At 47.3% G+C, this 143032-nt stretch overlaps 3 protein-coding genes across 3 annotated transcripts; 1 reads left to right on the top strand and 2 right to left on the bottom strand.

The window, feature by feature from the left end:
• Window positions 1-8904: 8904 nt before the first annotated feature.
• On the bottom strand, window positions 8905-12000 carry ZNF697 (zinc finger protein 697). Its single transcript, XM_028101898.2, has 2 exons — window positions 11742-12000; window positions 8905-10331 (listed from the first exon to the last, which is right to left on the bottom strand). Exons 1-2 carry the CDS (start codon window positions 11983-11985, stop codon window positions 8905-8907), a joined length of 1671 nt encoding a protein of 556 aa, XP_027957699.1. The 5' UTR covers window positions 11986-12000.
• Window positions 12001-82879: 70879 nt separating this feature from the next.
• Window positions 82880-115568, top strand: PHGDH (phosphoglycerate dehydrogenase). The gene is made up of 12 exons (XM_028102149.2): window positions 82880-83125; window positions 91653-91804; window positions 93546-93611; window positions 98253-98307; window positions 98403-98501; window positions 106582-106714; window positions 107185-107333; window positions 108749-108901; window positions 112036-112168; window positions 113133-113263; window positions 114119-114356; window positions 115260-115568. Exons 1-12 carry the CDS (start codon window positions 82988-82990, stop codon window positions 115412-115414), a joined length of 1602 nt encoding a protein of 533 aa, XP_027957950.1. The 5' UTR covers window positions 82880-82987; the 3' UTR covers window positions 115415-115568.
• Window positions 115569-119128: 3560 nt separating this feature from the next.
• On the bottom strand, window positions 119129-135281 carry HMGCS2 (3-hydroxy-3-methylglutaryl-CoA synthase 2). Its single transcript, XM_028102002.2, has 10 exons — window positions 135134-135281; window positions 130594-131048; window positions 128949-129074; window positions 128216-128380; window positions 126655-126820; window positions 124901-125071; window positions 123794-123900; window positions 122857-122982; window positions 121339-121450; window positions 119129-119473 (listed from the first exon to the last, which is right to left on the bottom strand). Exons 1-9 carry the CDS (start codon window positions 135235-135237, stop codon window positions 121344-121346), a joined length of 1527 nt encoding a protein of 508 aa, XP_027957803.1. The 5' UTR covers window positions 135238-135281; the 3' UTR covers window positions 119129-119473; window positions 121339-121343.
• Window positions 135282-143032: the final 7751 nt, after the last annotated feature.

Here is a 143032-nt window from a genome sequence, read left to right as displayed (position 1 = left end):
TTGTGGAATTCAAATTTTAGGGCTAATATAAGCCTTAGAGATTCCAGCTTTTAGCTATGGGCTCCTTCCCTTCCTCATTTCACAAATGAGGAAACTGAAGCCTGAGAAGTAAAGTGACTTTCCCAAGGTCACCCATAAATCAGTAGCAGAGCTGGGCTAGGGTGCAGGTCTCTCAAGAACACACTAGAATCCCCATGGTAACAAAAAGAGGAAAGTTTATAGCAGGGGTGTCTGGGGCCAGGCAACATAGAGTTTGAGCAGTGCAGCATATCGAGGGTGGGGGGATTTTTATAGCTTCTGACACCTCTCAAACCCGCACCTGAACACACTCCAGTCACACCCACCACACTCGCACCATGGCCACTCCTGCCGGAAACACAGGCCTGTTTCCTGGCACCCTTCCCTCAGCCAACTTGTCCCTCAGCCAACGCCTCCCCTAGAGAGTCTCCAGTCTTCCAGGGAGGGGTGAAGCGTGTCTCTCCACTAGGCACTTGTCACAGTCCAGGTGGTTGCTTATTAACTTGTCTGTCTCCCTAACTAGACGGTGGACTCTAGAAGACACCGTGAGGACCCCGTGCTGACGACCTGCACACAGCTGTATTCCCACCTGTGTCTGACCCAGAGCGAGCGCTCAGTCAATGCATAAGGAATGAAGGAAGGAAGATGAGGTTCCTAAAGAAAGAGATTCTGGAAGCATCTGGGTGGCTCAGTTGGTTCAGCGACCGGTTCTTGATTTTGGCTCAGGTCATGAGCTCAGGGTCCTGGGATCGAGCCCTGCATCCGGCTCCATGCTCAGTGTGGAGTCTGCTTGGGATTCTGTCTCCCTCTCCTTCTGCCCCTTCTGCTGCTCTCCGTCTCTCTGAAATAAATAATCTTTAAAAAGGAAAAAAGGAAAGGAAAGAAAAGACATGAAAAGAAAAGAAAAGAACAGAAAAGAAAAGAAAAAAGACAAGACAAGACAAGTTCTCTGGACCAGAATAAACAGGGTTGTAGGGAGTGGAGTGAAGGGTGTCCCAAGTATGAGTTCCCCGAAACAAGACAAGTCTAGACTCTATACCCACCTGGACTGGTGACCTTGTAATTGCTGCCCTGAGTTTGGCCTGAGGGCACAGGGCTCAGAACAGGTAGGAGAGGCACAGCCTCCTGGAGGCCCAAAGGGCACAGAGCCAGGAGTCTGCCCTCCCAATATATTTGCTAAAGAAAAAGAAATAGGGATAAGAGAGAATATTTGGAAAGAGGGCAGAGGGCAGGCTTAACCGGCACACCAGATCCTTCTGTGGAGCCCATGCAGCCCAGCCCAGCTCATGGGTTGCCAGTCTTGCAGGAACAGAGACATGCAGGTGCTCCCCAGGACAGGAACAAAAGTAGCCAGGGCAAGGGAGGACTGCAGAAGGGGGAAGACGGAGGCAAAAGAGAAGAGACTATTCTCTCTCTTTGGAAGCTTCCATTTCTGCAAACGAGAGTGAACATCTTGTTTGCTTTCTTTCACATTGTTTCTCATTCACCTGTTCTCTTTCGATTTGGGTCTTTTTCTCTAAGTTACTCAACTCTCTTTACTCTCCTGGGTCTGTTTCCTTACTGCAAAATGACGGCTGGGGCCCATTTCCATGGTCCATCCCAGTGATACCGGAACAGTAAGTGGTCGCACTTGGCGTCTGGCTCCTCATCTGTACAGGGCACCGTACCCCCCCCCGATCGTGGACGACCGAGGCCAGACAGAGCAGGAGTCCACCGGAGAGCTCCCTCCCTCCTCTGTAGTCAGGTAACAGCTGAGCCCCAGAGCCTAATGCAGACTTAGACAAGCTTTCGTGGCATTGTGTTGAGCTATGGATGGTTCCCAAGTTTTAAGCTCTCTGACCACCACTAGACACTAGAGTGGGGAGAGTCCATAGAGATGGTGTCGCTGGAAGAGGAAAACAGGCCCAGAGAAATCAGAGCCTTGCTCGAGAGCACAGCCAGCAAAGGCCGGAACTCTGTCCCGCGCTCCTCCCTCAAGGGATGGCAGGACGGGTTCCTCTGTTCTTCCTCTGTCCCCAGGAAAGGAAGGCCACGGTCACCCATACCCTCATCCTTCCCCCCACCACCAGCACTTCCTCAGGAGCTGGAAATCTGAGAGGATGCAGTTCTGCATACAAGCAACTGCTTTTCTCCTCCTTCTAGGCCCCCAGGAGCTAGGATACGAGACAACCGCGCTGAGACTTTTGTTTCCTAACATTTGCACAGCCCCTAGACCTTCTGGAAGCTTCACGTTTGTGATTTTGTTTGCTCTTCTCCCCACACCTCACACCTGCATCTTTCCTCTGGACAGACAAGGACAAGATCAAGTCCCCCTGTGGTGCCCAGCCTAGGCTGTGGCAACGTTAGGCAGTGGTTGCCTCAGTCTGGCGGCCTTCTGGCTGTGAAGTCACGTCCATGATTCCTACTGTGTCCATTAACATTAACCCAGAGAGCAGTAGATCCACTTCAGTGGAAGCCCGGGGGTGGTCCTTGTGTATCAAAGTCCCGGCTTTACTCAGGCATCTTCGAACGCTAGACCTGACAGAAGGAAGGGTCTAGCCAGGTCCCTTAGCAGCCCCTTGCTTCGTTAACCCCTCCAAGGTCACACTGCCTCTTTCCCCCACCCGCCAAAGCCAGATAAAATGGACACTGCCCAATTTGCCGCAGCAGTGACCCCGGCATATGTCCTCAGCAGAGAGTCTGTTTCAGCCTGAGCCTTTGCTGGAGGCCCCATCTTGCCCCGGCATTAACACCTGATGCCTTGGTATTCGGGAGTTCTTCCTTCCCCCACCAGGGGCCAAATCCCAAAAGTCACACTTCCGGTTTGCAAAATAATTCACCACCGGGAAGCTGGATTTGATGTTAGGCAGGGAACAAAACCAGCCTTCCCCTTCCCTGTTCTGGAGCATTAGAACATGTGAGAGTCTCTCTGTGTCTCATACCTATACCCCCAGCATCAAGCACGCCAGCACAGGGGCACTTGGTGTGCTTATGGAATGAGCCTCTCTGGGTCTCTGCTCTTAACTAGCCACAGCCTCGGGGGACCGGGGAGGCCGCCCATACGCAGGAAATGTGTCCAGGACATTCTGGGAACATCTCTGCAGAAGAACCACTCCAGCCCTCGTGGGTCAGGGAAGACATCTCAGGGGAGCCTCTTCTGTGATTAAATGACATCAAACCACTTCCAGGGAGTCCCTAGTTTCCAGCAACTGGTGAGGCCTGGGACCATTCAGTCCTTTCACTTAGCATGAAACCCCTCCAAATAGAGATGTGCGGAGGCCAGCTTGGTACATCAAACTTGCCACCCAACTCTTTGGTTTCTGGAGCTAAGCATCTATGGCGATGAGGCAGGTCACCAGGGGGATGGGGGACGCAGACAAGTCTGGGAACAGTCGCCTGGATCCCCCTGGGGCAGTTGGAAACTGAAAACAATGGGAATGGGCTTTGGGTGAGCAGAGGTGACCTTGAAACATAGGCGGGCAGCAGGGAACTGTAACCTGCAGACACTTGAGGCTCTGGCCAGGAAAGAGAGGAGCCCAACGCTAGTGTGTTCAAGCTGGAGACCTGTTGGGTGAGCTCCTCCCCTTTCCCTCCAGAAGCAAAATTCAGAAAACAACTCTATTGCCAAGGGCAGCTCAGAAAAGGAGTAATGCATGGAATTTTGCTTTGTTAAGTGAGCTGAGAGGGAATGAAGATCAGAAAGAAGGGAAGGCAGGCAGTCTGTGATTGGCAAAGACCAAGAAAGGCCAGCAGCAGCCTTTGATGCCACCCCCCCCAACCCCCCGCATTATCTGATGAACAGCAAAAACAGGCCCTTCTCTTGGCCCTTACTTATGATCTACGTGGGGAAGGTGTACATGAAAAGGAGGCCTAGCCGGAGTGGACAGACAGCAAAGCCTGCTGATCTGACAATGCCCTTTGTCTCTATACCCCTAGGCAGAGGAGAGGATGTGAGGCTTATTCCTTTTACTTACTGCAATCCCCAAGAAAGAAAGAAGGTACCTGATTGGTCCTATAGACTTCTCAATCCCAGTTGCACATAAAAGTTGCCTAAGAGGCCTACATAAAATTACACGTACTTGGACTTCAATTGTTCAATGTCTGGAACAATTACTTGGTTGTTGTTGGGTTTTTTGTTGTTGTTTAGGGGCAGAAAGGGGCAGAGGGAGAGGGAGAGAGAATCTTATGCGGTCTCCACTCCCAGCATGGTGCCGACCGTGGGGCTCGATCTCACCACCCTAAGATCATGACCTAAGCTGAAATCAAGATTTAGACGCTTAGCCGACTGAGCCACCCAGGAGCCCCGGGGAGGGTTGGGGGGGGGGGCTTGGAGCGGGGAGGGGTTGTTGGTTTTTAAAGCTCTCCAGCTAATTCTACTATGTAGTTAAGGTTAAAGTAATGAAATCTTGATCTCAAACCAATTCAGCCCAAAGAATTCCAAGTTGACCAGATACATCCTCTCCACCTGGAACACAGAGTTCTGCTCTAACAGCAAGTTCAGGCTCGGCGTCCCTTCGTGGCATAGCCCCTAAGTCCAGGTTCATGGCTCTGTCCCCACAGAGCCCTGAACAAATACTTCAAATACTTGGTTTAGTAGTTTTCCTAGGGACCAGGAGCTAGACTTGTGGCTGCTTCAAATCCGAATACTCAGGTTTAGGGAGAAATGTTGCAATCCCAGAATGGAGTGGCTCCTTCCACAACCAGGACCCAGCATTCACTGGTCCTGCCAGGCAGAAAAGGGCTGGCAGACATTCACACAAGGAGGTGGTTGTGATCATTACAAGAAAATAAAGTGCTTTTCACGCTTCATCTTTTCTATTTCTTGGACTTATAAACTGCTTATAAACTGCTGTTTCATTGTTTCCCCGAGGTTGGGCACAAACCAGTTAAAAAATATTTGAAGTAAAAGGCCAGTCTAGCTGATAAGTTCCATTCAACATTATCAGTAGCCATTAAGTTACATTTCTGAGAGCTGAGGGAAAGAAAATACTTTGTGATGTGATTCGGGAATACATTTTTTTTTTTAATAGATTAGAGGTGAGACCTAAGACTGCCTCCCTTCCCCATATCGACTCCCCCGCCCCACTCCCCACTACCTGCTGTCAAAATGTCCCACAGATTGGTTCCTACAAGGAATGAAGAAATCAATACCCATGGCATAGCATTAACACATTTCCCAAACTCCTAACGCCACAAGAGTACAGAAGTGCCCCTGCTGAATTATTGGTTAAAATGGGCAGAGTATATAGACATCAGCCAGTTCCAGGATGATGTAGGATCCACCTGAACATTCCAACATAGGAGTCAGCAACCTTTGTCCGTAAAGATCCAGAGAGTAAACATTTTAGGATTGTGGGCCATGAACCCTCTGTCACAAAGACTCAGCCTTGCTGTTATCGGGCAAAAGCAGACACAGACAATATGTAAGCAAGGTTGTATGCACAGGACTATAATCCAAAACATTTTACTTGCAAAGAGAGGCAGGCTAGATTCAGTAGTTTGCTGACCCCTGTTCTACCAGACAATAAGCTTCCATTTACTGATCTCAGTGATATTTAATAGATGACAAAGAAGAAAGAATGACATGGAAAAAGACTGATATGGATTTAATGACAAATATTCCATATTGGTTGCTGAACACCAGAACGCTGTCCAAGGAATCATCATTAAATAAAACAACCTGAAAATAAGGCAATTCTCACATATACAAGCACACACTCACACAAAACCTGTTACTTTAAGGATCATTAAATTATTCACTATTTTAACAAACAGCTGTAAAATAACATTACAGTGAAGGAAAATGTGCACAAACTTCAGAAACACAGTTCAGATTGTCTATGAACACAGGTTCTTCATCTGTACTTTTCCACATATGTACAGCCTCTTGATCCTGAAGAAACCACATGGCTCAAGGGGTTAACTTCTCATCTTCTCTTTCCAACTCAGAGCTCAAGATTGAACCAAGCCATTTAACCTGACGAAACTGCTCCAGCTTTTGCTAAGGAAGAGTAGCCTGAACTTGACCAAACTCCCCAGGAAACAAATGATACACTTGCCTCCACCGTCATGAATGAGCTGATGGAAGGAATTTTCAAATCAACATTTTTAAGGGTGAACCATAGTTAATGGGGTTTGCTGAAGAAAAAATATTATTCTCCAACTAGAATACAAGAAACAACCTCCTGACTGCATTTAAATTCACTTAATGCAGCTATGTTCCCTGAAGAATTGTAAGAAAAACGGAATCACATTTTAAATGCACCATGAGAATAGGGGTGTTGGTGGTTGGGCTGTTTTCTTCTGCTGAGGGATTTGCTCATCAAAGGGATACTGAAGTGGTAGCTGCCTCTCTTATCCATGGTACTTGAAAGAGAGGTCCATGAAATCCAAACATTTCCACTGCCACCAAATTATTTTATATTAGCTTCAATCTCATTTCCATGTTGAATTCTTTCTTGAAAGCTGCCCATACGTAACATAGCTGATGCAGACGAGACGGTACAACAGAGTACAATGGCAGCAAAAGGCCAAATAACCCATAAAGTGGATAATCAATCCATGAATAATCAAAAGTTGCATGAGATTTCATAGGCACAGACTTGAGAGAACTTAAAACGGCTGGAAGAGGTAGATGTGCATAAAAAAAACACGCAAAGGAATAAGATTACCTACAAACTGGCTATATTATTTTCAAAGGAGTCCTATACACTTAGTATTCAGAGTAAAGAGTCAGAATAAATAATGGACATTTACTTTGTTCATATTACTCAACTAAAAGAAAATAAAGAATTAGCGTGTTGCAAAATTACCTTTTGAAAATCTATTTGCATTTGTAAATAACAATAAACTGATTAAGAGGGCAAGATCAACAGGCATTATACAAGCCCAGAATTCTCAGGATTTTTTTTTTTAGAAGGTGTTTTTATAAGGACAAAAACATGCTTCCCTACAGTCCCCGAAGAGGTTCTTTGCTAAAATACAACTGATCAAGTATAAATTACCAGCATTCACAGAAAGTCTGCTGAAACTGTAAAAACAATCTTGCAGTTTTTCTTCTTTTCCTTCAAGTGTGTCCAACAGTTTGTGAAGATGCTTCCATGAAAAGTACAGGAAAACTAACAATCACTGGTGAAGAAAACAGGATTGCTTTCCACAGCTCTAACTTCTAAAGGCTAACCTAGGGGAGGGATTTTCAGCATAGGTAACCGAAATCTGTACAAGAGTCATCTAACTACAGCCCCCTACTAGAAACAGAACAAACCTAAGACACCCAAATTACGTGACAAAGACCAGCTTTGTCAACAAGGACATCTTTGGCCCTTCTAGACTAGCCTTAAGTTTTCCACAAAGCATAAGAATTTTCAGTGTCTTTATTTTATGATATAAATCATGACAGGAAGTCTTTCTAGCAGCTGAGCTGGAGAACACAAAAGGTCAGACCATGCCTATCCCCACGGTCATCAGTCCCTCTTCCGAACAGCCTGCTGTACTCCTATCCTCAGGTCTTCCCTACGACAGGGGTCATAATACTGATCTACCTCACAGAGATGTGAGAAACAACTATCATTAAAAAGCGTAAAGCACTTTACAAATATAAAAGTGCTATTTTGGCATTTATATAACCAGAAAACATTCATTGCTTGTGCTATTTGGCAATTTTGCACTTAGACCTCTCCCTGCTTGTGCCTTCCTTGTGTAAAGCCTTGAGCTTTCTGCTGTGCCTCCCTGTGTAGATAAAAGATATTTCTACTCAGACCAAAAGCCCTTATCAATATGGATGGAGGTGGCTGTTCAATTATCTCCCCCATTACTACCAAGGGGAAGGGGGGCACTGGATACAGAGTGAAGGCAAATGAGACAAAGAAGCCTTGTACCCCAACATGTGAACATTTGCTCTCCTGGATTTCCCACATAAGGCTAGCAAAACTCTGAGCTAGATGACTTTTGTAGTAGGTCACTGGGGCAACTGTTGCTGATCTGAGATTCACTTCAAACAAGCATCATGCTGACCTGGCAAAGGGAAAGTCACACACAGCTGGGATTGTTTCATTTCCCTGCACTTAGAAGATCACAAGCGAGACCTGAAATACCGGGCTCGGCACACACCTAACACCTGACATCCACAAAGACCACCCTGACCCAGCATGAACCTAGACTACCTTAAAGGAAGTGGCAAAGAACCAGGGGCAGGACCAAGATTTCCCAGGTGATCTTAAAGCCAGTTATAAACGAATTCCCAAACCTCGATTTCGTCCTTGAAATCAGAGTGTGTAAGCTTTCCTGCCCATTTTCCCCTGGATGCCTCAAAATAGCAGCTAACCGTGGCTCAGAGAAAGGAAGGGAAGAATATGCAAAATATCCTCTCCTAGAAGATCGACAAGGTTCCTCTTACTTTTCATGAGACTATAGCTGATGTGGGAGGGCAGGACAAAACAGTGGCTTAACACCTGGTGAGACCAGGATAGAATTATTCATACCCGCCTTTTATTTTACCCCATGATCCTCTAACCCCCACACCCTCTCCCGATTCCCACAGGCCCTCACAGCCCGAACTACTCTGTTGCCGGCCATCCCGTTCACTCCCCTACTCCCCTTCTTCAAGGTCCTCAAAGTGCCTGCTCTTCACCCCCTACTTTGTGTATTTGAAGAAGGCATCGCTCAAGCACATCTCCCAAACATGTCCTCGCTGGGGGGGCGGCAGGCAAAACATGACACCCCAAAAGAACAACGCTGACTCAACCCTCCCCTCCAAGACCCCCTAACACCAAACTTGACTCCCCGATCACTCTCGGATTGTCCCTCCCGCCCCTTCCCATTTCTTCCTACGCGGTCTATCCCCAGAACGGCTACTCCCCACATGCTCCCCGAGGGCAGTGTGTCCCCCAACCCCAACGCGACCCAGCCCTAGCACAAGTGCAACTTCTGGTGCTGCGCCAGGTGCGTTTTGTAGCGGAAGCCCTTGCCACAGCCCGCGCACTTGTGCGGCTTGTTGCCGGTGTGGATGCGGCGGTGGCGGATCAGGTGCGAGCTCTGGATGAAGCTCTTGCCGCACTCGATGCACGTGTAGGGCTTCTCGCCCGTGTGCGTGCGCTGGTGCTGCGTGAGCGTCGAGAAGTCGCTGAAGCGCTTCTCGCACTGGCCGCAGCGGAAGGGCTTCTCGCCCGTGTGCACGCGCAGGTGGTTCACCAGGTGCGAGTTGCGCCCGAAGCCCTTGCCGCACTCGCGGCACACGTAGGGCCGCTCGCCCGAGTGCGTACGCTTGTGCGTGAAGAGGTGCGAGCTGACGCTGAAGGTCTCGCCGCACTCGGAGCACATGTAGGGCTTCTCGCCCGTGTGCACGCGCTGGTGCTTCACCAGGTCCGAGCGCCAGCTGAAGCGCTTGCCGCACTCGCCGCAGCCGTGCGGCTTCTCGCCCGTGTGGATGCGCTGGTGGTTGGCCAGGTGCGAGCGGCGCACGAAGCCCTTGCCGCACTCGCCGCAGGCGAAGGGCCGCAGCGCCGCCGCCCCCGCGCCGCTGGCCGCCGCGTGCGCGCGCCGGTGGCTCAGCAGGTGCGAGCTGAGGCTGAAGGCCTCACCGCACTCGGGGCACGGGTAGGGCTTCTCGCCCGTGTGCAGGCGCCGGTGCTTCAGCAGGTCGGCGCGCCAGCTGAAGCTCTTGCCGCAGTCGGCGCACAGGTTGGGCCGCTCGCCCGTATGCAGGCGCAGGTGGTTGGTCAGGTAGGTGTTGCGGCTGAAGCCCTTGCCGCACTCCCCGCACCGGAAGGGCTTCTCGCGCGGGGGCCGGGCCAGCGCGGGCCCCGCCCCGAAGCCCCCCGCCACGCCCACGCCCACGCCCACCATCCCCACCACAGCGCCGCACTCGCCCGCAAAGCCGAAGGGCTCCAGGCTGGCGGCGGCGGCGGCCTCCGCCAGGCGGTGGATCCGCTGGTGCTGCAGGAAGGCGGCGCCCGGGCTGAAGCTCTCCCCGCAGTCGGGGCAGATGGTGGGCGCGTCCATGATGCTGGCCATCAGGCTGTCGAGCTCCCCGAGGTCCATGGCCATGGGGTGATGGAGCCGGCGGAAGCGGCGGTGGGCCGCCTTGTCGCTCCGGTGCCGACTGCCCAGGGAGAGGTGCCGTCTCCAGGGAAGCATGGGAGGGGGCGGCTGCTCCTCTTCGTCGAGCCGGTTCTCTCCAGCGCTCTCCTCTTCCTCCTCCTCCTCCTCTTCCCGGGGGCTCCGGGAAATGCTGTCGGACTCAGACAGTCCTGGGAACATCGCCATCTCTGCTACACCAGATTGGTAATCATCATCTTCGCGGAGAGCAGCCCCTTCTTCCTCACTCAGCAGCCCCTCTGCAACAGAGAAGGTGGCATGGGGGTGACTATACTTGGCGCTCAAAAGGTAAACCCAGAGAAAGCCAGTCTCAATAAGGGTGCGGGCCGCGGAGTAATTCCCTCCCCCAGATACTCTCAACCTCTCTCTCCAAGGCCCCCATGATTCCAGCCTCCTTCCCACCTGGTGCCTCTTGGAGAAGGCCTACAGGAGAGTGTGCTCTGAAACCCAGGCAAACAAAGCTCACTCACCCGCCCCCTTGGCTGTCCAGTTCTTCTGGCAACTGTCTCTGGGGCCCAGGCCCCACCCATTGTACCTGAGGCTCTGCTCAGCAGAGCCATCTGAAGGCCTGACAGTCTGCTTGAAATGGGCCAGCTGGGACTCTGTGGGGTCTCGGAAGAGATTAGCTCACTCACAGCTCCCAATGCCTTTCAAGGACCTGGCCTCAAAAGACAAGGCCACTCCAGCCAACCACAGGAAAAGATCACCTGTCCTAACCAGGTAATGGGCTGATTTTTAAAATATAACTTGTTGCGGGTGGGACAACAAACCAAACACACCCCAGCTTAAGGGCTTTCCTATGTAAGCCAGGCAGGAGGAGTGAGCATAGGACCTAGAGCTGGTGATCCCAGCTTAGAGACTTCCAGAACACACACCTGTCTGTCTCTGGCTGCTTACCTCCGAGCATAGGGTACTCCAGAAAGTTACTGAGCTAGGAAAGACTAGGTGTTGTGCACACTGCAGGGGAGAGCAGCAGAAGTCTGGGATGCGTCACAGGGGAGGGGATGTAACCTCATTAGTCTTGACCATAAGGGATTGCCATTCATTTCTGTCCCCAAGCCATGCAGAGCGGTATAAGGCAACGATCGCCCAGAGATGGGACCGGGGAGGTGGATGGAGGGGGAGGGCCAGCACTCCCTCTTTCCAGGTCAGGAACAGCAAGGGATTTAGCAGAGGCCTCGAGCACTTTGGGCATCAGCCACATAAACCTGGGCAGGTCACTTACCACTGAGTTTCCTTATCTACAAACAAAGATGATGGTGACTGGAACTGCAAACATCTGCATACTTTGTTAGCTCAGGGCTGCGCTAAGCAGCTCATCTGTACTCCCCCCAACAGCCTGATGAGGTAGGTTCTGATGTTAGCTGTGTTCCCTTCTGGTGTTAATTTCTAGCAGTGTTCTGTACACCATAAAGTGATGCGCCAGCGAAGTTACCCTCTTCATCCACATCTACCAGAACAGCTCACCTCAGACTGGACTGAAGAAAAGGATGTTCCTCAGGCTTAAGGTTGTAATTCTGTAATCCATGTTAATGGTCTCCGCTAGAGGGCTCTCCCACAAATAATGCTGTGGCTGGTTCTAACTCTAGAGGCGCTAGAAATAACTGTGAGGGGGGGCAACTTCCATGGAAATGCCAGCTTTTCCTCACCTGGGCAGATGTCAGACACCAGACCCCTCTCCTCTGGGTCCCCGCCCAGGGCGTCATCATGTGGGTTGGAGCCCAGATCCTGCTCTGGGGGGCCTTCTCTCTTGTCTGCATCCTGTGGCTTAGAGCCCATTCCTCTTTCTTCTGGGTCCCGTTCCCTGTCTTCAGAGTTCTCAAAATCAGAGCCCATCCCTTGGTCTGCTGAGTCCTGGGCTTCACACACACCCTGTTTATTTTCTTGTTCCATCCAGGAAGAACAGCACAAGGGAGGTGACCGGGGACCCCTGTTCCAGACAAAACACAGATAAAGGTCAGGTCAGTCTGGCCTCACCCCCTCACCATATCTGGCTTTGGATTCCATGAAAATCGGTGGCTCGGTCCAAGAAAATGTGTAGAGTTCCAAGCCCCAGATGACAAATCTCTGTTCCACCTCACATTTTAAGATGCACAGAACCAAGCACAAAGGAGGCTGGTCTGGGTGGCATGGGAACAGTGGCAACTCCTTCTGAGACCCCGTGCCAACTCTCACTGGATTGGATACAGTTTCATCTCCTTCCATCTCTGAAGTGGATTAACATGGCTTTTTAGCCTTATTAAGTGGCTGTTTCCATTTTTCGGCTGAGAAAACATAAAGCTCGAAAAGAAGGACCCCATCAGCCTTAGACCAAATTGTAAGCAGTAAGGTGGGGATTAAACCAGTGAGGACCTGCTGCTTTCCTGCACGCAGTGAGTCAAGAGAATTCAAGCTCTAGCCGGGCTGCTGGGGGGTGGAAGAGGGTGTAGGGACCCTCTGTGTTAGAAGCCATCTCTATAGCCTCATTATGTATTTTGCCTTATTAGATCCTTTCATTGTAGGGAGCCCCGAACAGGAAAGTGACAACTGGTAACCCCATCTACAGCACAGGCCAACATGTGAATTGTAGGAAGAAAATGACATCAGGTTCCTAAACCCTTTGTGGATGTCAGGTTTACATTTAAAGGCCCCTTGCCAAGATGGAGCAGTTGAGCCAAAAATAATCGACTTCTGCCATCCATCACTCTTACGGCTTAGCTCAAGGCAGCAAAGCAGATTATCAGTCAAGGATCTTGAACTGAGACTTTGAAGTGTCCAGCGCTGTCTGGCTCAGCAGCCCCAAACAGGACTCACACGAATGCGTCTGAGCAAGATGCTCTTTCCTTGGCTGGGAGCTCTTCCTGCCTGTTGAGAGGACTTTCCCCAAGGCAGCCCTGGCTCTGCACTCTTGCCAGTCTTACTCCAGGGCCCAAGGCAAGTCAGTTCGCCTCTGCTTGTCTCAGTATCCTCATCAGTAGTGCAAGCAGGACAATGCTACTTAACCTTTCTCCCAGGGAGGATGTCAAAGGAGACATTAAAATGGGCTTTGGAAAACACCGTAGAGAGGAACTGATACTTGGGAGTTTTACACATGTGGAATACACATTCTTTCTCTTTCTCGGTCCTGATGCCATCCCAGCACACCTCAGACATACTGGCACCACCATAATTTTGGCAGACTCATTGCCCTACCTAGCATAGTCTACAATTTCTCAGAGATGAGGATGTACTCCCTGGATTAGAGTGAAAAATCAAGCCTGTCCCTTAAACATCATCAGAAAATGGCCGTGTCTGAGACTGTTCAGTCAACAGTGTCCTGGAATGTAGCTGAGTTTCTTTAGAATAGATACAGTCTAAAATGACAGGTTCCAAACACTCAGGATTAGGCTCTACGAGAAAGTCTCATTAAAGCTATAAACTTTTTAAGAGGAATATTATACAAGAGACTGTTGACCCTAAATCACTTCCACCCATAACTCTCTTTGCCTCCTGGAGCTCAGACTCTGTAACAAGTACATCGCTTGAGTCTGCATATATAACACACCCCTAGGGCTAGAGGTGGGGAGGTAAGAGTAGGGTTTTCAAACATGTGACCTATTGGTTTGCTAGTGGCTAAAAGCAGAGAAGGGGCGGGGGACCTAATCTCAGACCAGCAAGTAGAATTCTACATCAATAAAATCATCAAATAAGCATGTCACCAGAAACTCCTAAAACTAAAATGGCAGGGCCTGGTGCCTGGGATGGCACAGAAGTTGACCACAGCTCTCCACCCAGAAGGGTGGGCGTTAGGGTTCCACCCCGGAAAGCAGAGCAGCTTAGGGTTTCTCCTCTAACCCCTTTTTTAAAAAGGACACCACACCTTCTTAGTACCTCAGGCACAGCAAAAAACAGAAGGAGAGTACTTTCTGATTTGTGATTTCTCAGAAACCAAGAGATAATTCATACCAGAGATATTAAACGAAGAAACATAGCTTTTATAGATTTAAGGGGGAAGAAGGAAAAGAGGCAGAGGCTGAGATCCCCAGTTGGGGCGAGAATATAGAAGTTCACAGCTACCACACTCAGAAGATTCTGAGCTCCCAAAGGGAACATGCCCAGATCCTCATTCACACCAGGAGAGGTAAGATTAGGTATGCTCTATAAAGAGTAGGAAGCTCCTGTCACCTAGAGGGACACCATTCATGGAGCAACATCTACTCAGATTTCTGTAAGAGTGAACTATATTAGAGGAGACCTGGAAATCTGCATGGCCCACAATATGGATTCAGTTCCATTCACGCTATCCCATCATGAGGTTCCAGGCAGCTACCAAGTAATAGAGAAGACTATTTAGAAGTAAGGAAAGGCAGTCATGATATATCGTTAGATGAAAACTAGTTTTTTTAAATCTCATTTTATTAATTAGTATGCATACTATATAATATACATACACACACATATATATATTTACACATGTATATACAGATTCAGAGAGGAAAATCAGAACATTATTGAGGTGTTAATCAAACATCTCTTGGTCACTTCTAAGGGTTTTGCACCATTTAATCTAAACAACTCAATGATGCAGGGTATAATGTTCAACTTCAGAGACACATGAAGAAACAGGCAAATAAGTTGTGACTAGCTCAAGGTCATACAAATCACCAGGGACACAGCAGGGATTCAAACCCCTGCAGGATAGTTCCAGTGCCCATATTCTTAGCCCAAAGCTGGTGTGTTGCTTGGGATCACTTTTCCTTTTTGTGAACATCTGTATTTTCTGTAATAAAGATGTAAATTTTTTTATCAGCAAAAAAGCCAACTTTGTTTTTAACGTGATAAAATACACTGAAGGAAAAGCTATATTATTTTAGAAACAACAAGGAGACAAGGACAGAAACTGTGCTTATCTCAATCTATGAAAGACAATTTTCAGAAGTGTTATCTAAACACTGTGGTATAACTGAAGTGTCAGCCAGTAGATCTGTAAGCACATTTTGTTCCAACGCCTTTCCCATTCATTCTCAAAATAAAAACTAGCAACATGTTTTCTTGGGCAAGGCCAGGGGTGGATAATGAATGGGTGGCAGGGCACTGTGAGAGATTTGCGGCTACACTGACCTAGGTTCAAATTCTCTGCTCTGTCAGCTACTTTACCTTGTGCAAGTTCCTTAACCTTGCTCATCTTCAGATTCTGCATCGATAAAAACTGTACTGCCACCTATGAGACTTGCTTATGTCCTATAGGGTTTGTAAAAGCAGCAGGCGTAGAGAGAGACACAATAAATGGTAGCTGTAATGTTACGAAACTTAAGCGAACTTCTTGATTTAAAAAATTATGTATACACACACATACCCCTCCTCAGTTGAAGGTTACAGCTGTATTCACCAAGAATGGCCTTTGGCAAGTACATCACAGAGCTTCCTGTGGCCTCGATGCTAAAAGCTCTGTAACCAACAGCCCACCCTGCGGACACAAGAGCCAGCAAGAGGGCCTGGGGTGAGGGAGGAAGGTGCAGTTCCACAGTGGTTTGGAGATGTTGATATACATCCTGCATTCAGAAAGTACAAGCTGAATAAACCCGGACGCTGCTGGAGGGGCTGGCCACCACCACAGAAGAAAGAGAAGTCTGGGGGGAGGCGGGGGGGGGGGGGCGCAGAAAACCAAACAGGTACTGGTGAGGGCAGTGAGGAATGAATTCTGCAACTAGCTCTAATCATTGAACAAGCAGCCATGGGGAGGAGCCCCCGTTTTTGGCCACAGCACAGCCACTGTGCTGTGTGACTGAGTATTTGCCCTCCTGGGCTTCTGTTCCATGAGGAGGTTGGGTCTGAATGTACCCGAGTCCTCTTCTAGCTTGTCCTAGGACATGCAGGAGAGAGTTCATCCAAGGACGCATCACTGTCAGGGCCATGAGACATTTTCATGTTTACTCAACTAGCACAGCAAAGCTATTAACGCGCCAAACGCCCCCCACCAACACCACAGCTTTCTCTGGGGTGTAGGGCACTCCAGGGTGGGATCAGTCAGCTCTGCCAAGACTGCTCAAAGCCTGGTTTCTAGAATTTGCAATATTTTCATGTCCCCTCCAAACTCCATGCCCCCCAACTCCAAAAAGAGTCTTGCTCATTGCCCTGGAACGTCACTAGGGAGATGCTCAAGTACCTTCTAGACAAATCCAACTCCACTGGAAAGATGAATCAGATCAATGTGAAGCTAAAGCCACAGAGTGGAAGTAAATGGGGTAAAGTATGCTGGAAGGAGGTGTGGAGGGAAGGAAGAGAGGGAATTGCGGTGGGGGAAGAGGAAGTGAGCGCATTTTCCCAGGGGCCCCCTCTGGGGCTATGTGCAAAACCTAGCCCTTTTCCAGAAGCGGGAGCCCCACCACTTTATGGAGTCAACTGTACTTCCTGGGAGCAGGCTGGGGCGGACAAGCGCCCCTCTCCCTCACCTTCCTGAAAGACAAGGCACTGGCCGTCATTCTCCAGGGCATCTGGCACAGGACCCCACACGCGCATCCACCTCTGGCCAGGGTGGGCGGAGTAGCATGAGGTGCCCCCCAGGCCCCTGCTGTGAGACGGTCTCCCCCGTGGGCCATGCAGCTCATTTGACTCTAATAATCCAGTAATTCTGGGAGGCAAACACGGAGGGCCACCCACCCAGTTCTACATATACAGAACACCGAGGCTCGGCAGATGAGCTCCCGGTATTGTGAGGAGTCCAGCCAGCATGTCCTGGCCCCTTGCCTTGGCATTGCTGCCCGGAAAGGGCACGCTGAGCCTGGGAAGCCGCGGGGAGGGGGGGGGGGGGAGCAGAGCATGGCCCACCCAGGGCCCTGGGCAGGTGGAGGGGTCGGCCGGCGTGCAGACCTCCCCCTATAGGCTCCTGGCCGGGCCGGGTGGGGGAGTCATGTGCCATGGCCACTACCAGGTGGCCGGGAGCCCAGGCCAGCAGGGCTGTCATGTCAGGGGAAGGAAGTGGCTGGGCAGAGGGCCAGGAGCGGCTCCCACTCCGCCTCCTCCAGGCTGCAGCGCCTTTCCAGTCTCCCTGTCCTCTCGAGGGTGCCTTCCTTACCTCAGCGTCCGCAGGCCGGCCTCCCCGCCTCCCCCACAGCCGCCCAAAGCCTCCAGCCTTCACTTCCCACGCCCCCTGCGCACCAGCCGCTCCCTGGGGAGAGTTTCCATAGCAGAGGCCCGGGCAGGGACGCCCGACTGGGGAGAATGCTGGAAAAACAATTTAAGTCTGCGGTTCAAAAGGCTGAACTCATGACCATAACTGGGGTCTAACCAGGGATTCCAGGGGGTTAATCATTTGTCAGTCCTCAGCACCAACTGAGTAAACGGTCAACCAGCACTAGCCTCTCTGGGGAGATGGACATCAGGGTCCTGCGTCCTCATGGTGAGCCTGTGGTTAGAAAGAACCCCAAGGGCAAAGAAATCCCCCTGACCCTATTAGCCTGGATGCCTCCAGTGATCAAGAAGAGTGTGTCCACATCCACAGGGGGCAGCTGACTTCCCCAGTCACACACCCAGACGGTCCAACCCAAAATGCCAACCCTCCCGAGTGGCAGGCTGCCACATGAGGTGAACGTTAATTTCCCACAGAAAGCCAAAAGATTACTGCAGCTAACTACTGAGTACTCACCAGACAGGAGAAGCTAAAATAATACGGTTTCCTCCTTGTGGTTACTGCTTTTTTACCTGGAGGGAAAAGCCCAAGTTGAAAAAAGAGAAAGGCTCAAACCAAGGCAACAGAGAAATCAATTTACAATCCCATTGGCCAGAGCTAGTCTGAGATGCCTTCCAATCTCTTTGGTCAAGAATAGCTCAAATGTCCTTGGGGTCAGGCATTTCCTGTCTGTTGGTTGTGCTGGAGCCCCTCAGTTTGGCCAGAGGGCCTCAGCTTGTCACAGCTGTCAAGTCTTCACCATCACCCTCCTCCCTCTGCAAAAAATAAGAATTCCTGAAATTCAGAGGCAGATTCTGAGGGCCCTCAAAGTGAGACCATCTGCCCTTCGAGGAGAAGAAATGAAAGCTGCAGGTTCTAATGCAATTTACTCATCGATGCTTTACACTGAAATGATTAGAATGTCCTACCTGATGCACAGAGTATCCCCTCTATTCATGATTTTTTTCTTCACTGTGCTTGGCATTGTACCACCACCCCTACTGTATACATCCTCGGCTTCTTTTCTGATCTAGCACTCGGGCAGTCCTCAGAAGAACGGTTTCAGATACCTCCTCGGTAGCTGGGTCAAATGTTCGACATTTGTTATTTCACGGAAACATCAAGTTGGAAATCCCTTAGCTCTAACTCCTTCTACAGACAGGAAAGTGAGGCTTGGAAAGGGAAAATGACCAGGTCAGGAACCAAAAGACAGCTTGCTAGAAGAGTTATGGCCAGAATCTCAATTTTCTGATGGCCTCTCCAGTGATCTTTCCATCCTTTTAATAGAAAACACCACTTCAAAAACAGCCAGCTAGATAAATCCAGGGCATATACCGACTTGCTTTTTCCCCCCCCCCACACCATTTGTCAGCATTCTCCAGAGAAACAAAACCAACGGGATGTGCATACAGGGAGTTACTATAAGGGATTGGCCCATGTGATTATAGAGACTGACAAGTCCAAAATCTACAGGGTGGGCCAGCAGGCTGGAGATCCAGAAAAGCTGATACTACAGTTCTAGTCCAAAGGACTGTCTGCTGGAGAATTCCTCCTTACTTAGGGAAATCAGTCTTCTTGTTCTAGTCAGGCCTTCAACTGACTGGATGAGGCCCACCCATATTATGGAGAGCAATCTGCTTTACTCAAAACCTACCAATTTAAATGTTAATCTCACCCCAAAACTCTGTCGCAGAAACACCCAGAATGTTAGATCAAGTATCTGTGTACCTATTGGCTCAGCCAAGTTGATGCATAAAATTAATCATTACACACAATAAAAAAAAGTCTACAATAATCCCATAAGTCAAAACTTACTCATTAAAAACATCTTCCTTTTTATAAAAACCATTCCTATATATGGATAGTTGAACGGGGTGTGTGTGTACTCTACAGGACAACAGGGAAGAATCAAAATTAATCTTAACTGAAGAGCTACACAGATACATATATGGATACAGGCACACACTCCCACTGCAGAGACAGACAAAGTTTAACAATCTGTTTCACTAAAGGACAAAAGAGAAAGCCGACTTAGAATGCACAGCAGGTGTATGTGGGATATGGAAGTTGTTAACAAACAGCTTTCTTCTGGAGAGTTGATGCTGGAATCCTTGTTAAGGTTACCAGATGGGGCCAGGGGACCACAGAAGTCTTTTCCACCCCAGATGATCCCGTGATCATATTTCCACTGGAATGAACAGTCCTCAAGAGGATGCTCACCACAACAGGGAGAGAGGAGCGTTGGGACCAAAGGGTTTGATGCATATGTTCAATCACCCCAGTTTCCCTCTACAGATTCAACAGGCAAAACCGCTCTTCCATTTCTCTGCCCAAAATAACTGTTTGGTGGTGTTGATGAAGAATGGCTGGTGTTCCAGCCCAGTTCATTTCAGCAGTGGGTGACGCCTCTGCATGCAATCTGCCAAGGTGTCTTCAAACAAAGAGAGAGCAGGAATAAAAATGTAGCGACGTCTCCTGATGCTTCCATTTCCCTGCCTAATTAAATTGTAAACTCTAGAGCTAGGCTGTTTTCAGCAAAAAGTGAAACATTTATATACACTGACAACCCCCTTTTTAACAAGTACGTACTTGCGCATTACTCTTATTTCCTTAAAAATAACATTATCAGCAAAACCCAGATCATAGGAACTATAAGAGACACATCAACAACGATGAGAAAATTAGCAAGAACGATAAAGAGAAAGGAAGGAAACCTGTATGTCGAAAAACTGGAGATGAATCCACCAACATCAGTGCATAGACCTTATTTGAATCCCAGTTCAACGAAAGTACAAAAACAAATTATAAGACAGTCGGGAAATTGCCAATGCTGATTAGATATTTGATAGTAAGAAACTCGTTCATTTTTTAAGGTGTTGGTGTTGGGAGTAAATTTACAAAGGTAAAGGTATACACCATGAAATATTTACAGGGGGAAATGGTATGTCTGGAATTTGCTTCATTTGAAATGAAATGTCTGGAATTCCAGGACAAAGGGGAGTGAGCAGGGATGCAGATGAAACAAGATGGCCATCCACTGATCACTGGTGAAGCTGAAACCTACTTTCGTGTTTGCTAGAAAAGTTATTAACAAAAAGTTTTAAAATAGAAAATGTACATTTTTGTTTCTGAAATTGAAGGTTGATTAGATTCATTTAAATTCTGAACAGACTGTAATCAATGGTCAGTGACTTCCACAAAAGAACGAGCTTGCTTTTACGAAGTATGCCAAATCAGGACAGATTACAATGAGACCTGGGGGCAGAGGCAGTGGGGTAAAGAGATTAAAGGACCTTAACTTCGATGCTTTTGAGATTTTTTTTTTCTTTTTATGAGACAGAAGAAGAGCTGTTAGATGCAAACAGAATCAGGAAACGGTGTCCACTTTCATCTACTTTTGTATTTCCAAAGAACTCAGAAAAGGATCTTGCCACAGCCGGTGCTTATTTATTTCCACCATTAGCTCAGCAACTTTATACCGAAGACCAAGGGGGAAATAAACCTGGCTAGGAGTCCGCGAGAGGAATGCTTTATCCCCAGGAAAGTCAAAGCGATGAAATGATGTGAGTGAGTATCCAACAGACTGAGTACACCGATAATTGGTCATCCCCAGAATGATCTTCTAAGGGCATGAAAAATGTTAAGGTGTGTGTCGGTAAAAAGGGAGCTAATACACGAACTAGTGATGTATGAAAATGTGATCTCCATGAGATGAACTCGGGCAGGGACAGAATTACTTTACTGGCCCAAACAGAACTTTTAAATTTAGATAGTGTACTTCTCAGAGAAATGCCATCCCAAATTTACTCACACCAAGTTACAAAGAGAGCAGCAAGAAGGTATCATGTTCCCACTTTAAGTTGGAAACCAGAAGCTCACAGATCTCATCCGTTTTAGCGAAGGGTACACGGAACTTGTCACGGGTCACAGCTTTCCCCCAGGAAGTGGCATGCTTGTCAAGGACACTGTTGTCCAGGGCTCATTCACAGCTCCAATACCATAGTTCCCAAGCCATTTGTGAGGCTCAGACCCTTCGAGTTCCTTAGGTCCCCTTTACCTCCAGCTCCTAGCATTTCCTGGAGAGAGCAGCAGTCCTGTACAAGCTTGGAAATAGAATAATGGTATTTTTCTTGCGCGTGGGTTCTTAGCCTGAGGGCCTTCAGAGTCCATGAACTCTCTGAAACCTTTTGTTGAAGGTGTCGGCAGCAACTTTCTTCTGATGAGAAGACCCATAGCTTTTTTTCCCTTGGACTCTGAAAGGATTCACAGCGTACAAACAAAACAAAAACCCAGCAATAAACCATTGCAACACAGGACTCACGATACTTTCCCTAGCATACTATTTCAGAAATCCACAATGGTTTTGGGGAAGAGGGACAAAAGCCCACAGCACCACCTTATGCCACGAAATCTTTTGGTGGGTTGGTGGAGAAGAGAAGATACTGACAGCAGATCCAAAATCAGGTGGTAGCAGAGACAAAAATGCCAGTTAATTTCAAATAAGGGCTAGAGCAGAATGAGGGGTGCAGCAAGAGGGCAACCTGCCTGATCGGTTTGCTGGTCTCGTCCAGCACCCTATTTTACAGATGCATCAGGCAACAGAGTCTCAGAAAGGTTAAGTGAATTAGCCATGAATGTACCAGTTAAGGGCAGACTCAAGCTTAAATCACTGACATCGCAACTTTTGTTCCAAATCCCCTTTCTATTCAACCCCACAGCCTATGGTGCTTGGCTGAAACTCTCACGATGATGCTTTGCCGCCACACCCCCATCATTACCTCACCTGCTTTTCACTTCCTCATCACTTGTGTTACAGGGCAGGTGCACTAAGAGGGCCTTAAGTAGCTCTTCAAGCCTCTAACACACTGCTTCTCTGGGATGTAGCTAATTTATACAAGTTTGACCCTGGGTTTATGGCTCCCAATCAGCTGCTTACTTGGCCAGTGAGTCAAAGCACATTAATCAAGCCATTACCTACCCAGGACACAAAATGCTTTGTTAGCTAATCCTCCTTTTCTCAAATGAAAAAGAACTAAAATCTGGCCAAAGTTGCCAACTCATTCCTAACAAATCTTCAAAGTGTTCGCAAAGTCATCCAGCCTGCAAATAATAACTTGGAAATACCCAGGTGAAAAAAGGGGGATTCTGGGAGTATCAAAAAACTCCACAATATCAGGAGCCCTGGTTCACACCTAAGGGCAAGTAAAAAAGTCTACCCCCCATACTCATCCAACATGACCCATTACTACAAAGACAGTTTCTCAGATTCACCCTCTTTTCTGTTACATCTTTTCACTCCTGCTGTAATAGCTCTGCATTCCCTGTGTGGGAGGCGATGCAGAAGCAGGCCAGGTGGTGGGAGCAGGCCAACCCCCAAGCTAAATTTTGCTGAAGAGACAATATCCACAGACAATGGACAATCTCACGATTTTTTGTTGTTGTTGCTGAATAGGTCTTTAAAGTATCCCTCAAATGAGGACTAGGGGAAAATCGGTGGCTTGTTTGAATTCACAAAGGTAGTGAGTTGGTGGCAGAATTGTGACTACCATCCAGGTTCTATGATTCCTTGGAAGTTCAATCTCCCCTGCACGGAACTCTCCCAGCCAGCTCTAACACATTTATGGGTTTAGTGCTCTGGATTTACTGATACAGCACTTCCTTGTTCTCTTCCAGACTCCTGCTATTTTTTTTTTTTTCTATTTTAATTATCTTGCCTCTAAAAAAACCATAGAAAATGTTCTTCAAACTTATCTTCGTGTGATGCTTTGAAATTGTCTCTGATTTAACTTTTTCTTAGACAAAACAGACATCTTACTGGCTAGAATAAAGCAGTCATTTGAATGAGCTTTGACTTAATGGAGTGTTATGGTAAACAGTTAATGATTCCAAGTCCTTGGTACAGCATTTGAAAGAAAAGTCATCATGAGAGAGGGAGAGAGGGTTAGAGAGAAAAGAAAGCCCAGGAAGCATCAACCTGAAGAATTAGTATTGGTTATGCCATTTTAAAACAATTTTAAAAGACATTCTTCTATCAAACTATGAAACTCTAAGAAGGGGCACTTTTCCCTCACATTATCATCTTTTAAATGCCCCAAACCAATGATCAAGCTATACTACATTCCCTTCTGCAGTGCCATTTTTTGGCCAACAAGTTTCACAGGCTCCCGGGACATGGAGGGATCGCTGCCAGTGAGCCCTGATACACCGCTTCATCATCACCACACACATCGGTTTCCCAGTTAACTGTGGGCTTCCCAGGTGTGAGCCGCCTCAGCAGACAGGATTAACTGCTAACATTTCGAGAGTCAGGCTCACATCAGTACCGGCTCTAATTTTCAAACTTCCAAATCCAAAGGTCTCTTCTCCTCCGATCTTGCCATTGTTTAAATTAATAAAGGGAAACCTCGCTAAAGTAGAGTCTGGAGGTAGAAGGAGAGGCTCAAAGAGACAGCCCTGCTACTCAAGTCAATTAAAGGGAGCATTGTCAATTACAGACCCCAACAGGGAAAGATGTACATTGAATTTCCTGCAAGAAATCAACTACCCTGCAACTCAGCCAATGAGAAAGGGTCACCAGCCTAGACTTGGGACTTTTCTGCAGCTGACCTGAATTCAAAACAACCTCTGTCCACTTCCTTCTTCTTCTCCATCAAATAATGTTCCTCTCCTTTGTTTCTTAGACTTGCCTATGGTTTTGCCATAGCTTTCATGTCTCAAATTACAGTTCTCTACTTTTCCCAAAGAAACCCATTTTGCTAGTAAAATAACTGACTTTCATTTTTAAGGTTAACACCATCAACACTGTAAAGTGCTTGGCACACATAACAGGGATTCGATAAATGGCTGCAGAAATCCTGTTGAGACACTTTCCTTGGAAATTCTCTCCTTCCTGAGCATCCATGTTATTTACACTGTCCCAGTCCTTCTCATGATCACTTACCACTTTGTCTCCTCTTCTTAACTCCTAAAACAAGTCAACCCCCAAGGTTCTTGTTTACATTTTCTTCTCTCACCTCTCAATCGCCCAGCCCTTTTCCCTAGTTTTAAATAAACACCTCTGTCCAGAGACCTCAGTAATTTGAACCTCTTGCCCCCAGCCCTGATATGCACTCCAGGTCCATGTTTCTAATGATGCACTAAGCATCACAACGGAGGAGCTTTAATACCCCTCCTTGTCCTGACGTGCTGCCCTGCATGTCACATGGGACACAGGACAGGAGGCATCAACAGACCTGGGTTCAAGTAGAAGTTTGCCACTTATATGTCATTTGCCCCTAGGACAGTTACTTACCTAAGGTATAGTTTGCTCATCTATGCAATGAGAAAAACAAGTGACCTTCAACGGCCATTGTGAAGACTAAATGAGTTTCCATTTGTAAGGTAACCATTTGTAATTTCCAATGTAATCTGACCTTCATCACACCAAAAAACAGTAGTCCTTTTCCCCAATCTTTATTACAAATCAGCTCCTCACAGTGCCCATTTCTGTTAATGCTTCTCTGTCCTTACTCGAGGAGAGGCTCAAAACCCTTGAGTCTGACCCTTCGTCACCCCTTTCAATCAAATCAATTGCCTGGTCCTTCCTTTTACTTCTTTCCTTTTTCTGTGGCCACTATCATCGCCATAGACACTCTCACCGCCATAGACACTCTCACCAGTTACATCCACCTGCTGGATGTAACCACTGCTGGATCCATCTTAAAACATAGTTGCCACTCCATTCATATCCCCTGCTCCCAAACCTCTAATTGACTCTGCCAGAGTCCTCAAAGAAGCACAAACTCCAAGTCCTCAAGAATGTAGCCTAAGTTACCTCTCCCTGACCTCTCATCAGCTAACCCCAGGCAAAAGGGATTGCTTTATGCCCTCAGCAGAAGGTTCCTCCTCAGAGAACAGCAGGATGCAGTCTCTCCTTTCCTGGAGGGAAGCAATACCTAGAGTGGTTAAAAGCTCAGATTCTGGAGCCACAACACTTGTACGAATCCAGCCTCTAGCTCTATAACCTTAAGCAAGTTGCTCTTCGAGCCTTGGTTTTTCTCATCTATAAAATGGGTCACAACTGTATGTACTCTGTAGGATTATCGTTAAGTGCTCAGAGAGGATTATTATTGTTTCACGTCATATGACTCTTTAAGGTACTTTTCCTTATCTTATTCTATCTGATATTAGTTTTTAAAATATAACCAGAGTTACAATAATTTCTATCTCCCTCCCACCTCCCAAAGGCCAGAGCTCCTGTTGGGCACATAATGATTTACTCACTTTGGTTATCCCACACATAATGAGCCCTCAAATATTTCTTGAAATGGATAGAATTAGGTGTACTTATTTCTCTCCCTCAGTCTCAAAGGGAAGAACAAGACCAGGAAACGTAGTGATCTGGCCAAGATCACATCAGGTAAGGCAGAGCCCTAGAAACACCCTAGCTCTCCTAACAGGATCCAGTAACCTGTCAGCATCAAGAGCCAAGCATGCTTAATTATCCTGCTGAATAAGTAGACATGATAGAAAGTGGTGATTAGCTTCAGAAGTCAGACAGAATGTTCTCGAAAAAGGAGCCTGCATCCCTTGGCCCAATGCCAGCACCCCTTGTTTGCATCCAATTGCCCCGCAGGAGTTCTTCCCTCCACTCCAAGATTTTAACACTCAGTTCAGCTCTGCAAAGAACAGAGGTGGTACAGAGCTGTGTTCGTGTTTATGGTGGGAAATGCCACTAGACTCTGCCAGTCGGCCAGGCCTCTCTCTCACCCCTGGAGGAAAGACAGGACTAGAATTAACAAAAATTAAATGATGACTGAAAAAAGACTAACAACTTCAGAAGTTGCTTCGTTGGGGAGGGGGTCTGTGGGGAGCACAACAGGAAGCACAATCAAATACAAGAAAAATTGATATTTAACACTGAAAGTGTCTACTCAGACCAAAGCGTATTCTCTGGCAGTTTTCAAGAGTTTTGTGTGTTTTGGTTTGGTTTTTACTACTATAGGAAAGGCATGCATGTCTTGATTTCTCTTCTCACCTACATGCAGTCATCAGCCTAGAAACCCCTTTTCCTAAGGGTCCAGAATTAAGCTACGAGACACACATAGGCTCTCGAAGGAGTTTGTAAAAAGGGTACATGCTCTACAGAAAGTAGGAGACCAGAAATATTCACCAAACTACCAATTCAATGAATACACACAGTACCTAGTAGAGAGTAGGGAAACAGGAATTAAAGAGTTCCTATAGCAACTGCCCCCAAGCTAGTCCAGGCTGAGGCCACAGTCTGGTAGAATTCAATTGACATTTACCTTATTTAAAAAAAAAAAAAAAAGTAGGGGAGCATTTCTTCAGGTTTATTTCACATGTGATTTCTCATTTCTGGGGTAAGCTGGTTTTACATTAAAATGGATCTGGCACATGTACACTCACCAAAAAGAAAAAAAAACCAGAAAAGTTCATATATATATAAAAAAAAATATCAAGAGAATAAGAAGACAAACCAGACTGCGAGAGGATATTTGCAAAAGACACACCTGATACAGGACTGTTATCTAAAATATACTAAGAACCCTTAACACTTAACAGTAAGAAAATGAACTACTTGATTTAAAAAGGGGCAGCAGATCTAAACAGTTCACCAAAGATCTATAGATGGCAAATAAGCCCTGTAAAGAGATGTTCAACGAGATATGTCATCAGGGATCTACACATTAAAACAACAACATACCACCACGCAGTTATCAGAATAGCAAAAAATTTAGAACACTGAGAACACCAAATGCTGGTGAGGATGCAGAGGAACAAGAACTCTGCTGCTAAGAATGCAAAATGGGACAGCCGCTTCGGAAGACAGATTGGCAGTTTCTTACAAAACTAAGCATTTCATCCCATATAATCCAATATTCTCACTCCTTGGTATTTATACAATATACAAATTATATTTATATGACTCATATGTAAATGAGTTAAAAACTTATATCCACACATAAAAACCTGCACACGGAGGTTTACAGCAGCTTGATGCATAATCACCAAAACTTGGAAGCAACCAAAATGTCCTTCAACAGATCAACAGACAAACTGCAGTACCTCCAGAAAACAGAATATTGTTCAAAGCTAATAAGAAATGAGCTTTCAAGTCAGGACAAGCCATAGGGGGACGTCTATTACTAAGTGAAAAGAAGCCAATCTGAAAAGGCTACATACTCTATGATTCCAACTATATGACCTTCTGGAAAAGGCAAACTACGGAGATGGTAAAAAGAACAGTGTTTGCCAGGAGTTAGAGGGGAGAGAAGGATGTTTTAGGGCAGTGTAACTATTCTGTTTGATACTAGGATGTCATTATACATTTATCAATACTCCTGGAATGTACAACCCCAAGAGTGAACGCTAAAATACACCGTGGACGTTGGGTGATAATGATGTGTCGATACAGAGTCATGGATTTTAACATACCACTCTGGTATGGGAGGTTGATAAAGGGGGAGGCTGTGCATTTGTAGGGGCAGGGGACACACTGGAACTCTCTCTACTTTGTGCCCCACCTTGCTGTGAACCTAAAACTGATCTCAAAATAAGGCTACCTTTTACAAAATTGTATCTATTTCTCTGCTTACAGAACATATAAGCATGCACCCTTTGCCTAATATGAAAATTGGCAATGCCAATTTTCATATTAGGAAAAAATCAAAATGAAATGTTTTAAAATATAACACATTCATTCACCTAACAAAGTTAACGAACATTTACCATGTGCTACCCATTATTCTGGGTTCTGCTCTTTGGAGGTTACATTCTAACGCAATAATCTTAAAAATGCACTGCTTTTTTTTTTTAAGATTTTTTAAAATTTATTTGAGAGAGAGAGAGAGAGAGCACAAGCAGGGGGAGGGATAGAGAGAGAGAAGCAGGCTTCCTGCTGAGCAGGGAGCCCAACACGGGGCTCGATCCCAGACCTGAGCTGAAGGCAGATGCTTAACCCACTGAGCCACCCAGGTGTCCCAAAAATCTACTGCTCTTAAAATCACCTACTGCTACCAGAAATCACTGTCAACACCTGGCTGAGAGATTATCAAAAAAAGAGAGAAAAGACCAGGAAAAAAAAGAGTGATCCTTTGAAATACACAAAGGTTCCTAGGTACGGTGGGCGGGAAAAGTCAACAAATGACAATGTGTTCTTCCACTAGTGCCCCGCCTAAGTGTTATCAAGCAACAAAGGTGTGCTAACCACTTGAATATGCACAGCACTGAGATAAAAGTGACACCTTTCTTATTAATAAAACCCAGGAAGAACGGCTCCTGTTTTCTAACTTAACAGTAAGATCCTAATGAAGCTCTCCGAAGACAATACATATCTAAAATGCCTCTCTGAATACAACTAGGCCCTTTCCCCCTAACTACATATATTTTAGCAAATTAAAGCTGCAGGTATAGGGCTATATAAGATGCACACTTTGCCCTTTGCAGGAAGGGACACGAAGACTTGCATGTGGCCCTTCCACACACCTAGTTGGAACACTGTTGCTAGCCCTATGGAGACACAGTCAATGACTTGCCGAACAAATGTAGGAATCCCAAGAACTATCCTATTTGCCTTTAAAATGACTCATGTGCTTAATAACAACCCCACGGCACACTGTGTTTATACCCAGGCTTCCAAAGTGCTGTGTAGTCTTAAGGTCAGGGGAAAAGGTGGCAGTCAGCCTGGGAAGATGGATGCAATCTTGTGGTGGGTAAAAGCCTTTTCCACCCGAAGAGGAAAGGCCGCTAACCATTTTACCATCCCCATTAATACATGATGCGATAAAGCCCAAATCCATACCCCACCCAAGTGATGCTACTCTCCCAGAGGTAAAAATGGGATGAACTCTCTTCCTTCCTCACCCTAGCCTTACTTCCTGCTTCCCCCAACCGTATCTGCAGAAGCAGGGAAACTTCTGATCTCAGATGTGCAACAGAAGGCCCTTCCTACAAGATTATGGTAGAGGTGGGCATGACATCAAGGGGGGAGGCCCTGGAGCCAAGGCCCCACCCATACTACCCAATATCAATAAAACACCATCATCACTTAGCAGTGATGCTGTTAGTCAAGCTGAAGCTCGTGAAACTCAGCAACACACAGGTCCGCTCTGGTGTATTTCCAGAAGGTGTTTTTAATTTTTAAATTGGGCATGGAGTCCAACATGCGGCTTGAACTCACGACCCTGAGATCAAGACCTGAGGTGAGATACCTGAGCTGACATCAAGAGTTGGATGCTTAATTGACTGAGCCACCCAGGTGCCCAGAAGGTGCTTATTTCTTGTGGCAGTCACGTGAAAAGGATGAAAATTCACTAAGAAAATGATCCCTCTGACCTCTCTCCCAAACTGTCAGCATGCAAATGATGTTTCGTGTCTATATTTCGGCATTTTCCGTCATTACCAATTTATTGTCAAGTCAACTCAGTTCCTGAAGGTCCACCGTCCGCCAGGCTGTGTTCTGGACATACAGTCCCTGCCATGCACAGGGAATATGCAAATATTCCCACACAGTGTGGGGGCTTATTCCGGCTTGCTTTCATCAGGAAGACCTTGAGCTCCAGGTATTTCAGACAATGCAAAAAATTAGAGAGGCTGCATGTGACCTGGAGTGTCAGGAAAGGCGGCTTGGAAAAGGGTAAGTCTTGGCCAGGAGGGAGGAACAGAAAGAATTCAGACAGTCTGGGAGAGACCGGAAAAGGATTCCAGGCAAACAGTTGTGTGCTCCACGGTCTTATTAGGGGTTCTGAACCTGAGCTTTCTAACTGACGCCCATGGGCGTTCAAGGGCGTAAGAACAATGAATTTATGAAAAACCAGTGCCTCTCAGAATGAGATCCGCTAGGATGAATTTAAAAACCCAACGGTGTTCCCGGTAGGAAATCTGGAAAGTGAGGGATCTCAGAGGAAGAAGGAAAAGAGACCTGGCAATTTTCTCTCAGGGTAAGCAAAGATCCACCCATTCTGAACAGGATTGGGAGTCAACAGACCCAAATTCCAGCCTATCTCTAGATCAGAAACTGGGACTTGAAGCAAGTTTCTTAACTTCCCTCTGGGCCCCCATTTCCTCAGTTTTTGAATGGAGATAATAATATGTAAGTTATCAGATCAGGGCAATGTATGGAAATTACCCAGTTCAACAGTCGATACACAGATGTTCAATAAACCATTAACTGTTGCTGTCATCACCTAAAAAAGGAAGCATGAAAAGCTGTCCAGTTAGGGTTAAGTGAGGGACTACAAGATGGCAGCAACTTTGCGGAAAATCTGAGAGTCTGCTCTGCCTTGCACTTTTATACACAACTAGTTTTAATCCTGGTAGGCGGCTCGGGCTATAAAAAAAACCAAAGCAACATGACATGTCAGTGGTTTCACTGCAAAATACTAGGATGGCCTCTGTGATGCTGCTTTCTAGAAAGCACATCTCAACTTAGGGAACAGTCACCTTCCTCAGTCCAGGAGCCAGGTGAGAAGTCACTAATTACCCACCTGGGATTAATCCATTCTAAACCCTGTCTATAAGAGTTTGAAAACATAGGCTGGCAAAGAACCTATTCAACAAACTTTAAATGAATGTCTTTGTACTAGACACTATGATAGATCCTTTTAGGGCCTCTTAATCCAGGAGCACAAGGAAAAGCACCAGACAATCACAAACCAGATGCTTTAGATTCACAATTGCAAGGAATCCTCACCAGTCTATGAGAAAGGCTTCATCCCTTTTTTTATAGAAAAGGAAAGAGAAAAATTAAGACATATGCATTGTTTCACTCAATCCTCATTTACTCATGCATTTCAAACAAATATCTGTTCTGCACTGCTAGGTATAAAGCACCGGGTAGAGAGAGCCATTGCCTTCAAGTGGTTTACAGTCTGAAGGGCATAAAATTAACATCTAGCTATCACAAGACCAACCAGAGATGTGAGTAATCCAAAGGATACAAAGTACCATGGGGATGAGATGAATTCTGACTGGGAGGTCTGGGGAAGACTTCCAGAAGCATACTACATCAGCTGGGCTAGGATTTGCAGAAACTAATCAGAGGCAGTGCAGGGATGCCTAACAAGCATGGAATTCAACCTGGTGGAGACACACTGGTGGAAGACTGTCTGTGGCGTGTGGAAATGGGGAGCTGTTTGCTGCAAGAATGGGTAGGTATGCTGCGGTGCCCTGGATCCAACGGAGGGCTGAGGTAGGCGGGCACAGAACTGTGAAGGGTTTTGCATGCCAAACAAAGGAGGTACTTATACTGAGTACATTAACATTACACAGTGCCAAGAAACCTGTTGGGGCGGGGGCAAAAAAAGAAGGAAAAGAAGTCGGATCTTAGATACAAAGAAAAGCCCACATACCATTGGCATAGCTTCAGGCTCCAGACCTCTTAAAACGGCACTGCAGTTTTGGGGAGGGAGGGTTCCACTCTCCCTGAGCAGGCAGTATCTTTCTTGTCTTAATTTATCATCTTTATCATCAACATTTGCCCTATCTCCTTCCCTTAACTGGATGTTAGAAATTAGGCAAACATGTAGATTCTGAGGAAACCCAAAGAGCTTTTCTTAGGGGGTGGGGGGAGGAAATGTGGTACAACTCCCATCAGCCTTAGTCATACACCTTCAGTGAGATCAGCCCCACCGCCTCACTCCAGCGGCATCAGCTGGTTTGCCTCAGTCTGATTTGTTTCCATTTACCTCCTTAATCCCAGTGGTTTTTGAAGGCCATCAGTGTTCTCCTGTGTGTAACGTAAAGGGTGGCCTGACTTCCCATTTCTCACTTTGCTTCACTCTGGTGCCATCTTATTCTCTTTGGGGCCCAGCTGGAATTCTGACATCAAATTCTCCCCCAACAACCACCTCCATACACACACACACACACACACACACACACACACACACACACACACACACAGCCAAAATGTTCCAACTAGAAATCATCTTCCAAACTGACAGAACTCTTCTCCTTTATTTTGCCATCCTAAGGCCCTCAGCCTGGACAACTGGGTTTCCCCCTCCCCCCACCCCATTCTTACCTTACCTTCCGATGCTTCATCTCTCCTACAGAAATCAGTGTCGATAGTGTGGTTCTCCCTACAAACCATTTATACAAGGTGCAGGGCTCTGTGCCCTACCACATCCTCCTTACCATGAGCCTTGGATGCTCCCACCTCACCACCCAAGTGGCATTTTTAAAGGTCCATTTGGCTCTTAAAATATATTCCACATTAACTAATATCCATATGTTGGCTTGTTAAGAGAAGGCAGTGACCATCTGGGTACAGCATTTAAAAAAAAAAAAAAGAGGGGAAGGGGGAAAAGAAACAGAGGTCCAAGCGAGTTCAGATACAGCAGTAACACTTGGGCCGCGTTCAAAGTTGCCCACTCATCCATCACAGCTCCTCCAAAACTATTAACTTGCTAGCCATTATCTGACCGCCTTCACCACACCCTCAGTCCCCCAGGGAAGAGGATAAGGCCAGAGTGGATGCAGCGTATTCATGTCACCCCACAGGTAAAGGACGAATAGGTCCGCTATAAAGGCGGGATACAACATGACCAAATTGAATCCAGCCTGGCGCTCATGTAGCAAGGGGTGGGTGATTCACTACTGGGGGGAGGCGGACAGTTGGGAAAAAGGAAAATCGTGGAAAGTCCCAGAGGAAGTGGTAACCCGATTCTCGAAGCCTGGCCAGAATGTACACTGGCTCTTAGGTACACTCAGCGCCCCTGTTGCCGCTGCCCACCCCCAACCTCTCTACTCGCCCTCTCCTCCCAACACGCGCCTCCCCATGCCTCCACTCACAGCATTATCCTTGCGTGAACGGATCACCTTTGCCCCGTTCGCTACCCATCCATCGGCATACAAGGACATCTGGGGTTGGGAAGTCTACCAGAGCTAAACGGCCACCCTCCGGGGCGACGAGCTGCTGCCCATCTCCCCACCCACTCATCCTTATTGTGCCATTTGCCCAGTCTGATGGCAGCGCAAGCCGCGGATGTGAGTCGGCTAGAATGCAGCGGAGAGGGCAAAGGAAGAGCACATTTCACAGGGACCCAAGATGACCCGCTGCCCCCCCCTTGGAGTGCCCTACCCCCACCCCTCCAGCTTGGAGTCGGGGCTGGGGGAGCAGACAGACAAGGGGAGGGAAGCACACTCGGTCCCTGTCCGCAGCTGCACACAAAGCCTTTCACCTTCTCCTTGCCTTCCAAGCTCCTCCCTGGGCTTCGCTTTTCCGAGGGTCTCGGATGCCCCCTTCGGTGGTCGGCGGGACGGTCCCACCGGCTCTCGCCGCTCTGCCTCCTCCTCCCTCGCGTCTCAGCCGCCTCCTCCCCGCCCCTCCGCCACAGACCCCGGAGGGAGCTCAGCCCCGGGCTCCGGGGCCGCAAGAGCACCCCACGCGCGCGGGGCCCCTGCGCCCCCGGGCAGCGGACAGCGGTCCAGCGTGCGCTGCACAACTTCGCCCAACCGCTCCGCCACCCGCTCCCAGGCGCACAGCCCATCCCCGCAGCGGTCGGGTCGGGTCGCGAGTAACCCCAGCCCCAGGCGGTCGTGAGCCCAGCCGCAGCCGCGCTCCTACCTGCGCGGCGGCGAGGAGCGAGGGCAGCGCGCGCCCCGGCCGGAGCCCCGCGCCGCGGCGCGTCTGCCCGTGTGCGGCGGCTGCAGCAGCTGCAACGGCCGCGGGCTGGCTGGCAGACTGGCTGGCTGCCCGACTGACTCCTCACTGGGGCTTCCTGTAGGGCTGGACAAAGGACATTTCCTGGGAGGAGCAGGGGAATGCTCCCAGCATGCCTCGATTTGTAGTTCCTGAGGACTTCCTGCCACCACGGCAGCGGGCGCCCGGCAGGCCGCCCCGGCCGGACCCGGACCCGGCACGCGAGGACACGCGCTCGCTCCTTCCCTCGGCGCTCCAGGGCGGGGAGCGGCGGGGGCGTCGCGCCCTGGGTCCCGCCCCGCGGCCCCAGCGGAGCGCGGCTCCGCGCGCCCGGGTCCGCGCTCCCCGTGAACGCGTCCGCCCCCGATAGCTGGTGGCCTGCCGCGGAGCCTTCGCGGGGTGCGGGAGGACTCTGGGGTGGGAGCGGCCTTTTCTTCAGAGAGGGGGAAGTTTGGGGTGGGTTCGCTTTGAGTTGTCTTGTTTTTTCAGTAGATTTTCTTTTTCTTTTTCCTTGTCTTTTTTAAACCGCCGGAATCCTGCTGGGGGCGGATTAAAGAACTTGACTGCTCACCAGGAATTCAGGTTCCCTAAGATCTTGGCCCTTCATCCTTAACACCATAAGAGCTGATTGTTTCCAGATCCTGACCCGGTGACATTGCTCTCTCAGATATTGGCCTTGTCCCAGGCATCTTTTCAAGAAAAGTAATTAAATTAAGCGATTGAAAACAAATTACATGAATTAACTCCAAGACACGTTAAAAAAAAAACAAAAACAAAAATCCCACAAACCCTGTGCTGCTGATTTAGGAGCATGCCGGAATTTCTGCTTCTCTTTCTCTCATTCACCTTTGGGATTCGGTTTCGTCGGCCCTACGAACAGACGCGATGGCCACTGTATGGCCTTCTGTATTGGGGGTTTAGGGAAGGAGGGCACTGACTGTTAAGAGAGAACTCCACTTCCAGCCCAGCCTATCAAGAGTCTTCAACATCCTCCACAAATTCCTGTCTAATTCTGGAACTGCATATCCGGGACCCTCGTGGGAAAAATCAAGGAAGGGCCACATGGAGACTTAATGACGAAAAGCAGTGCTCTCTCCTAAGGAGGGTAATCAGAATGTAATGGATGGAGCTAGGAAAGGAAGAATTCCAGCATGCTCCAAAATGTGTTTGAAAGTAATCAGAGAGAAGATCATAATGACCCTGCCTAGCCACTTGGCCTCTCTCATTTCAAATGCACGTGAATTAGAACAAATGCATGAGGGATTCAGTGTGCATTTAAGAAAAGTGCATCCACTTTGCTGCTGTAGTTCTTTCTCTGGAGATACTTAACCACAGGGATAAGATGGGCTGGATCCATTTAAGGTGTAGCAATGGTGAAAAGTGTGCAGATATGATTACCTACCTCCCCAAAGTTCCTGCTGCATGTCACCCTGTTGACTGTCCACCTAAATTAGTTGTGCTGTGATCCTTGCATTTGCCAGACCCTACAAATTACTGCTTCCTAAGGGTTTGCAGTCTGGTAACATTCCAGTGAAACTGCCCCCTCCACCACCACCGAGAAAAAAAAGATAATTGATAATCATTTGGCAAATCCAGCGACCTCTTGTAGTGTTCAGTTTGAAAAGATGAAACACTTGCTGTAGCATTTAACATTGCCTGCTACGCCCTCAGCAAAGCTATTTTCTGCCTTCCTTCTAATATAGCACACTCTCCTCATTCTCCTCCTACATTTCTAAGTTAGCTCAAGATACCTAAAATTTCACTCGTCTCCATCCCATACCAAACCTGTCTCTTTGTTGCCAACCCAGGTTAACTGGTGACTTCAGTAAAGATCTATTTAACACTTACTACATGTTAGTCACCATGCCCGGAGTAGACATATGTTAACATTCCACTGTAAGACATTTACTGAGTAAGTTCTGTCTTAACCCTCAAGAAGTTCATATTCCTGGGCTCCATGCCGGGTGTGGAGCCTACTTAAAAAAAAAAAAAAAAAAAAAAAGTTTATACTCCAGCTGACATCACACAGACAGTTACCACATAATATTTAAGTGCTATAACAGAGCCATACACAGAGGTTTGTGTTCTCAGACGGCAGTGCTCTTTCTGTAAACTCTTTTGTTCCAGCAAGATGAGGAGTGGGTCAGCAATGGCCAGAGGAGGGATCAAGAGGCCGAGAAATGCAAATAGAGTACATAGGGACACTCACTTAGTGTGTGAAATTTGGTTGTGAAGGGGTGGGAAGGAAATAGGGTCTAAGGGGAAGACAGTTTCTGTTTGTGGGCTTTTTATTTGTTTAGTTTTTAAGATGAGAGCTCCTTGGGGATGTTTAAAAGCTGATGGGAAAGTTCTAGGAGAGAGGCAGAGGGTGAAGACAGAGGAGGGAGGAAGGAGAGAGATCAGGCATTCAACAAATACTTGTTGAATTAACTAATTCCTGTGACATATCATTGCTGAAGATGTTGAGATGGACATTAATAAATTGCACATTCCCAGCTAATATCGGCAAAGTCTGAGACCAGACAGAAATGACATTCCTTTCTCTCTCTGTCATGTATCCTCCCCCGCCCTTCAGGGCCTCAGGGGAGGTAGGAGGGCGTGAGGGGAGGGAAACAAGGGCTCCCTGATGTCACAGGATGGAGGTCAAGTTTTCCAATTCTACAACAGGTTCCAAAGGCACATGGCAACTTCAGAAAAGTATACACTTTTCAGCCTGTGGGTTTAATTTTTTAATTAAGCAAATATTTGGGACGCCTGGGTGGCTCAGTCAGTTAAGTTGCTGCCTTCGGCTCAGGTCATGATCCCAGGGTCATGGGATCCAGCCCCACTTCAGGCTTCTTGCTCAGAGGGGAGCCTGCTTCTCCCTCTCCCTCTGCTGCTCCCCCTGCTTGTGCTTGCTCTCTCTCTCTCTGTCTCTGTCAAATAAATAAATAAAATATTTTTTAAAAATTAAGCGAATTTTACCCTCGCCTTTTTCCCCCCTTCACTTTGAGATAGAATAGGTAACTATACTCATCCTCACTTTTTAAAATGAGAATTGAACCTGAAGAGATTTGCCTACGTGTTTTAAGCTTTCAAGCATAAGGTGGACATCTGTTGTTTCCTTACCCTCACAAGCATCCAATCCTCCCCGCCACACACACTTTTTTTGGTAACAGCATCTTTGGGGAAACAATCCCCTTTCCACCTTAGTCCTTACCATTTTGAGAAGGGCTCTGCTTCAGTGGTGGGTACATAATCAGCCCCTACCAACTACTTCGTTCCATTGCTGTACAAAGAATAAGCTACTAGAGGAAGCAGAGCTGAGAACGGTGGGTGTGTGCCTGCAGGTGCACACACGCACAAGGGCAACATAGAGATAGAGAGACCGAGATCAAGAATGCATGCACAAGCAAATCCTTAAGATACTGTCTGATCACTCCTGAAGCCAAGGTAACCCTAGATTTTTTTGTTAGATGAGCCAGAACATTCCCTTTTGGGCTTAAGCTATTTTGAGTTAAGTTCCATCTCTTGCAGCCAAGAGAGTTCTCTACAGCTGAGTATGGGGTGCTGTCGTGCAGATCCCTCGATGTGCAACTGGCTAAGTTGAGGAAGGATGAGAGGCAAAAGGACCCCTCTGTACCAGGCTAGGGAACTGGAAATCCTTGTGATGTGGTAGTCAGAACACTGAATGAAAGGTCTCCAGGTCCCAGCATTTCAAGGGTGGAGTTTTAGAGGTCTTGATTGACAAATGTCAGCATTTTAGAAGGCTTGGACTGCTTGCAGAGTCTATAAATATTCAAAAGAAAGAGACATGGTAATGTTGAAAGTGGCCTCTGCAGAAGCAGGGAGGAAGAAATTACAGCTTGGCTAAAAGACGCTCTTTCTGACTGTAGCCAGTAAACCCAAAGGGTCAAGAGTCAGATATATTGAGCCATGCCACGATGAAGAAAGGAAATTCTCTGCCCTTTCCAGAGTAACAGCAAAGGCAGGAAACCTAACAACAACAACAACAACAACAACCACAACTCATCATGGAAAGACTGTGTCCAGGGTCTACATCAAATTCCTCCTGCTGTGCCATCCCTGCCTGAGAAAGGGAAGAATTAACCACATTTTAAGTAGGGTGACCATAGAATTTATCATCCAAAATGGGACAGTTTGGAGTGTGGGGAGGGTGCTATTAATAATTACACCTGAATGACAGCTCTAAAGCAGATCACCCTAATGAAAAGAGCTCACCACTAGGATCCAGCCTTGCATCAAGAGGCCAATCTGTCAGTCCTCCTCAATCCCAGTTAATTGTTTCCAATTGCCCCTAGGCAGAGGTCAAGATGGTGGCCATTAAACTGAAGACTGGAGAGTGAATCAACCCGAAGGTTCTTCATTAAAAGACAGAAAGCTCCAGGCCAGGGTCTGGAGTGTAGATGAACTCCAACATTGCTGAGCTACAATGGCAAGTGGGCGGCTAAAGCAGTTCAGTCCTGAGAACGGAAACCCTCCCCAATTCCCACTGCAGTTATGGTCACTGATGAAAATAATCAATCAGAATCTTTCTCAAGAGTTAAGGTGGAGACAGGTCCGTTGGCCCAACAACTCAATCCCTTTCGCGAGCAGGTAATTCTTGCTATTTCTAATTAGCAGAGTTGAATGCATCCTATAGGACAGTCTCACTGCTTATTATTTTCCCTTTCCTTTGCTTTCAAGTAGGAGTTGCCCTATTTTCCCTTCTAGCACTTTACACGGACTGTGTGGGGAATCATCAGATTTGTAGTGTCGCCAGGAGGTATCAGAAAGAACAGAAATCACTTAAAGGTCAGGGACTAGGAACTAGACCCAAAGTAAAGTTCTCTCCCTTTGGAGTGTGGGTGAGTACCTTTTCATGCATGCATAGAATCTTTACATGCTATTAAGTGGGAACATTTTTTAAATCATGTGTATGGAAGAAAGGAAGCCAAGAGATGGACTGTAGGGCACAGCTCTTATTTTTGGCTGGCTCAGCTTGCATTTCTCTTCTTAGAATAAATGCCTTAATTTTCCTTCGGGGGAACTCTCCGTCTCTCAACTTCAGTTTTGTCTAGAATAGCCTTTCACCTTCCCCACCTCTACCTCTTGGTCCCGCAGCTCCAGGGCTAGGTCTGTAACCCAGCGGGCCAGTCGGCACTCCCACAGACCAGTGATGGGTTCAGAATGGGCAACTGACCCAGAAGCTAAGGTTAAAGAAGCCCTCTTTCTCTATTGGAGCTGCTAATTGAAAAGACCACATAAATCTGAAGAGGCTAGAGGCTGGAGGCTGAATGTGGCATCAAAACAGAAAAGAGTGGAGAAGAGGGAAAGACAGAGAAAGAGAGAGAAGTTTGAGATCTTGAATTCAACCTGTCCCTGTACTTGTCAGATGTATGAATGATTAAATGTCCCTAACCCTAACTGCGTTCATTTATCTAATTGAATTGGATGTCTACCCACTTCAACAGAAGTAGCTCTAACTAAACTCCTCCGAGAATGTTTTTTGGTGTCTCTTGTGGTAAAAATACTCAGGAAAGAGGGAGGGAAGCAGGAGGCAAGAATGGGCTCACCTGGACCGCGCATCGGTGAACTGTTCTTTTTCTCAGTAGACACCTGTACCCGCTCTCTAATTCCATCATCCAGGCTGCTTAGGACCGTGTGTGGGAAATGGACCACTTTCTAGGGTCAAAATGACACAGAACACGAGGATCAGTCAGTGCCTGACTTGGAAGAGATAAGACATGTTCTCATCCTTCTATCGGCACATTTGCTGAAAAATCAACAGCAACAACAAAAGATTGTCAACCCTTACGGTTATTGTGTAACTTGGCTTGTTTATTACTAGGTAACATACAGCTTTGCTTTTTTTGTTCTTATGTTTTGTTTTCTGGTGGCATCTAGCTTCTTCTTCCTAAGCCCTAAAACTTGGATTCCCACATCTGGGCCTTTCTTCCTCCTCTGCCTAGAGCTGGCTCTCCACCATCAGTCCCAACCTTTTTGTGGATAGCTACTTCCCACCCTGAACCTAACTGTCCCCTCCTTATAGAGAGCTTCTCAGACCACTCTATCTACAGTAGACTCCCCTTCTTTCTCTCAGTCCTTTGTTTTCCTCATGTTTGAAACACTTTAATAAACTTTGTTTTCCTGTGTTTTGTCTCTCCGGTGCAGCTAGCTAGGAAACTCCGAGAATGTGGTCTGTGTCTCTCTGATTCATAGTTTTGTCCCAAGAGTCTAGCACAGTGCTCAGCTCCTACAGCAGGAATTCAAAAGGTACTTGGTGAATGCATTTAATGAAGAAATATTTTTTTAAGCGCCTGTGAGGAGCATTCATGTTCATGGTGGGCAACTTATCTTAGATACACTGTTTTATTTTTTTTATTATTTTTTTAAAGATTTTATCCATTTACTTGTCAGAGAGAAGGAGAGGGAGAGCACAAGCAGGGGGAGCGGCAGGCAGAGGGAGATGCAGGCTCCCCGCTGAGCAGGGAGCCGGATGTGGGACTCAAACCCAGGACCCCCGGGATCATGACCTGAGCTGAAGGCAGACACTTAACCCACTGAGCCACCCAGGTGCCCCAGATCCACTCTTTTAAAGTAAACTTCTTATTAAAGTATAATGTGTAAAAAATGAAGATTTCATTAAAGTAAAATATGCAGATATCAAAGACTATCTTATTTCCTAGACCAGAATCTGGGGATGGGATAAGTGAGAGCATTTTCCATCCAATCAAAGGAAATAGAGGGAGGAGAAAGGAATGCTTTTGCCGTGATTAACTTGGCTGAGGGCTAGCTCTAGAACAGTCTGCCTCCTACAAATGTTTCCCCTAGCATGATCACAAGACTTTGTTTCCTAGCTGGGCTCCAAATAGCTTAGAACCTCTTATCCCTCAAGGATGGGTAGAAGAGGAAAATAAATTGTGAGTACTGGGAAAAATTAGGTTAATATAGGCCAAGGTATATCTTTCAGGCACCTCTGTACTTCAATAACTAGAAAGATATTTAGTTCACTAAGTTTTTAAAACAAATCTGTATCTGATTTAATGTAGAAACTTTAGATGCCCCCTCCCTAAGATTAGAAGCAGGATAAGAATACCCAATACCACTGCTACTCTTCAAGATGGTACTGGAAATCTATGCAACCCAACATGACAAGAATATCAAAGGTATAAACATTAAAGAAGAAGTAGCAAAGCTGTTATTTGCAGATGATATGATCATCTACATGGAATTCATCATAAACCAGGAACCATCTATTTAACGTCCACAAATAGGCTCTATTTCACAAATAAGGAGGCTCTGAGAGGCTACATTAGCCCAAGGTTATTCAGAAGTAAGCCTCAGAAGCTGAATTTTAGCCCACGAGGCAGGAATGAGAACATTTGGTGTGGGAGTGTGAAGGGCAGAGCCGGGAAGCTCCACCCAGCAGCCCTCCACCCATGCCTGCACCCTTTGTGCACAGTGCTCAGCACTGGGGACACCAAAATGACAGCCACAGGTCCTGATGGCAATCTGGTGAAAGACACATGGGGAGCACACGGGGAGAGAACTCTGTGAGTGGGCTTACGTGGCAAGTGATCGGGGCACAAAAGAAACTGGGCTTGTCAGAGTTTGCTTTCCCAGGGGTGATACCAGAGCCGAGTCTTGGAGAAGAACAGAAGGGCACTCCCAGCGAGGACAAAGACCGAGGGGCCATAGCAGAGGGGGTGGGGCAGGATGGTCCTGCAAGATGACAGAGGCTAGAGAATCAGCATGAGCTCAGGTCCTAAAAGACACTGTGAGCCACGTGGAAGAGTGTGGACAGTGGATGCAGCACTGGGGTAATGAGACAGACTGGAAAAGAAAGCATCTATAAGGGTGGACAGACTGGAAAGAACATGGCTCAGCCCTCACAGCTGAATGAGGAAGTGGGATTAAACTGTTTTATTTTCTTTGTGTCTGCACTCGACAGCAATGATTACTTCCGTTGTCATGCTCATTTTCCTATCCTTTACCACAGTTTTTTAAAGGGTATTACCAAAACTTTATCCTATGCTGAATAAGATTACATTAAGCCTCCAACCGACTTGGCTAGTACCCCCCACCCACTCATCATCTTTTCTCCTTGATCCTTATGGTTTCATCACTGGGTTTATTATCTCCGGTCAAGCAAGAGGGTCACCCAATATGGCTTCAATGAAATAGAAAAGAAAAATCCATTTATTCAACAAATATTTACAGAGCATTTATGGTGCCGGGATACCACAGTAAATAAAATATGGTTTCTACTCTGAAGGAGCTTACAGGCTTGAGTTGACCAAACAGATAATAATATTTAACACCAGAATCAGCAAACATTATATGATACTGTGTGCCAAGCTGTGTTCTTCCATACAGGAATCTGTCAATCAATCATTTAATTCTCCGGACAACCCTATGAGGCAGGTTGTATGAGACATCCCCACCATCTTACCCGACCTAGTGGCCTGGAAGCCCAACAGCATAGCTCCAGTGTCTGGGACTTCTCCCCTTCACTTTAATGGCCTAATGACAGTCTAGTGTGATAAATGATATGATGCAGACATGTTGCATTAGGGAAACATTCAGGGTAATTCTGGCACCTAACCCAGTCTTAGGGGTTAGGAGCCATTTTCTGGAAAACTTTCAAGCCAAGCCTGAAAGGGGCAGTAGGAGTTAGCCAGGTGACAGAGGAAAGGAAGGAGGTGATTCTGGGTCAAAGGAATACTAAGTGCAAAGTCTCAGAGGCCAGAAACAGCTTGGCACCCATTGTACAGCATCCTGGAAGGCCAAATGAGGTCCGGATAAGGGAGTGACAGCGGGGGTGGGGAGGAATAGAAGTTAAGTTGGCTGATTTAGATCTTAACATTTAGTGCTAGAAGAAAACACGTAGACAAGACACCGGAACTAAGTTCCAGAAAATCCTGAGTTCAAATATTATATCCCTTTCAAGACATGATGACTTTTTTTTTTCAAGCCAAAATTTGAATGACTTTTTTTGGATTTGTGGATTCATTTAATGTCTTAGAAAAGTATTTCTTATTAACCCCATGGAGTTATGTGTTTAACCATTCATCTTTGTTGAAAGGAATAGAATTGCATTAAAATCAGGGTGCCTGGGTGGTTCAGTTGGTTAAGCGACTGCCTTTGGCTCGGATCATGATTCTGGAGTCCCAGGATCGAGTCCTGCATGAGGCTCCCTGCTCGGCAGGGAGTCTGCTTCTCCCTCTGACCCTCCCCCCTCTCATGCTCTCTCTCATTCTCTAATAAGTAAAATCTTTTTTAAAAAAAAGAATTGCATTAAAATCAATATAAAATCACTCCTACAAGTCAGTTACTACCACGATTGAACCATCATTCTTAAATTCAACATGTATTTACTGAGGACCTACCATATGTCAGGCCTGGTGTGTGACACCAGAGGACACCTCAGTGAAGACAGGTCCATGAGCTTGCGCAATGCATACTTCAGCAGATCCTGAGTATCTTAGAAGTCTAAAACCATGATTTTCATATTTGTAGAATATATAAAAAAATTTTTAAGATTTTATTTATTTATTTAATTGACACAGAGAGAGAGACAGCGAGAGAGGGAACACAAGCAGGGGGAGGGTCAGAGGGAGAAGCAGGCTTCCCGTGGAGCAGGGAGCCCGATGCGGGGCTCGATCCCAGGACCCCGAGATCATGACCTGAGCTGAAGGCAGTCGCTTAACCAACTGAGCCACCCAGGCGCCCCTTCATATTTGTAGAATATATAAAATTTTTTGTCCAAAGATCTCATCTTACAAAATAAAGAAACTAAAGAGGCTAAGTGATTTACCCACATTCACACGACTCAGTATAGTGCAGTGCTGGGGACTTGACCCAGAATCACATACTTCCAGGTGATTGCTCTTTCCAGGAGCACTCTACTCACTTGTATCTCCTGAGCCACGGGTTCAAGAGGAGTGTTTGACGAGAAGCCAAGTAGTGCTGTAAGTCAGTATTCTCACTGGACTATTTCTTGAGCAAGCTAATATTCTCTCCCTCTCATGAGATAACAGCCTAGAAAAAGCCAACATTGTCCAATTTACAAAAATGTTTTCACATTCATTATCTCGTCCGAGCTTCAAGTGATCCTATGAGGTAGACTCCATAGATGTTAATCTCCATGCAGACGAGGAAACGGAGCTTTAGAGTTTCCCTGACAAAGAGCCAGGAGGGCAGGGTCAGCTGCCCCAGGCCACAATCCATAGAGGCACTGAAACTACCCTGGAATTAATCAGAGATTCCGTGTCATTTAACTCAGATTTCCACCAACGCTCTCAACAAAAGTGATGAAATGTAAATTGTTTCTATTCTCACTCAAGAAGTTAAGTGTCCTTGGATAAAAATATAAAAACACTCCCTGGTCTGTGGATGTACCTTAGTGGAGATTTTCTGTGATACATACATGCATGTTTCTTGGTGTAACTAAAGTCTTGTCCCAACCCCAAGAAGACGTGAAGCTGGCAGCTGACTTCTGAAACTCATGTATGACAAGGCACAGAGAATGAGAGATTTTTTTAAGTATAAATTTTAATCCCTTCGTTATATCTCCCACGGAGTCACGTAATTGGAAATGAAAACTAAAGAAAAAACAAAGATTGCAGTAATGCGGTTAAGTGTTTTGTGGATGTCAAAGCCAATAAATAAATAATAGAAAGGAAAGGTAAAAAAATATACTCGGGTTATAGATGATACAAGAGAAGTGTGAGTACATCCTTGCTATTAAGGAATTAGAACAATAAGGTATTCAGATGAAAAATGGAGTCACTCTTCACATACCACGGGCGGTCTTGCTACTCCCACAGTGATTTAAGAAAAATATTTCCTTTAGGAAACATATCTTGAACAAGACTGCAATTATATCCAAGTAAGTTTTCACTGCCTTTGGTGAGTGTGAGTGACTAATGCTTTCCAGTTATGGGCGCTGGGAAAACTGCGCCACAAAAGATAATTCCAAACAAGTAAAATATTCTGCTGTAGTTTGTACATATAATAAACTCCTTTATTTGAGCATAGAGAGAGATTTGATTTTTCTTAATGGAACTAACCATCAGTGTTCACCAGCCCTCCCTATTAAAGACTATGAATTTGAAGGGACCCCAAATGATCCAGGGTCTGGATCCGCCCTCTGGGCCTCAGTTCGTTTGCTGAGGCTCCGTTCTTTTACCCCTACAGTTTTTCGCTTGAAATTCTTTGCTTCTTCCACTACCATATTTCCCATCCCAAATGCCCAGAGTCCTGATAGACTGCGCCACAGAACACTCGCACTCTATTTTATTCTGATTTTTTTAAGTTGAAATACAATCAATATACAATATTATATTAGTTTCAGGTGTACAACATGTTGGTTTCACAATTCTGTACATTACTCGATGTCCGCTACGACAAGTGTTGTCACCATCTGCCACTATACAACACTATTACAAACTATGGACTGTGTTCCCGGTGCTGTACTCTTCATCCCTGCTACGTATTTATTTATAACTGGAAGTTCATACCTCTTAATCCTCCTCACCTATTTTGCCTATCACCCCACCCACTTCCCCACTGGTAAGAAACAGTTTGTTCTGTGTTTTAAACTCCAGATTGGCCTCGAAGCTTCTTGGGGCAGGAATCCGGCCTCACGTTTATCCTCACCTGCCTCCCCCACTGAGCCGCAGAGCTGTGCTGTGCACAGAGTGGGTTCAGAAGCACCTGGAGGAGTGTAGCCCTCCCCTTTCTCTTCTACAGAACTCAGAGTAACTGCTCAGCAGCCGCACGGGCACGGCCCAGAGCAGATGCAGAGTTCATATTTTCCCAGCATGGAGGTAAGGGGCCCTCAGCTCTGTGGGCTCTCCTCCACAAACTCATTCAGCTTTCCTGGTCCTGCTTCCCAAAGTAGACTTTCCTTGGTCCTATAGTTAGTACTCTAGCTGCACCTAGCTCCTGGCTTAACTTCCTGGTCACTTTCAGCCAGAAATCCTTTCTGGTCCAGGATTTTATGGACACCCTTCTCTCTGATTTTTGCTAACTTTGCTTCCTCCTCCTACTCCAGGATTCACTGTACGACCTTCTGTTTCTTCTGGCTGCTCCCAGAGGCACTTAATCCATTACCAGTGGACTCTTTAATAGTTGCTTTAATCATTAACACTTCTAATTATTTATGGCGATTACCCACACCAGCCCACGAAATGGGAAATTCTTTCCTGGCATGGTTGTGTCTTATGTGTTTTGATCATACCTGCATGTTCTCCTGCCTGGAACAGAATCTGTAACTCTAGAGATAAAATAGTGTGGGGTTTTTGTTTTTTTTTTTTTTTCCTGTGAGATTCTACTCATGGTCATTTGCTTTGGCTATTGAATATAAACAAACCAGTTTAACAGCTTTAAAAGGTCAGCTGAAAAAGGAACCAGTCAATCTGTGTACACATTAAAAATAAATGGAAGAGTTATGGAGAGTTATTATATCTTATGTCAAGACTTTTTTTTTTTTTGGAGGCTGAGGGGAATGCAGTGCCAGGTGGGAGGTGGACAGTTCATTGGGATTGTGCCTTGAGACACATCTGTTGGGATATTTGGGTTGACTCCATTTAAAGACGCCAGAAAATCAGAACAAGGGTGTGTGCCAGGCTGGGGTCTCGAAGTTAAAGATTATGTGAAAGGTTTTGAAGGCACAGAAACCAGGAGAATAACTATTCTAAGAATTCAGACAGTTATATATAGAATGCAGTCTTAACTAGAAGCCAGGGATAAAACCTCACAGTCACCAGAAAACACCTGATGGTTCCAAGGACCATATTGAAAAATTGTCTGACCAAGTACAGAGGGAAAGAGACAGAAGCTATGAAGCCAGAGTTCCATGAATCAGGCTGGATTAAATGCCCATGGTTAATACCAGTAGCTTCTCCATCTGTATATTGCTTACATCAACCCAGTTCCTCATCCTACCGTAGAGTCAGTTTTTAAATCTGAAATCTCAAGTGTGTTCTGGACCAATAAACAGCTGAGGAGGTGTAGGGAAGAAAGGCATAGGTGGGGGGACTAACCTCCAGCCCCAAGGTAACAATAGAGCAAAAAGGAGTTGCTGGATTCTCTTGGAGGTGGCAGATGAAGGAACCTATTGTTACCAGAGAGAGTTTCCTACCCAAGAGACCCTGAGGCATTACACCAGCAGACTAGGGTGCATGACTGTTTCTCAACTCTGTCTCCAGTTTGAAACCACATGTCTGCTGTAAATGGTGTTTGGAGAGAAGGGGACAAGATGAAATATCTGTTTTTCTGCTTCCTGTGTCTCTATAAAAATACAAGTGCTGTGGGCAGGGTATTCATCATCTACTTTCTTGGTAACCCCTCAGACCACCATGGGCCACTTTGTGGTGCTGATGACATGGTCAGGGAGGATGGTTCACGCATAGCAGTGGGTGGACAAGGGCCCAGTCGGTCCTAAATGTTTAGATCTGGTGCCCACCTAGGGACAGAGCTTTGGAAAATAATGGCTGGTGATTATTAAGAGCTTCATATGTGCGAGAGACTGCGCTAAGATGTATCTTTAAATGTATCTCCTCATTTACTCCTCACAACAAACCAGTTAGGCATGACTGTTTTTTCTATTGTAAATGTGAGGACATGGAAGCTCAGAGAGGCTCAGTAGCTTACCCAAGGTCACAGAGCCGGTAACTAATAGAGTTAGATTTCAAATCCAGGTCTGACTCCAGATCTCAGCAGCTAATCACTGTGTTGTCCTAGGAAAGGCACCTGAAGGGAAATCTAATAATGCAGTCCTAGATTTAAAAAATAAGGGAAAGATGCTTATTTCTCTGCAACTTTCCCCCTCCCCAGTTTTCTTCATTTGATCCCATTTTACACCCCATATCCAGATGGGCCAAGATTGTGCTTTCATTTGCATGCTGAGTTGTATAGAAGGGTGAACAGAGTTTGTTTCCATGCAAGAATGCTCATCAGGCAAATGGACCTGCCATTCCATAGTACCAACGTGGATGACACAGTCTACCCGGGTGTGGAACGTGGTGCGGACAGTCCTCACACTCAGGAAGTTTACAACCTCCTGTAGAAGATAAGACGTGCATATCTAAAAGATCATCCAAGGCAGCATACGATAAACGCTAAATCAACAGGAAGGAGAACTGCTCTCCAGGATGGAGGAGGGAGACATCGCTTCTGAATGTGCAGTCCAGGCAGAATTCCTGGAGACAGGAGCTGAAGAGCGAGGGAGGATATTTACCTGGAGGCAGTGATATCAAAAAATGGAGGCATGGAGTGAGGAAGCAACAGGTGTGTTTGGGAGCAGTGGGAGCACCTGCTCTACTCTCACTACACTCACCAGGTAGGAGCAGGAGGAAGACAGGAAAGGCAAGCTGAAATTAGATTGTGCAGAGTCCCCGAAACAGTGCAAAGTAGTTTGGGTTTATTATAAGAAATGAGATCCACAAGATAAAACACCAAGCCCATGTGGGCACTTGATAAACTGGGAGGTTGTTGTACACTTAGGGCAGAAAGGGCAAGGCATTTGGAAAGAAAGTTGCCTCTGAGTCAAGGTCTAGGTGTGCCACTTACTAGCAGTATGACTTAGGCTAGTTACTTAATATTTCTGAGTTTTCATTTATTCATCAGTGAAATGCAAATAGTCCCCATATCCTATGGCTATAGATCAGGAGTCAGCAAGCCCTTTCTGTTATAGGTCAGATTGTAAATCCTTGGGACAATATATGCCATATGGTCAACTGCTATTGTCCGGTGAAGGCACATAGCAATACGTAGACAGATGAGTGTGGCCATGTTCCAGTAAAATTTTACTTACAAAAACAGTCAGACAGTCAAATCTGACATGTGGGTCATAGTTTGCTAACCCCTGTTATTGAGGATTAAGTGAAATAATATCTGTAAAACATCTAGAATAAGATAGACTTTAAATAACCGTTCCCGAATCTGCTAATTACTTTTGCCCCCCAGAGTGTCTTGTCCCCGCATTACCATCCTCTGATGTAGTTGATACATATGTGTATATTCTTGATCACTTCTTTTTCTGTAGTGCGGACCATAACATTTTCCCATAAAAATGGACTTCAAAACTAATAGATTATTTAGGGTATTATTTGCTAAGAGCATAAAGGAAAAGGATCTTTCTGGTCCTAATCATAAATGATAGCCATGTCCAGTCGCTAGGCTGAGAGGGCATGAGGCAGTACCCTCCCTTTTCTTGCCACTCAAGGCTAAGAAAAAAAGCACTGAATTCCACCTGCTGAATTTGGAATAGAACTGCATGGAGAATTTGGAATGAACGGGTGCCCCCTGATGGAGATTTACAGAACTTGGTGGATTCTGTTTGACTCTTCCAACTAGGATTAACCAAGGTGAAAGTACCATGTAAGCAGTCTACTCTTTACATGTCCCCGCACATATGACCTCATTTGATGAGCAACTCTGTTGTGGGGTGATTCCGCTCCAGAGGAAACTGAAAAAGAAGTGGTTAAGGACTGGGCTAAGGTCACACTCCATGAGGTGGAACAGTAGAGAGAGAGAGAGAGGTTAGGTGGTAGGGATGGACCCAGAGGAGGCTTACCAGAGCACATAGTGGGAGATTTGCCCACCCCCACAGTTGTACCAATTGCCAACACGGTGACACACTGAACTACAGTTAGAAACTATCAGCCTACCTCCCTGAAACCCATCCCACTGCAAAAGAATTCTAATTGAGCTTGATATGCTCTAGGCTAAAGAGCCTTCCAGCTGATAAGCCCAACTACACCACAGGATGACCTTGGGTTCTTTACCCAAGTCATCAGTTAGAGTCAAGAGACACTCATTGCAGCTGGCTCATTATCCCCTTCCCTCCTTGACGACAAGTCACTTTCTTAGTTGCTGAGTGAGGTTTGTTGGCTATGGGACCAAGTTACGGTCACCCCCAAGTCCTCAGGTAGTCACCCAGGAAAGAACTAGAAGCACAAGGTGCAAGAAGTAAGCAGGGCCATGTTAAAGGGAGAGAAACCAGCTCTGTTCCCTACAGTAAAATCTCAATAAATTGCACATCTGATTCATCTTTGAACTATTTGAATAACAGGATTTGCAAGGTAAATGAAAAGCAAAACCAAGATTGTGGTAGAAAATGTTTAACTTAAGAAAACAGATCTGGAAAAAAAACAGGTCTGAAGCAAGTTGAGTACAAATCCCAAGGAGTCTTATTTGTTCCTTAAAGTAGTGGTTCTCAAATTCAGCTCCTACTTTTTCCATAAACAGGAAGGTCTTTTGAACTGACTTTGAACCAAATGTTGTCATTTCCCCAGAAAAAAAATTAATGGGAAAATTCTCGATTCTATCCATAATTGTTTATCTTTCACTTATACTAGAATCTAGTATCAGCACAAAAGTATTCCAGGAGTGAATATTTAATATAGCAGTATTTTATGTTTTTTTGTGGGGAGAGGGTAGTTTTTCACTGTTATTGTTGTTTTTGGTTTTAGTGAAGAGTACTTTGACTTCAGGCTGTTCCTCGCCTAGGTATATTTAAGGATCACTGCTTAAAATCAACATGCTCCCAGCGTGTTATCTGAGAGCAATGTGCTAGTTACTGTTTTATTAATCTTGAGCCTTGTCTAATGACAAGGAGTCTTCCAATTGAATGCACTTTAGCCAATTCAACCTCTTGTTTACTTCACTCTGAAGCTAATGGAATGAGGATTTTCTCTGCTTGGTTGATACCCATTGTAAAGATTTGGGCCTTCCATCTGATCCCAGGATCTTTGCTGATGGAACACCAGAAAGCTCAAGCTGTCCACAGCCAATGTCCAATCACCTCTCTTTGGTGATGATCTGTGGCTCACATTCTGATCATCTGGCTCACTTCCTGTGAGTCTTGCCTTTATGAATGTGACCTGGTGTGGAAAGCCAGCAGACTCCAGCTTTGGACTCTTCAAGAATTAGCTAGACATGTTTCCTGTTGGCCAGGAAGAATTGGGTCTGCCAAGTTTAGGACAGACTCTTCAGCTGACTGTGGGTCCAAGTTTCTTTTAATTCTCAATTTCTCAATTTTCTTGTCAAGGTCTAGCCAATAGGCTTGCTTGTAGAGATAAGCAAAAGTGTCCTCTAAAGGTCCTGTGTGTGCTCTGGGCAGATCAGCTTCTTCTTCTTCTTCTTCTTTTTTTTTATTAAGACTTATTTATTTGACAAAGAGAGACACAGCAAGAGAGGGAACACAAGCAGGGGGAGTGGGAGAGGGAGAAGCAGGCTTACCACGGAGCAGGGAGCCCGATGCAGGACTCGATACCAGGACCCTGGGATCATGACCTGAGCCGAAGGCAGACACCCAACCGACTGAGCCACCCAGGCGCCCCCAGATCAGCTTCTTACTTGCCATGGAAAATTGGGGGAAAATTAAGACGGATGTCCAGCTGTCTCTGGCAGAGCCCATTCTGGGTCCCAGAAGCCAGGTTGGTAGGGTAACCGATCATCTTGGTTTGCCTGGGACTGAGGAGGCTTTGGGGACATGGGACTTTCCATGCTAAAACTGGGAAAATCTTGGGCACACTGGGATAAGTTGGTTACCCTACTGGTTGGAAGGAACTAGAACCTTGTAACTGGGGTTCAGAAACATACAGACTATCTAGGGAACTGGAGAATCCTGAGGGAGGCAGAACAGTAGCGACTCTCATCTGGCCCTAGAAACAAATGACCTAGAATAAGGAAGTACGTCTAGGATGGGGTCTGAGCAGTAGCATCTGGAGTTACAAGGAGCAGCTGTTCCAGCCATCATATAGAACAGTTATTTCTACCCTCCTCCCAGTCCCTCATCATGCCCAGGGTACCTGTGAGTCCTAGGAGGGTAGACATGCTAGGATTGTATATCTAAGGGCTCACAGAGTGCAACTATGGGGGTCTTCCTAAAAGAACTGGACATGTGGATGTCCTGGCCAGAGAGACAAGAGCATAGAAGACTGGGACAAAGAGACTCTGATGTCCAGAGAAGCACAGCAGTGGCAAGACCAGGACCCAGAAGTGATCAAGGTGACAGTAGACAACAGAGGAGAGGGTCAACAGGGGCTCCGGCAATATATGAGGTGAGGGTCTGACTTCTGGAAATCTCAGAGGGATTGACCACCAAAACCTGGTGATTCCGCTAAAGTTCTACATTCCTGGGGAATTCTCAGAAAGAGTTGGAGAAATGAACAGTGAAAAAAACAAAAGCCTTCTGGCTAGTCAGCAGTGGTGGGCATTAAGGATCAAGATTTCGATTATTACTATACATGGGACCCTGGGCTATAATTACATAAAACTGCCTAATAAAGCTTGGGAGATACAGACTATAATTACATTATATTTCTTTTCAAAAGTAAACTTTCCATTGAAGTGCACGTACTTACAGAAAACACACTCATCACAGGGGTACAGCCCAGTGAATTTCCCAAAGAGAACACATCTGTGCAGTCAAAATCCAGATTAGGAAACAAAATGTTATTAGCATCCCAGAAGCCCACCTTGTGCCCCCTCCCAGTTACTGCCCCCTCCTGAGAGTAACTGCTAACCTGACTTCCAACACCATACATTAAATGTGTGTCCGTGAATTTTATGTAATTGGAAGTGCCCATAACTCCTTTGTTTTCCTTCTTTCTCCCAACATTACATTTACAAGGCCCACCCATGTTGTTTTGTGGAGGTTGTGGTTTATTTATTGTCATTGCTGTATGGAATTTTGTTACAAATATACCACTATTTATTTATCCATTCTACCTCCGTTGGGCATTTGGGTTATTTCCAGTTTGAGCCTGTTATGAATAGGGCTGCCATGGTCTTTCTACTACATGCATTTCTACTACATACATGTAAACATATGATGCATTTCTGCTGAGTATTCACCTAAGAGGGGCTGCTAGGGCATTAGGTGTATATGTATGCTCAGTCTTTGAAGATACTCTCAAAACAGTTTTCCAAAGTGGTCATGCAATTGACACTCTTCCAAACAATGTTTGAGAGTCCCAGTCACTTTATATCCTTTGTTGCACCGTTTTTGTTTTTTGTTTTTGTTTTGTTTCACTTTGGCCATTCTGGTGGGTGTGAAGTATACATAAAACTTCGAGTTTCATTTTCAGATCTGGCAGTTTCCCTGGACTGTGCCTCCCAATTATCAAGATTTTTCTGGAATTTGGCCAAATGGAGTCCTCACTATAAAGATCCAAATGACTCTCTGAGATATTGTCTTTCTGCATATGTGTGTAAAACATTTGGCTTACAGGAAAAGCATGTCCTCGTTTTCAAGGCTTTAGGTCCTTTCACCTTCCAAATGCAAGAGCAAAACCAAAAGAGAACAAAACCAAGGGCAGATGGAAGGGTGGTCCTGGAAGAACTTTTCCTTTCCTTCCTGAGCTAGTTTTTTAATAAGACACCTGCAGGAGGGCTCAGTGCTAACACTTTCACTAGAGTGCACATCATCTCTTTAGATATTTGGCTACTATGGCATAACATATGGACCTTTCATTTAGTCTGCACATCTCAGAGCGGAGATTATTGCTAGAGACCTACAGCCAAGCCAGTATTAGCTGAAGAGCCGCAAGGCTTTCCTTGTAACTGATCTTGAAAGGGAAGACTGTTTTCTCATAGACCATATTTCTCTAGGGGCAGATGTGTTAATTTAAGTGGAAAGCATCTATTAGGACCAAATTGCAGACAACAAAACAAGTCTGGGGTGGCATGGGGATTTCATGAGTCCCTACTCTAGGGATCAATATATAAAATGTGCATGTTTGGCTTTCTGTGTTTGTTACCACCTTTGGCCTAGGGAGTTTGAATTCTGCCAAACTGTTTTCCCCTTTACATTAATCATTGACTTAGCTGTCTCCAAAGTATTAGCATACTTGGGCTGGTATATTAGAGCATTGACAAGATTGAAAGGGAATGTGGCCTAAAAATAATATGTTGGGCTTTTTTTTAATAAACTGAAACCAGATTTATGCCTTTGTGCAAAATGGGCTTCACTCTTCCAGGCTAGTAACAAGGACAGTTAAGAAACTGTAAGCAAGGGGCGCCTGGGTGGCTCAGTCAGTTAAGTGGCTGGCTCTTGATTTTGGCTGGGGCATGATCTCTGGGTCATGAGATCAAGCCCCACATCGGGCTCCATGCTGGGTGCAGATCCTGCTTAAGATTATTTCTCTCTCTCTCTCTCTCTCTCCCTCTGCACCCCCCCCAAAAAAAACTGCAAACAAGAACAAGTGTTGGTGAGGATGTGGAGAAAGGGAAACCCTCTTGCACTGTTGGGAATGCAAATCGGTACAGCCACTGTGGAAAACAGTATAGAGTTTCCTCAGAAAGTTAAAAATAGATCTACCCTATGATCCAGTAATTTCACTACTGGGTATTTACCCAAAAAATAGAAAAACATGAATTCTGTTTATAGCAGCATTATCTAGTATAGCCAAATTACAGAAGTAGCCCAAGCATACAACCACAGATGACTGGATAAAGAAGGCATGGTGTATATATATTCAATGGAATATTATTCAGCCATAGAAAGAATGAGATCTTGCCATTTGTCACAACACGGATAGAGCTAGAGAGTATAATGCTAAGCAAAGTAAGTCAGCCAGAGAAAAATAAGTACCACATGATTTCACTCATATGTGGAATTTAAGAAATAAAACTAACAAGCAACGGGGAAAAAAAGGGGGAGAAAGGGACAAACCAAGAAACAGACTCTTACCTCTAGAGAACACACTGATGGTTACCAGGGGGGAGGTGGGTGGGAGGAATGGCTGAAACAGGTGATGGGGATTAAGGAGGGCACTTGTGATGAGCACCAGGTGATGTCTGGAAGTGGTGAATCATTATATTGTACACCTGTAACTAATATAATGTTATACGTTGACTATACTGGAATTAAAATTAAAAAAAAAACCTGCAAGCAAAAACCATGACCATGTTAATGAAGAAGCATGTGAAATGAAACGAGAAAGAGGTTACCTGAAAAACATTTACAAATTATATTATTAGTTTTTTCCTCAAGATCACTTAGGTATCATAAAGCCTGTTGGGAAAGTCTGGGTTTGGCTGCAGGGAGCAAACTGGGGACACGGTTACCCCGTGGTTATCCAAGGGACTGCCTCTTCGCACCTGCTAATGTCACAGATTATGTACAATAGACCTCAATCGGACTATATACCTCTGGAGGGCAGGATTAGTTATTCACTCAGAAAAACTCATTAAGCACCTGCCAGTGTTATGGAACCTGGACTGGATCACCCGACGGAAGAACCAAGCGGCACCCGGAGATCTTGGAGGTTAGGAGGTTTATTTAACACCGACGGGCTCAGAGGAGAGTGGTCTCCAAAGGCCTGAGCCCCAAGCACAAACAAAGGGGGCAATTTATACACATCTACTTCCACATACTTGGCACTTGTGGTGTGTGTGTGAATTGGGGCAGGGAGAAGAACCCAGAAGAGCCCCGGGGGCAAGGACGGGGACTCTCTCGCTGGCTCGGTCAGCCATCTTAGGACACAGATTTTCCTTATCATTCCCCCCTTTGATGCCCCTTTAAACACCTAGTTTAGAGGGCATCATTCTGTTTGGTTCTGAGGGTTGACTGCAAGGCTTGGGGCAAACACGGACTTAAATCATAAACTTAACAGCACACCAGGTAGCAGAAGACCAGGACTGACTGGGGCCAGGAAAACCATGGTGAAATGCGCTCAGGAGTAGACAGCAGAGGGCCAGTAAAAGTGGGATCTATGACCTTAGGTAGCAGCCTCTGTGGGAAAGTCCAGTCAGGAGGGGCAACAGCGTAGAGTCCGACTACCAAGATGAGGGAAATCATGCTGAAGCCAGAGTGGGTTCTCGAAGTCTGGCTGGACTCTCCACTGGTGCGGCTCCTCATCCAAATGATGAGCCTTCTTCTTTCTTCCAATCTTTGACCCAAACTGAGTCCCCTGTCTGGAAGGAGTGTACCTGAGACCCTAAGGAGATTGGGGCCCTCTCGATGGTGTACTTTTGTCATTTATTTAGGGTGGCCCCCAGGGCCTGAAGCTGCTCCTTTATCCCTTTATCTCCAACCTGATGCAAATTTTCTGGAAGGCTTTCCAAGCACGGGGGAGGCTGTCCGTATATTAATTTGAATGGGGAGAAACCTGATGTCCCGGGTGTGCAGCGAGCACGCAGGAGAGCTAGGGGTAGCAGATACGGCCATGGGAGGTTAGTCTCCTGACAAAACTTTGCCGAGGTTCCCTTGAGGGTGCGATTCATTCACTCCACTGTTCAGAGACCCCGTCTCCTCTTGCCTTGGGTTCTATCGGAGGCTAGTTGTCCAGTGGGCTCAAAGGTTACCTGAGCCCTAAGCTTGGAGAGTATGTCTCGGCCTAGGAGAGGGATGGGGCAATCAGGCAGATAAAGGAATTCATGTCAGACCTTGTGGCCCCCGAGTTCAATCAGGCAGATAAAGGAATTCATGTCAGACGTTGTGGCCCCCGAGTTCACACTGGTGAGCCTGGCAAAATGGTTGTTGTACTGCCCCGTGACAGTGGCCCCAAGGATGGTCACAGTCCTTTTGCTGAAGGGGCCACTGGGAGGTGACAACAGAGTGCTCGGCCCCAGTAGCAACCATAAAAGTCACTGGTTGGCTCCCCACCTTCATTCTGACCGTGGGCTCATGGGGGCCAAGGAGGAAAGAGCCAGGTCCCCCTCAGTCTGAGTCCATTCCCGCAAGGCCTATGAGGTCCTCCTTTCAGAGTTCTTCCTTGTAGTGGCTGGGCATTCATTTTTCCAATGCCCTTTCTCTTTACAGTAGGGACATTAATCCCTTGCCAAGGGGGTTCTGGGCTTCCCCCTTTCGGTGGTTGGTGTTTTCCCGTCTTTGTGTTGTCCTTTTCTTTCAGGGCGGCAGCGGGGAGGCTGACTTTCTTTTTCATCTTTTTGTCAGCTTCCCGTTTGGCTGCGACCTCCATGTTCATGTAGACCTTATTGGCAATTTCTGTTAATTGGGTAAGGTTCATCCCGACAAAACCCTCTAGTTTCTGAAGTTTTTTTCCGATGTCTGGGGCGGCCTGAGCCACGAAGGAGGTGATTACCATCCGTTGGCTTTCCTATGCCTCGGGGTCAAATGGAGTGTATATCCTGTAGGCTTCACATAGCCTCTCATAGTAGTTCCCGGGGGACTCCCATGGTTGTTGAGTGACCGAGGATACCTTAGTCACGTTCATGGGTTTCTTAGCTCCTACTCAGTTTCCCCAGAGGAGGGCCTCCTGTTACCGGCAGATGTGGGCCTGTCCCTCAGTTGTGGTGAAGTCCCATGCTGGGCGCTCTTCGGGTGCGGCCGTATTAGCCCAGGCAGCAGGGTCGATGACTCCTGCTGGTGCGTGCTCTTCCAGGTACTGCCGTGCACCTTTCATTATTCTCCTCCTTTCTTCTGTGTTAAACAGAGTGCGGAGTAACTGTTGGCAGTCTTCCCAGGTTGGCCGATGAGTCTGGAAGAGGGGTACCATGGCCTGTGGTTTCTCAGTTAAGGAGGTCGGTGGTGGAGAAGGGCTGATAATACATCATGGAACGGCCGGGTTGGACCATCCCATCTTCATCGCGCCTCTCGGGTTCCCACGTCTCTTGTACCAGCATTTGGAGGGTGCTTGTGCTCAGTCTGGGGCACAGCCTGGCTGCTGGGCCTGGAGAAAGTGGATCCTTTGGGCCTAGGGGTACCAGTGAAACTGATGGCAGCAGAGTGTCTGGAGCTGAGGGGCCAGGTGTAGACGGTCTTGGGGGTATGTATGGTGGGGGCACATTCGGTTTGTCCTCGGGATCTCTGACTAGGATTTGTGGAGACTGGGGCTTTTGCTGATTTTCTTTAGGTTGCTTGGATGAGGCGATTAAGACCCTGGCCTGTCCCTGCCTATTGCAAGCGAATCGCACCCAGTGGGGAAGGGTCTGAGCAATTCCTAGCCAGGAGTCAATGTACGGAAATTGGTCAGGGTGTCCTGGTTCTCCTGTTACGATTTGCCATACTCAGTGAATCATTGGGACATCCAATGTCCCTTCTGAAGGCCACCCAACATCAAAGGTGGGCCATTCCAATTCATATAGGGTTCTCAACTTGCCGGGGTTCATCCTGACTCCATAATCTCTCAAAAACTCCTTTCCCTGAACTTTGGGGCCAGTGAGCAGTGTGGAGTCTCCAGGTGATGTTGAGAGATTTGGAGGAGGGTGCCCAGATAGCAGGTTATGCAGTAACCACAACCACTGAAGTCCTAGAAGCTAGGACTGTACAATGTCTGCCACAAATGTGGGTCACTATGGATTATTAATGGCAGGCCGAATGGGGGCACGATCTCCTGCAAGAGGACTTTAGCTACTTCCCGGCTTTGCTCCGTCCTGGTTGGGAAGGCTTCGACCTACCCAGAGTATGTGCATACTATTACTAAGAGATATCTGAACCCCCTGCTCGGCTGCACATCTGTGAAGTCTACCTCTAGATCTTCGAAGGGGGTTGCTCCCATCCTCTGGACACCGGGCGGGGGCTGTGGTGCAGACCGAGCATTATTTTTAGCACATGTTATGCATCGTTCCCTCGTTGCTTGGCATAGTGCTGGCAGCTGACTGATTTAGTAGTGCTTCTTAAGAAGGCCTCTAATGCAGTTTTTCCCAGATGAGTGAGTTGGTGGTGTTCCTTGACTAGATGCCCTCCAGTTGCTGTTGGAACAGCATCCACCATCCCTTTTCAGTCAGGGTGGTTCCCTCAGCCATGGCCCATTCCTTTTCCTTTTTAGTGTAACTGGGTGGAGGGACTTGTTCTGGGGGTGTTAGGGCCATGGGGAGGGAAGGGGCTCTGTCCATGTCCTCACTGGCTGCGGTCTTGGCTGCCTCATCTGCCAGACGGTTTCCCTGCACTATGGGGTCGTCTCCTTTCTGGTGTCCCTTACAGTGCAGGATTGCTATTTCCTTTGGAAGCCAGACGGCTTTGAGGAGTCTCAGTAGCTCCTCCTTGTTCTTAATAGCTTTTCCTGTGGCAGTTAGGAGGCCCCTTTCCTTGTAGATGGCTCCATGTATATGTACAGTAGCAAAGGCGTACCAAGAGGCAGTATAGATGTTGACCCACTTGCCTTCACTGAGGGTGAGGGCTCGGACTAAGGCATATAACTCAGCCCGTTGAGCTGACCATCCAGCTGGTAATGCCTTAGCTTCTAGGACTTCAGTGGTTGTGGTTATGGCATAACTCGCTTTCTGGGCACCCTGTAGGTAACTGCTGCCATAGCTGAACAGTGTGAGCTCTGGATTCTTTATGGCTTGATCCTGCAGATCTGGATGGCTCACGTAGACTTCATCAGTCACCTCGGAGCAGTCACGGTCTGGTTCGCCCTCTTCTGTGGGGAGAAGGGTTGCTGGATTTAATGTCCTTACTCTTTCGAGGGTGACCCACGGGTTTTCACAGAGGAGCCCTTGGTATTGTGCTAGCCGAGAATTGGAAAGGACGTGGTGTCCCTGTGCGTTCATGAGGGACACAACTGCATGAGGAAACTGGATGTTAAGTTCTCACCCCAGGGTAAGTTTGTCCGCCTCCTCGATGAGTAGGATTGTGGCTGCCAGCACCCTGAGGCACGGTGGCCATCCCGCTGCCATGGGGCCCAGCTTCTTTGACAGGTAAGCAACTGGCCGTTGCCAGGGTCCAACAGTCTGGGTGAGTACCCCGAGCGCTATTTTTTCCAGGCGGGGGGTTCTCGATCTGGTCCCCCTAAGAGGTCATAAAGGGGTCTTGCTATTGCCGAGAACCCAGGGCTCCAGATGCAGCAGAATCCTGCAGCCCCCAGGAATTCTCACAGGCCCCTTTTTGTCTGGGGCTGTGGCAGGGAGATGATGACCCTTTTCCTCTCTGGCCCTAGTTCTCTTTTCCTTTGGGTGAGGAGGAAACCAAGGTATTGAACCTGTTGTTGGCAGATTTGTGCCTTCTTCCATTGAGGCTCGGTATCCCGAGTCTAACAGTTTTTTTCTGAGCCACTTGGATGTCCCCAGGGGTTGCTTTTTAAACACAAAGAAACACACAGCTTCTGGGACATTCCTCCCATCCCGGGGGTTGCTTTTTAAACACACAGCTTCTGGGATATTCCCCCCATCCCACCCATTTTGATTCAGTGGGTTTGCATAGGCCGGATAGTATTAATCACAACACGTGCCCTATGTAATACCCATCACCTGGCTACCCCATCCCCCAAATAGTTGCCTTTTTAACAAGGTCCTCCCAGGTGACTCTTACAAAGGAGGTTTGGAAACAATGTCTAAGCCTTGCTGTTCAGAGTGCGGCCAGTGGACCAGCAGGATCTGTATGGCCTGGGGTATCTTGTTTAAATCGCCAATGTCAGCCCTACCCCAGACAGACAACAGGAATCTGCCTTTGAACAGTGTAGTAGCTTGGCTTTTGATCTGACCTCTTCTCTGTTTTCCTTTTAGTGGGGTTCCTCCCCCGACTTCCTTGCCCCAGTCCTCTCCAGAAGAGCCAGTGTCCCCTGCCTCTCCCTACCTGAGACCTGTCCCATCCCTGGGGGATGCTCGCCCCAACCTCCCACCACCCAGAGATGACAGGGAAAGGTGTTCTGTGAAGCTAAAAAAACCCAAACAGCTGGAGATCTTGCCTTGTTAGAGAAGGCCAATTTGACTCCCAGGCCCTCCAACCTCCGCAAATTCCAGACCCCCAGGCCTGTCTCATGATCTCAATTTTGGTTGCTCCACTTTGTCTCCATCAAGTGTTCTGAATCATTTCACACATGATTGGCCTTAGGCAATTTGGCCAGACCTTTGATCATGGTCTCTAGAACCGTAGGTTTACTCTGCCCTGACCCCATGGTGATGTCCCCGTGTGTGGTGGCACAGAGACAGACAAAGGGCGGGTGCCTCTTGAGATGAGGAGACCAATCAGATGCCTGTCTGGCTGTGTCCTGAAGGAGCTTAGGTGAGGCTTAGCCATATCGGTCTCAGCGTCGTGACTTACGCTCGGAAACTATTCCGATGCCGCCACAGACCGTATGCCTTTCACCACGGAATCACAGACAGGCCCATTCAGACTCCATAGGCTTCTGGGGACCTTAAGGGTGCCCACTCGTGGAATCACAGAATCAGTCCGCTTGAGCAAGCCAGGTCAGACTGCACAGTCACTCACACATTCACTCCAGAAGTTATTACATTTCCTCCCTAGGAATCCCTACCTGTGAGACCTCTAAGAGGTCTCTGGGACGTGATCAGGCTCCCCTTCCACCCCAATGGGGGTGGGTCTGTCTGGGTCCTGGGGCCCTGGGCCTTACCGGAATCCGACGTCAGGACCAGGTCCTCACCTGGCAAGTCTACTTGAGTCCGGCGGGAACAACGGAGCGGAGCCTGCCAGAGGCGACCAGGGCGGGAGACTGCCGAAAATTAGGCAGGGCACGCCTTCTCCGCTAGGATCCCTCCTTCCGTCACCACCCCACCGTTGCCCCAAACCGGTGGCAACAATGGGCCAGTGCAGTTGGGTTTCCCGGTCAGGGGACCAAATGTTCCGGAACCTGGACTGGATCGGCCGATGGAAGAACCAAGCGGCACCCGGAGATCTTGGAGGATAGGAGGTTTATTTAATGCCAGCGGGCTCAGAGAAGAGTGGTCTCCAAAGGTCTGAGCCCCAAGCACAAACAAAGGGGGCAATTTATACACTTCTATTTCCGCATACTTGGCACTTTGGGCGTGTGCGCGAAGCGGGGCAGGGGGAAGAACCCGGGAGAGTCCGGGGGGAATGACTGGGCCTCTCTCGCTGGCTCAGTAGGCCGTCTTCGGACACAGATTTTCCTTATCAGCAGATCCTGCGGATGGCAAGATGATGCTTCCCACTGTCAGACCTTCCTAGTGCCACTTGTGTGAATCCTTGACTAGTCCCGCTCTCAGACTCCTGGCAGCTCTTCTCCTCTGGAGACCCCCTACACTTTCATTCCACAGATGTTTTCAGCTCCTACATAGTTCCAGGTGCTATGCCAGAGGCTGAAGGTACCAACTGTTTACGGTCGTTACACTGCTAAGGGAAACATAGGCGTGTGGACAAGTACATACAAGAAAATGTTACAGGTGTCTTGGATGGATGTGTGTATGGCATTCAGTGGGGCACCAAGGAACAGCCGATCAGTACTTCATGAGGTTAGGGGTAAGTAGGTTAAGATTTCCAAGGGTAAGTGTTAGGTAAATTAGCTTTAACCAGACTTCTGCTCCTATAACAGTTCTGGACATTCTCTCCTGACCATGTTGCCCAGCTAGTCAAATCTCTGGCAGTGGTGGGCAGAAAGGAGGGCAAACAGATACTACCCAAAGGTGCATCAGCCTCATATCCAAGGGAATACTTGGTCATGGTATATAATTATTCTTACGTGTTCCTAGATTCAACTTGCTAGTATTTCGTTGAGCGTTTTTGTGTCTAGATTCATAAAGGATATTGGTCTGCAGGTTTTGATGTCTTTGACTTTGGTATTGGGGTATTACCCCATAGAAAGATTTGGGAAGTACTCCTGCCTCTTCTGTTTTGTTTTGTTTTTGGAAGAATTGTAAATAATTGGCATCAATTCTTTTGTTTTAATATTTGCCAGAACCATGAGAAAAGCTGAGAGAACATAGTCTTTGAAACTGAAAGGGACAAACTAATTGTCAGAAAAAGATCTTTTTTAATAGAAAAAAAGACTGGCTCAAATTGAAAGAAGAATGTCTCAAATGTTCGGAAGGGCTTTTTATGGTCTGATAAGACAGAACACAATAAGAATTTACAGTCCAGGGGCACCTGGGTGGCTCAGATGGTTAAGCGTCTGCCTTCAGCTCAGGTCATGATCCCGGGGTCCTGGGATCGAGCCCCGCATCGGGCTCCCTGCTAGGCAGGGAGCCTGCTTCTCCCTCTGCCTCTGCCTCTCTCTCTCTCTCTCTGACTCTCATGAATAAATAAATAAAACATTAAAAAAAATTTACAGTCCAACCCATTTTATGAACTTTCACATGAAAATCTTTACCAAAAATACCAGAGTCAAATGTGACACTACCATTAATCGAAAAATCATGAGGACAAAGCAGTTTCATTATCAAGAATGCAAGGACAAAGTACTATGAAAAAGTCCATTAATATCAATAATAGGTCAAAAAAGAAAATCATACCAACTCAGCTGATGCTAAAGCAGCACTTGATAAAATATCCATTCTTGATAAAGGCCTTAAAAAAGATGCCATTCATAGATGGTACAACAGCAAGAGTGAAATTTAATGTTAACTAAGGACTTTGGGTGATAATGATGTGCCAGTGTAGGTCCAAAGATTGTAACAAATGTACCATTTTGGTGTGGGGTGTGGATGTTGATAGTGGGGGAGGCTGTGCCTGTGAGGGAGCAGGGGTCTATGGGAACTCTTTGTACTTTCTGCTCAGTTTGCTGTGAATCTGAAACTTCCCTAAAAAATAAATGTATTTCAAAAAAGAACTATACATAGAAGAATGCTTCTTTAAAAATGATTTTTAAAAAATCTAATTTCAGACAAAAGCCAACAATGTATTCACTGGTGAATTACTGAAAGTCATCCCACTGTAATATCTACTATCTCTTGGATTGCTATCATCCATTTGAAAGGTCCTGGCTAACACAGTAAGATAGGACACAAAAAATAAATTTCCTTTTAGAAAGGAGAACACAAAGAATTACTATTTAAAAATGATAATATCCACTAAAGAAGTCAAAGAAATAAACTGAAAAAAAAGAAGTCAAAATGAGTAAGAACAGAAAGTACAATGGCCAAACCCAAGGTAAATAGAATTCAATAGATTCTTTTGATAATAATCATAATACCCATATTAGGTGAGTACATGTGACTTAGTAGATGCTGTGTAAGTGCTTTTCGTGCACAATCTGATTTAATCTTCTTAAAGCCCTTCAGCCATTAATTAATTAAATTTCATAACAACTTTTAGGAGGCATGTACTATCATCATCTTCATTTTATAGAAGAGAGAGCCAGGACTTAGGAGGCAAATTAACTTGCCCAAGGTGACAGAGCTAGTATGAAGCAAAGCTACAATCAATTAAACCTCACTCTGTATTATTATTGCTATTATTATTACAGTTATTATTAAAGAATGTAATAGATCCAGATATTCTGAAATGGAAAGGTGACTAAGATGTGCTCATTAAATTTTGGGTTTTTTATTTTTTTATTATTTTTTAAAGATTTTATTTATTTATTTGACAGAGAGAGACACAGCAAGAGAGGGAACACAAGCAGGGGGAGTGGGAGAGGGAGAAGCAGGCTTCCCGCTGAGCAGGAAGCCCAATGTGGGACTTGATCCCAGGACTCTGGGATCATGACCTGAGCCGAAGGCAGACGCTTAACGACTGAGCCACCCAGGCGCCCTGGTTTTTTGTTTCTTTTTTTTTTAAAGCAAGTTGCAGGAAAGCATGTATAGCATGAAACCACATTGCAATGACTGGATATATTTGGGGGAGTGGTTATTACTCTAACAGTGGTTAGAAACCAGGGATGCTGTTAAATGTGCTACAGTGCACAGAATGGTCCTCTAAACAAAGAATTTTCTGGCCCTAAATACCAGTAGTGCCAAGGTTAAGAAACCGTGTTCTAGACAAATATATGCCAAATTCTTAACAGTGAGTATCTCCAAGAGTTGAATTATATGTAGTGGAATTATACCCTTTCTAAGTCATTCATTTCTCTCTTCGCCTTTCTTTTAATGAACTTATTATAATCAGAAAAACATGTTTCGAAAAGCTATAAGCAGTTAGAATAGATGACACATTAAAAAAATCAATATATTTAATCCAATGACACAGCAGATGAACAGACAGGGACCAAGACCCGAGCAGCTATGAGAAGAGAGACGTGGCTTGTTCCCAAAGGACGCCTCCGAGCTGGTTAAAGTAACCCAGGTAAGAATCAGCCTTCTATCCAAAAGGAGGTGTTTGCTCCCGAAGAAAGCACACCTCCCGGCGGGGCAGTTCCCTCCTAGTGTCACTTGGCGGGGCTCGGCCTCCAGAAGAGCGTTGGCAGGGCACCTGGCCGTTGTGGGAGCTGGTGCTCCTCCCTGTCCAAACATCACATCTAGAGTCCTGGAAGTTGAGCAGTGTAACAGCTGGAGGCTTGATAGGATGTAAACGTACACGTGAAATAGAAGTCATGGTACAATGTTCTTCCGCAGGGTAAATTTTCCTCCTTCGCCCACCCCCACCCCGGCCATTTGCGTGCGGGGTTGTTACAATGGACTCTCCTAAGCGCCATCTGGTGGACAGATTTCTATTAACACGTCAAACGTGCTCCCGTTTTCCCGACAAAGATTTCAGTCACGTTAGCCACGTGTCTACACTTTAAGCTCCTTAAATGGGACTATGTCTTGTCTTCAGTGAGACTATGTCTTGTCTGCAATTCCTCAGCACCTTGTGCAATTGACAGATTATAGGCAACCAGAAATTGTTGAAAGGGTAAATATTGGGCGCCTGGGTGGCTCAGTTGGTTAAGTGTCTGCCTTCGCTCTGGTCGTGATCCCGGGGTCCTGGGATCGAGCCCCGCATCGGGCTCCCTGCTCTGCGGGAAGCCTGCTTCTCCCTCTCCCATTCCCCCTGCTTGTGTTCCTGCTCTCACCATCTCTCTCTCTCTCTCTGTCAAATAAATAAATAAAATCTTAAAAAAGAAAGAGTAAATATTGATGCAGTATAAGCTGGGAGTGGATATTGGAGTCAAAGTGGGAACCGTTGGTAGAAGGAGCTGCAAATCAGGAAGGTGTCCTGGTTGTAAAGGGTGAGTGCAATGCCTGCCATGGAGGAATAAAACCAACTCCAGGCCAGGGAGCCTCTGCGGCACACACAGGGAGCCACCAGGGTTCTCCCAACTCTAGGCAACTTCTGAGAGGCCACTCGGGCCCTCACAGGATGAGAGGTCACCAGAGGCACCGCTCTCCCGTGTGCGATTTAACTTGCCCCTCCATTTCAGCTCTGCCCTCTCAAGTCCCTGCTAACCCAACTGGCCCCCTCCAGACAGTGGGCCCCAGGGGAACCGGCGGGCACTTACCCTGGTATGAGGGATAGCTGCCAAGAGTGCGCCCAGTGGGGATGCAGGGCCAGTGATGCAATGTTTTCAGATTTCTCAAAAGAAATGCAAATCTCGATTATCATGTGAAATCTCTGAATTTTCCAACATGGGCTCAAGTTACTTTTGAAACACTCGGTGGGCCAAAAAACAAATGTGTTTTTGACCAGTAGTTAGTGACCCGTCAACTAGAAGATCTCTAAGCTTCTTTCCACTGTTTTAACTCGCACGGCTCCTGCCTCTGCCCACATCCATGCATGGCTGGTTTTTAGACCGTGTCAACTGATAATCCTAGCTCAATGTGAACCTCAAGGTCAGGAGTGCTCTTTCTTTGAAGTTGCAGTACGATGAACTTCTCTTAAGGAGAAAAACAAGGCGTTGCTCTTTAGGCACGATATTTTCCAGAGCAACCCTCCCCTACCTGCTGCTAATCCACCCCACCCAAACCCAACTGTGTCCTGTGCTTCTTTCTGCTACAGGTCTCTGCAGCATGTTGTGTGTTGTGTGTTTGAACTAGATCCAGCCTCTGCATTCTGATCTTTTTCCCAAGGTGCGGTCTTTCAAACTTCTTGTTTTCATCTACTTAGAAGCCTATGATGCTGTCAAATTAGTCAAATTAATTTCAATCAAGCACCATGTGCTAAAGCTTATGAATCACTTTGCCAATTGGTCTTTAAAAAGAACAGGGTTGAATGCAGACCCCAAGACATATATATATAATACACATAATTATATATGTATGCACATTATAGATTATGTGTAATGAACATATGTAATTGTTTATGTGTTTTATTTAAACTACATGTTTTCACTTTATTCACAGCTTGAAAGTTCTAGAGAACTCAATGTGGAAAGAAAAAGTTGACGAAAAGTGTCTGACCGCTTAACTCAGCCTTGCTGGTAATTGTGGGAAGTTTCTCAAGTTGTCAGTCATAAGTCCTTATGAGAATCTGACCAAAGTAACTGAGCCTTCCCTCAAAAGAAACACTCATAGGCATACAATTTCCCAATGCCTGCATGTAGATCCCTAGGAATACATAAACCCCAGGTCAAGAACTCCTGCTAGATGAATGAGGAGTGAGGTAACTGCACAGAACCTATAGATTTAATTTAATTTGAAGGTAGCCTGTTGATCATAAATTCTCCTGAAGTACGTCACACCTTCCAGCAAAACTGAACCAGGATTCCAAGACACACTTTTTATTCTGTCTTAAGAACTCGGGGCCCTATACCGTACAAAGCTTCCCTGTGCCATTAGAGCCTATTAAGATCCTATCTGACCACTAAGCTCTCCTACTTCTAACTTTTTGCTTGGGTCTCTGTTCCTTCAGCTGGATTAGGGTGGAGGTAGGGTCAGAACCGGGGGTCTGTTAGCAGCAGTAATGGGCTAACCATGAGAAGGCTAATACCCCCAAACCTGACCATTCTGCCATGCTGGGATAGGCTTCAGTAATAGGTAACATAAGGATGTCCTGGGACTAGTATCAGGAAAGTAACCAGTCAGGTGGGCGGTGTGGCACCTCAAGAAAGCCTGACAGAATATCAGGTGGCATCAGGAAGCTAGCCAGGGAACCAAGGGTCAGGCCAGGACTATAGTCTCTAGGATTGCGAGAAGCAAGACAGGAACTAGCATTCGAAGCTGGGAGCCAACGCAGGAAATTAGACACAGGGGAACAAAACAGACCCCTAGTCACCAGTATTACAGTAGAAAGTGGGATTTTGAAATAAGCACATACTCCACAAACAAAAGTTTAAGTTCCCAGCAGGACTAGCAGGAGGTTGACTTGATTCTAAGTCAGTGAGCTTTGGGTCTATAGTTCCTTACATTCTTCCTAGATATCAGTTCATCTCTGAGTCAGGGATGGGGCTGCATCTGCAAGTGGGGACAGAGAGGATCTACTAGAGGGTCTCAGAGGTCTTGAGGGGGTAGAGAGCCAGGCAAAAACCAAAGGGATATCATTGGCATGCCCATCTTTGGTAGTATTTTATATAACAATCAGGGTGAGAAGTCAGCACTGAACATACCCTGAACCAGAAGTATTTAGGCTGGGGATTTTTTTTTGGGGGGGGGGTTATGTTTTTTTGGTTTTATCAAATCTTTTGTTTTCCATAAAGCTAGTAGAAAGATAGTAGTGTTGTAGTTATCAGTATAAACTTGGGAGGTGGAATCATTGACTTCAAATCTGAACTCCGCCATGAGGTTAGCTGTGAGACATTGGCATGTGTTAAAGTCTTTAGATTCCTCATAGAGAGGTTAATATAATCTCTATTACAGGATAGAAGGTAATATTAGTACCCACCTCATGACATTGTTATGAGTAATGAATGAATGTGCTTATAACAGTGTCTGGCACATAATAAATACTATATATGTTGAAATATAAATAAAGAAACGGAATACATTTATGACTCAGGCCACCTCAATATGAATCCTGAGTCTCAAATGAAATCTCTTGGACAAGGAGGTGTTCAAGAAATGGTCCACCATGGTAACAGTATGGCGGCATGGGGTGGTAGCCACAGGACTCCAGGAACCTACTGAGATTTGGCCCTAATATATTTGGGTCTTGGTTTCTGGAATATGAAGTGTCTGCCTAAGAATGAAGACTAAAAGTCAATACGTCAAAGGGGAGAAACAACTGGGAAAATTCCCAAGGTAATGGAATAAAACATTATTTGTCTAACACAATACAATCCCCTTGGACTTGTCAAATTTTAAGGAGGTAAAAAAAGAAACACTTGGCTTATCCAAATGTTATTTAATCCCAGGTCGAGTTTTTAAATGTCAAGAGTTTTGTTCAATTCTTATTCATATCCCCTGTTCAGCAATGTTGAGGGGGTTCTGCCCCACTTACTCACTAAAGGCCCTGGGTGATGGGGCTTTACTATTGTCGACACATGGCTTCCAAAGCCTCCCTGATCTTGGCCAACAAATGAGCAGGAAAGAGAGGTTCATGTGAAGGTATCAGAAAACAAAATTCACCCCTTTAAGTGATACATTTTGCTGAGCTTTTGGTAATTGTGTATCATGGTGTAACCGCTGTGACAATCAAAATATAGACATTTCCAACACCCTAAAAAGTTCCTGGTGCCCCTTTATATCTGGTCCCTTCTCCGAACCCTTAGGCCCAGGCAACTTTCTGCCAATAAAGATAAATTTTGCCTGTTCTTCAATTCCACATAAATGGAACACCATGTGTATTATTTTGTGGCACGCTTCCTTTGCTCAGCATAATCCATGTTGAGAATTGTATTAGCAGTTCACTTCTTTCTATTACTGAGCAGTGTCTCATTGTATGGATACACCATGATTTGCTAGTCCACTCACAGTGGATGGACATTTGAATGAGTTCCAGTTTTTAGTTATTACAAATAATGCTGCCATGATTTGCATATGTCTTTATGTGTACATATATGTGTACATATATTTTCCTTTCTCTTGCGTAAATACCTCAGAGTGGGACCCACTGGGTCAAATGGTAGGTGTAGGTTTGTAAGACATTGCCGTAGTGTTTACTAAAATCGTGGTGCCATCTTGGATTCCCACCAGTAATGTCTGAGACTTTGAGCCGCTCCACGTCCTTACCAATACTTGGAACTCTCCGTGTTTTTAATTCTAGGCATTCTAGTGGGTGTGTGGTAGAATCTTGGTTTTTGTTTGCATGTCGCCAACAACTAGTGGTTGAGCATTCTTTCACATGCTTTTTCACTATTTGTATGTTTTGTTTTGTGAACTATCTGTTCAAATGTTTTGCCCATTTAAAAAATCAGGTTTCTTCTTACTGAGTTGTAGGAGTTCTTTATATATTCTGGATACAAGCAGAGAGTGTGTTACTCATTATCCAGTACGTTCCAATATCTTCAGATAGCTGCTAAATGTTCAGACTTGATAGTTGTTTTGGGGGCAGTGGTGGGGGAGAGGTCCTGTAGCATCTTCATCTCCCATTACAAGAAGTGGACACTATGAAGGCAATTTTAAGGACCAGGACTGGAGTGGGGTCTCATTGATTCGTTTGCGTTCTGCTGCTGGAATTCAGTCACGTGACAATACCTAACTCCAACAAGGCTGGAAAATGTGGTCGGTCTGTGTACCTATAGGATAGTGTGTCCTAGAGAAGAACAGGACTGATGATCAGCTAATAGTCCCTGCTGCAGGGGACTGAGAAGGAACATGTAGGAGCAGGGATTCTGTGTAGCCCAGGAGCACGGTAAGTTTACTTCTAGATCCCTTCCACAATAAATCATCATGCCGTACCTACTGTGTAGACACTGGGCTCTAATAACTAAGACTTTACTGAACGCTTACCAAGCGCCAGACTTGTATAGACTTTGTAAATGTTTCTTGATTGGTGAATGGACCTAACCTCCTAGGGTGGCCTGAGGAAGACCATCCACACGTTTCCCTGCTACTGCTGTCTGACGGTGGTGTGTCTAATGATGCCTCCCAACCTTGCCAACCCCAGCAGAAGCAGGGCTGTGAGTAATGAGGCTGCTTGCCAAACACTCCAGTGCCCCCAAGGGAAAGGATCGCTGGAGAAACAGAGCATTATTAATATCCCAAGCCAGATTTTCCACTCTCTGAAATTATTTGTGGGCTTCTGTTTACCCCCGGGGGTTTGGGTAAGATTCCAATTTACAAGCTGTCCCTTTGGTCTCTGCTATGTATCTGTATCAAACTCATGACTACCAATGGCACTCTATTCTAGAACATTCACAGACCTATATCTGATCTTTCAGAGAATTTCCTGCCTTGCTGCATGGTTTTGCCAGATTTACTTGTAATAGCCCTTTGATTTTTCAAATGGATTGGAGCTGCTGCCTGTTATCATCTCTCTGTCCGAAGTGTCAAGACACAAAATATTTATAATAATAATAGCTAACCCTTGGTGGGCACTGTTGCACACAAGTTGCCTCCATTTTATTCCATTCAGTCCACCCCCAACACATGAGTCATTTGGATAACCAGTGGGACAGCTACTCACTTGTTCACAGGCTTGATTTATCTTTTTCCTCATCCTACTCTCTTGTCCTGAAGGTTATCCACGTTGAAATGATCCAGAGACATTCAGTAACAATAGCCAGTAAGAGAAGTAAAAGGACCAGACAATACAAAGAAGATCTAGGGCTCCACAATATATCACACCTGAATGCTATCAACACATCCACAACCAGAGTCCCTCTTACACATACCGGATAAAACCCTACTATTGAATCAACTCTCTAGCCCTTCACTACTTCCCTATCTCTTTTTGGATAAGATGCACACTCCTTGATTGCAGGGCTATTCCTGACCTGGCCAGTGTCCATCCTCCTGACGTTACACATCACTTCTCCCTCCCATCCTACGCTCTGATGTTACTGATCGATTTGCAGTTTCCAGAACGTGTCATGGTTTCTCACACGCTGGCACTTTTAGGCATCCCATTCTCTCTGCACAAAGTGTGCTATATTTACTAGACAGCTCCTGTGGGCTTTCTTTCTTTCTTTTCTTTTTTTGGTTTTTAATATGTCATGGACATTTCTCCATGACATAAAGGAGTTTGTTGTTGTTGTTTTTTAAGATTTTGTTTATTTGACAGAGAGAGAGAGAGAGAGAGAGAGACAGCAAGAAAGGGAACACAAGCAGGGGGAGGAGCCTGATGCAGGGCTTGATCCCAGAACCCTGGGATCATGACCTGAGCCAAAGGCAGACGCTTAACTGACTGAGCCACCCAGGGGCCCGTACTGTGGGCTTTCAATATTCAGCTCAGGGTCCTGGGCGTTGGGACTTCCTCAGCCCGGCCCCACAACCCTGCCAGCTGATCTGGTTTCTAGTAGTGTATCTGAGACCACGTTCAAGAGAGCACTTCCCACACTTTTCTGCAAGAGAGTCACTGATTTACCCGACTGTATGACCCACTCACTGACAGCCCCTCAAATCCACAGAGTCTTTATTTGCACAGCTCCTAACATATTTTAATTGAACCATAAATGTGAATAAACAAATACATAAATGAATAAATGAATATTTACACCATATGCTTCAACTCTTTGGTTTGTTTGACTGATAGTTGAGGTGACTTTTTTAACTCTGTACAGATAGGCGAGGCAAGAAGAGACACTGCAGTAAAGGAATTAACAATCAATAAAACGGCTACAAGAAGAACAGTTTCAGTGAAAATGCTTCCAAGACTAAGAGAAAATAAACAGTCACCTTTGAACATATTTGCCTTTTTTATCAAGTGTGTACTCTTCAAACACACCCAGAACAGTAGGGGCTGTTTTTTCTCATCATGGAACAGTCATAACAAATAACAGTTGTTCAGGATGCTTGCGTTCAAAGCATGTTCCCTTTATTTTTTCAGGACATGTTCACAATGACTCTGTTTTCAGGTGAGGACAATGAGCTACATAAAGGAGAAGTGAATTTATCACGCATCCAATAGCCACTGTATGGCCAAACTGAACGTCTATCAGCTTTAATTATCAGATTGCTGATTTATACCTTCTCGGCCTACCTAATGTCCTAAGAGTCTCTGTTTGCCTTCCGGAGAATACAGACACATAAATGCTTATGTGCATATATCATACATTGTCTAATAACTTGTTATATAGATAGTTGGAGCAAATTACTAATGGAGCAAATAATCACGGGCTTGACTCTCGAATTTACCAGTTAGCTTATCTTTTTTTCCTCCCTATCAACTGCCTGAGTCCTGGGCCAATCTCTAAATTAAAAACCCCTCCGTGACATAAAAGTTTTTCCATAACCTTTTCCAAACGAATCTCCTTTCTTTTCCAACAGAAGGCATCTGCTACGGGCAGGCCAACCTCTCCCCTCTCCCACCTTCCTGCCTCCACCAATCTCTAATGAACATTGCTGCTTCCACATCTGTGCTTAGAACCCTCCAGAAAGGCTCAGTCTACCTCACTGCCTATCCTCTCCTTTCCTATCCCTATTAAAGGCCAAGCCCACCATTCCATGAAGTCTTCCAGAAATGCTAGCCCTCAGTTACCTAGCCCACCTCTGAGCAAACCACCAAACATATGGTCCATGCCATGTGTAATCGGCGTTTGTTGATTCATAAATGGCACACACTGCTGGCTATGTACAGCTGCACATAGTGGGTAAGTTGACCACGGTGTCAGAAGACCTGCACCAAGTCCCCAGTCTGCCGCTCTCTAACTTTGAGCAAGTTCTGCAACATTATTGTATTTACTCACATAATTAGCATTTCCAGGGCCCCTCATTCCTTTGTATAGATCCAGACAGTATTGTGTTCCTTCTACCCGAAGGACTTCCTTTCATATTTCTTACGGTGAAAGTGTGTTGATGATTAATTCTTTCAGCTCTTACATATCAGAAAACTTGTCTTCATTTTTGAAAAATGTGTTTGCTGGCTATAGAATTTTTTTTTTTCCTTTCAGGATTTAAAGACGTTGTTATGCTTTCTTATGGCTTGCATCGATGGGAAATCTGCCATCATCCTCACCTTTGTTCCTCTGTATGTAACGACTGTCTTTTCCTTCTGGCTGCCTTTAGGATTTGTCCTCTGTCACTTTTTTTGACTTACCTACATGTTCGTTGGTGTAATTTTTTTCAGGTATCTGGTGCTTGAGGTTCATTGATCCTTTGGATTTGTAGATTCAACAAATCAAACTTGGAAACATTTTTGGTAATTGTTACTTCAAATATTTTTTCTCTCCCCCTGTCCCTTCCCTTCCCTTTGAGGATTCCAGTTACATTTCGATCAGGCCACTTGAAATTTTCCAACAACTCACTGATGTTCTGCTAATTTCTTTTCCCAGTCATACTATTCTATGAATTTCATTTTGGATAGTTTATATCGATGTCTTCAAATTCACCAATCTTCGGGGGTGTGGGCGACTTGACTGGTTGAGCGTCTGTCTCTTGATTTCAGCTCAGGTCATGATCTCAGTGTTGTGAGATGGAGCCCCACCTGGAGCTCCCCGCTCAGCCAGGAATCTGCTCCCTCTTACTCCCTATCCCCTGCCCCTCCCCCTGCTCTCCTGCATCTCTGTGCTCTCTCTCTTTCTCTCAAATAAATAAATCTTCAAATTCACCAGGCTTTTCTTCTATAATGTCTAATCTGCTGCTTAGCCCGTCCTGTGACTTTCCATCTCACACACTATAGTTATCATCTCTAGTAATTTGATTTGGGTCTTTTTTTTTTTTTTTTACATCTTCCATGTCTATATTTGACATGCTCACTCTTTCCATTAGTCTTTTGAATATATGGAATACAGTTCTCCTACTTGATTTTATGTCTTTGCCTATTAATTTTAGCATCTGTGTCAAGTTCTGGGTTGATTTCTATTGATTGATTTTTCTTCTCATTATGGGTCATTTGTTCCTGTTTCTTTGCATGCCTGGTAATTTTTTATTGAATTCTATACATTGCAAATTTTACCTTGCTGCATGTTGGCAATTACTGTATTTCTATATAAATTCTTAAGTTGGTCTGGGATGTGGTTAAATTAATTAGAAACAGTTCAGTCTTTTCAGGTATGTCTTTTAAGTTTTGTTAGGCCAGGCCAAAGCAGTGCTTAATCTAGAGCTCTTTTTTTTTTTTTTTTTTTTTTTTTTTGCGCTCCTTTTTATCTACTACTGAAGCAAGAGCCAGCATCTTGTGAATTATGAGGGTTTCTCGTCTGGCTGGTGAGAATAGCAGCTGTTTCTAGCCTGTGTGAGCTCTCAAGATTATTCCTTGTAGAGATTATTTCCCTGGATTCTAGTAGTTTCTTCACGTGCATACAGTGGGCAGCCTCAGCTGCAAACTCAAAGGACCTCTTCTTCCAGATCTCCAGAATTATCACCATTTTCAGCTCTCTCCTCTCCACTCTTCTCTGTGACACAGCTTCATCTTTTTATTTCAGGGAGACCACTGTGTTTGCTTGGTTTCCTCCTTTCTGCCCTAGCCTGGAAACTCTCTCCAGACAGTAAGCTGAGGCAATCATAGGACTTACCTTATTTGCTTCTTATCTCTCAGAGATAACTGTCTTTTAACATCTAGTGTCTTGAAAACCATTGTTTCATGTATTTGTCTTTTGTTTTAGTTATTTCAAGTAAGGGGTAAACCTGGATCCTGTTACTCTATGGTGGCCACAAGCAGAAGTCCTATGCAGCTTCTTTGAGCCTTAATTGCTCATCTTTGAAATGGTGTTGGTAATATCAGTTTGTTCTACCTTATTGAGTCATCACTGTTTTATGAATTACACAAGTCCTACATTAATATAAGATCTCATTTGGAGAGATGAAATGTGCATACAGATAACTGTGAGAGAAGTAATAGTAAGATTGTATCAGTCATTTGCACATTAGTGAGAATGGTTAATCAGAGATTTTACTCAAACAGATTCAGAGTTGACAGTAGCATTAAAGATAGCAACCTGGGCGCCTGGGTGGCTCAGTTGGTTAAGCGACTGCCTTCGGCTCAGGTCATGATCCTGGAGTCCTGGGATCGAGTCCCGCATCGGGCTCCCTGCTCAGCGGGGAGTCTGCTTCTCCCTCTGACCCTCTTCCGTCTTGTGCTCTCTATCTCTCATTCTCTCCCTCTCAAATAAATAAATAAAATCTTTAAAAAAAATAAAGATAGCAACCTGTTTTTGCCCCAGGCCTTCTTACTCTCTATATTACAAGATAGAGATTCGGGGTCCTATATAGAAGAGTAAGTCTAGATGAGAGTAATTAGTCAATGAATTATTCCAAATTACCCTAAAATACAACATTATATGTTTCTATCAGAAGTTAAAGAACTGGACCTGGAACCTCAGTAGAAAAGAATACTGCCTCTTTGAAGACCTGAGGGCTTAGAGAGAGAGCAACTCTGGCCTGAAAATGTCAGAAGGTGACCTAAGAAGAGAGAAGAGTAATTCCAAGGTCAGGGTTATGAATGGGGAGTTTGCTGTCTGAAAGAGCAATGAAATGGAAGAACCGGGAAAAAACAAAGATTAATTCCTACAGCACAGCCAATGCAAACTGAATAAATGGAGACCTTGAATTTGTAACTCATGTCTCCCATATATATTTGTATTCTGAAATCCCCTGGGCACTGTGCTGTAGAAGTAGGGACCCTTGGGCTTGATAGATGTTGAGGAAGCCTGACCTTGGAGCCCATGTTTTCAGGGGGTAATGCTAAGGTTTTGGAGCATGCTACAGACTGAATGTTTATGTCCTCCTAAAAATCCATAGATTGAAGCCCTCACCCCAAAGTGATGGTATATGGAGATGGGGCCTTTGGAGGGGGTAATTAGATTTTAATGAGGTCATGGGGACAGAGCCCCCATGTTGGGACTGATATTCTTATGAGGGGATAAAGGGATCAGAGTGCACTCTCTGCCATGTGAGGACCAGCAAGGAAGTAGCCATCTGTAAACCAGGAAGAGGGCTCTCACCGAGAACTCAGCCATACTGGCACCCTCATCTTGGACTTTTACCTTCCAGAACTGTGAGAAATAAATGTTTCAGCCTTCCAGTCTGTAGTATTTTATTATAGTAGCCTGAGTTGACTGAGGCATTTACAGGAAAGTAGCTCTGTCCTCTGATTCATTTTGATAATGACAGGACATGAAATGGGAGGAAACTTTCTGTCTGGTGTCTCCTTAGCGGTGTCCATTTCGTCTTCAATGCCACTTCCCGAGTACATGGCAATCATCAAAAAAGCGACAGTACCAGGGTCCTCTCCCCACTCAGCTCTGCCCAAGACCCTAGTGGCATTGAGAGATCCAACTGCATCTTCTCTAGGCATTGGTCACAGTGCTTGAATCTTCAGAGGTGTGTCAGAAGACTGTACCTCAAGCCACAGAAGATTCTTTTATTTAGATGTAGCTTCGAGGTTCTTACATGACATTAACATAGAGAGGCTGAATTCCCTGGTTCTTGCCCCCTTGCCTCCCGTGCGCTACTCTGCTGGTGCTCACCATGATGACACCAGAGTCTCTGCCAGTGTTGCCACCAAAGGTCTGGGAGGCACTGGAGTGATGCCTGGCAGGCCTGCTCTCTCATGGCTCACAATCCAGCCCTTGAACTGGTTGGGGGATGGGCAGCACATTGTCCTTCATTTCCTCTTTCATCTCTGGCCTCAAGCATCGTTCATCAACGAACCATCCAGGAAATAGATGCTTGAGGAGTGGGGAAGAGAAGGTGAGAAATTTCTCAGGTCCCATCCATCCTGTCTCATTTTAGGCTTAACTAGGACTACTTAGGAATTTTGCTTATTTGTTTGTTTTAATGTTAAATTCCCTGCCTAATAAGAAGCAAGGTGGGGAGGGGTCCATTAATGTTCCTTCTACCCTTTCTGTCTTCTAAAATTTCTTTGTGCTTCACTGCTATTTAATCTCTCTGTCAGGATGAAATTTTGTTCTTTTCATTTTGCGTGGTTTCCAAGTGTATTAGTTTTCTATTGCTGCTTAACAAACCATCACAAAATCAGTGGCTTAAAACAACGCACGTTTATTCTCTTGGAGCTCTGGAGTTCCAAAGACAGAAATCAGTTTCCCAGGCCTAAAGGCAGCGCTGGTTTCTCCCAGAAGCTCTAGGGTAGAAGCCGTGCCCTTGCCTTTTCCTGTTTCTAGAGGCCCCCTGTGTATTTGGTTTGAGGTCCTTCCCCCATTTTCAAAGCACATCGTTCCAATCTCTGATTCCATCACCACATGGTCTCTCTCTCCTCTGACTCCCCCTGTGTCCCTATGAGGACCCTTGTGATTCCATCACCCTACCCAGACAATCCAGGATCATCATTCCCTCTCCCCCCTCAAACTCCTCAGCAGAATCACATCTGCAAAGTCCCTTCTACCATATAAGGTAGTTCCAGGTTGTAGACCTTAGGGTGTGGACATCTCGGGGGAGCCATCATTCTGCTTATCAGACCAAGAGTCACATTTTTCAGTAAACACCAATGGCTTGGGCAATTCCTCAGGCAATGTAGAATCCTGATTTCTGCCTGTGATCAATAGTTACAACATTCGAGGGGTGCCTCGAAGAGGCCGCTTTTAGGCAACAGGCTTGAGCAATGGACACCTGAGCAAGGCAGAAAGGCCCACTGTAATCACCAAGCTGAAGGCAAAGGGGCTCATTAAGCGACCACCTCAAAATGGCCATAGACCCTAATTGACCAATGACAACCAGGCACAATTCCTAGAATTACCAAAAAAAATGGGAAATTCCATATGTCCCCATACTCCCTCACTCCGCCCTATAACTGTGGCCCTTCACCACTACCTGGTTACAGAGAGTTTCTTTGCTGTCCTGCCCACGGCTCCCTTACAGTATATCCAATAAACTTTTATCTCTTTTGTTTTGCCTTTGGCGAATTCTTTCACCACCAGTGCTGCCGGCCCCAACCCAACTGGGATGCCCCACATTTGGTGACACCCCCCATCCAATCAGAGTACCCCACAGGGCTGACTGGCTCAGTTGATAGAGCATGTGACTCTTGATCTTGGGGTCATGAGTTTGAGCCCCACATTGGGGTAGAGTTTACTTAAAAAAAATAGCTATAACATAAAAGCCAGTTGTATTGTTGTTTCTTTTATTTATTTATTTATTTATTTATTTATTTATTTATTTATTTGAGAGAGAGAGAGAGAGCACAAGCATGCAGGGGAGAGGAGCAGAGGGAGAGGGAGACAGAATCTTAAACAGACTCCATGCTGAGTGCAGGGACCCACGCAGGGCTGGATATCATGACCCTGAGATCATGACCTGAGCTGAAACCAAGAATCAGACACTTAACCAACTTTGCCACCCAGGCACACCTGTATTGTTGTTTCTAAACTGAGTATACTATTTTAGAGAAAGGAGGACTTTTGATTTTATTTTGAAAGATGTGAGGACAGAGCAATTAGAAGTCTGACTAGAGATTTAAGGAAATGCTGTAATCATAACTTTACAACCTATTGTCATCTAACTTTTGGTAAGCCATTTTACTCCTCTAAATTGTAAAGCTGGGCTAAATACGTGTCTCAGATTTGTCATTTGTATAACACAAATAATAGTGGCGCTTATACCCTAGAATTGTGAGGATTTCCTGAGTTACACTTAGCTAGCCCTTTAAAATGATCGATAAATATTTGTATTATCATTATGACTGTTGTGTACTTTGTTACCATGCCTAATCCATGTAAATATGGGCATCTAACAAGTGGTTCGTGGGATCCTAGGAGGCCCATGAGTAGGCTATAAAAGGTACATGAATTCCCAAAATTTATGCACAATTTAGAAGGTGAGTGGGTTTGTAGCTTTCCTCAGATTCTTATAGAGTTCAGTGGCCTAAAGAGGTTTTGAGACATTGTAGCTTAAGGTATTGAGAGGAGAGCCTGAGATCTCGGAGGGAAGGTAGTGTTGATCAGAGTTTCAGAGACTACCACTAGCCTAACTCACAAGAGACAAGAATACAAACCTGAATTCTCCTACAGGGGAGGAAAATTTTTCCTCTACTCCTCTAGATTGTTTTAGCTGGCCTATTAATTAAATTCACGTAAGACCATTAACAGGAGAAAAACAAATGTAATGTATGTACCAAAGCCCCATTAGAATATAAGACCCAATATCAAGCCAGGCGATAGATTATATACCCTCCTGAGCTAAGGAATAGGATAGAGGCCTGGACTTCAAAGGGGAAGAGGGCAATTCACAGGACTGTAAGAAGAGCAGATGTTTAGTAATTCGATATTTGTCCTGCCATGTGGATAGGTCTTTCAGATAAAAAGTTGTCTCTGGTAATAGCTCTTTTTCTTGAGTCTGCTGGGTCCTGATTGCCTTTAGCTCCAAATAATCCACATGCCATAGTGCATATTTGGGGGTCACATACTTTGCTCCCCCTTACTCCTGTGTTTATGAACAGGGAGATTGTCCATCTAGTGACTGTGCCCGATTCCCTCAACCCTTGTTGCTTGACAGCTTTCTCCTGTTGACAGGAGCCCTTCAAAACACAGCCTTTTAGCTTCTCCCTGTTTCTCCTTTTGCCGCAGCACCTGGCAATGGGATCTGGTGAGAAACAGATCCACTCAGCAACCCTTTACTGAAATCAGGGTATCTGGAAAATAAAATAGGTGCTCAGAAGAACAGCAAAGGAAAGGAGTTGCAGAATCAGAAGGGATATGTTTATACAGACTATGATACAATCTGGTGAATTCTCGCTGTACCACATCAAAGTACACCTTGCTACTGACCACTCCTGTCTGTCACATGCAGTCTTCCTCTCTTTCTTCTGGAACAGTGCTGGGTCTTTTTGAACATGCAGACCAGCCTTTCCATTAATATATTCTTCCTGCAGAAAAATTATAATGCAATTGATTATATTCAGCTTAAGCGTTTTCCCTCTCAGAGATTTTCCTGACTGTCTGACACGGGCCGCACACCGCACACACACTCACATGCTAGACTTCCAGTCCCCGGAGGGCAGGCACCGTGTGTGACTTGTTCAGCGTTGTTATCCCAGGGCATGGCGGTGGGCCTGGTACACAGTAAGTGCTACAGCAATATCTGGGAGCAATTTCCTTGAATGTGCCAGACTTGTTCTGCTTTGCCTTCTGCCTGGAATTCTCTTTCCTCTGCTCTTTGCAAACTGGCTTCTTATTTCAGCGTCAACCCCAGTATCCTTTTCTTGGAAAGCCCCTTCCTGGTTATAAAGTCTAACATAAATGCCCCCACATCTGATCCTCTCTAACACGTCACTCCGTTTGTATTCTTCATCATACTTTCACATCCTGCAGTTATCTTGTTCCATTTTTCACTTATTTGTTTATTTTCTGGCCCCAAACGGAACATAAGCTCCATGAGAGCAGGGACCGTGTTTGTCCCCTTCAAAGCTTCGTTGCCATCACCCTCAGCAGTCCCTGGCACATAATAGGCTCTCAATAAATACGTATTGGCTGTCTGATTGATTGAATGGATGAATGAATGAAAGCCAAGCACTACAGATTGCACTCATTTGAGTGCTTTGCATATTGTCACAACCATATGAAGTAAGCACTATCCTATTAGCCCTGTCATACAGAGAAGAAAACTAAGTCTAAGAGAAGCAATGTAATTTGCCCAGGGTCACATTATCAGTAATTTCAGAAGCTGAAATTCAAATTCAGATGTGCCTGTTTTGCAGATGACAATTCATCATTTACTCATCAAAATATCTGTTTTATTACTCCTAATGTGACTTTGGAGATCACAGCTGGGCTCCAAGTAAAAAAATAGTATTCCTACCTCTCCCCCTTTCCTCTCTCCCATGAACCTTATCCTCTACAGGGACAGCAGCTGGACAGCTAAGGCTTTTGCCCCCTCAGGTACATGGGGTGGGGCCTGCCCTGGTGGGCTCACCACATACAAGGAAGCCGGGGAGGGCACCTTATTTGTGTGCTTCAGCTCCGAAAGAGAGAGCTAAGCAGGGGCTGGCCTGGGCTGGCCCTGGGACCTTTCCCCTAAACTGTCTCTCTTCCCAAGGGGCTAGGGCTCAGGGAGGGGCGGGAGTGAGGGGTCTCAAGAGAATGGCAGAATTATTTTCCTAATACTTCCAAGAAGGCCAAAGTTCCTGTATTATGGATGGAAGGCATAACATGGGGTGGGGGGAGAATATCTCCTCTGCTCCTAGGCTGATTGTAAAAGAAAAATCCTCAACTTGCAGTTGATGTTGGAGGTAGGGTTGAAGGGTGGGAATGCGGTGGGCGGGGGGCAGTGCAGAGAGATATTATATCTCCATTAGCAGTGTCAGGGCTCAGCTCAGCTAATGTAAGCAGATCCTATCTAAAACATCACTCTGTGCCTCTGTACTACTTTGGAGTGCAGTTCAAGCTCCTCCCCAGGGAAAGGCCCCTGCTGGGCAGGCTGGCCCTTCCGCACTTTGGTCTCCTGCACCCCTAGGGCATCTCCTTCAGCTATTCATCACACCCTGGGCCTCTGTACATGTCACTTCTTCTCTCCCTGGTTATTTCGTATTCAGCTCTCAAGATTAGACAATTGACTAAGAGCAGCCTGAAGGCAGATAATGTCTTACTTATCACCATATCCTCAGGTCTCTGAGAGTGCTTGCCTTCAAGGAGCATCAGAGCATCTTCTGAAAGGCAGCGTTGCTGGATGCCTTCTTGGTGCTAGGTGCTAGCACCAAGCTGATGCTGGGTGTTTCTCAGGACCAGGGCACACACTGGCTGAGGATGGCTCACGGCTGGATAAACTGAATTCTCATTTATCTAGGAGCATGCCTGACTCTGCTTCTGATCCTAGAGGGCCTTAAACGGATCCCCCCCCCCCAATATTTCTGGGAAGAGGGGCATGGGATAGGAACGTTTGTCGTGGGGTTTAAACATAAAGGAGTTAAGAGCTGAGAAGTGCCTCCTTGGTCAACATATAAATTAGATCAAACTGACATCTCACATTCCTTTTGTCTTTTTCATAATCATAGAGGAAGTGGAGGAAGAGAATGGGGAACTTGAACAAAAATTCTGGCAGCTCTAAATGCACCCGGTCCCTCTTCTCTTTCAAACTCATAATTCCCAATGCATCATTCATTTGTAATTAAGCACTGCTTCCTGAGGTCTCAGAAAGTTTCCTATTGCTTTTCACTATGTAACTTTCTGTGCCTGCCTTTGATACCCTCGGTGTTAGCCCACCAGGAGATGTCCGAGCCCCTTCAGCGTCCAGCACGGTGCCTTGCACATAATAGGTGCGTTCAGTAAATTCTTGTTAAGGAATTATCGAATACGTTCTTCGGAAGAAAGAAGTGAACATGAAACATTTCTCTCAGGGTGAAAGCAAATATTTCTGTGTGAGATATGAATCAGCTAGTCAGCGCAAATTGTGTTTCTATATGCTCACCAGGTGTAGGCAAGGGCTTTCGCTGAGATTGAGAAATTCATCACTGGAGAATAATAAAGTGGGCGGGGAACTGAAGGCTCGAGCTGCGAGGAGGAGGCGGAGTCACCGAGAGTTTGAGTATTTTTGTCCAATCAGAAGGAGGCGGTAGGAGCAGAAGGGGGAGTTAAAGGGGAGCGGGAGATCAAGAATCCTGCCCAGTTACACCAGCCCGCCAGCCGGAACTACAGTTTCTCGGCTTCGGTGCCTTTGCCCCGCGCGAGCGGCCGATTCCGAGGCCGACTCCGGCAATGGCCTTTGCAAATCTGCGGAAAGTGCTCATCAGTGACAGCCTGGACCCTTGCTGCCGGAAGATCCTGCAAGATGGAGGGCTGCAGGTGGTGGAGAAGCAGAACCTGAGCAAAGAGGAGCTGATAGCCGAGCTGCAGGTAAGGCGTACGGAAGAGAGACGAGGGTTCGATGGCATCCCCTGCCGAAACCGGCCGGCTGGCCGGCGCCGGGGCCAGCGCGCCCCACCCCCACCCCCTTCCCTGGTACCAGTCAATCCTGGGGCCTTCTGAGATTGGGGGCTGGGGGAGGGAGAAACAAACCGCGGCGAGCGGCGGGATGCAAACTTTACGTTCAGTTTGCAACCGCGTGTTTCACGTTGGCTCGCCTCCCGCCAGCGCTGCAAAGTGCAGGCTGCTCTAACTGGTCCTGCGGGCTGCCGCGAGGGATGCCAGCGCGAAGGCGCGCGGTGGCCCTGGCGGGGGAGAAGGGGCGCCAAAGTGGCTTCCGCGCGGGGAGTCCAGGGACCCGCCATCCTCCCCGGACTAAGTCCTGGCGAGCCCCGCCGAGTCCAGCTTTCCCCGGGGGTGGGAGGTGGGGTGGGGGGCGCTGGCAGAGCCCCAGCCTGTCTCGTGGCAGCTGGAGAGGCTGCAGACAAGGCGGCCCGGCTAGGGCAGCAACCGTACCCGCCTTTCGTCTGATGCAAGACTGCCGCGAGTTTTCCCCGCCCCTCGGCCTCCAGGGAGCCCTCACAGGAAAGGGGGGCGGGCGGGGGGCGCCCGAGATCCCCGGGCCGCCTACGCAGCCGCTCCCTCCACCCCCCACCCCCACCCCGGGATCCAGACTTTAGTTCCTGCCCGTCTGCCTCACCGTTGGCCTCAGTCGCTGGTCGGGTATGACCAGACTGGATTAGAATCCGATCCCAAACGCCCCCAGGAAATTTCTGTTTCTTAGCAAATCCTTTTCAGGCACGTACAGGTTTGTTGTGCTGCATAGTTAGCGCCGCCGTCTACTTCAGATCTTTCTCTACCTCCTTTGTAAGGGTCCTGTGAGTTTTGGTGGCCTCGTGCAGGACATTTACTGTGTGAGCCCTTCTTGACTCTAGGTCCTGCACCCAGCATGCGGGGGTCGATGCCCCACTGTCCGAGGTATTCTCTCCCCACAGCCCCGCTCTGCCGCCTCCTAACAACCTCGCTCGACCCCAGCGCACATCCAACCCCTCCATTTTCTCCCCAGAGGGCCCCCTGAATCAAACCACAGAGCGGCCGCAGTTGCTTGAGCTGTGCCGGAACCACATGGTCCTACAAACTGTCGGTGCTCCCTTGCCTGCCCTTGTATCTGCTGCTGTGCTTCTCCACGGCATGTGCCCCCCACCCCCTCCACTGCCATGGTGCTGTATCTGGGCACTTAGAGAGTAAGTCTCGTGCTGTCCGGACTTAGAGAAGTGTCTGAGTACCCTGCCTTCGGGAAGCTTGTGGACTCCTTCGGGAGCCTGGCCAACACTCCAGGACACCCCAGGATTAACCAGATGGCACAGCATGTGAGTGCCAAGTGAGACCACCCAGCCGCGAGTCTCTGCCCCGCTACTGCAAAAGTGGATAAAAGGGGGGTGATTAGCCTGAATGGGGTGGGGGACAGGGGCTTCACGACCTGATCCTTGGAGCACGGTAGGACTGGATGGGAGGCAGGCACCTCCCGCTTGTCCCCTCCTCTTTTGTATGGGTGCCGTCAGTGGCCTTGGCTCAGGGCAACGGCCAGAAGGCAGTGCAGTGGCCTCCAGACCCACTTCTGACCCTCACCTCTGCCACAGGACCAGGTTGGGATGAGTGGCCTCACTTGGGGCTTTGTAGCTTTCCTGTGGAAATTAGAAATCCTCATTTGTAAGATTTCGAGGGAGGGGGGCAGGTGGGGTAAAGGCAGAATTGAGAAGAACGGGAGGCCTCTCCAGTCGTGGAGGGGTTCGTGAAGTTGGGAAGTTGGTCGGGTGGGTTGCTGGAGTCTGGAGCTGCAAGTTGGAGGACATTTTAAAGGCACTGAAAGCTCCTGGCGGGAGAGGAGGGAGGGGTGTTTGTGGGCTACTGGCTGGCTGGTGGCGCGGCTGGACTATTCGGGGAGCCCCCAGCCTTTGGGTCTGTCTTTCTAAAACATTCGCTTCAGAATGCCAGCTAGTCCACCTGGGCAGCCCACTGGAGGGGCCCCATGTCCACACTGTGTCCTTTCATTCTGGGTGGAGAGGTGTCCAAGTTCGTGCCCCCTGCCCTCTCCCACTGAAATCTTTAATTCTCCAGGACGCTTGAGCACGTTGCCTGCCCAGGCCTGGCCTCTGTTCCCATGCCTTGGTATTCAGGGCAGACACAGTTTGCTCTCGCTCACTCCGTGGTCAGGATGTCCAATTACCCCCGCCCTGAGAATGGGGCTTTTCAAACTCCGAGCAAGTCACGGCACATTAGTGGGTAGTAAAGTCGGTTTAATGGGTCGTGATTAGCATTTTAAAAAACAAAAATAAGAAATACCTGGGAGCAAGGCAGATAGGCTAAGTAGTGTGTCACGAAATTTGTTTCAGTTATGTGGGGAGTGGTGCGACCTGTGTGGTTTGTGAGTGTAAAACCACAACTTAAACATACATTTCTTACTGTAAGTCTTAGTTTAAAAAGTATGGAAAACACTGGCTTGGAATAATAAAGCATCGTGTTCAGAACTCACAAAACTCTTACACTGGGGACCCTTCTTCTATCAGCAGATGTGACATCTTAAATAAACCGTATACGCAGGAACCTTTAAATATTACCATGTATCCGTGGCTTTTAAACTTTGACCGTGACCCACAAGAAGAAATTCATTCTGCATCATAACTCAGTATACACATACATTGTGTATACACACACACTAAAGTTCCATGAAATAATACCCTTACTGTATGTGATACATATATTTTTCTTTGTTTTACTGAAGAGCAGTGCTGGTCAGAAACCAGTAAGCCACATGCTAGTAATACATTTAACTTACTGAGCACATTTATATCTCTATCTCAGAATTTTAAGAAAGATCAAGAAGGGGAAAATTTTCCATGCAAGAGTGCATCTTTTGAAGGGCTTTTCTAAAATAGCAAGTTCCGGGCGCCTGGGTGGCTCAGTCAGTTAAGCGTCTGACTCGATTTCGGCTCAGGTCATCATCTCAGGGTCCTGGGACTGAGCGCACAGTTGGGCTCCGCTCTCAGCAGGGAGTCAGCTTGAGGATTCTCTTCCTCACTGTGCCCCTGCTCCTGCTTGACTGTGTGCGTGCGCGCGCGCTCTCTCTCTCTCTCTAAAATAAAAATAAATAAATCTTTGAAAAAAATTGGCAAGTTCTCAGCCTTTGCACTAGGATTTAATTTGCAGAAGTTAAATAGACATCTACTAAATCAGAATCGCACATATAGTGCCAAACAGCACCTTCCTGCATCCTCTAGCTGGGGAACGATGACCTGGAGAGTTTGGCTTTCTGTATGATTTAAGTCAGAGGCACCAGCCATGCTAGAATCACTCTCAAGGCCAAGCCTGTCCTCCTTGGGAAAGGAAGCGTGTTTGAACTTGAGAAATGTGAGTGGCTTTCTACTGCTGAGTTAGCATAGATTTTCTGGAACAACTATAAATCCAGCAGAAGAGTGGCCGTTTTCCAGCTCTAAGACAGCTGCGGAGAACAGCAGACAGCAGAATGGGTGCAGTTTGGAGAGGTGGTCAAAATGGGGAAAGAAAACTGTAGTCACGGCCGACTGCACTGAGGGCGTGGGAGGGTGTGCCAAGGCCTGCAGTTTGCACATGTAGAGGAGCAGGCTGCTTGGAGCCAAGTCTTGGAGGGATGACTTGTGACCTGAGGAGGGGATGGTATCTACGAGTGCTGGGGTTTTGAGGGGTCGGCAGGAGATAGGTCACCAGTAGGCTCTCAGTCAATATGTGCTGGTTGAACATATCAATTGGTGATGCGATTGAATGAAGAACTGCATGAAATGGGGGGTAGTGGAGGGTGTTAAGAGACCTTGAAAGCTAGTGGACCCTGGCTCAGTGTGGGACCAGGGTCGGCTGAAGGGGAGTCTCCAAAGGCGGATTCCCTACTTGGGATAGGCAAGCTCTGAATGAACATCTGTACTGGTCTGACTGGAAATGCTTCCGACTTCTGGCTTCAAAGAAAGCTGGTCTGAGGGATACCTCCCTTGAGGGAAAAGTGTGGAGAGACTACGGGGTAACAATCCTACATAGACAAGGCTGGGCCTGTTCAAGGCTAATCATGCTGTTTCTGTGCTTGTCCTGGGGTCTGCAAGCATGGGTGGGCTGCTGAGACTCTGCAGCACCGCCCCCCCCGCCCCCTGCCACCGCCGTGGGAAGCAGATTCCTAAGGTTTGGGGAGGGGGGGGTGGCTTTGGAGAAAGCATTTGAGGAGGCCAGATTCTTGGGGGGCCCAACGGGGTGATTGGGTAGAGTATCCGGAGCAGGACTGTGCCTCAGATTTGGGCCCAGGAACTCTATACTAGAGTGGCAAGGTGAAAAGACTGTGACTCTTTGGGTGGTCCTGCTCCAGGCCTGCTTCTTGTCAGTTGACCCTTGGTCCTGGACTGACCACTTCAAAGGAGGTTTGACTTCCTCAGTGTGTTAGCAGTGACCAGAGGTGTCAGAGCTGGTGGTGAAGGAATGCACGGTGAAAAGTTCTCAGCCTTTGCACTAGGATTTAATTTGCAGAAGTTAAATAGACATCTACTAAATCAGAATCACACATATAGTGCCAAACAGCACGCTGCCTAATTGCCCTCTCTGGGTTGTGCAATTTATACTCCTTTTTCCCTGCACGCTCACCAACATGGACTATTACCACTTTTCCTTTTGCCAGTATGATGCCTGAAAATACCACATTTTAAAGTTTACATTTTCTTTTTTTTTAAAGATTTTATTTATTTATTTGAGAGAGAGAGACAGGCAGAGATAGCGAGAGAGAACACCATGAGGGGGAAGGAGAGGGAGAAGCAGGCTCTCCGCTGAGCAGGGAGCCCCATGTGGGACTCGATCCCAGGACCCCGGGATCATGACCTGAGTCCAAGGCAGATGCTTAACCGACTGAGCCACCCAGCCATCCCCAAAATTTACATTTTCTTGATATCTAGCAGTTTAAGAGTCTTTATAAATTACTGGCCACTTTGTGTTTCTCCTGCGAATCACCAGCTTGGACCTTCACCTGTTTTTGTGCTGGGTTCTTTATCATTTAAGCAAATGATTCATAGGAAGCCCTGATTATTTTTGGTGATGAGTCTTTGTTCTGTCATATATGGTGCAAGGATTTTCCCCCATATTAAGCCTATCACTTGACTTTAACTTTGTTTATGGGACCTTTTCCATAAGAAATTAACATTTGAAAATTGTTAGAGCACGCAACTCTTGATCTTCAGGGGTCATGGGTCCTAGAGCTTACTTTAAAAAAAAGAAAAGAAATTGATGTTTGAAAAGTTATCAAATTTGTCGGTATTTTCTTTTATGGTTTCTGGGATTTTTGCCTTGCTTATGAAGCTTCCCTATCCTGAGATCATAAAAATATCCCCTTACATTTTCTTCTAATGCTTATCTTTAAAAAATTCTTTAATTCTTCTGGATTTTTAAAAATTTGTAATGAGACCTGTCAGAATGGCTAAAATTAACAAGTCAGGGAACAACAGATGTTGGTGGGGATGTGGAGAAAGGGGAACCCTCCTACACTGTTGGTGGGAATGCAAGCTGGTGCAACCACTCTGGAAAACAGTATGGAGGTTCCTCAAACAGTTGAAATTAGATCTACCATTCGATCCAGCAATTGCACTACTGGGTATTTACCCCAAAGATACAAATGTAGGGACCCGAAGGGGTACGTGCACCCCAATGTTTATAGCAGCAATGTCCACAATAGCCAAACTGTGGAAAGAGCCAAGATGTCCATCGACAGATGAATGGATAAAGAAGAGGTGGTATATATACACAATGGAATATTATGCAGCCATCAAAAGGAATGAGATCTTGCCATTTGCAACGACGTGGATGGAACTGGAGGGTCTTATGCTTAGTGAAATAAGTCAATCAGAGAAAAACATGTATCATATGACCTCACTGATATGAGGAATTCTTAATCTCAGGAACAAACTGAGGGTTGCTGGAGTGGTGGGGGGTGGGAGGCATAGGATGGCTGGGTGATAGACATTGGGGAGGGTATGTGCTACGGTGAGTGCTGTGAATTGTGCAAGACTGTTGAATCACAGATCTGTACTTCTGAAACAAATAACGCAACATATTTTAAGAAAAAAGAAAAAGAAGAAGATAACAGGAGAGGAAGAATGAAGGGGAGTAAGTCAGAGGGGGAGACAAACCATGAGAGATGATGGACTCTGAAAAACAACCTGAGGGTTCTAGAGGGGAGGAGGGTAGGGGGATGGGTTAGCCTGGTGATGGGTATTAAAGAGGGCACATTCTGCGTGGAGCACTGGGTGTTATGAACAAACAATGAATCATGGAACACTACATCAAAAACTAATGATGTAATATATGGTGATTAACATAACAATAAAAAATTTTAAAAAAATTTGTAGTGAGTTTTTTTTACCTAAATTTTCCTCATACCCTTTATTGCATAGCTCTTCCTTTCCCCATCAGTTTGACATACATGGATCTGTTTGTCCCAGACATACATGGGTCTATTTGTCAGGTGCCTATTTGGTTCTGTTGATCAATTTGTCAGTTTCAGAACAGTTTTCTCCTGTCTCTCTCCTTCTTATGCTCACAAAACTCTTGAGTGCTGTCAGGTAGATCTGATGCCTCCTTATCACAGTCAAGAGAAGGGATTTCCCACGGTGGATTTTTGATCATGTTACATGTTTGAATTATTTAGGGAAGGAAGGTGGTGGTGAGGATAATGGTGAGGATAGGTTTCCACAGCCTCTCAAATCGCTGAATTCATCTATTCAATGCAGTGTTTTAGCATCAGCTATGAAGATAGTCCTGCTTTTGAGATGTAAAATATAGATGAAGAGACCAAATCGCAGGTCAGACAGAGGACACCTGAATGTAAAATAGATGATAGAAAAATAGGGGGAGGGAGTGATACTCAGTCCAGCGTCATTGGCAAGGTTTCATGGAAGAGAAGTTGACCGTGCCTTGAAAAGTTGGTAGTGGGTGGCCAGACGGGGGGGGGGGCTTTTCTTTGGAACCAAGTGTAGTGGACTTGAATGTGGGACAGTCAGCAGTGTCCCCGTGTGCCCAGGCATTGGCTAATGTTCAACTAGGCTGCTTTAGAGGGAGGAATTCCAAGCACCCTCAAGATTCCCCTGGCGTTGGCCGATGTTGGCAGTCAGCCCAGATGGGGTGGCTCCTATTTGGTTCCTCTAACCTTTCCGTGTCTGTGTGCCTTGAACACTCTGAAGTCACAGCATACATGTGTACTGGTGAGTTTTGGGGTGTCTGGCACTATGAGCCCCTTGATGGGTGGGGCTGTGACTTCTTCATCTTGTCTGGACGGAGTCTAGCATAATGCCAGATACGTACCTACCAGGTACCCGGTGGATGGAAGGAGAGCATGAAACGGGCAGGAGGAGGGGACACGGGCGTCCTTGATCTTGTTGGGCTTCAGTGTCTCATCTGTGAAATGGAGTTGGACAATATTGCTTGGAGCGTCACATTTTGAGGTTCTGTTTCAGAACTGCAGACCTAATAAAAGGGCTTGGGGAGCCTGGGAAGGGTCCCGCATCTGGCTCTCTGTGGAAATTGCAAAGAGGTTTACATCATTGGTGTCAGATCAGATGTGGGAAGGACCCGGGGGGGCCATCTGTTCCAACCCTCTTATTTTACAGATGAAGACCAGGGGTGGGGGCGCTTAGCACTGTGATTGGAACCCCAGCCTCCCGATCCCCACGGCTTGCTGCTTTTGCAACAACAACACTTGCTTCCTTACCAACCCTGGACAGCCAGTTCGGGACAGAGCATGGTTCACTCGCTCCATTTCCTGGGGACTCTCATTGGGTGTTTGGGCAACAATATTCTCATTCTGAGAAGATTCAGAAGATTCTGGATGAGCCTAAGAAAGACTGTCTTGGGGATTAGCTTAGCCCAAGTGAAGCAGCTATGATGAATCCAGAAAGTATTTACTTTTTGCATATGTATATTTTTAGCCCCAAATTGCCTGCGTTTTTGAGCAGCTATAGACCAGTTTGATTGTTCTCCCGTCCTCCCCTTACTTTGGTCTCTATTTTAGGAAATGTCTTTCTTTCAACAGTTTGTCTTTGGTTCATGTCTTAGTCGTGAACCAAAGCCAGCTAGTACTTACCGAGCGCCTTCCGTGTGCCACTGGGGCTTACAAAGTAGAATTTAGTCCCCCTTCCCCCTTCAGTAGCACCATGTCTGATGGTGGAGGTGCTGTCCATTGAGCAGAGCCAGGGAGCATGTCGGGGGCTGTACCTGTCCTCTCTCTCTTCCTCCTCACACACTTGAGGAGGCCAAGTCTCAGATTTGTAGCTCATGGGGGATGGAGCTTGGATTTGACCCCAGGCCTGCCTGCTGGTAGCCCCTTCCAGATGGGGATGCTATCAGCTTCCTCTCTCTGAAGCTATCCAAATTCAGCCAGCATGCAGGAACTCCCCCTTTGGGCAAAGAGGTGCTAGGAGGTCTTGAGGACCAACTGTGGACCCAGATGTTTCTTCTGTCTCAGGACTGTGAAGGCCTCATTGTCCGCTCGGCCACCAAGGTGACTGCTGATGTCATCAATGCAGCAGAGAAGCTCCAGGTGGTGGGCAGGGCCGGCACGGGCGTGGACAACGTGGACCTGGAGGCTGCCACCAGGAAGGGCGTTCTGGTCATGAAGTAAGTCGTGGAGCCCCGGGGGGTGGGGGTGGAAGCTCACCACAGAGGGGGAGAGGAAAACTTAGGGTAGAGAAGGCTGGGTCAGTGTAGGATGGGCTTCCAGAAGGATGCCTGGGCCACGCTGAGTCCAGAAAGGCAGTCCACGCTCACAGCGTCGTGGTTCCCCAGGTTCTTGACAAGGAGGCTCTTGTTGTAATCTCAGGTCACTTCACAAGCCCACTCCACAGACGTTTGAACCACAGCCTGGCTGGGAATCAGAGGAATGTTAGTGAATTTATCTACATTTCCTGCTCCAGCGCTGCCCCTTTCCCTCCATCGTTCTGGCTGGAGCCGGGTGTTCGTTAGCTCGACTTTGCTCGGTCCCCCCTGTGCAGGTGCACAGCCTTTGCTAGTTGAGTGACTCTACCTTCTTTCCCTTCCTCCCTGCCTGGCACCCTTCTGCAGCCAGGAACCCCAGTTTCTCTTTCACACTCCAGTGCCGAGAGGGGAAAGCATCCCCGCTAGAGCTGTTTTTGCAGAAACTCAGTGCAGAGGTCATGACTGCATGCCAGGACTCGGCCACACCCGCTTCTGGCCCCCGTCTGGCACTTAAATGGTGTGGCAGGGTGATTGTCACCTGCTTCTTCATCCCCAAGCCTTTTCCCTTCCCTTGGGAAGTTCAGTGTCCTCAAAACCTTCCTCTCCCTTCCCTTCACTTCTCCTATAGTACAGGGGTTAATTGGTCATCTGACTGAGGTCAATATCCAACAGAAGAAATGTTAAATGATAACCCATCCTACATTCTTGCCCTGGACATGGGGGCATTGCCCCCCGCTCTGCACCCCGTCCTACATCCCACTACAGCCTGTTCGCAGGGTTAGACCAGAAGCTAGGTGGAAAGACAGACTCTGAGAATCCTTTTCTCTTGACTTTTTTTTGGGGGGTGCGATAAGATCTCTTGACTTTTCCCTCCTTGTAATCTTCATTTCTAGAGATGAAGAGATCCAATAGAGGAAAAAGGAAGGTGAACATGGGTGCTAATAAATTATTCCAAAGCCAAAAAGAAAAAAAAGAGTCTTTGAGAAAAGAAGAATAGTTTCATGGGTTTCAGCTCTATTCTTCTTTCTGTGAAATGGGCCGAGTCAGCATGGCCGTGTGCATTAAGGTGTGAGGAAGCTGTCTCACTTCAGAACTTGTGGAGAGATAGGAGAAGTCAAACAGGTGCAGAAAAAAAACCCTAGCTTTGTTACTGACAGAAGCCGGGCTGGGCAGCTTGATGAAGGTGTGTGGGCAGTGGGCTGACCTGAATTTGATAGGCTTGCGTGATCACCCATGTTGGTCACAGCCTCAGGAAGAGTGATGGTACAGAGCAGCGGGAATCCCTGCTTCCCGTAGGCAGGTAGATCTTGCAACGAGAGGAAAGAGAAATGCGGAGCCACACATACATCTTTCAATTGAGTGAGACACCTCTCTGCCTTGGGAGAAGTGAGCTTGGGTAGAGAGACCAGGTGTGTCCCTCCAACTGAAGTCCCTCCTCGTGAAAGCATAAAGCCAGGGCAGTGTTTCCCTCTAGCTCTGGGATTGGGCAGGAGTCCATCGGAGAGCCCAGGTAGGAGGCATGGGGTTGGGGGGGGTGGTTTTAAGAGCAGGTGAGCTGAGGGGGCAGGAGAGTGAGCACACCACACTCCGGGCTTTCTGTTGGGACAGGATTGGGAATACGGGACTGGATCCACTGACGTCCCCTCCCTTCTTCCATCTTTAGCACCCCCAATGGGAATAGCCTCAGTGCTGCAGAGCTCACCTGCGGGATGATCATGTGCCTGGCCCGGTAAGTCCCTGTCTTCTCAGCAGAGCCAGCCTCTGGTGTGTCCGTGGTTATGACTCCCCAAACAAAGTGACCCAGAGAAGGGTAGCAACACTTCTGCAGGGCACCGTGCACACTGCCGAGAAGCTTCAAGGCCACCCATCCTTTATGAAACATTTGATACATTGGTTCTGGCACACAAAGGTCAGGTGGCTTCTCGCCAAGGGGTCCAATAGGGGATGGGCGTTCGGCTTGGCTGCTCCTTACCCGGAGCAGGCTCATTGAGAAAGTAACTGTGTGCCGTCTTCCTTTCCTTCTTAGTGATTTCCTGTGGTCCATGCCATCCTCTGGCTTCTCGAACCTCTAAGCCTCGAAAATGTGGTTTCTGCTCCCTGGAATATCCTTCCCCATCATCTTTTTTTTTTCTGAGTTTTTCCAGTATTTTATTTTTATCACGCTCTTTATTAAAAATCCAACTGCACATAGGTATAAAATAGAAGCAGTGCTCAACATTTTTATTTAGTTCGGAACGTTTTTGAGTGAATTAATGCCAAAATGTAACAGCCTCCATACCTCAGAGACCTTTCATAACCCAGAGGTTCCCAGACTTTGTTGCACATTGATATCATCTGGGATCTTAAAAAAAATACTAATGCCTGGCCCGCACTCCAGAGATTCTTATTTGATCGGTATGGAGTGAAAGTTGGCATAGGGATTGTTTAACAAACTTTTTATTTTAGGAGTTTTAGATATAAAGAAAAGTTGTAAAGCTAGTAGAAGGACCCATATACTTCATACTCAGTCTTCCTATTATTAACATCGGACATTAGTATGGTGCTTTGATCACAATCAGTGAACTAACATTGAGATATCGATTGATAACTTTTAACTAAAGTCTTCCATATCATCTTTATCCAGGTAACTCTTACTCTTCAAGATTAAGCTCAAGTGTTAATTCATCTGAGAAGCTCTCTCTTGATTCCCTGGCTGGGCTGTGTCCCTCACAGATTGCCCTGGCCCCCAGGGCTTACCTCTGTCAGTAGGCTTACAGATCTTTATCGTGATAGAAGGGAGTAAAAGCTCTATCTACTTGTGGATTTTTTTTTAAAGATTTTATTTATTTATTTGTCAAAGAGAGAGGGAGCACAAGCAAGGAGAGCGGCAGGCAGAGGGAAAAGCAGGCTCCCCGCTGAGCAAGGAGCCGGATGCAGGACTCGATCCCAGGACCCCGGGACCATGACCTGGAAGGCAGACGCTTAACCAACTGAGCCACTCAGGTGTCCCTACCTGTGGATTCTTAACACAAGGGAATTCAAATGATCAAATGTCTTGCTCTTCCAGCTGGAATTCTGGGGGTGTGGGCCTCTTGAGTAGAGGGGACAGCCTAGAAACCACTGGATACAGCGCAGAATGGGCATGAATCTTCCTGTATTGGGTAAAGTAGAATGATTGTATTGAGCACTGCTGTTGAATGGGCAATTTGGGCACTTCTGTGGTCAGGGGAGAGGGCAAGGAGCCAATGGACAGGGCAGGGAGTTCGCTAGGTCCCTTCACACACCCTTGGATCCTTAAACCAGGGGACCCAGGCAGCCAAGACTCTTTATTTCTCTACTCAGGCCTGAAGCTTCTGGGGCCCAGAAATTACTCTTTCCCCCTCTCAGAACCTGTTCTCTCTTCTGCTGGGACAGGGTCTGGAGGAGTTGACCTTTGTTCTAACTCTTCCCCAAGATTTCTACCTGAGCTCTTAAGTATTCATTGCTACTCCCTGGCCAGTGAAGAGCAGAGGAGGCTGGAGAAAGGGAGGAACAGGGACAGCGTGTGCAGCCAAAGGGACCCAGCCTGCAAGGGGTCCATGAGCTGGCTGCCTGGATCTTCCAGAACATCTGGGCTTGACTGATTTCCCCTGGAGAAGCCTCAAGCCTTGGTTTCACTTGTGCTGTTAAATTCGGTGGTGTTTTTGTTTTTGTTTTTGTTTTTGAGTGAGGGACTGATCAGCTTTCTATCTAATTAATTCTCTTACTCAGACCTCCCTTCCTACAAAACAGGAGTTATAAAGGCTTCTATTTTAAAGTCTCAGCCTGTGGGCTTACTTTCCACAACGGCCTCCTTGTTTTTCCCACACTCCCTCTATGCAGAATGTCTCCACTTTTTCCTGGCTTTCTTTTCATCATCCTTCAAGACCTGACTCAAACACTTCTCCCCTGGAAGCTTCCCCTGACCGCCTCCCCAAGTCCCCCTCCAGAGGACTCCCAATGGCACCCTAAAGGAGGCACCTGTCACACTCTATTGTAATGCCCACGGGGCAATGAGCTCCACAGGGTGCTGAGACCGTCTCGATGTCCTTGTGCATACCCCAAATACACAGCACAATAGTGAGCAACGACACGATACTCAGCAAATGTCTGAGGGACGGAAAGCACCCCCTCAAATATTATTCAGGAGAAGTTGCTGGAGCAAGCAGATCCAACCATTTACTAGAACCGCTATGCTAAAAGCCTAAGGTGGGCGGCGGGGGGCGGGGCGCCTGGCTGGCTCAGTCAGTTAAGCGTCTGCCTTCGGCTCAGGTCACGATCCCAGGGTCCTGGGATCCCAGAGCCACATCGGGCTCCCTGCTCAGCGGGGAGCCTGCTTCTCCTTCTGCCTCTGCCTCGGTCCCATGCTTGTGCTCTCTCACTCTCTCTGACAAATAAATAAATAAAATCTTTTAAAAAAAGAATAGGTAGAGTGGAGTGGTTTCAAGGAAGCGCCCCATTTCCAACCTCTCATCCAACGACCTCACCATCAAAGATGCATCAAAATTAAGAACTAAGCATTCTAGTAAGGAAGCATGGCCAGTCTCTCATACCTTCTTGTGTGTCTGCTCAGACTGCTTCTCCAGCAGGGCAGTGAGGGCAGAGTGGGCGCTGTGGACAGGAGGTTGGGAGCATTGAGCAATGTGGGTGGAGAGAGGGGGCCTGGACGGGCCTCACACTGGGGGACTTTGAACAGACGGCAGGAGCTCCTGAGGTGCAGGGGAAGAACAGTGACACAGAAAGAAAGAGAGGAGAATGCGACCTGCAGAGCTTTCATCTCGCCCACTTTACCTTCTCTTTTTGTAAGTCAGGATGGCTACCGTTTGGTTCTCGGGAAGCCCCTTCCCCACATCCTGGTCCTCCCCAGACTGGCCCGGTGAGGACCCCAATGTGCTAAAGGCTGGAGAGGATCCGTGAGTAGCTGGTAGAGCAGCTGGCGGGGGCTGGGATGTCCAGGGCCGCATGCCCTCTCTTGGATGGCACTGTGGGGCCAGGAGAGCGGAGAGCAGGACGTGAGCCAGACCTGGGAGGAGGCAGGTGGGCTCTGTCTCACTTGGTCGGAGGCATAGGAGCAGGCTAGCTTTGCTGAGAAGGGAGCCCTTCCTCAAGGCAAGTCATTGTCCTTGGGACATTCCTGACACAAGGACCCTCTCCTGAGGCCTGACGGGCCAGAGCAGCGGGATGGAGCTTCTTGCCCATGAGGCTTGTTACTGAAGCTTTAGGAGTTTGCCCGTGAGATCGCAGGAGCACAAATCGCCCCTCAACCTGACCCTCAGATGGAAGTGTGTGCTGGCAATGTGTAGACACGAGAGAATGTTTTCTTATAAGAACTCAGTGAGATGGAGCTACAGGAACAGTATGTTGGAGTCTCTCCCTCCTTACGCACCCACACACACACTCGCATGCACACACACACCACTCTTTGAGTTTTGTGGCCAGCAGGAAAGACGACATTTAAATACTTAGAAGGCTGACTGTGCTGGGGATGTGCTGGGCTTTGAGTCCATTCAGCTATTTCCAGTGGGATGATGCTGTTCAAGGTGTTGAACCCCCCCGGTTGTCTCTCTCCATGCAGTTGGGGTGAGCATGACACGTGCTAAAGCGTGTCCAAGCATTTCTCATGGAGTGTCTAAAATAGAGCAGGGACTCCTTAAACATTCTAAACATTGTTTCCTGTCTCCCTTCTTCACTTCCAGAGAAGCCTGGATGACCATGACCCACATGACATACTCTTAATCCTCTCACCTCTGACTCTGCCCTAACTTCCTGTGTCCCTTCCAGAAAACACGTGGAGACTCGGACCCCATGTTAACCAAGAGGAGGCGATAGGCTGGGGGGCGGGTGGTTTGGGACAGGAGGTGGTATGGACTTGGCACCCACCCACCCCAGTGTAGCCTGAGATGACTGGGGCTTAAGAAACTCTCAAGGAAGAGTAAGTTCCCAGCTGTCTGCTGATACAGTGGAAGGTATGGGTTGTGGCCTTGGATGGAAGAGGAAAATGAAAATCCTTGAACTTCTGGAGCACTTGATGTTATCCGAGCCCCTCGATACCCCATTTCATTATCCCTATGAGCCCCAGAGGATTGGCGCTTGCTTTTTACCAGCCTGGAGCCACTCAGCTGGTTGAGGTAGCTGGAGACAGAAATCAGACTCCTAGCTGGAGACAGAAATCCTGGGGCTCCCACATCAGGTCTTGCTGGCGGATTTCCCTCTGCTAAACCCCTTGACCCTCCTCGGTGTCTCTGCACCTGAGCTCCAGACCCAGCCTGAGCTTGGTTCTCTGGGGGAATTGACCGTCAGAGGGGGCAGCTGTGCAGACCTCATGTCACACGCCTTCTGCGTGGGCCCACTGAGCCCGTGTCTGTCCTTGCAGGCAGATTCCCCAGGCGACGGCTTCCATGAAGGACGGCAAATGGGAACGGAAGAAGGTGAGCGGACAGCCCTGCCTCGTCCCGCCTGGCTCGGCGCCCGGGGTCCCTGGTGCTTAATTCGGCCACTTTGCCTTTTGCTTCTTTGGTTGCAGTTCATGGGAACAGAGCTAAATGGAAAGATCCTGGGAATTCTTGGCCTGGGCAGAATTGGGAGAGAGGTGGCCACCCGGATGCAGTCCTTTGGAATGAAGGTAAGAGGTTGGTGAACCCCTTTGACGTGGGGCTCCCTGTAGCAGTTTTGGGAGAGGCAGCTTTGCTTGAGAAAAGGTAAAGGCTTTGTCCTCGGAGGGTCTGAGCCTCCTTTAGAGCCCCTGACTAAGTCAGCGGGGTAGCCATTCTGGACACCTGAATTCAAAGTCTGGGCACGCTTGGTGGAAGTCCGTCAGCTCTGGGTCCCAGCGGAGCGGCGGGGTCATGCATCCTGCTCAACTTCTCCTCCCCTGCCACAGGGGCTCTTTGATTGGCTGTGTCTGTTGCCTGTGATAATTTAGAGAAACAGGAGCAAATTTGCAACCTTCTAGCAGAGCAAATCTCCATCCACCTTCTAGCTCTGCTCCGTAGTGTAGAAGGGACGGTGCCGTGATTGTCTAGACACTGCCGAGATGAAGTTAAAGCCTGCTGGCTAGAGCACCTTGCATATTGCTCAGAAACCCTCCCTGACCCCTGTTTCCCTCCAGGACCCGGTTTCCTCTTATTCTGGGAACTCCGTGGTTCTTCTGGTCGAGGGAGGGTTGTCATCCCCCAAGGCCGATCCAGGAGACCTTGCAAAGGGGGAGGCCGCCGAGCCACAGGAGGGGACTCGTCAGGGCGAGTGACAGGGCGGCCAGGAGTGCTCGTGGACGTCTCCTTGTTCACTCTTTGTTCGCTGTTTGCTGTTGGGGGGATGATGTGTTCAAACTGCTGCCAGGAAGGCTTTCATTAAACAGAAAGAACAGTTTTGACAGTCAGATCGTTTCTAGAAAAATTGACATAGAGCTGCGATGGCATTTTCCCTTTCTCTCCTTCTTCCTCCCTTTCTCCACGTCCCCCTGGCTTCATAGAGTTAGAAGGAACCTTAGAGTTCCCTTAATTAAGAACCCTTAATTTTATATTGATGTCTGGAGTTTGTTTTTGCTCAGGCCTCCAGCAAATGGAAGGTAGACAAGAACCCAGTGGGCATCCTGTGATACCGCATTGAACATCTTCCTCTCCTTCCTGTCCCTGTTCCCCCACCACATTTATTTACACCCGCCAGACCTCTTTCCTAAGCCTCAGCACATTTTTCTAGATCCCTGGAGAGGGGGAGGTGGCAGGATCCACGGATCATAAGAACAAACCAAAGCCTTGCCCTCCTGTGCAGGGCTGGCCAGGTGCCACACGCGGCAAGGAGCACTTTCTCTTCCTCTTTTGTGAGGGATTAAGGCTTAGCTCACAGAGAATTCTGATCCTCAAAAAGCAGGGGCCTTGGGTTAAGTATGACTCAGAGTGAAATAGCCAAACAGGTGAGCAGCGCCTCACTGATGATACAGAGACTTCAGGAAGGCTGTTCGTCCCCTTCCCCATGGCTCCCTAGGACGCCAAAGCACACCGGCCTCTGCTAGCTCAGGAGCCTTGGTAATCATGGACTTGAAACTTTGGGGCAGTGCCTTACCCAGACAGAAAGCCCCACCTCATTTCCTGAGTCATGGACATGATTGGTAAGCTTTTCTGCTCATCTGGCCCGGGCTCAGCTTCTCAGCTGCTGCCAGGCTGCTTCTGAGAGGCACGGAGGAGGGAGGTGGACCCTCCCTGAGCCCTCAGGCATGTGTTTGAGTCAGAGATGTCCAGAGCCTGCTCATGAATGTGAATCCATGCGTGCGTCCCGGCAGACCACGCACGACACGCCCACGTTCCCAGCACAGCTTTGAGGGTGTGGGTGGTTTTGCCTGTTGCAGTAGGTCGCTGCTTCCCTTGGAGGGTTCTTCTGCCCGGCTGTCTCCAGAGGGTCACTGTAGGCTGTCTTGCTTCTGGGACATGATCTTTGTAAACTGCTAAAACGTGCCTTGGAGTGGTCAACCCCCCAAATCCCCGGGCCCTGGCCAGCTGCCCTGGTCATTTCAGAGTGGCCCAAATGGCCTTCGTTTATATTCTCGGCTCACTTTGACTGAGCTTCCTAACCTATTTCTGGGTCCAGATGAATTTTGCCTCGGGGCAGACAGATGACTGATCTGCATCATCCAAAGCTCCTTGGTTGATGTTTGAGCAGCTGGGGAGAGCAAGATTTTCTAAAGGCAAGGAGGGAAGATTCTTGAACAAATTGTAAAAGAGATGGTTTATCAGCATCCGGGCAGGAAACAATGATCAGTGTTTACTAAACACAAGTTGTTTTAAACTGGCCTTCTTCTCTCTTCGGAAACAGATATTAGACTGATCGATCAGGGACATCCTTAGGTGTCTTATACCTGGACGATTTAAAATTGTATTTTAATCATGTAAGAGGTGAATGAATCCTCACATATCTTGAAATATAGATCCTTATCTCCTTGATTACCACCCCAGTCCTGGTCTCACAGGTAACATCGGTTTGGTGTGTATCATCTCAGACTTTTTTCTATGCGTTTACATGGAATGTGTACAGTTCTTGGCCTATAGAGGGATTCTATGCCTATAGAAAATAGAATATTGTACATGGTGTTAAGATAAAAATGTATGTCTTGGAATAAATAGATTTACCATATTTGTAAACTATTGCACGGAATTCTGTTGTGTGGACAAATTGCTTTTTATTTGACCATTTCCTCAAGGATGGACATTGGAAATGCAAACTTTAGTAAGACATTGGTGAGATCTTTTAGGATGCCCTTGGGGTTAAGATGGAGACTGTGAGCTTGGTGCTAAAAGGTTTAGTAACTGGTTGAAGGATAGCTCCGTCTCAATCTGGAGGGAGATGGTACAGGATGGGGCAGGGCGCTGCCTTCTCCACCGTTTTCATTAATGGCCTGGGTGACAGGAAGCAGGGAGAGGTGGCTAACTTTTAAGAGTGTGGAATCAGATCCTAAAAGACATAGGAAGGCTAGAATGGTTGGGCATCCTAATAGGAAGTTTAGCTAGAATCCCTATCAGTGCCCTAAAATGAGCCCCAAAGCAACTAAACACATATTGGATGTAGAAGTGTTGTTAACAAGGTTTTCCAGAGCAGGAGACCTTTGGTTGGCAAAAATGCAGTGTGGTTAACAGCGGCATGGCTGATAGAAAAGGTAATGTGACTTTTGGCAGCATTAAAAGAAATACGGCTTCCAGAACCAGGAAGGTGAGATTCCTCATGCTCTGTACCAGTCAGACTCTCACATGCTCTGTGAGACTGACAGCTCTGGAGATAGAGGAGGATGGTGAGAGGCTCATGTCTGTACTTCCTAAGAAAGGGTTGAAGGCACTGGGGTCACTGAGCCCCATCGTGCCTTGGGAGGCATACCGGGAGGCCGTCAAATAGCTAACAGGCAGTCTATAGAAGAGTCATGCTGTCTAAAGAGTGGATCCAAGGAGGACCAACAGGTACAAGGCAGAGGGGACAGAACTACAGCCCGAGCTGGCCCCGGATGCAATGGAGAGAGCGAGTGTCCCACTCCTGCAGATACCTACACGAGACTGGGTGAGCACTGGGCCAGTGTGTGAGGACAAGGTGTGAACACTGGCAGGGAGGTAGAAGCAGATGGCCTTTAAAACCCTGATATCTCCCCGCACCCATTACCCGTGGGCTACGAGTTTCTTTATCTGTGAAATGGTCTTTAGCAGTGAGTTCACTGTGCGGCCATAGGAAATTGAGCAACATTATTAAGGACTGTAGTTTATTACAGTAACCTATAATTAAAGACAGAGTGTGGACCAGGAGGCATAGGGGACCCTGAGTGGTTCCAGTTGGGCAGCTCGGGCAGCGCTGCAAAGCATGTGAAGATCATCCTCATCACCCCCTTCCCTCACTGGTCCTGGGGTCTTACCCTGTGCTTTAATCTGTCACCCAGGTTGTTAATCACTAATGAGGCTGTTAACGGATGACTAGCGTCCAACCCCTTCCAGAGTATTGCGATTTAAGAGTTCACCCCTTCATGCCATAGGAGTGATTGGCGGAGACACTTTTGCACTCAGATGTTGGGGATGGACAGCCCCCCTTACCTTTCCTGTCCTTTCTTTGTCACTATCTGGTCACTCAGGGAATCGGGGATCCTAGACCTTAGCTCTGCTAGGGAGCTTAGCCACCCGGGTTCCCAACAGCATCTAGGGTGTGCGTGTTGGAGTTGGTTCGGGGAGAGCCCACTGAGGCTGCCCCTCCCAACCAGCACAGGCCTGGAAAGGGATCTTCATGTGCCACCCGAGAGCACCTGCTGACTTGCTCTGAACCACACGGCCCAGATGTGGGTTTCCAGAGAGAATTCCAGCAGTCTGGGGCCTGCTGATGGTCTGAGTCACCCGAGTCTTGGGCTCTATGGTGTTCCTTCTGCCCGAAGTTTTTCTCAATCATGTTGTTGAAGGACAGGTTGTACACTTTGGAGACACAACTCACTCACGCTCGCATGTCCCCCAGAATGTGCTAGCAGGCCCAAGCCAGCCAGGAGCTGAGCCTTGCACTCCTCTTACCAGGATTTTCTGTGAGGAGCAGGCCAGCATCTCAACAGCTTCTTTGTGGCCAGTGTTGTGATGAATCTGATGTTAGTCCGGAGGGATGGACCTGAGGCGCCAGGTGTCACTGACTCTCTCAGGCGCAGCTCATGTTGACTGAGGTCTGCTGTGTCAGATGCTGTGTTCACAATGACCCTTGCAGGGTCACTATCCTTACCTCAGGTTTACAGATAAGGAAACTGAGGCCCAGGACGCTTATATGATAGGTTCAAGATAATAAGCCTGGTAAATGATGGAGTCCAGCTTAAAGTCCGGGTCTCCTGACCTCCAGTCTGCTACCCTTTGTCCTGCCTCACCACCACTGTCTTCGTTCCTGATCCATGTTGGTTAACGGTCACTGTGCTCGACCTTTCTCGGGACAAAAGCTCCCCAGGACAGGCAGCTCCTATCTTAGTCTGGTAACTGGAATTCCTACTGCCCTAGAGTACTGATTTTTTACGTTCTTCCCAGAGCCTCAAGTTCTAGAAAGTACCTTAGGACCATGGTTTCTGTTTAAGATTTCATTGTGCAAAGGAAAGAGGGTTCTAATCCTAAGCCAAATGATGGTTAGCCTCCTTTTTGGAGACCCTTGACCGTGAAGGCCCCCTCGTTCTCCAGCATCTACTGCTAAGCCAGAGGGCCCAGGGTAGCTGTGGTTGGCCTCTCAAGTCTGCCTTCTCACACCAGCTAGGAGGTGGCCCTGGAGTACCGCTGGAAAAGCTACGGTTCCCCTGCTGCCCAGCATCAGGAATCTGTCCTGAGGCTGGGATTCAGGTGGGGAACCCCTTCGTGGGTCTCCCTGAGGCTCCTCTGTAGGAATAGTCTTCGGACGGTACGTACCTGGATTTGCTCCAACTTCTGCTCATCGGGACTTCTGATCCTTTCTGGGACATGTCAGGACCCTACTCAGACACTGGTCTCCTGGGCCCAGTGTTACTGTTTCTACTCCCCGTGACATGGTCTCCTGGTGTAAGAATCCCAACTCCTAGCTGAGTTCAGCTCCCATCTGCCCTGGGTATCTCCAGTGAAAAATGAAAACAGTTTTCTCAGCCAAATTCTTCCCTGCAGCTGTCTGCAGGTGAACAAGAGAAAGCAAGCCGAGTCAGATCCTGTTGACCGCTGTGGGGGATGCACGTCTCCTCCTGCCCCATCTGCTCCCCATTAGCTGCAGACACCCGACACAGGGCCACTGGGCCCGGCTCAGCCCTCGGGACCCTTCCTCCCCATAGCTTCATGCTGTTTCTTGGCTCTTGAGAGCCCGGAAGCCCCAGAGTATTGTGGACTGGCCTCCACTGGGCTCGGCTTTGTGACCTCTGCTGGTGTTCCGCTGCACTCCCCGCTTGCATGAACAAAGTACATCTGGATTAGAGATGAACGGGGCCACTGTTCGCGGCGGCCTCCGAGTAGCCGGCGGACAAAGAGGACTTGGAAGAGTACGGGCAGGGATCCTGGGGCCCTCTCTCCTCCCCTGGACACTTCATTGTCCCTGCCAAAACGAGTAGGTTACAGCCGAGGGGAATGGCCGTTGGGACTGTGGTGGTCATGAGCTTGTGATCCTACGGCCTTTCCCCCTAAACCTCTACCTTGCCTTTTCCCTGTTCCTCAGGCTGATGATGAAAAATGTGATCTGAAAGCTCTACCTCATTCATAACCATATCCGTTTCTTCTCTGGAAGGGCTGAATTTTACATAGAAATCCTCTTAAGATGCCATTATTTTCTAAGGTGACTTTTCTCTTCCCCCGCAAAGAAACTCAAGGTGAGCAGGGGAAATGTTGCAAAGCATAGGAAGGCCTAAAGGAGGAAAAAATGAATTCCACCACACAGAGATGACCACGCTTAGAGTATCACACTTTCTGTTGTGTTTGTTGTTGTTCAATCCCCGGCCGCCTCTGAGCATTCTAGGGTTCACCTATAACTTTTCAGGGTTAAGGGAACTGTCCTTTCAAGGAATTATTGAATTGTTGAGTGTTGGAGCAGGGGATGACTTTGAAATCATCCAGCCAGCTCCTTTACTTCAGACTGAGGACCCAGGTCCGGGCCTCCTCGTTCAGCGTCCGTACCTTGGCACCTGCAGGTCTGTCCAGATCAGCTGGCTTTCCTGCCTTCTTGAGGACATTGATGCCTTTGAGTTGGGTACGGCCCCTACACGTCTTTCCCCCCAGTCAGTGCTGCTGACATGGACCAAGCTGATGGAGAGAGCCCTGGGCAGACCTCCTGGGTAGACCACACAGAAAGTGGATAAAGTCTTTGCAGTGACCAGAGGTAGATGCTTCCTGGCTGGTTATGGATTATTCCCAGCTGCTGGTACGGGCTTGGTAATCTCTAATGCCTTGCCCTTTGCTGAGGAGATGTGTGACTGGCACCCAAGACTGTTTCCATCTACTCCGCTCCTGCTTTGTCAGGTGGGGCTGGGAGCGTCCTGACCTCACCCCACATTAGAAGGATGGGCACTCGGGGTGCAGGTTCTCGAATCCAAACACTGCTTCTTGTCTCTACTCGACCATCTGCCAGCTGTGTGACCTTGGCTAAATCGTTTCACCTCTCTGCCTTAGTTTCCTCATCTGTAAAACGGGTCAATCCTAGTGCCTAATCCATCGGGTCTGAGTTGAAAGCCCTTGACACACAGTAAACGCTAAAGGAATGTTTGCCATGATTAGCTATGACAACGCGTCCTTTCTTCTTTCTTCTGAGCTTTGTCTTCTCTGACTTTTCTTCTTGCCCTCACCAGTATCTGATGACCTTTGGCAAGTTTCATGAGGCTGATGTAGTTTGTACCCCCAGAGTTCCCTGCCTGCCTCCCTATCTCCCTCCCTCCTCGGCAGCCTCGGAGAGGTCCCTCTGATTTGGGGACCCTCTCCTCCCCCGCCAGCCCAGAAGAAGGTCCTTTCTGGGTCCTTCCCCATCCATGGTGCCTTTATGCCTCACTTTTCCCTCCTCTTGATGTGCTCGCTCCCCATCCCCGTCAAACCTGCCTTATTGAAAGGATCTGTGTGGTTAGTCACCAAGTTAGGCCTTCCAAAACTAGACGCATTTGAAGTCTTATTAAAAGGAATTTCAGGAGGGGACCAGACTCTGCCCGCTGATGCCTCAGCCACCCCCCTCCCCAGCGACCGTTCTTGGTCTCCTTGCTAACCCTGCTCTGCACCCCTGCCCTCACCTGTTTCTTTCTCACTCTGTGGAAGTAGTCAGGGCCCCTGCCTGTTTTCTGGACTTGAGGGTCCTCGGCTGCGGCCAACCTGTCCTCCCTTCCCTCGTTGTACCCTATGAGCACGTCACTGCTCCCCACACGGCTGTCCTGCTTCTCCTGGGCTGCCTGCTCGCTAAGGGTTTCTGAGCTCCACCTTATCCAGCCGCACACATGCGCACACGCATGCAAACACTCACACATGCTGCTCTTGCGTCTGTTCGTGGTTAAGAGCTTGGAGGTAAACCTCCCTTCGCACTTGGGCCTGCCCCTCCTAATGTGTGAGCCTCACTTTCTTCATCTCTAAAGTAGAAGAGTAGCAACCCTTATTGTGGGAGGTCAGCTGCCTTTGGAAAGGCTTAGCAGTACCGCTTGGTAAGTGTTCAGTAAATGGCCACCGTTATTAATAATACCAGTACTAATAAGGGACAGTGACATTCACTTGTGTCTTTGTCTCTTTCTTGCTTCTGACCAGACTGTAGGGTACGACCCCATCATTGCGCCAGAGGTCTCGGCCTCCTTTGGTGTCCAGCAGCTGCCCCTGGAGGAGATCTGGCCTCTCTGTGACTTTATCACTGTGCACACACCTCTCCTGCCCTCTACCACAGGTAGGTGTATCCCTGCTTGTGGGTCGGCCACAGAAGCCACAGACCAGATAAGGGTGGGCTCTGGGCCTTCCGCACATGCTGGGGACTAGTTCCCTTGAGCACAGGGTGATGGTTGGCTGGCTGGCCCTGCCCCACAGGGAGGAGGGATGAGCTAGCTGGAAATGCGTGGGGTGAGCTGGCCCGATGTGCACGACAAGTGACCCCATGGTTTTTTCCTGGGGCCGCTGCTTTCCTTTCTGGTTCTGGGACCTATTCAAAGCACTAATAGCTCAGGGGCTTCTAGGATGTTTCTAAACTGTGTTTGGTCTAAATCCAGAACAGGGACTCTTGCCCCAGAGCCGGTGAGAAGGGAGAGGTGAGGCCAGAGAGGCCATGGGCCTGTGGGGAAGGAGCTGGGGTGAGGCGGGGAGGGCCTCTGGTGCTGGGGTCCCAGGCACCCGTGCTGCAGGAGAGCTCTTCCCTCCTTCCAGGCCTGCTGAATGACAGCACCTTTGCCCAGTGCAAGAAGGGGGTGCGTGTGGTGAACTGCGCTCGGGGCGGGATTGTGGACGAGGGGGCCCTGCTCCGGGCCCTGCAGTCCGGTCAGTGCGCGGGTGCCGCGCTGGATGTCTTTACAGAGGTGAGTGCCTGGGGGAGGAGGGGAGCGCTGGGCAGAGGGGCCTGAGACCGAGAAAGCCCAGTGTGCACAAAGGCCTCTGGCTTAAGGGCTCTAGCATCCGTGGCAAACAGGAGAAATTCTGTTGCCAAAAGTAACGCCACTGTGGTTTCGGGAGCCCTTGCCGGGCCGTACTGTGGAGGCAGCCATGTTGTCTTTTGCAAAACCCAGATTTCAGACAGGACCCAGTTCCTGATCTCAGGCTCCCTGGCCTGCTGTCATGTGGATAACTCCAGGGAGGACAGCGCAGCAAACCCATTCTGAGGTTGAGGATTTGGGGCAGGATTTAATGTACTGATACAGGTCTCTGCTGAAATGAATCCCGTTGCCAAGAAGACACTTCACGCAGTGTCTGTTGGCTTTCCCTGCCTGCCTTTCTTCTGGGGAGGAAAGGCAGCCTGAGGACAACGGCTAGAAGTGTTCCCCTGTGTCCTGTGTGGGCTGCTCTCCCTGCCTCTCTGTCGGAGCCAGAGACTCTGTCTTTGCTCACCCGTCCCCCCACCTGCTCTTACACCAGATGGAATGATGGACAGCGCATTTCCACTCAAACCCTTTCGGCCCCTCTTAAAAGTCCTGCCACCAGCATCACAGATCCAAGGGAGAGAGCAGGGATTTTGGCTCAGGCCGTGGGGGGTTGCTGGTGACCTGCAGTGGGGCCTTGGCAAGTCCCCAGCCCTCTCTGAGCCCTGTCGCCCTCACTGTGTATGCCCTGCCCAGAGCACACAGCGCATGGGGTTGGTACTCCTGGTCCTCTTTCTCACATAGATGGTATGCTTCCTGAAGGCAGATGGCCGCCTGGCCCTCACTGTACTGCCATTCCCCAGCTCAGCGCCTTCCCAAGGGCAGTACCTTGTGCTCAGCAAGCAGAAGGGGTGGAAAGGACATTGGAGGGTGGACAGAGGTGCTCAGGTGGCCCACCCTTCATGCTGAGAGCCAGGTTGGGACAGCTGTGCAGAGGGCCTGCAAAGAGTCTGACACCGTGCAGAGCCAACCGTAAGTGCTGGAAGGATTCAGGGGCAAGGCAGAGCTCGAGGGAAAAACCCGTAACAGAAACAGTAGTTTCCACTGGCTGAGAACCTCCTGTGTTACTGGTGCACAATCTGCACAAGGTATTATGAGGTGGGTAGTATTAACCCATTTTATAGATGAGGAAGTCGAGGCTCAGAGAGGAGCAGATTTACCCAAAGGCAGGGGGAGCCGAGAGGCAAATCCCATCCATAGCTCTGTCTACTCTGCTGTGAAGAGACACTGACAAGGAAGCCCGTTGTCGAAACCCGTGACGTCCCTGGCAAAACCAAAGTAGAAGGCGTCCTCACCCCTGCCCTCCTCTCTTCCAACTTCCCTGGACAGCCAACCGAGAGGTGTCTCTTTCTGGGCAGGAGCCACCACGGGACCGAGCCTTGGTGGACCACGAGAGCGTCATCAGCTGCCCTCACCTGGGCGCCAGCACCAAGGAGGCCCAGAGCCGCTGCGGGGAGGAGATCGCCATCCAGTTTGTGGACATGGTGAAGGGGAAATCTCTAGCGGGCGTGGTAAGTATGGCCAAGTGGGGCTGGGGCCCGGAGGGCAGAGGGCGGAGCAGGGCGGGGGAGGGTGTTTGGTTTTGGGGGATGGTGACAGTTCCGGGGAGCAGTGGTGTGCTGACCAGATTCAGCTCTGGGAGCAGGAGATAAGGACTCCCCTGGAGCCAGCCCTCTGGGTGGGGCGACAGTAACCACCCCGCCCCTAGCTTTGCTAGCTGCGGCCGGCAGCAGGGAGGCGGCTCGGCCCTGCGACAGTGTAGCCTTGCTGCAGAGATTGTGGCTCTTTCCAGGCTCCAGAGAAAGGCTCTTTTGTTCTCCACATGCCTTGGGAGTGAAGGAGTGTGGCTTGGGCGTTGCTGGATGCCATGGGGAGTGGCGGCTGGGGGACTGGTCTGTGGAGAAGGCTGTCAGGGCCCTCTCTCACCTCCTGGACCTGAGCGCTCCTTTTACTGTGTCCATCTTAGACCCCTGGGCAGGGCGAATCCCACCCCCAGAATGAACCCTCCAGGCCCCCTTTCTGTCCTCAAATCATGGCCTAATGTCCCTGCGTCTTGTCGTAGCTCACACTGGGCCCTTCCTGGCATGTTTCTTCCCCAAGCTTAACCTGACTTACACTTCCAGTTCTGCCTCCTTGATTTAATCTTCGGACGTTCCTTAAGCTCCAGAAGGTACCCGATGCTGTCATAGCCCTTTGGGGGACATAGAGATGAATAAGGAAAGCATAACTCTCCTTCAGGGGGCTTGCAACCCCTTCACAAAGACTTGCTTGGCCTCTCCAGCCCAGTGTCAACTGTTTTGCAATGAACCACATTCTCTCTTGTTACTAAGATTTCCTGAGCTTGTATCTTTAAATTTCGAATTCTCTGAGGACAAAAAAGCCAGGATGTAAGCTTCTCTGCAGCTCACGTGGCTCTACTCTAGGAGAGAGGCAGCAAACGAGGCAGGGGCAGGGCCGGGGCCGGGGCCGGTCCTTGACCTTCCTGTCTGACCCTCTGCTGGGGATTTTCATTGCTGAGGACAGAACCACAGCAGGAGAGACACAGGGTGCTTTGTTCGGCCTGCCAGCCCTGGTTTGATAGCCCAGCTCTCCGGGCCACCCTACCTTCTACACCCTGAGAGACGAAGGGAGCAGCTTCTCACCTGAAGGACCCCTCAGGGCCAGCCTGGTGGCAGCCACAGGATGGTGGCTGACGACAATGACAATGCTTGGCCTCTCCATCTGTGTGTCTCTCCCCTCTCTGTTCTGCGTCTCTTGGCTCCGCAGAGTGGGGGACACTTTCTCAGTCCCTTTGCACCTCTGGCTTCTGAGCAGCTCTCCCCAGGTGACGCGCTGGGACTGAGGCTGAGGCTTGGGCTGTGGCCAGTGCCAGCCAGTCAGGGCTGGGCCTTTCCCTCTGCGGCCCTGTGCCGGGCGCGCCTCCGCCCTCACTGTTGCAGCCCTCGGGAGTTACCGTGGCATCACTAGGTAGTGGTGGCATTCCAGGCCTCTTCGTGAAGGGGACTCCTTCCCACCAGCCCCATCAGGTGGAACCAGACTGTTCCCGTCTTCTAGCAGAGGTAAAATCTCTTGGTCAAAGTCGTTACACTTGGGCAAATTTCATTCTCCACCCAAAGTGGCTGGTTGTCCTGCTGTAGGCTTTTGGAAAGAAAGACATTTGTGTCACATGGGAAATCTCTCCCTAATTCTTCTCTGCATCCTCTCCAGTTCAGTTTTGTCGTAGCCTTAGACACAGACGAACATTAGGATCAGGTTGGTGCTCAAAGGCGCCTGACTCTCGAAGCCCTTCCGTTGGTTCTCCTGACCGCCGTGGGCACCTCGGGGCGGGTTCCATGGGGGCTGCCTGGAGGACACTTGCCTCCACCTGCTGCAGCCTCAGCCCAGCCCACTGGCGCGCGGCCCTTCATCTCTGCTCCCAGCAGCTGGCCTGCCCTCGTCCCACCTCCTGGTTCACTGCTGGTCTTTTCTGTGTCCTTCTGGAGAGGAGCAGGGGGAGCCTGCTGCGAGAGCCCTGAGCCAGGCGGCTGGCCACGAAGAAGGGTCTGCTGGAAAGCCCTGCCTCGTGGCCATTTCTGACGTCGGCAGCCTGTTTGATTCGTATCAAACCCAGTGTTTCGAATTACATCCTTCTTAGATCCTTTGGTTCTCTTTACAAACTGACTCACAGAAGTGGCCAAGACTTAATTTGAAGCCAGACTATCATGAACCACAAAATGGAATTGCAGTTTTGACTGGCAGCAAGCTGGCTTTGTTACCAAGCCCCTGGTGGGGATCCAGCCGTCCAGACCCTAGACTTACAACTTTAGAAGGACATGTGGCTTTTGTCCCCCTCGGCTGCCCACCATGCCTCCTGGTGGGCTCCCATGGGCCGTTTGAAGAGTGATAGGATCGTTAAGAGTATGTGAGTCCAGCTTTATAAACTGCTATTTGGTCAAAGTGATTAATGACAGTGTAAACACTCACTTTCTTTTCTTAGTTGAGGTATAAAGTAAAAAGGAAGGCATCTTGGGGCGCCTGGGTGGCTCAGTCGGTTAAGCATCTGCTTTCAGCTCAGGTCATGATCCCAGGGTCCTGGGATCGAGCCCCACATCGGGCTCCCTGCTCAGCGGGGAGCCTGCTTCTCCCTCTCCCTCTGCTTGCCCCTCCCCCTGCTTGTGCTCTCTTGCTCTTTCTGTCAAATAAATAAATAAATAATCTTAAAAAAAAAGCTTTATAAAAAAAAAAAAGGAAGGCATCTTGGAGAGACCTACCATAGGTCCCAGAGATCCGTGACTCAACATCCATCTTACATCAGAGACCCACCTTCCTATTGTGCTGTCCAGACCTTTCCCCAGCACAGGAAAACCCAGTCTCCCGTGGAGGGGGTGAGGCAGGCACAGTTCAGTAGGTGGGAGAAATGCCTTTTCCCCCCTTCTGGCAATTTGGAATGGTCTTAGCCTTTTGTGCTCTTCTCTGGCTCTTACAGCTCTCCCAAGCTAAAGGCATAAGTCATTGTCTTGTTGGTGACTGATGGAAGTTGTCTCCACGCTCCCCACCCCCGGGCACTCAAACAAGGATGGCCCTGTGCCTTCTGCTCTCTAAGTGGAGCTGTGTTTAGGAGCCCCGCCTCTTCCTGACCTTGGCTCTGCTCCCCCTTTCTGTGCAGGTGAATGCCCAGGCCCTTACGAGTGCCTTCTCTCCACATACCAAGCCTTGGATTGGTCTGGCAGAAGCTCTGGGGACCCTGATGCGAGCCTGGGCTGGATCCCCCAAAGGGACCATCCAGGTGGTAACACAAGGTGAGCTGGGGACACTGCAGAGGGAGGGGAAGAGGGTTGTGTCAGCAGCAGGTCACAGACAGTGAGGGGCTGGGAAATGACTTGACCCTGGTCCTTGGGACTCCATGTCCCACGTTCTGTCTGCATGGAGTTCACTTGCTACCCAGTGGGAACAGAGGGGAGAGGTACGGAAAATCACTGGGAAATATATGATTTTCACAAATCACGTTTATATAGTATTTTTAAGATGTACATGTTCTGGGCACAAGAGAAACCTCCACGAGAGACAGAGTTTCATGGGAGAGGCAGCAGGTGGGTGGAGGGAGTCCCACATTAAGTGACGGGACCTTTGATTCTGGGTCTGACCCTGTCGCTTACCTCTACTGAGTGACTTCCCTTTCTCTGAGCTTTGGGTTCTTCACGTGTAAAGTGAGAGTCGGGGTGCTGTGCTAGACCAGTGGGTGGGACAGTTTGTGCTCTGTGACATAGTGAGGTGGGCCCTCGGGCAAGCTGGTGGTCCTCGGGAGCCTCTGCTCAGCTGGAGAGCGGGAATGAAGACAGCGCCTGAGTTGTCTGTCCTCAGGGACTGGGCAGGCTCCAGCCACTTTTGTAGTGGCTCCAGCCTGTGCAGATGTAGTTGAGAGACTGGGGAAGGCTCTAGTTCCCTAAACCGTGTGGAGGCTTGTCCTCCCTCTGGCCCGTTGGGCATCTGCTCATTTGGGGGGAGCTTGGGGGCGGTGAGACCCTAAGCATTGCCCGTAATAAGCCAGGTCAGAGCTGGGGGGATGCCCAGAGGAAACAAGGCAGGGAACCGGGCAGTCACTGGCTCTCTGCCTTCCAGAGGAAGCGGAACTGCCCCGAGCCGGTTGGGGTTGCCACCCCCAGGGCAGTGAGGAGTCTGTGACCCGAAGCTAGGTGTCCGTGATCTGCTGGCTCCTGTGTAGCTCCGCAAACAGCGACCTTATGGTAGTTTCTCTGTCCCCAGGAACATCCCTGAAGAATGCTGGCAACTGCCTAAGCCCCGCAGTCATTGTCGGCCTCCTGAAGGACACTTCCCATCAGGCGGATGTGAACTTGGTGAACGCCAAGCTGCTGGTGCAAGAGGCCGGCCTCAATGTGTGTGTCTCCCTGCCCCCCTTGCCTTTCCTGTCAGCACAGTCCTTCTGCCCTTGCCTTTTCAGAGCAGGCTCCCAGCCCTGCTCATGGGGTGGGGCCCTGGGTGCAGATCCTGCTGCTGACACTGCCCACCCGTGACAAGCAGCCCGAATTTCTCCATCTGCCAAGCGGAAATAGCGCCTTCCTCTGAGCATTGCTATGTGTGAATTACATGCCCGTGCAAGTGCTTTGTGTGCAAGTGCGCTGTGCACGTGCCGCAGCGGCACCTGCACTCTGCCGCTGGGGAGCAGAAGGAGCCAGGCTGTCTTGGGCCGGAGGCGGGGAGGCGGCCCAGCACGCACGGCTTCGGACTCCATCCAGGGCTCCGTTTACCACAGCGCCCAGGTTCTTGATCAGCTCGCCTTCCTCTTACCCTCTGCTGCCCTCACGCCGACCCTTTGGTGTCTCCCCCTCTGGCTCCCGTTGTAGATCCCAGGCTGTGTCTCTCAGCCAGTGCGAGCTGCCAGGAGCGATGGGCCACCAAGCTCCCCCGTCTCCCCTCCTCCCTCGCCCCTCCACTAGGCCACTGACTGCATTCAGGAAGCAGTGAGCAGGAGGGGGCCAGGCTGGGTCGACCTCAGGGGCAGGCCAGCCCCCCTTCTTCCTCCTTCCCGGCTCCCAGCCTCCACCTGTCCCTTGAGGGAGGCCATGGACTGTCCCAGGAAGCTAAGGCTCAGGGGCACTAGGCTTGGCCCATTTGCCCTCTTCTCTGGCCCTAAATTGCTGAGTGTGTTGACCCGGCTGTAGCCCTACCAACTGGCTGTTAGTTGGACACAGAAGGTGGCATAACTGTGCCTCCTTACCTTCTCCCTGCAGGTAACCACCTCCCACAACCCTGCTGTGCCAGGGGAGCAGGGCTATGGGGAAGGCCTCTTGACCGTGGCCCTGACAGGTACCCCCTACCAGGCTGTGGGCTTGGTCCAGGGCACCACGCCTGTGCTGCAGGCACTCAACGGAGCCGTCTTCCGACCAGAAGTGCCTCTCCGCAGGGGCCTGCCCCTGCTCCTGTTCCGGGCTCAGCCGTCTAATCCTGTGATGCTACCCACCATGATCGGTGAGGAGGGGTCTTGTGGGGCTTGCCTGTGTCCTTGAAGGAGGGGTGAGAGTGTGTGTGTGTGTGTGTGTGTGTGTGTGTGTGTGTGTGTGTGTGTGGGAGGGGAGGGGGTCTCTCCTGGGATTGGGCTCCATGGACCTTTGCCTTCTTTAGCCCCGCTCCATCCCTCGGTGCATTTCTGGATCTGCAGCATACAGAGGGTCTGTCATGCCAGTTTCCAGAACATTTGGGGAGGGGTACAGAGTTCAGAGGGAAAGTGGCTTATCGCAGGTGGCAGAGCCCCTGTTAACTGGCCTGCTCACCATCATGAAGCACACAGTGTGGACCTGCCCGTCGGGCTGTGTCCCAGGAACTCCAAGCCTTTGAGTGCATGTTTCCTTCTTCCGACTGCAGGCCCTGGGGGCCAGCCTGACTGCCACAAAGCACGTCAGGGCGTCTGCTCCAGCAGTCGTGGACATCTGGGACCTGCCCCAGGACCCTGGCTTCGGGCCCCTGGGAGTTTTGGAGCACTTCCAAGTTTGGCAGAATGTGTCCAGACCTCAAAAGGCCTAATTTCACCATCCTTGCCAGCTGACCAGAGGAACTTTCCCCTGCTTTTCTCCTTTGCTCTTGGTCTGGATGAAACTGATGACCAGCGAGTCAGGAGATTGCTCTAAGAAATTTGTGGCTGGATCATTCCTTTCCCACTTGGCCTGACGGTCAGGGTGTTCCTACAGAGTCTCTGAATAGTGAGGGAAGCTGGGCAGGTGCCCTGTTCCATCTCTTCACTCGTTGATTCTGAGACCATCACCCCCCATTGCAACTTTGATCACAGGGGTCAAAGTCTTCCGACCCCGCTCCCAGCTTCTTGCTTCTTCTTCCCCGTGCCCTGTGCCAACCAGCGGTTTTCCTATCTACTTCCAGGCCTCCTGGCAGAGGCAGGCGTGCAGCTGCTGTCCTACCAGACCTCGGTGGTGTCAGATGGGGAGACCTGGCACGTCATGGGCATCTCTTCCCTGCTGCCCAGCCTGGAAACATGGAAGCAGCATGTGACTGAGGCTTTCCAGTTCCACTTCTAAGCTTGGGCGGGGTCGGGGGAGCTTTTCTGAAGAATCCTGCCCACTGTGATCAACAGAGGAGATCCACATTCCTTAGGCTGATGCTGCTTACTCTGCAGACCTTGGCTGACCCCGTAGTGCCATGATAACCACCCAATAAAGAGCCTACCCCAAATGTCCTTGCGTTTTTCTGTTATTACCCTGAGGAGCCACCAGAGAGCAGCTGCGGGCCATCGTGCCCCTGCTGCAGGAGGGTAGAGGGTGTGGAGGGAGATGGGGATGGGCAAAGAGCATGCCTGAGTGTGTGCTCAGAAGAGGGATTCCTCTCTTGTCTGTCTCAGATTGTTCAGAGGCATTTTTACAGGAACACGACTCAGTATTCAGATTCCTGTGTTGTTTCAGATCCCTTCCATCTGGGAATATACATGCGCATTAATAAATACATCAGCAAAGATGCACCGCACTTCATGCCAGGCACCAGGCTGAGTGATTTGCCCAAGAGGAGGGTTAAAACTCAGACTGTTCCCAAAGAAGCTCTCCATTCGGTGGGAGGGACAGCACATAGGCCCCTGGGTGTGGTGGGATGTGTATGAATTCTGTTGAGTCCAGAGGAGTGATTTGAGCGGAGGATGGTGTCTGAGATGTTTGGAAGTTTCATAAGGGAGAGAAAGTACGTTAAGGTATAAAGCATGAGAATATTTGCCTATTTCACAAAGCCAGCTCGGTATGGGTTGGACAGAATATTACTTGACTTTTTTTTTTTTTTAAAGATGATTTTCCTGAAACATGACAGAATGGCACTCACTGACCCTAAGGGTTTCACCTTTTGAGAGTTCTCCCCCTATTAGTAGGGGATGATCCATCCCTACCTTGGGCAGAATAGCATCTGCTTTGAGACTCCTGACTGGACCGAGAAGGCTGGACCAGGGCAGCTGATGGGCACTGGCGGGTGCTAACCCACCACTCTGGCCTCTTTGTGCTGTGGTTGAGCAAAAGGTCCGTGAGAACCACCAGGAATCAGCGGCTGCAGCGTGTTGGCGGTGCTCTTGGAGAACAGGTGTGTTCTGGCCTGGCTATAGCAGACCTGGAAGGGGGAGGCCTTTCAAGGAATGTTTAATTCTCCTAAACCTTTGTTTCCTCATCAGTAAGAGGGATGGGGTGCCTCAGAGCTCTGGTGATGATTTAAGGGATTAAAATGTGGTTTATAGGAAGTGCCTAAGGCACTTGGTGAACATGCATATCTTCATCCCTTTGAAAGTGGACAGCAGGTCTCCCTCAGTCTCTCACTGAACCCCTTGCACTAAGGAGGCCATCCCTTGAGGCCGCTGATCCTGGAAAAACAGGCTGAGACTGATGGAGTTAAAAATTCTGTTAAAATTTGAGCTCCATATTCAGTCTCTCAGCCTCTTTCTCCAAAATTCCCTGGACACACCATACTCGATGCTCATGGTCAGAACAAGTTCTGGGAGCTCAAGTTACTTGAGCATCTCCAAATAGCTTCCTAGCCTTGGGTGGCCTAGGAAGGCCTGGGACAGTTTCCTTGCATCCCCCTGTCCCGCGGCTGTCCACATAACCCCCAGATCAGAAAGGGCAAGATTCTTACAATCCAGCTGGGGCCCCACAGACACTGTTCTTTCCTCAGTGTTGCTCTGCGGGTTGTGGCATCTTGGCCACACTTCACTTTAGAGTGGAATGTCCTGTGGACCAGCGTACCTCGGCTGGGAAGCAGAGCTGTGCTGGCAGCTCAGTGATGGAAACAGTGGGCTGGCCATTCTTCACGTCCAGTTTAATATGACATGTGATGCACTCTGGCTCAAGACGAGTATAACGTGGCTCAGTGCCCTTATCCAGTGATCACTTCATCCTCTTTCCTCCTCCAAGTCAGCCAGGGCAATTTCTTGCCTCCGCAGGGAAATTTTTTTTTTCTTTTTAAGATTTTTATTTATTTACTTAAGAGAGAGAAAGAGCACTAGTGGACAGAGGGAGAAGCAGACTCCCCACCGAGCAGAGAGCCCAACGCGGGGCTTGATCCCAGGACCCCAGGATCATGACCTGAGCCCAAGGCAGTCCCTTAACCAACTGAAACCCCCAGGCGCCCCTGCAGGGAAATTCTTTATCTGCCAGTGTTATCTGGACAAAGAAACAAATGGCAGGAGCAGACCTGAGGGTAAGCATGGGATGGGGCAACTAGAAACCCTTCCCTCCTATGTTGTCCTTCCGTAGGGGGGAGGGCTTTGTTCAACAGCCAGCAGGAATCCATCTCAATGCAGTGCTCCCAGAGCTGCCAGAGGAAGGCCCAGGGCTCCATACCAAAGTTGGTGAAGAAGGGGACCTGAGCGGGGCCAGGGGCCTCTGTCTGTGCGGTGGAGGCAATGCCCAATGGCATCCTGAGTGCCTTGAGTTGAGCCAGGGCTGGGGGCACGGGCAGCATCCATTCAACCGGTCAGGACCCTGACATCCTCGTTGTCAAATCTTTTCATTCCCACTCCCACATCGTGTCCAAATGACTCCTGAGTGGAGGCACTGGGTGATATGGAAGTCCTGGATGCTAAGGCCGACGGAGGCAGTTTCAGCACCAAGACCCCACAGTGAACTCCGTATGGGTAGAAGGCAAGGCCCAGAGACTCTTATCTCAAGAACTCTGGTGCGTAGTGGCTTTTGCCCAGGACTACAGACGCTGCTCCGGAGATCTTAGGAAAGGCTTATGTTGTCTAGCAGGAATGCCAGCTAGACTAAGGGCTTCCAGACAGCTTGCAGAGAGGAGCAGGCAGCTAGGGCCGCCAGAGAGAGTTACACCTGGTGGAACAGGAGGAGCTCAGCACGCACCTGGAAAGAGGGCTGGGGAAGTCAGCCGATGTTGTATTAGCTGCTCAAATCGGGGTTTAGCTCGGATTTTCTGGTGAGTGTGGGGACATGAACAGCCTTGGGCAAGCAGTGAAGTGGGCTGGCTCCGCATCTCATTCCCACGTGCCCCGTGCCCCGTCCCCCGTCACCCCTAGTATCCCCCTCCCAGCCAGCCTTGTTCCCCACCAAAGGAAGCCAGCTTTTCTCCTGCAAAGCAGGACAGCTGAGGAAGCTTTTTAAAAGACCTGGTACCCTCCTTCCCCCTCCCAGACCTCTCCCTGGCTCAATTCCCACCCCCCCTGAACCCTTGCTACTTTATAAGAGGGTCCTAGCAAAGGCAGTGCCCTAACCCAAGGGAGACAAATCAATCTCTAGCGGAAGAATTCCCTGCTAGGTATCAAAACTCTCATTTTTGGCTGGAGGAGTCAAAAGCATGCTGCATTAACCTCTGCCCTGTGTCTATTTGCCCAGAGAATACTGGCAAGGCCTGAGCAAGGAGCTGTGGCCGACCTTGAGGGTATTTCTGGCCCGGTCTACAGGTGGCGTCTTTAGATCAGGGAGGGAAGCTGGGCGCAGAGGCTGTGTGTCCCCAACTTTGTTCCCCTGTACTTCTTGGAGGATGGAATGGGATGGGGGAGGGGTGTGTGAGGTGAGCGCTCAGTGGTTTTACAGCGGTGGGGGCAGGTGCGGGGTCAGGGAGAGTGGGGCCCTCAGAGCCAGGGGGACCGGCAGGCTCCTTGGCATGTCAGCTGTGCATGCCTGGTGCTCCGGTTTCCAACAGTACAACGAGGGATTGCCTCCTTCTCTAACTGTTGCATTGTATTATAGGGGTTTAGTACCCGCTACAGCATCTAGAAATTGACCAAAAACCGTAAGAAAGGAATAGAGATATAACAGCACAGACATCTAATAATGATAATAATGGCCACAAGGGAACATGATAGGCAAAGTTATCTGGATTTTTTTTCCCAGTTCTGGAGAGCAGTGATTCTGGGCTAGGTCTTCTTCGCATCTGCTTTTCCACAGAGGACCCCTGCGCCGCCATTAGCCCACAACAGTGACTGCAGCAGAGAAAGGCAGGAAGGACCGCTAAGGACGGCCCCTTACTCTCCAAGGCCACTGCTTCTGGGGACTACAGTGTCGAATCCAATCCATTTCCATCTAAAAATGGGCTTTTTAAAAAATATGATCCATGAGCAGAAACTCTGCTGGTGTAGATTTCCCAGGAACCATGGTCTGTAGAATTTAAAGAGACAAAAGAAGGACATTCAGTGTGAGTCATCTGGGCATCCCTCCGCCCTGCCCTTGCTCCCAGTACCTGTGTCTTGTCTGAGGTAAGGCTATGCAGAGGGGCTCTCCTGCCTGCATCATGAGGTCTGGGGGGCAACGCTGCCTGCCCAGCTCCACGCCTGGATGCCTGAGCCACCTGTGCCAAATGCCACAGGAGCCAAAGGAGGTGGGCAGGGGCCCCATGACACAATCTGCTTGACAGAAGAGCAGGCTGGACAGGCTGGACAGCAAAGAGACAGCTCCACAGAGTGCCACGCTGACAGAAAGCCTTTCATTCACTTAAAATTTCATTGTTGTGGGTTCGTTGCTCATGTGAGCTATCAGGATGAGACAGGACAGGAGCCCCAGCTTTCTTCCTCTGAGGTACAATGCTTGTGGACCATGAGAGGGAGGGAGCCTAATTTGGAAACTCACCCTTGAAAATCCCAAATTTCTCTCTGTCTGTCACTCTCTCTCTCCTGATGACTGAATAGCTTGACATCTAATTGCCTCCTCTTTGCCATTGACTTGCCCTTAAGAATCCTATTTCAAGCAAGCAAACAAATGACTCTGGGGCAGTGTCCAAGTCTGTGGCCCTGGGTGCTGAGCTTGCAGTCCAACCACACTTGCAGCCCCGGCCGGTCAGGCCCCTTGTCCACCTTGCTGAGCACTGAACATCCCAGGGGAGGAGGCCAAGTACTGTGAACTGCAGTCTTCCTGCATATCCTGTGGTTTTCCTGCTTTGGGTATCTCCTTTACCCGTGGACTTCCTTCTCTTCCCTAGCTCCACATCCCGCCCTCGGCAAACCTTCTACCCTTCATCTACCAAAGGAGGGAAACAATAAATACACACACACACACACACACACACACACACACACACACGTAAAGGAAATATTTGGGGACTGTATTTGTTGAGATGTATGGATTGTTGAAGAAATGGCTTCTCACTCCTCCATTCTGCTTATTTTAGCAACTTGGAAGATAAACTGAAGTCCATGAACTGTAAGATTCTGATTCCTTTTTTTTTTAAAGATGTTATTTATTTATTTGACAGAGAGAGAGAGAAAGCACACAAGCAGGGGAGAGTGGCTGACGGAGAGGGAGAAGCAGACTCCCCGCCAAGCAAGGAGCCTGACATGGGGCTCAATCCCAGGACCCTGGGATCAGGACCTGAGCCAAAGGCTTTACCGACTGAGCCACCTAGGCGCCCCTAAGAGTCTCCTTCTGAATACTTGATTCTCCTTTAAAAAGAACCCCAGGAAGTCTTCCATCTCCCCCTCAGGCAGTCAGTCCTCTGGCAAGAAACCCTTCTCTCCTCCCACCCCCACTGCCCCCTCCACTGACTTTCCAAACCTCACTGCCATTCCCCAGGAGGAACCACCTGGCAAGGCTCCCTCCTGCCAAGGCTTCTGGCTCCAACAGAATCCCCAACACCGTGTTTCTTCATGAATCTGTAGATATCTTTTCTGCAGCCATTCATCTTTGTTCCTACCCACCCCCCCTTTGGAGGAATGGGTTCTGTAGGTTCCCCTCACAGATGCCAATTTGGTTTCTATCATGTTTCTAGGGAAGCTTCCTATCCCCAGCAGATCAGGTAAACAAGTTGACTTTTTTTCACATTCCAGAGTTAAAAAACGTGCCCCTCCGCCAGCTTTTGTCTTTCCTGGGCAAAAAGCCCCACCAGTTCTGGGTGGTCCTCATGGTATAAACTCCCCACCCCCGATCACTTCGGATCTATAGACCCTGTCTGGCCTGGGTACACTATCAGAACTGCATCTGTTACCCAGAGGACAAACTTGATGCCACCCACCCTGCAAACCATCACTCACCAACTTTAGATTGGTCGCCGGGCGTACTTGCGGCGATATAGCTCATCCACTCGCTCTAGGTACCACGTGCCGGGGAAAAGACTGCTCGTGTCACCAGGTGGTGAGAAATTCACTGTGGAATGAGAAGAGGCAATACTTACAAAGGGGTTGGGGAAGAGAAAAGAGTGCCAGGGACGCCTTCACTGTGAAGCTCTCCTGGCTGTGAGGCCACCTGTCCCATCCCCAGCAGAGCCTTGGACCAGCCCAAGAACCAGAAGCAGCCATCTTGGATCTAGTACATAAGCCTTGGCTATGAGAAATTTTACTATAGGAGTATGACGTTTTCCTACACTAAATGTGACCTTCCTCTCTTGAAGTCCTCATCGTGTCCTCTTGCCAATGGTACTTGGTTTGAGGTATGTATACCTCAGAGCTTCATATCTTCTGATAGACACTTCCTTCCTAGCTCTAAGTTCTCTGGCTCTGATTCATTGTAGTATTTCTGTTCTTTGTCCATCAGTGTTTATCTCAGAAGTCCTATTTTTATTTTAATTGTTTTTCCTCTTTACCCTAAGGTGTCCCTGTTCTAGAGGAGATGGATGACTACTAGACCTAGGTTTTCTGGAACATTCCCTGTTCCGTGTATTCTGTCTCCCTTTCAGACCACACTGCAAGCCATGTGTCCCAAGTCTTGCTTGAGAAAATACCTTTTGTTTGGTATCGGTTTCAAAACCACCATCTGGTCTCTCCAGTCATAACTTCAGCTTTTGTCTCCTTCTCCTTTGTTGCTTTTTGGGGCAATATCTGTTTTAAGATTTTATTTATTTATTTGAGAGAGAGAGAGAGCACAAGCAGGGGAGAGGCAGAGGGAAACGCAGACTCCCTGATGAGCAGGGAGCCCAATGCAGGACTCGATCCCAGGACCCTGAGATCACGACCTGAGCCGAAGGCAGACGCTTAACCCACTGAGCCACCCAGGCGCCCCATTGGGCAATATTTTATTTTTATGTTTGGTAGGGAAAGGGGGCAGGTGGGCTGTCGATAACTTATTTATGTACATTAACTCATTTAATCACTTTGGCAATCTTGCAAAGCTGGTATGATTTTAGAAATAAGAGAGCTGAGAAAACTTCAACAATTTTCCCAAAGATAAAGAGTTACTGAATGTCACAGGTTGGTTTAGATTTGAATATCTAGCTCCAAAGTCTGGGCTCTTTCAACTGCTGCATAGAGAGCAGTTTTCAAGACCACACTTCTGATGTCCTTGGGACTGCATTGTCCAGTTCCTGTTTTGAGTAGTTAGCTACAATCTATACTGGGAAGCTACATGCTGCTTCCCACCTCTTCTCCACTCTGCCTTCTGCTTCCCCACCCAATTCTTGCCCCTTTGGACCTAACGGATTTTCTCCCAATCATATCTCATAGATGTCTTCGCCCTGGCCCACTGTAGTCCAGACTTCTGATGAATCCCCGGCTCTCTGCCCCTGGCATGAAAACCGAGACAATTTCCTTCTCCTCTCTTCTTGTTCTTTTTCTTACCCTTATGGTAGAATTGTTCTCTTTGGTCCATTATTTCCGTGAACTCCTGAGGAGACATACGCTTCCGGGAGGCGAGGCGTTTTGGCAGGTCTGACATACTAGACACCAGCTTCTCCAGGGGGGATCCTGGGAAACCCAAAGGCAAGATGGTTAAATCTGCTTGACTGTCATTATCATTGCTACCAATCACGAGTCCGAAAGAGAGCCAGGTTCTGTGGGGGCTCGAACCCTGGAGAAAGAAGGTACTGTGTGTGGCTTGGAATGTCGAGAAATGATAGAGGTCAGCAAACATAATGTTAGCGAAACCTACTGGCAGACACACTCTCTTAGTCAAGGAATGTCCCACAGAGTGCTTAGGTGTGCACCCTCAATCATATCTGACATAAAATAATCAACAGACATTTATTGAAAATTTCAAATCCATCAACTTCCCTTTAACCAGTTGCAACCAAAGGGCCATTAACTCCCTCCTCCCTGGACTTCTTGCTGGAACAACCTGACTGGTTTCCCACTTCCACCTTTGTTTCTCTTCAATCTAGTTTCAAGTAGTAGCCAGGCAAATGCTTCAACTCCATAAATTAGACAAACTGACTCCGTTGCTTAAATCCCTTCAGGGAGGGGCGCCTGGGTGGCTCAGTCGTTAAGCATCTGCCTTCCGCTCAGGTCATGGTCCCAGGGTCCTGGATCGAGCCCCACATCTGGCTTCCTGCTTGGCGGGAGGCCTGCTTCTCCCTCTCCCACTCCCCCAGCTTGTGGTCTCTCTCTCTGTCAAATAAATAAAATCTTTAAAAAAAAAAAATCTCTTCACGGAGTTCCTTTGTTCTTAATCACAACTTAATTCTGTCCAGATGGGAGCCTCCGTAGTGGTGAGGCAGAGAGTGGTTTCTTTTACCTGAAGAATCTTACCAGAAGTGCCTGATAGAAAGACAGGACTCACCTGGAGAAGCATCCTTGGATGCTCGAAACGAGAAAAAACTTGCTGCTAAGCCAGAGCCATAAGAGAAGGCCCCAATCCTGGAGCCAGCCAAGTCCTGGGCAGAGTACCTGTAGGGAAAGAAACCCAAGAAGCCCATTGGCATTACAGTCCGCCTTCAAATAAACCACCAACTTATCGCCCCAATCTAGTCAACCTCTTGCAAGTAGAAATGGGCTCCAGGCACTCTGCACAAAGAGGGGCTTTTGGAAGACCCTGGGGATAGACCCAGAAAGAAGAAAACTTGCCAGGAGGAGAGTGGCTAAAATCCAAGATACAGAAGACACATTGAGCATTAACAGAATTTGGGGTATAAAAGGAGCTTCTCGCCACCTATGAGGACAAGATGAATTCAGTGAACTCTGAAGTTTGGAGGTCAGACCACTTCAAGGCTTCCATGTTTTCTGGTAATGTTTCAGCAGTTGTTCCTTTTTTTTATCATCCCCTCATCAGTAATCATTTGTTGAGTTCATATATAGATCTCCTATGTTAGGCACAGGTACTATAGTACAAGTACTTCCTTACAAAACCCAGAAAATAGAATATCAATAGAAATAACAACTAGTATCTGAGCGCTTGCTGAGCACTAGTGTGTTAATTCCTTTACACATTTAACATTCATCAAAACACTAGAAGGTAGGTATTGTTAGTGCATACGTTTTATAGATGGGGAAAGTGAAGCACATAGAGGGTAAGCATTTTTCCAAGAGCAAAGCTAATAAGTTAAACCTCGGTTGTGGATTCTAAAGCTAGACTCTCTTAACCGCCATGCTTTACTAAGGACAGAGATTTCAAATGGATGAGATAAAAATATGCATCAAAGTTCTATTATGTGCTTGCTACATCCAAGCAGATGTTACACATTCCTTGACATCATACGTTGTCACTTTGCAGACCATTGTTTAATACTGATGGTAAATCTGTCTATACATGTACCTTTGAAACATGTTTCTTTCATTATCTTTCCTTCCTTAAGAATTTCTGAACCGGAAGAGGAACCAAATTTGGTTGACCCCTCCGACCACAACCATGGGGTGGAGGGTAGAAGGTGGGGCTAGGCACAGTACTCACTGGGACAGAAGGGAGGCCAGACACCCATATAGGGATGAGGTGTACATATTCCCGTTGTGAGTGGAGAGGTAAAGGGAGGCCTTGGTTTTCTTGTTGAACATGTCCAGGGAGGCCTTTTGAAGTGCTTTATCCATGTCCTTGTTGGTGTAGGTTTCTTCCAGCGTTAGCCCCCTGGGAGGCAGCCAGAAACACAGGCCAGGTGAGAGACCACAGAAGGGGAGGGAGGCAGCAAGGGGGAAAAGTAACAGCTTCTGAAGAGACTTTTAGGCACATGTTTTTATTACAAAATATTTGGAAATACAGACCAGCACAAAGAAAAACAGTGTCACTAACAGTCCTACCATTCAGAGAGAGCCCTGAGGTCAATTTTTCTTGTGGAATCCATCCCTGCTTTCATAAGGTTAACTAGAAAATAAAATCATGCTATATATTCTCTTCAACATGCTTCCCTAACTAATTTTCTCTATGACATTAAATCATCTTCTCTAGCAATATTTTTAAAGGCTGCAGGATTGACCATGAAATGATGTGCCCTACTTGAACCAATTTCCCCATTCCTGTCCCCACCAGTTAAAACTCTGCATGTTCCCTCACACATGTGGATTTGCTGAACCAAAAAGTGTGCACATCTTTAAGGCCTTTGTGTTGTGTGTTCCTATTTCTCCCCAAAGCCCTTGTGTCAATTTACACATCCACTGTTGTGCTTTTTCATAGAGCCTCATCAATTCTGGGTATTCAAATTTTTAAAAAGGCTATGTAAGGAAAATGGTAACTCGTTTAAATTTGTTACTAATGAGCAAGCACATTTGAAAATGGGATCATGTGCATTTCTTCTTTGAGGAAATTTCTGGTGTATATCTTTTGCTCATTTTTCTATTAGGGTGTTTATTTTATTATTGATGAGACCTCCATATATTAAAGATATTAAACTATTATCTTTGGTATATGTTAGAATTTTCTTTCATGGGACAGGTCTTGTAAGTAGTGTTTGTGCTCATTTTGATGTTTTAGTTTGTGGCAGGGTTAGTGGTAGTTAGTAATGGGGGCAGATGTTGGTAGAATACTCCAAAACTTGAACTAAACAGCTACCAAGAAGAAAAGGGAATATTTTCTTCCCAGTGGGAACTGTGTATTGAAGATTCTTTTTCCTAAATGTCTTGGAGTAAGGCATCAATAAACAGATTCTTCTAAGGTGGGGAGCTGGACTATCTCCATTTTGTAGATGGGGGAAATTAAGGCAATAGGCCAGACATCAATTCAACGATGGCAAGTGAGAATGAGGCTTGATGCTCCCAAGTTGCCATCCTGTATTGTGATTATTTGCTTCTAGTTGTTTCTGTCCATATAGACTGTAAGATCCTAGAGGCAGGGATCATGGAGTCACATTTATTTTGGTGTCCCTGGAGTTTAGTATGATGCCTGACATACAGTTGATGTTCATAAAATGTTTACTGACTGAATGATTTAGCCACACTCCCTTTCCCCTTTTTCTTATTCTCTGAAGCTTCTGATAGCCAGCCACTTGATCTAGAGGTGCTGGCAAACACTCTGTGCTCCCTGAGATAAAAGATGGGGGGCTCTATGTAGGCCATAACCCAATAAGTCATGTATAGACTCGGTGTCATTTCTATTGTGTGGGAGGATTGTCCTTTTCTCACCCACAGGGTTGGCTGGTGGTACAGACTCAAGGAGTGAAGAAACCTCCTCCTTCCTCAGCCCTCACGAGCCTCTAGGTTTCCCCGAAGAGGACCCACCTGAAGGCCTCTAGCCCCTTATAGAGGCTGGTCTGCGTGTCGTTGCTGGCTGACAGGAAGTCATTGAACATCAGGCGAGCCAGGGATTTCTGGACCATCTTGCAGAAGGGTGTATGAAAGATCATAAACTGCAAGTCATCAAGAGTGAAAGGCTGATCGATGCCAGCTGGAAGAGGAGGTGTGAAAGCAAGGATGTGCCATGGCAGATGAGCCATTTAGACCTACACCCCAAGACCTAAGTATTCTGAGTGACTTGAGGCATCCCGGAAAACCAGCTCCCACCTCCAGCAAACACATCCCAGAGAACCAGCTCTTACCTCCAGCAAACACATGAAAGTTTTGCTCATTCACTTTACAAGGATCTTACTAAGCACTCTACTTATAAAGAAAGAAAGGAGAGAAACAAATGTTTTCTTCCTGTCTACTATTGCCAACCTTTATGACAGATAATTCCTCCAAATCAAACTAGTGTTGTGTTACTGTCTCTATTTTTCAGAGAAGGAAACAGAGTCTCTAAAATATGAAGCTAGGTCATGTGTCCAAGGCTACCCAGCTTGAAAATGGCTGGCTTTGGATTTAGGTTCTGATGTCTCTGACTCTATAGACACCCTAGACTGTCTCTTAGTGCTGAGAGCCAAAGCAGCATCAATCAAATTCTGCATGAGTTTACGGAGCAAAATTAGAATGCAGACAGAATACAGAGCTGGTGAGAGCGATTAGCCAATAGCAAATTTACAGAGGATGGAAGGTAGAGAAGTCCAAGTCCACTGCTTACCCGTATGGGCCAGCAGTGGTGAGTGGCAGCCCTCTCAGCACAGTGGAAAGGGGCAAGAAGTGGCTCCTAAGGCCACCCCTAAAGCCTCCATGCTCTGGGACCTTCCACACGTGCCTTTTCTCACACTGGAAACTGCCTATCACAGATGCCCTTCTGGCCATGGTTAAGCAGGTAAGAACCCTTTTATTTTTTTTAAAGTAGATCACTCTGTATTTTATTAAAATAAAGTTTGTTTCCTTTCTGATTATGAAAGCAGCACATATTTTCTTAGCGGGAGAACTCAGAAACTAAAGGTTAAAATAAAATTAACTTGTAACATTACCATCCAAAGAAAAATCACAATTTCAGTATACTAATACTGAAAATAGGGATAAGATTTTTCAACATCGACCAGACTTTAAAAGGTAGCAAACTACAAAAGGTGAGTCAAATCACTCCTGACTTCAACAGAGACAAATCCTAGCCCCGGTAGGATGTGGTTACTCTGACTCACCACAGTACCTCCCCAGGGGACTGACACCCACTGGTTTCCTACTGGTGGCTTTGGTCCTAGATTGTTTACTTTCTTTCATTTAGCTCAGGTTGGAGGCGGCTTCATACTTGAATTGGAAGCTTCCAGATGGACTTTAGCATAGATCCATGGAAGGGTGTAAGAGGAAGGCGACATGAAGCAATTCTTTTGAGATCATTTTTGAAGGAAAGAAGAAATCTTGTCTTAAGCTTTTAGGACCACCTCTTGGTCCCCTAGAAATAGAGTCCCCACTTTCTGCCCTCTGAGCCCCATACCTTGTTTCCACTGGTTCTGGATTTTTTGACGGTATAATGTGTAACATCTGTCCAAGGCCCGTAGGTAGCACTGGATGGAGAGCTTGCCATCCACTATTGGGTACTCTGTAGCCGCATCTGGTTTGTAGAAGTCATATACGTTCTCCATGTGGGTTCCTCTAAGCCCTGGCAAGGCACAAGGAGAGATTCAGGGATGGTATGATGCAGCCCCCATGGAGCAGGGAGGATGGGGAGGCATGTACTAACAGTTTCCTGTTTTTTCTCTGTCTGAGTCCACTCAACATCCCTCCCGTGTTTCAAGGGAGTTGAATAGATGGTTGCTCTTATATAAATGAGATTTATATTTCCATTTCCATACCTATATGGCCTTAACAAAATCTGGAATAGGTGCCAAAAGTCTCAAAGGAGAACCTTTCTCCTTATATCCAGTTATCTTCTTTCATCTTCAATTGCCAGTCTAGCTCCTTAAAGGTCCTCATCTGCAGCATCAGTGTCACTCATTCCATGCATCATTATCCCAATGCATGATGGTGCAGAAGAGGAAACCTTGATGATCCCTCCATTCCCTTCCTCCCTGCACTTTGCTCCCCAGTCCAGCCTTTTGAAGGCAAGCGATATCATCCTCAAATCCATACTTCAGCCCTGTGTAGTGGGTATGCCAACTTGGGATTGGGAGCTACGCATTTGCTGTGCACAGTCTCTCGGTACCACATTTCCACAGTTTACCACAGACCTCTCTCGAGGGCCAGAGGGGCCTTGGGCCCAACCAGCATGGCCACAGCTCCAGCCCCACCTGTGGGGCGAGCATTACCACGGGGATAGACTGCAATATCTCCGCAGACCACCATTGCATAGCGACCTGTAATGAGAGACAAGAAGTAATTATCTCTACTTGAGATCACTACCCAAGTCTCGAGTAGACTGAGTGCTTCCTGTGAACCAGGCACAATTTTAGGTACTAAAGATAGACCAGTGAACAAAACAAAAATCCCTTCCCTCACGATTAGCCTATATATCGGGTAGAGTTATTCCCTCTTTATGTACAAAGAAATGGAGGCCCAAAGAACTTAAGTCACTTGGCTTAAGGCACACAGCTAATAGATGTTAAGATAAGGATTCAAAGTCAGGATTCCAACACAAATTCATGGAAACCCAAGAACCTTCTTTTAAGAATTGTAACAACTCCAACAAAAAAGTATTGTTTTATATATATAGTTTGGAAATATATATATATATTTTACAGATATATATAGTTTGGAAACTATAGAAAAGTATTTAGAAGCTGTTAAAGAAAAGATTAGTAAATTTGACTATCCAAAAAGTCAAACTTTTTATCAAAAACAAACTCAGACAAACTGGGGAAGTATTTACAATACTTAACAACCAACAAAAAGCTATTTTGCTTCATTTATAAAAGTCTCATTAAAAAAAAAAAAAACCCAAGGTATGTAATGAGAAAATGGCCAATGAACATCCTAAAAAATACTGAAGCTTTCTTATAATGAAAAAAGAGACAAATCCTTATTTTTCCTTATTAAATGGACAAAGATTAGAAAGCTTGATAATATGTATTATAGGAATGTACTTTAGTACAACATCTTGAAGAACAATTTGGCACATTCTTTTTTTCTTTAAAGATTTGTATTTATTTATTTGAGAGAGAGAGTAAGAGGGAGCAAGCATGAGCAAGGGGGAGGGACAAAGGGAGAAGTAGACTCCCCACTGAGCAGGGATCCCAACGTGGGGCTCTATCCCAGGACCCTTGCCCTCTGCTCCTCCCCCCCTTCAAAAAATATAAATAAATAAATAAAATTTTTAAAAAAAATATGTTAAGCAAAAAAACAATTTCCTAGTAGCCAGGCAAGGGAGTAAGAGAATAAAGACTCTGTGTAATAGTCTATCCTGTGATTCTTTTATTTGTTTTGTTTTTTTATCCTGTGATTCTTTGGGTCTATTTCTACCAGGATGTTTCCCCCTTAATACCTAAACTTGTTTAACTCTGTCTCTCAGAGGCTTAGGAGAAACTTACGAGAAATAGGAATATATTGGATTTGGTTTGGTGTCCCACGCCTGCCACACACTGTGTGTAAGATATCAGGTCCTCCATTTTCTCACTTCTAAATCAGGCATAACACCCACTTCCTAGGCTGTTGGAAGGACTAAATTAACGGCTATGTGAACATGCTGCCTAATTAGCAGCATGAAGTTATACAAGTCTAAGCGGTTATCAGGATGGTGGCTGTTGACAATAGCAGCAGCTGTGTGAATAAGTTGTCCTGCCCTCTCTGATGAAATCACCGGGGAAATGGAGAAACAAAACTGAGGATTCAGCCTCTAACCCAGTCCCTTTCTTACGTAAGGTCTCAGGAAGCACATACCATCCCAGGAGCTGGACTCCACCCAGTTGGCAGCATTGAAGAGGGAGGCAGTGCCACCATAGCAGGCATTGGTGGTATCTATGCCCTCAATGTCAGTGTTCCCTGAATCCTGGAAGAGCTCCATGAGCACTGTTTTGACAGCCTTGGCCTTGTCAATGATGGTCTCTGTGCCCACTTCCAGCCATCCCACAGAGTCCCACGGGAGCTGCATGCGCTCCATCAGCTGCTGCACCACCGTCAGGCACAGGGAGTTGATGTCCTCCTGGACTGAGCAGAAGCCCATATGCGTTTGGCCCAAGCCCACCGTGTACCTCCCTGCTTCTACATTGTTATACTTCTCCAGGTCTGTTTGGTCCACATACTGGGCTGGGAAATAGACCTCCAGGGCAAGGATGCCCACATCCTTTGGCCAAGTATCTGTTTTGGCCAAGGGGACAGCAGGGATGGTAGAAAACCTGTAATGGAGATAACAATCAAAATCCTCTTAATGGTCTCCAGCCAGTCTCCTCAAAATACTATACAGCAATCATCTCATTCATTTTTCATATATTTTGAAGCTATATTATCAGATGAATGCAAATGTAAGGTGGTTATCTTTTGTTGAATTAACCCTTTTATCCTTACTAAATGTCCCTCTTTAATTCATCTTTGTGATATTCCTGCCACAAAATCTACTTTTGCTGATGTTAAGAAAGCTGCCTGAGTTTTTTAGTATTACTGTTTGCATGGTATATCTTTTGCTGTCCTTTTATACTTTTAACCTCTCAGGGTCTTTATATTTAACACACATCTCTTCTAAACAGCACATAGTTGGGTCTTTTTTGTTTGTTTTTTAACAAGTCTTATAATATTGGTGCTTTAATTGGAGTAACTAGTCCAATTATATTTATTCTAATGACCAGTACAGATGGGATCAAATCTACTATCTCACTTTTTATTTCCTTTGTCTCTCTCTCTCTCTTTTTTTTTTTAAGATTTCATTTATTTGACAGAGAGAGACACAGCCAGAGAGGGAACACAAGCAGGGGGAGTGGGAGAGGGAGAAGCAGGCTTCCCGCGGAGCAGGGAGCCCGACGCGGGGCTCGATCCCAGGACCCTGGGATCATGACCTGAGCTGAAAGCAGAGGCTTAACTACTTGAACCACCCTTGTCTCATATATCCTTTGTTTCTTTATTTCTTCTTTCCGCATTCTTTTGGATTAAGCAAGTATTTATTATTCCATTTTATCTCCTCTTTCTTTTAGTAATGACCTTGAGATTACCATATGCATGCTTGGTTTATTATAATCTAACTTACATTAACTTCTACTGTTTTCTGAACAGTGAAAAACCATACTTTAACTCCCTTTATCTTCTCCATCCCTTTGAACTATTATTGTCGTATGGTTTACACATGTTAGAAACTTCATAGGACATAACTTTAAAAATCTCATTCAGTTTTAAAGTGGCCCTCTCATTATCCCCTTTCTCCTTGTTTCTTTTTACTACACAAGAACACACCTATTGTTTTTCTGCTTCTTAAGGAAGCTTCCTGCTTGATTCCATCCTCTCTGCTTTTTCTGATTGGGCCTCTGAATATTTACGGAGCACATCCTACACAGTGCTGGGTTCCAGATGCACAGTAGTGAAGAAGGCATCCTTTGTTCCCATCAAGAGAGCATGGTCTAATAGAAGAGGCAGACATTTCACAGCTGAATACATAGTATAAAAAGCAAAGGCTGTGAGAATACAGAGGACAGGGGGAACAATTCTAAATGGGAGCAGAGAGAAAATGGGGAAGGGGGTCAGTGGAAGAGGGAAAAGATAATCTATTTCTTTCCTGGACCTACCCACCTCTCTTCAATCCTGACTCCTAATGTCCCTGGCGAAATTCTGGAGTTTCTCCTTCCAGCTACGAGTACAGAAATCACCAGGTCCACCTCCATCTGTTTCCACATGGAAGTACCTGAAATCTGGTTACTTTAGTGATATTCTTCATTTTGCAGATGGTGAAATCAAGGCATGCATTGGTGAAGTGTTGTGCTCAGAGTACCTTCATGGTTACTCATGTGTAAGAAACATCCCATCCTTTCACCACTTTGGGTGCCACCAAGGCACTCCTGAGTGCCACCAGAGTCTTTTGACTTATATCTGGCTATAGAATTCCTGACCATGGTGAGTGACAGGTTGGCTCCACAGGCTTATGCATTTAGCTCTACACCACAGGAACTACAGCTCAGACTGAGTGTGTCTGTCAATCATCCTGAGGATTCCGGGCTTCTGGCAAACCCCAGTTCTCCCGTCAGAAAGGTCACTTTGAAGTACTGTGAGGCAAAGTGGATCACAAGATCATAAGACAATGAGGCAAAGCATCAATGTTCACCCATATCTGATAAGAGAGGTTTGGAATTCAGTTATCTGCCCTATTTATTTGGTGTTCCCTAAATAATTGGAGTTTGTACTCTCAAATATTTGTGGAGAATCTTCCCCAGTATGTAGAAGCTAATGGTTAGCCAGCAGTGGTCCTTCACTTGGCTGGCTTTCCCCTCAGCCTCATTCTCATTCTGCCTTCTCTGAGCTCCCTCCCTTCCTCTCTTTCCAGTTGGAAATCCAAGCTTTCAAGGAGAGGTTCCAAGAATCAGCCACTTGGTAACTGTTGTAACTATCTTAGCAGGGGGCTATTTTCTGGAAGTGGATTCCAGAACCTTGAAGAAAATTTAGCATGTAGAGGCTTCCAGAAAGATCAGACCACTGGAGTTAAGAGTGCCCTTCTTATCTTGTATGTTTTCTCTAGAGAATAATCACTTTATTTAATTTAAAACTGGTTTTGTTCTGAGGTTGCTTGGTTCAAGAATATGCTTTTCTTTCTTTATTCCATCTCTCCTCCTTCTCTTGTGTTTCAAAATTCACTATTACATGCCAGGCACTGTGTTAGTGAGAGGCTGCCGAGGTGGAGAGGGTAGACAAAGAAAAGAGGTTCTTGAGCACTTCCTTGACCAGTGGGAGGAATAAACGAGCACATACATGCATATCCCAACTGAGAGTCAGAATGTGATAAGGGCCTCAAGAGGGATATAACAAAATCCCACCGGAGTTTGGAGGAAGCAGAGATTTCCTGTGGGTGGTAGGCTCAGAAAAGGCTTCATGGAAGAGACTACATTTGAAATCCACTTTGATGGATGAGTGGCACTTCTGCTGATGAAGCACTGGAGGTGGGTGGATGGGGTGGCGGTCACAGTGGGAGATGGCTAAGCAAGTAAGGGCACCTGGTAGGGCAGAGAATGAGGGGGATTAGGGACGCAGCACATGAGAAAAGCAGCTGGGGACTGCCAAGGAGAGGGCACCCCTCTTCATTAACCAGCGGTGAAGCATAAGCTGAGGTGGGAGTAGTTCTTGGGTTGGATTTAGAGCTGGTGCAGGTTGCAGTAGAGGGGACAGACATACAGAGAAAGAGACTCATAAGAAAGATCCTTAATACTCTTTCAGGCCACGGAAAATGGGATGGGCTGTGAGTACCCTGGAAAAGGGAAATGTGTGAACCAAGGAGGCCAGAAGGAGGGACAGGTTGGATGAGTTCTGAGGTTTGGCTCTTGCGAGGCAGCCCGCTGTTGCTTATTGAAACAAGCAAACCCACGTCAATCCCTTCCTCACAGATACAAGAACAGGTTAAGTGTTGAGCTGGGACATTTGGCCCATCTAAAAAGGGTGAAGGAGAGTATGGACAACGGCAGAGAGTCAGGAAGAAAATAAGAAGGCTGAGGAGCACTGTCCCCTACTCCACACATTCGTATGGCGAGGTCCCTGGATGCCAGGCGAGGGAAGACACTGGGTCAAAGTCGTTTTTCTCAGCATTCATGGAAGGCAGAGTGGAAGTGGGAGGAGTGGGCTAGTGCTACAGTGCAGTGGATCCCAAGGCCCCAGCTGTAGCTATTACCATCGGTGTTGGCGGGCTCCAAGCACGTGGGCCAAACTGAGGAGTGTTTAGAAATAAAAGGCACACGTGTGCGTTTCTGTGCACAACGCATGGCACACAGACATACACTCTTATTTTAACATCCCATTTCCCCCTTTCATGAAATCAGAGGGCAGAGAAACATGCTTATGATCCCCGGTCCATTGGAATCTTGCTTCAGTGACTTGAAGCAGCTGGTTTGACTAACAGCGCAGCTGGCACAGAATGCTGCAGGTCTTGGCGGGAGCTGGGGATAAAGCAGGGGACGGTGGTGGAGATGGAGAATGCCGGGGGCCCTCGTACTGATATTTCCACTGCTTCATGCAGCTGGGGCAGTGAAAGATGTCATCGTCTATGACCAGCGGGTATCAGAGGTTGGGGATCCTGGAACTCTGTAGCCGAAAGGGACCATCTGTTTAGAGAGGACGTAACTGAGACCCTCACAGGTTAACTTGCTTATCTAAGGCTGTGCACAAGCCTTGCCTACTTTTCCCTGGGATTCTAGTGAGCTTTTCCTTATGGTGGGCCCTCTACCTATCTATCTTTTACTGGTTCAGTGACAACTCTCAAAGAGTGGCCTGCACAGTCCCTGGGAACAACGTGACTCACCTTTGGTGGGCTGCTGGAAGAAGGCTAGCAGGTGAGGCGAAGGCTTCCTGCATTGCTGTCTTCACTTGCAAGACCCGCTTCACTGAAGTCAACAGCCGCTGCATTTCCAGAGGAACAGGCACAAAACCAACAGTTCACGGTCCTTGGGAGAGTTGCCCAGCTGTGCCCCACTGGGCTTTATAGAGCTCTGAGACTCCTGCCTCTGGAAGCCCCGCCCCTGCTTATCGGGGCTCAGATGGCTTCTAAAACTGGGCCAAAGGTCTCACTCAGAACATGGGCGAGTCGAAGGAAAACATCATCTCTCCCAACTTGTACACAGCTGCCCTGATCCTGGGCAGGTGTGGGAATGGAGGGCTCTGATTTCTCCTTTCTCAGGCTCTTGTGGCAGCCTTACTTATGGCCAAGCCAGCTCAGGGGGCTATGATGTTCCTTGTTGTCATACATCCTGGGGTAACCCCGTTTGGCCTGTCTTGGACCCTGGCTCCTCATCTGGGTTACTCTTGCTTGCTCTTCCAGAATGCTCTCTGTGGAGTTAGCTGTTATTATTTTAATGTATCATGCATAATAAGGAACATCTTTCAAAACCGAAGAAGCAGTCTTTTAAGTACTTAGGAGTAGATACTGACACATAGGCAAAGGGTCAGGTTATTGGAGAGAATGTGGAGCACACCATACCTCTCCTCTCTTTATTGTCACTCTTACACTTGTATAGCTGTACACAACCTCCTAGTGAACTGCAGGAAGGCTGCAGGAGAAGTACAGGAGCCCCAAAGGGGTGATCAGGGCTCTCCTGAGGAGGAAAAGTCCACTTTACAGATGAGGCCAGTGATACGTAGTCAGATGACATGACTTTCCCAAAGACCTAAGGAACAGGTTGGGGACTCAACTGTGTCTTTTGCCTCTAGATTCTGGTCTTTCCACTCTGCTCTTCTACTTCTCTATAAAAAGGTTCCTGCCATCTACTCTTCGAGTGAATTGTTCTCTCCACCTCTCTCTCACAACACTAGTCTTTCTCAATCTTTTATGAGGGTCATGCATTTATTCATTGGTTTACTCAGTAAAACTCCCCTGCCTAATGTAACCCTTTGGAAGGCATGGAGAAGAGCCAGAGTGGTTCTTGCTTTAGGGGAATCAGGGGTGACTTCATTTTCCTGCAGACAGAGACCTTCTAGGTTCCCCCAGCAGTCCAAGTCTCCTGGGTCTTCCATCATGTTTAGGTTCTTGCCCCCATACAACTTGGTGCATTACTTCTCTAACCCAATCTTGCTCTGTCACCCATGCCCTACCACTGAGCCTTTTGCAAAGTTCTGTCATCAACTTAAAATTCTTTATTTCCAATTTCTTTTCTGAAAATGACCTTTGTTTCTTGCTCTGTCTCAATCTACAGCTTTCAAATTGTGGTTGGGGTCTTTGCCTGCCCCACAAAATCCACTCCCTGGCCACCAGTCCCCAAGATATACTTTTAAGAACTCAGTATAAGGCACATGTCCTCTTTGCTCTGCATTGATACTGCCAGAGTATTTTTCCTCTCCCTCCTCTCAAAAGCCCCACTCTCTTCAAGTCCATGCCATCACTCTGAGCCACCCAGTGCACTTCATTCTAGATGTCAACTCACAGTCTTGCTCCACTCCCCTCATTCATGAGGATTAAGGCACATGAATCACTGCTTTCTTTTCCACATCAATTCTCTCAACATTCATGAAGATGCTAATCTCCACATAGATAATTCATCTACTCTAGCCTTTCACTTAAGTTTCCACTTCCATGATCTTGTCCTCCATGTGACTTTAGCATCCCACTCTACACTCATACTCTTGACCTTATCACTACAGTGTCTATACCACCTCCTAAATTTTAATTTCGTGCTGCTTAATTTCTAATAACCTCTATCTTTTCAGCTCACTTAAAAGAACCCCCACCTTTTTCTCCCACTGGGACCACCATTGGCTCCTCCACTTTTTTGCCATTTATCATACCTCTAAATGACCTCTTTTCTTTCTTTAATGCAGCTCAGATTACCCATAGTGCATCACCATAAAGAGTCTCTTGCACAAACCTTGCCATGTATTCTCTCTGTCAGACTGGCCAAGCAAACCATTGACTTTGGTGAAAGCCACTCTTGGTCTACTCATGGGTGCCTATATCTGAGAAGCTAACCATGACAGAAGAAAAATGCAATACTGTACTGACTCATTAGCTTTTAATTTACAACCACACATTTCAAATGGACTCCTAGCATAGCCTGACAATTCTACTACATTTTCCTAGTCCATTGGCTCTTTAAGTCCCAACACAGCCAATCATACTTTCTCTTCTTATACTTGCTCATTCTTAGCTGATTACTTTGACGCCAGTTTCACTAAGAATATAGAAACAATCAGAAGAGAACTATCCATCTTTCTTTAGCAAATTCAGCAAATTGCCTGCTTTTATAGCCCACACTCTTGCCTTTCCAATTCTTATCTAGAGGAACAGTCCTTGTTATATTTAAGGCCAAGGTCACCACTTGTGCACTGATTATATCACCTCTGGTCTACATAAGGACTGTGGTCCTGCAGTTATCCCCTCTCTTCCTTCTGATCAATTTCCCTTTCTACTAGGTTGTTCTTATAAGTATATAATCCCATTTTAAAAAACTCCTTCTTGACCCTAAATGTCTTACTGAATGTGCCACCAAATCTATGCTCTACTCTATAGCAAAAGCCATTAAAAATATTGTCTGTTTTCAATGTTTTACATCCTTACCTCTCATTCTTCTTTTTTTTTTCCTTCTTTTTGCTAGCACCTACTTTATTGATGCCTGAGACTCAGCTGCTACTGGAAATTGGGGAGCCAGAATCTCCCATGGGGAATGCAACCCAGTGCCCTCTCTTGGAGTGCCTCAGTGAGCCATGGGGATGGGACTGATGCTTATAGGACCAGCAGCTGGCGAGAGGTGATGGCCCGGCTACTAGCTCCCTCGATATGTGGTATAGGACCACGGGCTCAGCAGCAGGGGCACATGGAACCTATGGGTCTCATTGGTGATAGTGAAAGCGACTTCCACATATGAATAAAAGCTCTCCTGCCCCCTCTTCTTCCTTGGTGTCAAAGGACAGCTTGTAGGTGCCTGCCTTCGTTGGGCCTGGTGCCAGGACACTTGGGCAGTGGCCATCCAAGTCCATGTAGTTTTTCCTCAGCTCTGTGCACTACTGGCCATGGTCCTTGAACCTGAACAGATGGAGGTAGAGGCCCTGGACTGGGAGCCCCGAGGCAGTGTCCAGCACATGCATGGTCAGTGGGCTGCTTACCAGCTCCATGCCTTTGCCCTGAGCCTTGGGAGAGGGACAGGAACGCGTGCGTGGGCCCCAGACTTGTGTCCACATTGGCTTGGAGACAGCAGCCTTAGAGTAAACAGCCCTGGATTACAGAGTCCCCAACTGCCCTGGGACCCTAGAGGTGGTGGTGGTGGTGGGAAGGTCTCATTCTATCTTTAATCAATCCATTTAGGCTTTTGTCCCCAGCATACTATGGAAGTCCCTTTTGTCAAGGTCATTAATGACTTCGTCATTGCCAAATCCAATGATTGGTTCTGAACCTTCAGCTTACTCACAGCTTACTCACTTACTACCTCACAGGAGTATATGGCAAGGCTTCTTAGTCCCTCTTTCCTGAAATACCCTTTTCATTTGCCTTATAGGACCTGACACTCCCACGTTTTTCTCCATATCACCTACCACTCCTCCCTGCTTCTCTTCCTCTAAATGTTGGAGTGCTCCAGATGGTTCCCATACACTCCTCATTTCACTGAAAAAATAGATGGAACTAATAGGAACATTAGGCTCAGAGACCAAAATATACAAATATTCACACAGGATTATGGACACATAATAAGCCATTTTGATAACATGGAAGACCAAAACCAGTCATCTAGTAAAAACTCTATTTGGTATATACAACAAACCAGGCACTGTGCCAAGCACGGGGAATACAAGTGGAAAGATCAACCTTACTCCTTTCTGTTGTTGAAGTCAGCTTGTACTAAGAAATCACTATGTGTCAGGAACTATGCTAAGTACTTTTATGCATTGTCTCATTTGATTTTCACAACTGAGACTGATAATATTATTGCATCCATTATACAGATGAGGAAACTGAGGTGTAGCAAAAATATATAAAGCCTTGTGGTTTTAGACCTAGGAAGTGGCCAAAATGGACTTTGAATCTAGGCTATCTGGACCTACACATAATCTGAGCCAGTCTTCAACCAGTTTTGACCTGAAAAAGTGGCAATTTTGTGTGGTTCAAACTAATACTAAAGTGTTCCTTTGGAATAAGGAAAACTTGTAAGTCGAGGAAGTACTGGGAATACATTATGTAAAGTATAAGTTGGGGGACATGGGAGCAAAACACCACCAGCTGATAGCTTTCCAACGTGAAGGGAATTTAGTGGACTTAAATCAAGTAAATGTACTCAAGCACAATCAAGTAACTGATTTTTCTATTAATCGCTTTGAGTTTTGAAGGAAATAGTTTTGAAGGAAATAGATGACAAGTTTTTGAAGGAAATAGATGACAAAATCTGAAGGAAAGTTTTGAAGGAAATAGATGACAAAATCTGGCTGTTCTGTTTAGAGAAGATACCTCTCAAACACTTAAATGAAGTATCACATTCTGATACTTCCTAAATGAAAACGCTTTTATTTTTGCTTTGAGATTTTCAGCTCCTGGGCTGCAGCTTTTCAGCTGAGTGTTGATTAATCAAAAATGAGTGTCATGAGCTAGGTAAGCATTAAGAATCAGAGAAATTGATTATCATAGATGAAAAAGTTTAGATATCCAGGGGAAAGTCTTGCAAAAACAGTGTTTGTTTTTTACGTAATTCTACCAAGAGTGCTGATTTAGGAGAGCAAATTCTAAACAATGTTCCCAGGTAGACACATCCATCTCTCTTCTCCCTCATAAAGTCACCATCCTCATTTCAACAAATGTGTGGAAAATGCATTTACCCTAGGTTCCGATGACTGATAAATTGAAGTGAAACCCCTCCATGTAGATTTGCACTTTATATCTCAACCTAAAGTAAAGATGCTTTCAGGATTTTAGGCAAGTTATTTCTACGAACAGCCTAGACTCAGAGAAATGTCTTTATGTTTTGGTAAATTAACCATGTTTATTTCATAGTAATAGTCATACAGTACAAACGTACCTGGTGCTTTATCAGTTTTGAAGGCTTTCACATGCACTCTGTACTCACAACAGGTCCACGAAGTTGATCGGGACATGAGGGCTTGGAGAGATGACAAGCCCTGGCTTGTGGGTATATGATTAGTTTGTGGCAAGGGCTAGGAGTAGAAATCAGTGCTTAGCTCCACTTCTAGGGTTCTCTCACTGCATCTACACGTGGATTCCACTGTCAAGGGTGGGGGAGCCAATACTGCGTGTGATTTTGTTACTGGTTAACCGATCTCTTACTTGCCAGGTCTTGCCTTTTGTGATTGCGGGGAGTGACCTTCAGACCTTTGAGTCCAAAGCTTCTGAGTTTCAAGTTTCATGAAAGAGGAGCACTGAAGCTTGAAGTTAGTCTGTATAGATTCCCATCTAATTAGGTGAGAGGTCTTGAGAAAAGTAGGGGAAAGGGCATGGAATCTGATGAGATTTCCCAGAAAAACACTGAGCGCTGGAGTTTGTCATTTTACCATTCCAGGTGTTACCTTGCATCTGTTGTATCACCAAGGGAACAAACCTAGCAAGATGATGTGTAGTGTCAAGGGGAGAAGATTCAAGATCTGCGTGAGTGAGACACAGGGTAGAGATGGTACAATTGCCCATGATTCCCAATGAGCAGACCCCAGCGTCACTTGTCATCACTTCTTTGGGTTTATTTATCTTCACAGACATTTAAGCAGTTTAAAAAAAAAATTATGTTCTCACGGTCATTTTGTGTCAATGACAAATAATATATCACAAAATAACCAATCAGTATAAGAAATCTTTTCTTTTTCTGAGCTCTCAGAATTTTGATAATTATCAAGTATTTGTCTTAATTAGCCTATTTTATATTTGCGTAGCGTTTTATGTTGAAAGGTTTTCTATTCAGCAACATGGCAAACTGTCATAGGCTGTTGAATGCCTCTCCCCAAATCCACCTGGAAAGCACTAGCAAAATGAGTAAAAGCATGAATCTGAAGAACACTTTTTTTTTTAAACTGTGAGCTATCCCTGAGGAGTCTGAAGGATGCCTGGATGGGGATGGGGGATGAGGGGCAGAGGTGGAGGCAGGGATGAGATTGGGAGCGGGCTAAAGCCTGGGGTGGAGGATGGCTGGAGGCAGCAGTAGGAGGAGGGACGTCATAAAAGCCCTATCCTGGTGCGTAGTTCTTGAAAAGAGTTGCAGACTGACCAATCATGCTCTGACAATCACTCTGACAAACCTCCATTCTCAAACCCCCAAGCTGGTAGCCCAGCAATATTTTCTCCTGGTGCAATTGTTTCCTAACAGTTTAAATGTGAAACCTCAGTCAGCGGAGTCTCCTGGTGAAGTGGCAGCAAACAGGGATGGTTCACCAGTGGTTCTGTGATGTCTGGGGCTCTCCACTGTGGGCTTATTCCCACCCCTCACCTGAAATATGCCTTGAGGAACACGGACTGGGACCAGGTCTTCCATGCTTCCCCAACACACAGAACCAGAGAGCAACTATTACCTCCAGGGCCCATGAACTCAAAATAACGAGACGTTGAGGACTATAAAAAAGGACAGCACACAATGATATATACCACCTGAAAGAGAATTCTTGAAACAGGCAGACCAAGACTTTAAAATAATCATACTGTGTACTTAAGAAGGGAGAGGAAGATTTTTGTATTACAAGGTACTAATAAGAAGCTGCAGGGAAGGAAAAATGATTTTCCCTTTACCTGTTTAGGTTCTTGGCTGAGACTCCTCTTATAATAAAAGACATAACAAGAGAAAAACAAACAAGTTTAGTAACAGGTATACCACCTGTATACATAGGAGATACCCAGAAAAACTAAGTAAAACTCCCCAAAATGCTATATTCCAAAAACCTGAACATAAAGGAGAAACATTAATTTAAGATCAGGAATAAGACAAGGATGACCACTACCGTTTACCTTGGTGCCATACTAGAGATTCTGGCTAATGCTATTAAGAAAGAGAAAGAAAGAATAGTTGAAAGAATTAAAGAGAAGATATAAATAGTTACTATTTATAAATTAGTTAGCAAACTCAACTAAAATCAATGAAATATTTGAACTAAAGAGAGGATTCAACAGAGCTGTCAGAGAAAACATCCATTTAAAAAAATCAATAGGGTTTCTCTACATTAGCATCAACCAATTAGGAACTATGACGAAAAAAATGAATCCAATTAACAATAGCAACACAAACAATATAGGGCCTAGAAATTAATTTAACCAAGACTGGACAGGACCTCTATGGAAAAAAATGTAAAACTTGAATAAATAACATAGAAGATCATTTTAAAAAAATAGAGAAGCATTCGATGCTCTTGGATGGCACAACTTAATATTATCATGATATTTATTCTTCCCAAATTAATCCATAAATTCAATGTAACCCAATAAAAATTTCAGGTGGATTTTATGAGAAACTTGATATATCTTTCTGAAATATGAAAATAAAAATAAAGATCCAGAAATAACCAAGTTAAATTCAAAAAATAAAAATAGTGAGGGAGACCTCTTACAGTTGTACAAATCCTTAGTAATAAAAAGTGTGGTTTTTGGTGCAAGAATAGACCCCTGGGGTAAAATAAGGTGCTCAGCCACAGACTTGCATGTACATGGACATTTTTATGACACATACTGCACCACAAATCAATTGGGAGAGGATAGATTAGCTAAATAGCTGATGGACTTTGTGGACCGAAACAAAAC

Source organism: Eumetopias jubatus, unplaced genomic scaffold (genome assembly GCF_037043125.1).
Source record: "Eumetopias jubatus isolate StellerSeaLion01/CBP00866 unplaced genomic scaffold, mEumJub1_p1.0 scaffold_4, whole genome shotgun sequence".
In the NCBI taxonomy this organism is placed as follows: domain Eukaryota; kingdom Metazoa; phylum Chordata; class Mammalia; order Carnivora; family Otariidae; genus Eumetopias; species Eumetopias jubatus.
Note: the sequence above shows the minus strand (reverse complement) of the source record. Positions and strands in the feature narration are given on the sequence as shown.

Bases quoted from the DNA above. Each gene is read 5' to 3' on its own strand.
- ZNF697 (XM_028101898.2), bottom strand. From the start codon at position 11,985: ATGGAACAAGAAAATAAACAGGGTGTGTGTGAAGCCCAGGACTCAGCA. The intron at 10,332-11,741 runs GTGAGGAAAAGC...TCTCTGTTGCAG, and splicing joins GGTGTCTGACATCTGCCCAG to AGGGGCTGCTGAGTGAGGAA.
- HMGCS2 (XM_028102002.2), bottom strand. From the start codon at position 135,237: ATGCAGCGGCTGTTGACTTCAGTGAAGCGGGTCTTGCAAGTGAAGACA. The intron at 131,049-135,133 runs GTGAGTCACGTT...TCTCCATTACAG, and splicing joins CTTCCAGCAGCCCACCAAAG to GTTTTCTACCATCCCTGCTG. The intron at 122,983-123,793 runs GTGAGTCCTGTC...TGGGTTTCCCAG, and splicing joins ATCCAAGGATGCTTCTCCAG to GATCCCCCCTGGAGAAGCTG.
- PHGDH (XM_028102149.2), top strand. From the start codon at position 82,988: ATGGCCTTTGCAAATCTGCGGAAAGTGCTCATCAGTGACAGCCTGGAC. The intron at 107,334-108,748 runs GTGAGTGCCTGG...CTTTCTGGGCAG, and splicing joins CGCTGGATGTCTTTACAGAG to GAGCCACCACGGGACCGAGC. The intron at 113,264-114,118 runs GTGTGTGTCTCC...TTCTCCCTGCAG, and splicing joins TGCAAGAGGCCGGCCTCAAT to GTAACCACCTCCCACAACCC.